Source organism: Erythrolamprus reginae, chromosome Z (genome assembly GCF_031021105.1).
Source record: "Erythrolamprus reginae isolate rEryReg1 chromosome Z, rEryReg1.hap1, whole genome shotgun sequence".
In the NCBI taxonomy this organism is placed as follows: domain Eukaryota; kingdom Metazoa; phylum Chordata; class Lepidosauria; order Squamata; family Dipsadidae; genus Erythrolamprus; species Erythrolamprus reginae.
The window spans coordinates 105,916,930-106,061,108 of NC_091963.1; the positions used below are offsets into that span (position 1 = coordinate 105,916,930).

Consider the following 144,179-nt stretch of genomic DNA (forward strand, 5'->3'; position numbering starts at 1 on the left):
CAGAGTGACCAAAGCAGTTGCTGTGCTGTAGCCACATCTGAAGCCTGATTGAAAAGGGCCTAGATAATCTGTTTTGTTCAATGATTGTAGGAGCTGGAGTGCCACCACTTTCTCTACAACCTACTGTAATCAGGGAATATGGAGTGCTGCAGATCTATCAACCAATCTGGCAATAAATGAGCCTTCTGTTGTGTTATTTATTACACGTTGTGCTGAATTCAATGCAGAAGTGGTTATGGCAGTGTAAATTCATATAAAGTAATAGTACTGAGTTTTTGTGTATAAAGAACAACACTAAACAAAGAGAGTGATTTCTGTTTTCACATGTAGTTTGTGTTAAATTATCAGTCAGTATATGTAGCCTTTAAAACATTGCTTGTACATGGAGCTTAGCAAGGAAGAAATATTACTATTCCAAAAGGAATAAATTTACTCTAAGCAAAAAGTCAAGATACACACCTTGCTGGTTCTGTTGACCTGAGTAATGCTAGGCAGGGATACATCTTGTGAAATAGCATCATCAATAACTTGCCTTTAGCAAAAATAAATTGCTAAAGCGCAGAAGAAGTAATTCAAGGGCATTTCCAACATCAGATGTTCTTTTTTATCCGTAGGTTCGATCAGATGTGCAAATGTATTTGGACAGATAATGGTTTACCAACTTTGGCAACTTTAAGACTTGTGGACTTCAAGTCCTAGAATTTCCCAACCAGTATGATTGGGCTATGAAATTCTTGAAGTTGGAAGTTCATGTGTTTTAAAGTGCATTAGTTGATAAACTCTGAGGTAGACTAATCTAGCCTTCTCTAATATATGGTGGAAGGTCTTAAGCATAAAACGTATCAGGAAAGACTTAATGAACTCAATCTGTATAGTCTGGAGGACAGAAGGAAAAGGGGGGACATGATCGAAACATTTAAATATGTCAAAGGGTTAAATAAAGCCAAGTAAGGAAGTGTTTTTAATAGGAAAGTGAACACAAGAACAAGGGGACACAATCTGAAGTTAATTGGGGGAAAGATCAAAAGCAACATGAGAAAATATTATTTTACTGAAAGAGTAGTAGATCCTTGGAACAAACTTCCAGCAGACGTGGTTGGTAAATCCACAGTAACTGAATTTAAACATGCCTGGGATAAACATACATCCATCCTAAGATAAAATACAAAAAATAGTATAAGGGCAGACTAGATGGAGCATAAGGTCTTTTTCTGCTGTCCGACTTCTATGTTTCTATGTTTCTATAAGCCCTAGTGCTTATTATGGGGCCCCAAAGAAATCCAGAGCTGCTCTTATTTTGGGGGAAATGTGGGCACATTATACACAATAAGCAGTATATTTCTTTAAACTGTATTTTTAGTATGTCAAAATGTGCTATTTCTTTTGTACTATTTCAGAGTTTTGTATTTAGTTTAACTTTCACTGAACACTTTTGGCTGAAAAACACTTTGTTTCTATGGTTGCAGCATCAGAGGAGAGGTTAGCTAGCCTTATGTCACAAAAACACGCTGCAGAAATAAAATGGTGAAGACTGTCAAAACACTTGCAAAATGTATTCTTATATATTTTAATCTTTTATTTTATAATATTGCAACAGATTTTGCAGGGGCGAAAGGAGGAGCTGCAGTAGTAATTCTGAAGTAATTAAGTGGATGCTCTATTAAAAGTATTAGCTTCCCATTTTCTTTACTTGAGTTACATTAACATTTTGCCTCCTCCAAGCAGAGCTGAAGGGGAAAAAATACTTCAGGCATTGAGGACCTGTATACTGCACGAGTCAAAAAGAGGGCGGGGAAAATATTTACTGACCCCTCACATCCTGGACACAAATTGTTTCAACTCCTATCCTCAAAACGTCGCTACCGAGCACTGCACACCAAGACAACTAGACACAAGAACAGTTTTTTTCCGAACGCCATCACTCTACTAAACAAATAATTCCCTCAACACTGTCAGACTTAAATCTGCACTTCTATTCTACTAGTTTTTCTCATCATTCCTTTCACCCATTTCCTCCCATGTTGACTGTATGACTGTAACTTGTTGCTTATATCCTAAGATTTTTATTAATATTGCTTCTTCATTGATTATTTGACCCCTATGACAATCATTAAGTGTCGTACATCATTCTTGACAAATGTATATTTTATTTCATGTACGCTGAGAGCATATGCACCAAGACAAATTCCTTGTGTGTCCAATCACACTTGGCCAATAAAAATTCTATTCTATTCTATTCTATTCTATTAAAAAGTGGTTACAATAGGAATACTGTATAGAAACATAGAAACATAGAAGTCTGACGGCAGAAAAAGACCTCTTGGTCCATCTAGTCTGCCCTTTTACTATTTCCTGTATTTTATCTTAGGATGGATATATGTTTATCCCAGGCATGTTTAAATTCAGTTACTGTGGATTTCCCAACCACGTCTGCTGGAAGTTTGTTCCAAGGATCTACTACTCTTTCAGTAAAATAATATTTTCTCATGTTGCCCTTGATCTTTCCCCCAACTAACTTCAGATTGTGTCCCCTTGTTCTTGTGTTCACTTTCCTGTTAAAAACACTTCCCTCCTGAACCCTATTTAACCCTTTAACATATTTAAATGTTTCGATCATGTCCCCCCTTTTCCTTCTGTCTTCCAGACTATACAGATTGAGTTCATTCAGTCTTTCCTGATACGTTTTATACTTAAGACCTTCCACCATTCTTGTAGCCCGTCTTTGGACCCGTTCAATTTTGTCAATATCTTTTTGTAGGTGAGGTCTCCAGAACTGAACACTGTACTCCAAATGTGGTCTCACCAGCGCTCTATATAAGGGGATCACAATCTCCCTCTTCCTGCTTGTTATACCCCTAGCTATGCAGCCAAGCATCCTACTTGCCTTTCCTACCGCCCGACCACACTGTTCACCCATTTTGAGACTGTCAGAAATCTCTACCCCTAAATCCTTCTCTTCTGAAGTTTTTGCTAACACAGAACTGCCAATGCAATACTCAGATTTAGGATTCCTTTTCCCCAAGTGCATTATTTTACATTTGGAAACATTAAACTGCAGTTTCCATTGCTTTGACCATTTATCTAGTAACGCTAAATCATTTACCATATTACAGACCCCTCCAGGAATATCAACCCTATTGCACACTTTAGAGTCATCGGCAAATAGGCAAACCTTCCCTACCAAACCTTCCCCTATGTCACTCACAAACATATTAAAAAGAATAGGACCCAGAACAGACCCTTGTGGCACACCGCTTGTAACCTGACTCTGCTCAGAATACTCGCCATTAACAATAACTCTCTGATGTCTATGCTTCAGCCAGCTGCAAATCCACTGAACTATCCAGGGATTAAGTCCAATCTTCACTAATTTATCTATCAGCTCTTTATGTGGAACCGTATCAAAGGCTTTGCTGAAGTCCAGATAGGCAATATCCACGGCACCACCTTGATCCAACACCTTTGTGACATAGTCAAAGAACTCAATGAGATTAGTCTGACACGATTTGCCTTCAGTAAAGCCATGCTGATTTGGGTCCAATAAGTTATTGTTTTTTAGATGCTGATTTATCCTCTTTTTGAGTAGAGTCTCCATCATTTTAACTACAACTGATGTCAAGCTAACTGGCCTGTAGTTACCAGCTTCTTCTCTACTGCCCTTCTTGTGGATAGGCACAACACTGGCCATTCAGTGTTGCTATGATCTTCCTTTATTTATAATCAAATGTGAGCTATGTGGACATTATTTCAAAGTTAAAATATTGTTTTCCCATGGGGAAAAAATATAAAATGGATATTGTGCATTTTTGCATAGGGCCGTTTATTATACAAAAATAAAGGATGATGAACATTTTATTTTTTCCTAACTGAAGAATATGGAAGTACAGATACGGGGCCTTCATTTCCAATTCCAGAAGCTAGTCAGTATCTTCCTTTTATATATTGTTCAGCACAGTCCATACATTTCAAAGCATTAATATAATGTGCAGAACGTACTTAAAACAATAAAACATTATGTGAAATATTTTTGAATATGCTGAACAGACACAATGAGCTGTATTCAGCATTTCAAAATGCTTTGAGCCTTTGCCTTAACCCCTTCCTCCTGATGAATGATATATTTATCTGAGATTTTAGCCATGTAGTTTGGCTACAGCATCTCTGACTGCCATGGATTTATTTGCTTTTTATGTTTTAAGCCTACACAGACTTGTATTTAGAAAAAATCTCCCTGTTTCTAAGAAGTAAGCCCTAGATAAAATACTGATTCTATTGTGCCTCTTTTACAGGCAGGTAATTAGAAGTAAGCTCAGTCCTTTCATGTACCCATTCATATATTATATTGGAGCTTGGATATTTATTTTTCATAAAGGCAGGGGTCTAACAACCATTCTTTCAGTTTAGATAAATGTAGTTCTATGACAGCATAAGATAAGCGTAAGATAAGCACAGTTGATAATAGGCCTCCCTGAAGAGACAAGCATAGTATAGTACTTAACTTGTACATTAGTCTTATTAGTCTTATTAACTTGTACATTAGTCTTGGCACCATGGCTTGATTGAGGCAGAATAATAGGAGGGCAGTAAGAGTGATTTGTCACATAGGCAAACTTAGGGTGCCAGGTTAAGTAAAACATGAAAATGGTGAAAGTGTTTGGTTTATTTAGAGGGTCAGCTGGAGACAGCTAATCTAAATGTTATGTACTGAGAGTTGAACATGGTTTCATCCAGTTCCAGCGTTTGAGCGGGAGAATACTATTGATCAGACAGCTCCCTAAAAAAGGACTAGTTGTCAGGCTGCAAGTTGCTAGTTGTATAGTTAAACAATAAAAGTTGCTCTTTTATTTATTTATTTTGTCAAATACATATTTGTAATATATGTATATATTACATATGTTATGTATGTAACATCATTTATATACATAAGATGGCTACTGATAAGAGTGAACATTAGAAGGACGGTAGGCAAGCTGGTGTGCTTATGCACACCCCTTACTGACCTCTTAGGAATCAGGTGAGTTCTACAGTGGACAACCTAAGGGTAATGTTTTGGGGGTTTGGTGATGAAACCACAATGTCAGTAATGAGTTCCCAGCATTAACTACTCTGTTGCTAAAGTAGTATTTTCTACAGCCAAGTTTGGGGTTGGTTCACTTTGAGTTTGTATCTGTTGTGCGCTCATGTATTGTTGTGGTTGAAGCTGAAGTAATTATTGACAGGAAGGACATTGTAGCACATAATTTTATGAGCTTTGCTTAGGCCATGCCGAAGGTGATGTAGTTCTAAACTTTCTAAGCCTAGGATTTCAAGTCTGGTTGCATAAAGTATTCTGTTGCGAGTAGAAGGCTATTCCAGTAAAGTATCTGTGGAAAACTTTACCTCTTTCTAATAATGTATTTATGTCCAATGTACAGTGTGGGCTCCAGACAGATGTGCTGTATTTAAGGATTGGTCTGGTAAATGTTTTGAATGCTCTGATTAGTAGTGTGATATTAGAAGCTATATAAGATTAGGTTAACAAATCTTGAAGCCTTTTTGACGATGTTGTTGCAGTGGGCTTTGGTACTTAGGTCATTTGATATGAGTATTCCAAGATCTTTGACAGAATGAGAGTCACCTGCAAGATCTTGTTTATTCAGCTTGTATTTGGTGTTCTGATTCTTTTTATCAATGTATAGGATAAAGCATTTGTTGGTTGAGATTTGGCGTTGCCAGATGTTTGACAATTCTGACACAATGTCAAGACTTTGGAAGCGATTTGGGGTGGCATAGGAAGCTTTTGGAGGCGTGATTTTGGAGGCAATTTGGGGTTGTGTAGGAAGCTTTTGGAGGGGTAATTTTGGGAACAATTTGGAGTGGTGTAGGAAGCTTTTGGAGGCGTGATTTTGGAGGCAATTTGGGGTTGTGTAGGAAGCTTTTGGAGGGGTGATTTTGGGAGCAATTTGGAGCAGTGTAGGAAGCTTTTGGAGGCGTGATTTTGGAGGCAATTTGGGGTTGTGTAGGAAGCTTTTGGAGGGGTAATTTTAGCAGCAAGATTGGGCAAATGAAGCGGTAAGTTAGGGGGGATTTTGGCAGCGGGATGGGGCAGCTGCAGGTAGCAGACGAAGTGGAGGGATAGAGGGGAAAGTGGCAGGGAAATGGGACAGCTCCAGAGTTCCCAGCCTTGGGACTGCAGGTGCAAGTAAAAGGAGGCGGGAAATCCTGGCGGGGGCAGCAAACAAATGGGACATCCTGGCGGTGGCAGTCACAAGGCAGGGAAATCCCTGCGGCAATAAGAGAATGCATGTGCAGTAAGAGAGCTCACGCACACGGGCTCGGGTTCGTAAGGTGAAAGTAGTTCTTAAGAAGAGGCAAACAAATCTTAAACACCTGGTTCATATCTTGAAAAGTTCGTATGAAGAGGCGTTTGTAAGACAAGGTATCACTGTATTACACTTTTCTAGATGTCCACCATTTAGGTCACAGTAATACATATTTCAAAAGTTAGGATTCAGATATTCTCACCAACCTATTGTGAATCACCTACTGTAGTAGGCTCTCCTTAACACAGGTATACCCACATGTATCTGAGCTGGGAATGAGAGTGAAGGGCTTGATAAGCTGGGCTAATTTCTCCATGGTAAGGAAGGATGCTACATCTCTGTGTTGTGTTCAAGCCCAATAGTTCACTTGGCTCAGCTTAGTAATAACTCCATTGTCTACTTGGCATTGCTCCCCTTGCACTATTTGCCCTAGAATATCTCAGTTTTCTTGCTTGTTGGGGCTTGCTGGCCCTCTTTACTTACCCATCTTGACATTCCAGTTCCCACCCCCATGCCCTGCCCCGAAGGTGGCACGTAACCACCTGTTCTGTTTTACTCAGTTCCTCTCATAAGAAAGAAAATCCCAGAAACCAACAAGGAGTTGTCTAAACTTGCTCTTAGCTGACTAGTTCCTATGTAAAGTTCCAACTTATAGTAATGGGGTGGATAGTTGGCACATGGCATCTAAATTTAGAAAGAATATCTAGCTCAGGTGTGTCTCTGTTTATATTATACAGTATTAGAAATTGAAATACTTCTTTATTTCCTTTTGAATAAACATGCTGAGTTTATACCATTCAGATCTTTGAAAATTTATAAGAAAGGATTATTTTTGGTCAAATTTCTTCAAAGTTGCGATGCCTATACAGTATTAGAACTTACTTTTTGCATTTGTGTAAGAATTTGTATTTTATCTCCAATTTTGAATTCTTTCCAAATAATGTCCTAAAAGTTTTATAAATTTAAAATATACTTACTTATGCGTAATGAGTTTTGCTAGTTAGAACATTATTGCTTACACTATGTAACAGACAATCATCTCCTCAGGAAAAACAAACACAAAAACAAACAGATGTGAATGTAGTATAGAATTCCCCTGCCAACTGTTCATTTGTACATAATATGTATTTTGCTTATAGATTAAAATGTTATTCATATACTTTTCATACTTGGGAGAACGACTCCAGACCTATTCCACCTCTCATTGGACCACACAACAAAGAGTACCACGATGACCCATCCAAAGCAAATCTTTTCAACTCCTTCTTTGGCTCCGTTTTTGTTAACAGTAATAACTCATCCCCCCTCTTCGCAAATCGCACTCCTAACTCATTAAATAACCTAAGCCAAATCATCTTCACCACAGACTACGTTGAAAAAGCAATCCGTGATCTCAAACCTTCCCTATCTGTCGGTCCAGATGGTCTTTGTGCATACTTCCTAAGAAAACTCTCATCTGCCATAGCTGAACCTCTAAGCATTATCTTCCAAAATTCCTTCATGACCAGCACTCTCCCCAAACTGTGGTCAAAAGCAGTAGTCATCCCCATCTTCAAAAAAGGAGACCCATCACTAGTTGACAACTACAGACCCATATCACTATGCTGTGTACCTTGTAAAATCATGGAATCAATTATAAATCGTTCAATCACTCTCTACTTAGAATCTAACAACCTACTATCAAAAAAACAATTTGGATTCCGTAAGAAACTATCCTGCAACCTACAACTACTCCACTGCAAAAACATCTGGACCACCCACCTTGATCAAGGAAAATTCATCGATGCAATTTATATCGACTTCTGCAAAGCCTTTGACTCAGTGGTTCATGACAAACTCCTCCTAAAACTCAAATCATATGGCATATCAGGTCTCCTCCACAACTGGATTACCGCATTCTTGTCAACAAGTTGTCAAAATCGGAAGCGCCATTTCCTCCCCTGTCCCTGTCAAAAGCGGCGTTCCCCAAGGCAGCGTACTAGGTCCTACTCTTTTCATCCTATACATCAATGACCTCTGCGATAATATCGTAAGCAACTGTGTACTTTTTGCCGACGATGTGAAACTCTTCAACACCACCGACAACACACTCACTCTTCAAAAAGACCTTGACTTCATTTCAGATTGGTCCAACACCTGGCAACTTCAAATATCAACCAACAAATGCTCTACCCTCCACATCGGCAAAAAGAATCCAAACCACATATATGAACTGAATAAACAAATCCTCACTACCAACCAACACTCAGTAAAAGACCTCGGAATACTCATTTCAAATGACCTAAGTGCTAAAGCCCACTGCAACAATATCGCCAAAAAAGCCTCCAGAGTTGTTAACCTGATCCTACGCAGCTTTTGCTCCGGCAATCTCACACTACTCTCAAGAGCCTACAAAACCTATGCCAGACCCATTCTCGAATACAGCTCATCTGCCTGGAACCCACACCACATCTCAGACATCAACACTCTCGAAAACGTCCAAAGATACTTCACCAGAAGAGCCCTCCACTCCTCCACTCGAAACAGAATACCCTACGAAAATAGACTAACCATCCTGGGCCTTGAAAGCCTAGAACTACGGCGTCTAAAACACGATCTAAGTATTGCCCACAAGATCATACGCTGCAACGTCCTTCCGGTCAACGACTACTTCAGCTTCAACAGCAACAACACAAGAGCACACAACAGATTCAAACTTAATATTAATCGCTCCAAACTTGACTGCAAAAAATACGACTTTAACAATCGAGTTGTCGAAGCGTGGAACTCATTACTGGACTCAATAGTGTCAACCCCCAATCCCCTACACTTCTCCATTAAACTCTCCACGATTGACCTCTCCCGATTCCTCAGAGGCCAGTAAGGGGCGTACATAAGTGCACTGATGTGCCTATCGTCCCCTGTCCAATTCTCTTTCCTTACCCCTTTTATCTTATATATTCTCTCCTCTATATATATTCTCTTCCTATCCACTTCCCTTCTTTTTACTTCCTATCTCTCTCTATATATTCCTAATGTATATTCTCTCTCATATGTATTGTATATTGGACAAAGAATAAATGAAAAAAATGAAGAATCTTAATGGATTGGCAGGGAGAAAGGAGTTGAATCCAGAACTGACTGAGCTAACTGGGGATTGTGGGAATTGCTTCTTCAAATGCTCTGGCAGTCTGGAAAAAAAAATGCAACATTGATTTAAACATTCAAAATCCATCCCTACTTTCAATAATGGCTACAATGAGGAAGGCAAAAATTACAATAAGATTAGCCTGTGGTCAATTGTGGGCAAGTTATTTATTGTGGGCCAACAGCTTCAGAAAAGTCAAATATAATAAGCACGAAGTCTGGAAAAAGACATTGTGACCAAATTATGACAATAATTATGACAATTAGGCACGGAAAGATGCTCATCACTGTATTGTTAATTTTGCAGCAATTTGCATTCAGTACATTCACTGGCTTTAGAAGCTAAAGCCTGGCCTGTTAAAATAGTATGCTTCCAACAGCAGGTATATGAGGGATTTTGTTAATAGCTAAATATCCAAAGACTTTCTTGTGTGCTCTGGTCTGAGGCCAAGTTGTGTTCATCTCCATTGCTGTGCGACATTGTGATAAATACGGTCATGCAGAATGGTTTTGCTAATCAGTGTGGTGTCAAATATGAACAAGATGAATTAATTGGAGATGTAAGTCTGATTTTTGCAGAGAGTGAAATTCTTCTTGATGTAATAATGCTATTTATTTGTGTGACTTAACTATCAGTACTAAGATATTCACAACCATGGCTCCTGGATTACCATCCACTTTAATGAAACCCACCTTGATCAAACTGAACAATTTGCCTGATTTTTGCCTGAATTGTCCAATAATAGAAATGAGTGGCCAAAGCAAATGTCGATAGTCAAATTGACCAGACTGCCTGAGTCTTCAGGCTATTGACATGGTGTCTCTAGAGAAAAAGCAGCATAAACATTGTAAGTAAAATGTGTATCTATCAGTCATTAATATTATTGGAAGTGATACATGATGTTGCAGTTTGGATCTTACTTAAAAATGGTTTGAAAAAAGTTAACGTTTTCTAAATATATTGTATAACTACTATTAAATATTAGGGATTTGAATTTATGCCAATAAAAAAATCTTGTAACAATTAAAAAATGGTGCTGCAGCCAACCTGAGACATCAGAGATGTTCCATACCGTGACTGGGCACATATGCTGCATAGTCCTGTGCCGTATTATCAATTGCTCTGGAATTCACACTCCATGAGCTGGAAAGTTTAGCAACCAACCAGTGAAGAGCTACCAAAATTTTAACTACCACACTGTGGGTGTAGCTTATGCATTTTCTTTCAACATCGTTCAGTGCAAATTGGGTGCTCTGGGGTGGAGCTCCATTTTCGCTACCCCACTGCGTTCCCGCCCCCTGTCCAGGCAGCAGCCCACCCCTTCGACCAACTCTAATAAAACTTGGCTAAACATGTGGAAGATCTAAAAGTAGACTCAACAGAAACAAATGAAACAATTGGTTCATATCTAACAAAAATGAGGGAATGTGTTCTTGATATCAACCGATCCATAATCATTACTGCAGATATTCTTCAGGATAAATACGTACTTAAAGTTCACAGTCAAGTCCAGTGTCTTGGAAAGGCGTACAATATTAATTCTTTCTAAGCTTTCGGTAGGTTCTGGGCAGTGGTGGGCTACGAGCCGGAACACTAAATTGCGCTCGCCACCGCAGCTCGTAAGCTCTTGCAGGACCAGCACGATTTTGCTGCTGCAACTGTGGAGGAAACAAAATCGCACACAGAATCACAGGTGCATCCATGTTTGGTGAGGGTTTTTTTTTGCTTCCGCGCATGCCGAAACACGGGCACACCTGTGGTTCCATGCGCAATTTTGCTTCCTCCACAGGTGCAGCAGCAAAACACACTGGTCCCGCAAGAACTTACGAGCCGCGGCGAGCGCAATTTAGCGTTCCGGCTCGTAGCCCACCACTGGTTCTGGGGTTTTTCAATTATTTATATTAAGGATGATAATAATAATAATAATAATAATAATAATAATAATAATAATAATAATAATAATTTATTAGACTTGTATGCCGCCCCTCTCCGAAGACTCGGAGTGGCTCACAACAAAATACAAAGCACAAATCTAATATTAAAAATAATTATTAAAAACCCATTATAAAAACCAGCCATACCATCCAATTAAACCATACATAAAATGAAACAGCTAAGGATCAGTTATGTCCCCCAAGCCTGGCAGCATAGATGGGTTTTCAGTAATTTGCAAAAGGCAAGGAGGTGGGGGCAGTCCTGATCTCCGGGGGAAGTTGATTCCAGAGGGCCGGAGCCACCACAGAGAAGGCTCTTCTGGGCCCCGCCAGATTACATTGTTTTGTCGATGGGCCACGGAGAAGGCCAACCCTGTGGGACCTGATCGGTCGCTGGGATTCGTGTGGCAGAAGGCAGTCCCGAAGGTATTCTGGTCCAATGCCATAGAGGACTTTATAGGTCATAACCAACACTTTGAATTGTGACCGGAAACTGATCAGCAACCAATGCAGACTGCGGAGTGTTGGTGTAACATGGGCATACCTGGAGAAGCCCATTATTGCTCTCGCAGCTGCATTCTGCATGATCTGAAGTTTCCGAACACTCTTCAAAGGTAGTCCCATGTAGAGAGCATTACAGTAGTCAAACCTCGAGGTGATGAGGGCATGAATGACCGTGAGCAGTGACTCCGTGTCCAAATAGGGCCGCAACTGGTGCACCAGGAGAACCTGGGCAAACATCCTCCTTGCCACAGCTGAAAGATGGTGCTCTAGAGTTAGCTGTGGATCGAGGAGGACACTCAAGTTGCAGACCTTCTCCAAGGGGGGGTCAATAACTCCCCCCCCCAGGGTAATGGACGGACAGATGGAATTATCCTTGGGAGGCAAAACCCACAGCCACTCCGTCTTGTCAGAATTGAGTTTGAGCCTGTTGACACCCATCCAGACCCCAACAGCCTCCAGGCACCGGCACATCACTTCCACCGCTTCACTGACTGGACCTTCACTGTTGTCACTTCTACTATCCTTCAGTAACAGTGGTCAGAGTTCAAAACTACATGGTTTCATGTGCCCTCATATTTCCCATTTTATCTTAAATGTGGAAAATCCAAAAAGTCAGTCACGGAACATTGATCTTGCCTACACTGTACACAGAATTACAAAGGTAATTGAAAAAAAAAGTAGGAATTAAAATAACTCCATGTCCTTGGGGAATTCTAGTCAATCAGAATCAACAATATTTAAAACTCCATCCCAGCTCCCCCCCCTTTATAATTTATGCTACAATATATTGGGTAACAATATATTGAGCATAGCTCTCAGGTAGCTTGCTATATATGAATAGAAAGATGGATTTCTTTCTCATGGCTATAAACTGGATATTACAATTTCCACCTTGATAGGAATCATTATCCTCCCCAAATGATACACATGACTGAATTAATACGGAGTTCTTTGGGAGGTGGAATTATGGTTAGAGAATTGCATCTGGATTCTACAACCTTATGAACAGGACTATGGAAAATATCACTAATAAGGTATTCCTCCTGTCCCTTTTGCAAGTGTGGGAATAATATATTAAGAAATGAAAAGGGATGCCACTTGGTATTTTTCTGCCATTTTTCTCCTCTATCCTATTAATTTTGATGGGATTCACATTCTTAATTCCTTTATTTCTTTATTTATGTGGACACTTACATACCCACCTACTCCATAGTTTATCTAGGCAGTTTGCATTGAGGGGGGGAAAGATATTCAATAGATAAAACCAACCACAACACATTATGGCCCTTTATGTTGTTATTCATCTAAATGGGGTCCATTTTACCACGGGCCTTACTTTCTTAATATTATCAATTTGCCAGCCATCCTGATCTGGAGGCAGAGCAATTTGTAAAACGTTTTGTTTAGCAAAAGCCTTAAAGAAGCAAAGGCAAGCATTTCAGATGGCATTCTTGAAATTGAGAACACTATGATCTCTTACATTAATGAACATTGTACTGTACTTATATTATTCTAAGGGCTGTTTGCATACTGCTTGTGGAATTATTTTTGTTCAATTCCCCACTGGGAGGAGAGAGTGGGAGAGTTTGACATTGCATAAAAAAGAAAATAATGTCCTTGTTTTGCATCCAGTCAGTTCATTCAGAAAGATATTTTCAGGCATCTTATATGTATATACAGTATATATATATAAGTACAAGCAGCTTTTTTTACAGGTAGTCCTTGACTTATGACCAATCTCTAAGTGTCTGTTCTAAGTTTTTTAAAAAAGCTCCCCCTCCTATGCCAAAAGATATTTAAGACACAGTTCTAAAGTTACACTGGATGGGCACTACCTCCTCCCCTTATCACATGAGTTTATTTTGGGCCATTTGCAGCATCCCGTGGTTACATGACTGCGATTTACAATGTTTTTGCCAAAAACTGGTGTTCCGGCAATCACCATCAGAAAAAAAAGGTCATAAAAATGACTTCTGGTCACATGATGTTTTAAAACCACCAGGACTTCACTTTTAATTGCCACACTCGAGAACTACCTGGTGCACTTCAAATGTTGCTGGACTGCAATTGACATTATGATCGTTATAGTTTGGCACAATAAGAACTGTAATTCAGCACTTGGAGAACATTAGATTGGAGAAAGTGGTTGGAGAAAGTGGCAAGGAAATGAATGAAATGATCATCATTATCTTGCATGCTGCCTGACTAATATACCTACGTTACTGCTTTCTCTTAAAATGTTTAATTATTGAATTAACTCATGCTCTTAATCTGCACTGTACAATGAATCATAAAGTAATTTGCTTGCCGTGTTTGCACACACAGCAAGCAAAACAAAACAAAACAAAAAAATTCCTCTAAACATTCATAGGGTGAGACAAGTGATTTTTTAGGTGTGCAAAGGCAGCTGCTAAATCTTTAACCAAGCCTGTAATGCAAACTCAGCTGGTATATATTCAATAAGGCAAGAATGGAGGGATTTCTATCCTGAGAATATACACTGCTCAAAAAAATAAAGAGAACACTTAAACAACACAATATAACTCCAAGTAAATCAAACTTCTGTGAAATCAAACTGTCCACTTAGGAAGCAACACTGATTGACAATCAATTTCACATCCTGTTGTGCACATTCAACTTGGTACAGGACAAAGTATTCAATGAGAATATTTCATTCGTTCAGATCTAGGATACCTTACAAAGGCGCACTTGCAATCCTGGGTCTACAAAACTTAGAACTATGACCCCTCAAACATGATCTAAGCATAGCCCACAAGACCATGTGCTACAATGTCCTCCCTGTCAATGACTACTTCAGCCTCAACCACAACAACACACGAGCTCACAACAGATTCAAACTTGACTGCAAAAAATACGGCTTTAGTAATTGAGTTGTCAAAGCATGGAACTCTTTACCAGACTCTGTGGTGTCATCCTCTAACCCCCAAAATTTTACCTTTAGACTATCCACAGTTGACCTCTCCAGATTCCTAAGAGGTCAGTAAGGGGCGTGCATAAGTGCACCAGTGTGCCTTCCATCCCTTGTCGTAATGTCTCTCTTATGTTTCTACTAGCTCCGTGTGTATGAACTCTATTATTCCCAATGACTATTTCTTCCATATTATTTCTAATGTCTTATCTTCTATTCTTCTATTGATGTATTTTACTATGATTATATCCTCTGAAACCTACATTATGTATTAGACAAAATAAATAAATAAAATATTGGAAACTTAAAAAGCTAGTTCATGTTTCTTTTCACTTTTTCTGTATGCTCTCCTAGTGGTTGCAATGACCTGGAGTGTATAAACTCCCCTTAATGTTTAAGAGGAGGAATAAGACTGCAATAAAAATGAAATTGATCTGGACGTAAAAAAATATTTAAAAAATAAGAAATAATCTGACATCTTCTGCTCGGTGTTTATTCACTTCTCTTTCAGTATTATGTCTATATCTGTTTCCCTCAACCTAACATTCTCTAGATATGTTGGACTGCTACTCTCATCATAGAGGAGGATATGATGCAGTTATGATCACAGCTTATTTTATGTTATTGGCTTAGAGATATTTGATTTCATTCTCAGCCTAAAGTTCCCTGAAATCATTATTAGTGTCATGGATCCCAGCTGGCATGAACAATGAACAGTAATGGTATCTGCAGATCTGAGCTTGAGTAAATTCAAAGTTTGTTCATAAAGTTAAATATTGGCTATTATCCATAGCAGTTGAATAGAAATTCTGTTTTCAGAGAGAAGCACTTTACTGGCAGTTTTATGGTGAACGGTATTAAAAAAACATCTTTTTTTTCTTTAAAAAAAGGCATACATCTAACTAGCTGATGACAGAAACAGAGTGCTACAGGTAGCTTTACCTAAAGTCAAACTATTGTTATAATTTCTTCAATTTCTGTAGGTTTTCTACAGAAATTTCTTTCTATTAAAATTTAGGAATACAGATAATTATTGGTAGTTCTCTACTTACAACCGCAAATGAGATCAGAAATTCCATGTAAAACAAAATTAGAGTTGCACCTAATTTTATGAACTTATTTGGCACAGTTATTAAGCAAATCACTGCAGTGGTTAAATCAATCCCATGGTCATTAAGTAAATCCAGTTTCCTCTATTGACTTTGCTTGTGTGAAGCCAATTGGGAATGTTACAAATGGCAACTACTGTATTTCTATCTGGGATGCTGCAACCTTCATAAACACACGCCACTTGCCAATTGCCGAAATGTTAATCACATGACTGTGGGGATAATGCAATGATCTTAAGTGAGAGGACCAGTTGTAAGTCACTTTGGTTATTGATGTCGTAATTTTGCACAGTCACTAAATGAATGGAGGATTACCTGTGTTTAGGGCTGTAAAAATTGTGGAGAGAAATAACAAAATATGCAGAGGAAAATCAATAGCAAAAAGTAAAGGAGATGGGAGGAAAAAGTTTTCTGCTGTTCTCCTACCACCATGAAAAGAGGAGCAATGCAGCTTTTGAATGATGCAGTAGAAGATATAAACCACTAAAACAAAACAATAGACAAATTGGCAGGAAGATCCATAATCATTGAAGAACTATTATAATATGACTGGCATTTTGTTCTTATGCGTGCACAATGCTGTCAGCATACTTCATAAAGTATTTTTGACAATAACCCCAGATTAGGATCCTTTAATTTGCCTACAATGTTTGATACAACTGAACTGATGACAGCACACAAACTACATATAGTCCTTGGTGAAATGGATGACATGCAAGTTTGATAAATAAATAAATATACAGAATTTGGCACATATATGTGTGGGTAAGAGAACAGAGAATGGATAGCTGAATGAATGCATAAAAACAGAATAAGGACATGAAAGAAGAGACAGAGCGTTGGTTTTTACCCATCCTTTCTCTGAGAGTCCAGGATTGGTTGCTCTAGTTTCATAGCTCTATGGACTGGGTTAAATGTCTGAGGATCCACCTCCCTGGTGACATTTCCTCAGTCAACAACAAGTCTGAAGCAAATGATGCAAGCCCAGCCCATAGCAGTATTTTTTTTTAATTTTTTTAAATATATTTATACTATATTTATTTATATATTTATATATTTATTTATATATTTATATATTTATTTATATATATATATATTTATTTATTTACTTACTTACTTACTCATTTACTCACTCACTCACTCACTCACTCATTCATTCAGTCATCCATCCATCCATCCATCCATCCATCCATTTATGGGATTTATTACCCATGGAATATGGGAAGAACTTGAGGCAGATCTGCAGAAAATATAAAAACATCAATCTCCCCACTCCCGATGGCTAAAACTAGACCCAAGGATGGGCTGGACTCCCTTCGATCCTCAGAGAAAGGGTGTTTTAGGTAAGAACCAACCCTCTTTCTCCATTGTATTGAAGGGAGAATCCAGGATTGGACATACCAACAGTAGTCAGTCCGAAAGGGCAGGCAAAGACTATTCATGAATCTTGGGTTCCTCATGCACCCACTGCAGCACACGCCAGCCGAACACAGTCTCAGCAAAAGCAAATGAATCAATCCAGTGGTGGCGGACGAAATGAGATGCTGACATCCAAGTCACTGCCTTACAGACCTCCTTGACTGAAGCCTGAGTTGTCCAGCCAACTGTGGTAGCTGCACTTCTGGTGGAGTGCACTGTCACACCCTGAAGCACCGGAAGAGACTGCGATTTGAATGCCTAGGAATGCAGGCCTGAAGCCACTTACCAACCGTGGAAGGCAAAATCTTCTAGCCAAGTGACGATGGATGAAAAGACATGAACAAGGCCTCTGGCTTCCGGAAAGGAGCAATTCTGTGGATGTACATGCGGAGAGCTCTCTGCATGCCCAGAGTATGTATGTACCGGTATGTATGTATGTATGTATGTATGTATGTATGTATGTATGTATTTATTTATTTATTCAACTTTTTAATGTCATCCTTCTCCTTAGACTCAGGGCAGCTTACAACATGTTAGCGATAGCACATTTTTTTAACAGAGCCAGCATATTGCCCCCACAATCCAGGTCCTCATTTTACCCACTTCAGAAGGATGGCAGGCTGAGTCAACCTTGAGCCAGTGATGAGATTTGAACCACTGACCTCCAGATCTGCAGTATGCCACTTGCTTTCCAGCTCTTGTTGTGGCTCCAGACAGAAGCTGGCCAAGATCAACTCCCGAGGTCGATGGAAGATGGAGTTGGCCTTAGGAAGGAAAACAGGATCCAGAACCACTCTGTCTGCATGGAAGACACAGAGGTCCTTGTATATTGATAATACCGTCAGTTCCGAAATTCTTCTCGCAGGCGTGATGGCACTAAGAACACCACCTTCCATGATAAAATTCATAGGAAAGCCTCCTGCACAGGTTCAAATGGAGGCTTGGCCAGGGCCTGTAAAACTGTAGACAAATCCCAGGAGAAAGGGATGTGAAGAGAAGGCTGCCTAGCTTCCTGAATCATCCAGATGACTCTGTTGGAAAACTGTTCCTGGATTAGAAGCCCCTGCTCAACCTCCAAACAGTCAACTGGAGCTACTGAGGTTCCGGATGCTAGATGTGACTTTAGCTGAAGGAGACTCTCTCTGGTGGGATTCTCCAGGGAATAGTTAAGACCTGAGGATATTCTCAAATATTTCCACTGCAAAAAAATTGGTGTCAAGAGAATGAATCATCTGTAGTTAAGATGCTTTTCAAGTTAATCTGGCCATCCTGCTTTATTGCCGCCATTGTTGATGACCTACTTTCTTTTTTTTTATAAGAAACTCTGTACATTCAAAGAGCCTACTGTTTGTTTCCATGTCATCCTTTTCCCCCAGCAACCTCTGAAGGCGTGACGGCTGTATGTATACAGCTGTATGTTGTATACAGCATGAATGAGTCATGAGAAGAAAAAGAGCCAACATGCAGGTGCAATTACACAAAAACATAAAAAAGCTGTTCCTTCTCTTTGATGCCAATTAATTAATTAATTAATCAATCAATCTATCTATCTATCTATGTTGTAAGCTGCTCTGAGTCTTCGAAGAAGAATCAGAATTTTATGAGGTTTGGCAAAAGGTATATATCTGGTGGGATGCAAAGAAACAGAGATAACCTTATTTTTACACTATTTTAAATATACTTGTACCTAGTAGTTATATTGTATTAGACAGTGACTATTTACAATATAAAGATAAACCCCTTCTTTCCTCTTCTACCATTTCTCTCTTTTTTTTCTTCATAGTTCATTTTAAGTTATAATCTTAAAATTTCTATATATTTTAAAATGTTTTAGATGTGTTTTTACTTATTATCTTAACAATTGATATATCTAAGTATTTTATAAACAATGATAGAGTTAGGTTTTTTTTCTTTTTTACTTATTATAAATATAAAGATGACTTCTACTTTGAGAGGAGCGATTGTTGCTCCACTAAATGTTACATGTAATGTATGTTTTGTCTGTCTTTGCAATTTAATAAAAAATATTTTTTTTAAAGAAAGAAATATAATATATTAATTAATTAATTAATCAATTATATTTCTAAGCCGTCCTTCTCCGAAGACTCAGGGCAGCTTAAAACACAGAAATAAATACAAAACATATAGCATGACAGAAATCGAAGTTAAAATGGACCAATTAAAAATCTAAAATCCAATAAACATACTAAAATAACAACCCTAAAAACACGTATCTTAAAACCATTCACTCAACATTAGTACATATCTCAGTCATAACATGGGCAATGTATCAGGAGGGGCTCTGGAACTTTATGTATATTTTGCCATACCTCGCAACATTTCAAAATTGATTTGCCATTGCCTTCTGGGGTTATGTGCATGTCTATGGAACCTTATGCCCCTGAGATTTTCTGTCTGTCTATCATACACATGTTATCCAGCTCCATGATTGCCACATTGCCAAAATTAGTCAGTTACTTATGATTAGTTGAGGCACTGAGCTAGAAATTGGGAATATGAGTTCAAGTCCTACGTTAGTCATGGGTGACTGTGGGGTCAGACACACTCTCTCAAGATAGGCCACCTCACAGGGTTGTTGTGGGGAAAATAGGAAGGAGATGGAGTATTAAGTATGTTTGCCATCTTGAGTTACTAATGAAGTAATAACAGCAGGTTAAAAATATATTTTAAAAGTAATTAATTAATTAAGTTTGACGAAATCACGTTGTATACAGTGGTGTGTTGTATATGGTCAGTGCCTTAGTTACTTGTAAAAATAATAAAGACAGGATACAAATATACAATTTCTCAGACAGCAGATATTGTGAATTAGCAGCAAGGTATTGTTGGAGAAAGCTACTCTGCCTGTAGAGAGTAAGGGATGACTTTGACTGAAATACATAATATTATTATGTAACATTAAGTCCTTGGAAGCAAGATAATATTTTGAAGCAGCTCAGGCAAAATCCTCTCTGATTCATTGGGGTAAGAAGAAGAGGAAATCAGATTGGCAAGTCCCTTTTATTATTGCCAATCTCAACAGCCTTCCCGTGGAGTTGATTTTGTGGTGTGGTCTATCTAGTGGGGCTGACAGCACCAGGTCTGAAATGTTTTTGTCACTCTTAAGACAGCTTCAGGCTTCAGCCGTGTGGCTTACTATCTAACTTTTAATGAAAGCTTCAATTGCAGATCCAATTAGTTTTTATTGTGCCATGGAAAGTCCACCATTACTTTTGCTTCAGACCTACGAGAGCACGCAACAGATTCGAACTTAATATTAACCGCTACAAACTTGACTGTAAAAAATATGACTTTAACAATCGAGTTGTCGAAGCGTGGAACTTATTACCAGACTCAGTAGTGTCAACCCCTAGCCCCCAACATTTCTCCCTTAGACTATCCACAATTGACCTCTCCAGGTTCCTAAGAGGTCAGTAAGTCTTCGGAGAGGGGCGGCATACAAATCTAATAAATAATAAAGGGGCGTACATAAGTGCATGTCCAATTATCTTTCCTTTATCTCATATATCATAGATATTTTCTTCCTTTCATATATCTTCTCTATTTTATATTTTTCTTTATATATATTACCTTTCTTCTATATGTATTGTGTATTGGACAAAATAAATAAATAAATAAAATAAATAAAGTTTTGGTCAGGCTTGCAAAATGCTGCTGCTAACCAGCATTCTGTCTTGTTCCGTTCATAATTAAACTTCAGTATATTATCTCTTCCCATGTAAACCTGTATCTGTTCCTTCTGCAAATGCCACTATAATGTACTTTTCCATTTTCCAGCCAATCCTTTGTCAGACAACATTTTTGTATTAATGAACTAGATTGCTTGGTTACAATGACCTTCAGAAATAACTGAAGATTTTTCTTGAACATGGTGAATAAGTGAAGAAACAAATCTCAGAAGGTGATTATGCTTAACGCTTCCACTAAGAGAAAGAAATGGTGATTCAGTTAGATTATGTGAAAGTAGGTAAGAGCAAGGGGTGGATTACCACCCGAAATGGCAGGCACGCCGTTCCAGCAGCGGCAACAGAGCACATTGGCCCGCTCCGTTGCTACTGGGTATGTACGTGCCGTGTATGCACAGCCGGCACGATTTTGGTAAAAATTACCAGGTTTTTGCTTCTGCGCATGTGCAGCAGCCAAATCTCACTGTAGCACCTAGAGCGGCAGCTGGGTTCAGCAAGTAACAGCTGCCCGTCCGAGCTCTGGCTGGGTGGCCTGCCTTCTGCTGTCCCGTGCCGCAGGCATCTCTCGATGCCTGAGGGAGAGCAGAGTGCTCAGGGCTGCCCTGCCTTCTCCCCACACCATGGCCCATTGACCAGGACATCGAAAGTAAGAGCCGCAGCGCAGTTGAGCAGGCAGGGTGCTCATGGTGTCAGGGGGCGGCTGGCAGCATGGTGGTGACTGGCAACTCCCATTGCTCGTGCTGGCGCAGTAGGTGAGGGGGGTGGCGGCTTGCAGCGCAGCGGGTGGATGGGGGGCAGTGGGACGAGGGGTGGCATGGTGCAGTTCTTACCTTTCCAATTTCCGGGGGGGGGTTTCCTTCCGTGCATGCGTGGAAGCAAACACCCCCCCTCCCGAAATCATGTGCGCGTTTTCGTGCGAGATTCGGCTTCTGTGCATGCAATATAAAAGCAAATAATGCGTGCAATTGGGGAAACCACAGGGAGGGTGGAGGCCTTGTTTTCTCCCAGGAGATTCCTAGAGAGGCCCCATGGAGGCTTCTCCCCACCTTTTCCGGCCCTGTTTCCTCCCAGGAGATTCCTAGAGAGGCCCCATGGAGGCTTCTCCCTGCCTTTTCTGGTTACAGTTTCAGAGGGTTGGGTTTGTAAGTAGAAATTGTTCCTGAGAAGAGGTAAAAAATCTTGAAGATCGTAAGTAGAGGCATTCTTAAGTAGAGGCAGTAATGGGCAGCCAAACTTTTTACTGCTACACTGTGGGTGTGGCTTATTTTGTAGGTGTGGCTTGATGATCATGTAACTGGGTAGGAGTGGCTTGCCGGCCATGTGACCAAGTGGGAGTGGCTTGAATTATCATCATCGTTCAAGTGAACTGTTAAGTCCTCGACTTACAACATCACCAGTGTCTCTCTCTGGAGTGATAATTTGTTTCGCGTTTCCCACGCTCTCCTTCCTGGGTCGCTCCCTGCCTCAGGCTGGGTAGCTACGGTAGGCGAATGGGTACTGATCAGCCATTGAGAAAAGAGGCGGGAGGAAATGGGCCCCCTGCAACTCCTGCTGGTGCTGGTCTCCCTGCCATTTTCCAAGGAGGAGGAGGAAGAGGATGGGAGGGGGGGATAGTCAGCTGGAGCTGGGCACATAGCTTCATTTTTGCCAGTGGACCTGTGTTCCACCCCATCCCACCTGCTGCCCACCCCTGGGTAGAGGTACCACTGTACCTTTTTTGGTTTTGAATACTGCTGGTCAAGAAACATAATAACAAATAGGAGAAAAAGACTACCAAGATGGTATGGACTCCAGACATAGGCTTAGCGAGTATCAATTAAAAGATGTGGGTATTTTTAACCTACAGAAAAGATCCATGAGGGGAAAGACAATTTTCCGAATAACTGAAGATTTGATATATAAAAGAACTGGACTGATTAGCTGTTGCTTGGGAGAGCGGGATCAGAATCAGTGGATTAAAACTATAAAAAACCCAATAGGTTTGAGGTAAACACTAGGAACAAATCATCAGCCAAAGGAATAGTGAATACTTCTTTTCTGGAGATCTTCAAACAAAGGCTAGAAGGTCATTTCCCTGGAATTCGCTAATGGATCTTGCACTGAGTAGGATATTAGGCTAGATTTCCCCTAAGATTGTTTCCAACTCCTATACATTTATGAAATATACCTGCAGCTGGTAGAGAGTTTTCTGCAACAACCGATTTTTGAGGGTCCTTGGTGGTCTCTGAATTTGCTTGCTTTTCTTGCAGATTTTCATTATCTAAACTAGGTAAAATAATCAGGGCTAATGATATTATCTAGTTTGGGTAATGAAATGTCCACAAGAAAACAAGCAAGATCAGAGACCATCAAGGACCCCTAATTTCAACCTGCAACAACAAACATTCTCATTTATTGGAACAATCAATTTACCATCCAACATATACTCTTCCCTTCAACTGAATCTGATCACCTTTGTAAAGGTGTTTCTGCAATTTCTCCTGTTCTGAGATCAATGCTACTTGTCAGTGAATTCTGCATTTGTGCATAGAACATGAGTAACTATTTCAACACTTACATATAAGGGGGAAGAGCCTTCTCTGTGGCGGCCCCGGCCCTTTGGAACCAACTCCCCCCAGAGATTAGAATTGCCCCCACCCTCCTCACCTTTCGTAAACTTCTTAAAACCCACCTCTGCCGTCAGACATGGGGGAACTGAGATATTCTTTCCCCCTAGGCCTTTACAATTTACGCATGGTATGTCTGTATGTATGTTTGGTTTTTATAATAAGTTTTTTTTTAGTTATTTTAGTATTGGATTGGATTGTTACATGCTGTTTTTATCATTGTTGTTAGCCGCCCCGAGTCTACGGAGAGGGGCGCCATACAAATCCAATAAATAAATAAATATAAGTTATTTTTTATTTATTTATTTTAGGCAAACCATTTTGTAGATTCTTGAGTGTTACTATAATAATATTTCCATTAAATACGACAGCTTAAGAAAGCTACTGGTAGTTAATTACTCATTCCCAATGTTTAGCCATTTCTCCTTTCATCTAAGAGCAAATGCAGTAATAAATAAAATATTTGTGCTAATTTTAATATTTGAGGGCAAAGAGTTCGGCTCATTGCAATTAATCAGGAATATTTTATGTAGAGAGATAATGTTGTATGCCTTCTTTAATATCTGCCATTACTGTTAAAACAAATTCTTACCTTTCATTTTTTGCCAAAAAATTCAGAAAGGAAACAAAAAACGTAACCCATTTTTTAAAGTTGCTAAGAAACTATGGATCCTATGCTATGGATGCTGTGGATAAATTTATATCTCATTGTACTACCAAATACGAAGTCTCTTTATAGCTGTCGCAATTTAGAGACATAAGATTCTTTCAGAATCTTTATTTGAAGCGCACAATCCTGTCTCCCTAGGACAGCATCCTAGGGCAGTGATGGCGAACCTTTTTTTCCTTGGGTATCGCAAACATGCACATGTCCACGCCCATAATTCAATGCCCACCCTTTACCCTGCCCCCTGCGCATGACCCACACTCCCCTGCTGCCTTGCTTCCCGACTTCCAGAGTCTTTCTTTCTTGGAGGGTGAAATGGTCTCCTCACCCCCCTCAGCCCCTGAGGTCCTCCAGAGGCTGGAAACAGCCCATTTCCTGTCTTCCAGTGCAGTGTTTTTCAACCAGTGTGCCGGGGCACACTAGTGTGCCGTGAGACATGGTCAGGTGCGCCATGGAGAAATTAAACACGGGTCCCCAAACTACGGCCTGCGTGTTGGATACGGTCCGCAGAGGCCATTTATCTGGCCCGCCTCCAGCCGCCTCCATCCGAACATAAACATTCCCCTCACAATGCCTCTAGCTATCAGCGACAGGAAGAGTGGAGGCACAGGGAACACTCACTGACCAATCACCTTCTAAGATTCATCCTGACCACTAGCGAGGAACCAATAGCAGTCCACATCTCATCCACACCCAAGAAGGTCCCAGTGGGGCTGCTGTGCCCTTGTCACTGTGTGGCTGCGGTGAGTGGTTGAGGCTGCTACTCCTCCTCATGGTCCTGATTTCTAATCCTGATCAGGACTAAAGGTAAATGTTGACACCACTAGATTATTATTATTTATTTATTTATTAGATTTGTATGCCGCCCCTCTCCGTAGACAGTGTGGTAGTAAAAATTTTGGTAGCCTTCTCTGTTATTAGTGGAGGACTATGCGTATACAGCTGAATATTTGGGTTATTTTGTAATAAAATAATACAAACATAAGGCAAAACGAAAAAGCAATCATTACCATATAAATATCCAGGGATGATGATTTAAGATAAATGATTAACTAGGACCGTGATGGCGAACCTATGGCAAGCGTGCCACAGGGGTCAGGTAGAGCCCTCTCTGTGGGCACGCCAGCCGTCGCCCCAGCCCAACTCCATCAAAAGTGTGTGTGCCTCCTGCCAGCCAGCTTTAGATCTCTGCTGCAGTTGGGCGGCAGCGGGGCACATGTGATGGATGTGCATACATGCACAGGAGGTGGGATGCATGTGCAGGGGGCACTTGCATTGCATTTTGGGGCCTCACGTGGTGCTCCCACACCCCTTTTTGTCTTCCAAGTTGGTGCAGAAATTGGGATGCAGGGGGCACGTTCACACGTACATGCATGTTGGGGGCAGGGAGCATTTATTTATTATTTATTTACTTATTTATTTATTCAACCAACTTTTTAAATGTTGTCCTTCTCCTTAGACTCAGGGTGGCTTACAACATAGAAACATAGAAACATAGAAGTCTGATGGCAGAAAAAGACCTCATGGTCCATCTAGTCTGCCCTTATACTATTTTCTGTATTTTATCTTAGGATGGATATATGTTTATCCCAGGCATGTTTAAATTCAGTTACTGTGGATTTATCTACCACATCTGCTGGAAGTTTGTTCCAAGGATCTACTACTCTTTCAGTAAAATAATATTTTCTCATGTTGCTTTTGATCTTTCCCCCAACTAACTTCAGATTGTGTCCCCTTGTTCTTGTATTCACTTTCCTATTAAAAACACTTCCCTCCTGGACCTTATTTAACCCTTTAATATATTTAAATGTTTCTATCATGTCCCCCCTTTTCCTTCTGTCCTCCAGACTATACAGATTGAGTTCATTAAGTCTTTCCTGATACGTTTTATGCTTAAGACCTTCCACCATTCTTGTAGCCCGTCTTTGGACCCGTTCAATTTTGTCAATATCTTTTTGTAGGTGAGGTCTCCAGAACTGAACACAGTATTCCAAATGTTAGCAATAGCACTTTTTAACAGAGCCAGCATATTGCCCCCACAATCTGGGTCATGTTACCCACCTCGGAAGGATGGAAGGCTGAGCCGGTGATGAGATTTGAACCACTGACCTACAGATCTACAGTCAGCTTTGCATTGCATTATAGGTGCAGACACGAACGCACGCTTTCAGCACATAACAATAAAATGCTTAGCTGTCACTGAACTAAAAGATACTTAAATAAAAACTGTAATTAAATAAGGGGCTTTTTTAAAAAAAATGCATCTTTCTAGCTCATATGGTATGTGACGTAAGATGAAAGTGCAACATAAATGTTAAGTTCTATTCTCCCTGTGAGAATTCTGACACTTCTGGTCACATGAAGAAACCTCCCTAAAGCCTGGAGCAGAATATGTGCCTTTTGGTTCTATGATGGAATAAGCAGGAAAAACAGGACGGGTTAATTGTTCCCAGGACTAAAAGGTTCAACATACCAGTTTTTAAAATATGAACTGGAAACGTATGAAAGACAGTGTGGTGCAATGAAGGCCGGACCCGAAGTTTGCCAGTGCAATTTTGCGCTGAGGTAAACTGCAGTGAAGGAAAATGGTGGACCAACACTCTTTATATCTGAAACCTGGTATTTCAGGTGAGAAACATTATTATTATTATTATTATTATTATTATTATTATTATTATTATTATTATATTGTTGTTTTCCTGTTGTTATTCCTCTTCCTCTTATTATTATTGTTGTTGTTTTGCTTTTGTTCCTGTTGTTGTTGCTATTCTTCTTCCTCTTCCTCTTATTATTATTATTATTATTATTACTATTAATTAGATTTGTCGCCCTTCTCCGAAGACTCGGCTTTATGTACACACTTTAAACAAGATGAAATAATTGTTGGCCTAATGCTTTTTGGTTCATCTAATAACTCATGGAACATAAGTAAATTAAAACATACTGACCAATCCACTTCTACCACCTTGTGACCATAACTGTATTAAGATCCATCAACTCTAATAAAGCTGGTAAGTTGAACGACCTGATTAAATAACCTGAACAACTTCAAGTGATGGAGGAGGCGGAGGAGGTGGTTTTAATTCCATGCATTGTCCATGAGCGAGGTGTGTATTTTGGCCTCACCACTAAACGCAACAAGTGCAGGCAATAAAAGAAAAAAAAGAGAGAGAGAGAGAGAACAAGAAAAGGGGAGGAGGCAGAGACGAGAGGGGCGTGGTTTAGAGCCGCCTTGTTACTCTCCCAGGGCGAAGGAGGTCTGGAGGGAGGAAGAAAGCCGGCTGCCGATTCGCGACTCCGGCTTCATTTTGCGCCGGGAAATACGAAGCGAAAGAAAGGGGTAGAGCGGAGAACACCACCACCCCGCCCGCAAACTCCCCTGCAGAAAGGCAGGCTCCAGCCCACGCTCCTGCTGCTTTCAGTGCCTGCCTCCCCCGCTGTCATGAGCATCCATAAAGGAGGATCCCGCCTGCAGCAGCAACAGCCTGGCGAATAGAGAGCGTACAAGACGCCCCGAGTGGGAAAGGCGAGGGAGACGGGGCTGCAGTGTGGCGGCGGCGGCGGGGAGATCCGGCTTGCAAACGGAGCTTCCCTCATCGACTCCGGGAAAACCCTAATCGGTTGAGGGCGCACGCCTCTCTGCGCTAAGGACCGAAGCGGCGACGGCGGGGGAGAATCCTGGCTAGGAGATTAGCCAGCTCTCAAGAGAAGAGAAGACTCCTCCCTTCCTACTTCTTCGTTTAGCTCGGGGGTCAGACAAACCAGGTCCACCAGGGGCCCCTCGAACTGCTCCCGTTGTGAGAAGCAAGCCCGCAAAACTGGGATTTATTTCTGCTCCTTAATCCCTTTTCCAGTAAAATTGTCTAAAGCTACGCCTCCCGTTTCGTTCCCAGTTCTTGTCCCTTCGCCAATACCGGGTATAGCCATGACTGTTTGACCACGCATCTTCCCGTTACCTCCCTCCAGCACGCAAAGTGGGCACCCCTGATCTCTCATTTTGGCCTAGGTTGAGAAGGGCGCATTGGATCAACCCTCGTCCTGGGGCCCTGCTGCGCCCGTGGGTGCCCCCGCAGTGGCCGGTGGGATGAAGCCTTTGGAGAAATTTCTGAAGAAGCAGGGCTCTCACTTGGCCGCCCGGGCTGTCCCCGGCTCTGGGGGCCAGTTATCTCGCAGGCAAAGCGTCTCCAAAATCCTCCTGCCTGGATTTCTTAAGGAGCCACCTGAAGATCTGACGGAAGGAGGCACGGAACCCACGGGCGATGGCCGCTGGCTGGAGCTGCGGCCCCCCGATTCCTCCCTGCGCTCCCCAACATCCTTCTCGTCGGAGGAGCTTTCCCCAGGAGGTGGCGGAGGGGGCGAAACCCAGCTCAGTCCCGAGTCGGTGCCTACTTGCTGCTGGGTCCCGCTGGCAGAGCCGGAAAGCCCTGACCACTTAGTGGAGAGGGTGCTGGAAAGGCTAGGAGGGGATCCGACGGCCCCTCATGGACATGGCTGTGGAGCCGGTAAGGGAGCCACGGGTGGCACTTGGGGTGAAGGTTGTGTCTGCTTCCAGGATGGGGGTGGGGACAATAGTTGCGAGATGGGGAGGAGGGGCTACTGATCCTGCAAGAGCAGAGGGGATTAAAAGGTTATGGGCAGGGTTGGGGGAGGGGGCTCATGGTGGGAGTCTTAGATAGATCAGCTTCCTTTAATGGTATGCAGGAAATAATTCGGAATCTCAGGGATTGCCACTGTGTATGCGGAGTCTGCGGAGAGGGGCGGCATTCAAATCTAATAAATAATAATTAATAATGATGATGATGATGATGATGTGCAAAGTGCTTTGTCTTTAATAATTGCAGCGTGCCCTTCTTTGAATTAAATCTAGCCCTTTCAAAGCTTTTATTTCAAGGTCATGTTTTTTCCTGGAGGCTTGCTCCTCCCTTTCTTAATGCTATTGGGAAGAATAGGTTTGGGGAATGGAATCTGGATAGTGGGAATAGCAGAAGAACAGATTAGGAAGAGAAAGAAGGTGCCTCCCACCTTCACCTTCACCTTGTTCATGCCTAGATGGTGGCAAACATAGGAAGCACCATACAGGTAGCATTTTTCTAATGCTGGCTCTAAATAGGGGAGAGGTATACTTATCACAGGGTAACCATCATTATATTGTTGGAGCTAAAAAGATTGCTTGCTTGCTTGCTTGCTCTTGGGGTGGACCGCCTGGATCAGAGGATGAGGTCAGACCAACCTTCCAAGAAACTCTGAAGGGAAAAGAAAACCAAACTTTTTAATCCCTTCTGCATGTAAGAAGATGAAAGTGAGCAATAAGGGTTTTAAAGAGAGAAATCAGTTTGGGGCTGTGGCAGCAATCACTTTCAAATGCTGAATCCACCCTTGGCCAATCTGTATGCATTGAATATATTGGTATACAGTACAAAGCCCATCACTTCCCTCAGCACCCTCAACAGAATATATCTCATAACATGCCTGGCTGTGAAAAAGTCTGGCTTTGTATGAGATATTGGAAGATGTCAAGTGTCAGCTCTAAATCAAAGGCATGCACTTTGAATCTCAGCTCTGTAGCAGAGTGTAAAATATGCTTCTGTCTCAGTTATACTATGGTGTCTGTAGAAGCAAAGATCCTGTGATTTGTCTTGCAGTTTTGTAAGAATAATTGTTGGAAGATGTGGGAGGGACTTTGAACTCCCCAGAAAATGTGCCATATAAATAATCACTTTTTTGTAGATTGAAAACCATTTCTAGTAGTTCTCTGTTCAACAACCTCTTGCATTATAAAAACGTGGTCTTCAGAAACAGTGACTTGATTGGTTACACGCCAGACGTAGATATTATTTAACCGATCATCAATCAGAAAATTTTATATGGAAGGTGAGAGATCCTAAGTTTAGGGAATTTTTCCCCCCAGGCTATCAACCGATTGAGAACATGTAAATGGATGACTAATACAAACTTTAAATTAGTAGGAGTTTGTACATTTGCAATATTATTTCAGTTGTGGTTTGATAAATGAAGAGCTGTGGTGTAGTACTCCCCAAAAAGAGGCAAGGCTTTGGTTGCACAGGTGTGGCTTTCATCTTGACTTAAAAAAAAAAATCTCTGTAGACATCCCTGGGATCAACAGGGGTAGTGGGGATGGGTAGGAGTCCGTTTTGGAGCAGGAATACAAACCAGGTGGTTCATACCTGCTTAAATACTAGGTGATTGCTTTGCCCTTGATAGCTATTAACTGAATGTGGAAACTGACTGCATCAAAAAAAAATCCCAGAATGATGAAAACTTCTTTGAACTATATCTTTAATGGTTCACTCACACATAGTAGTCAGTGCTAGATAAGCAACCATCTAAAGATACACATTTATATGAAAGGCAGAATATAAATCTAATGAATAAATGAAGTAAAATATAATGATATATACAATGAGATCAAAAAAATTACAGATTAAAGTAGTACAAAAACCACTACTTTGTTTTTCAAATACAGTACATATCTCTCAATTAGTACGCTCACCCCTTTTATTAAACCACAATTTCCTTGTAATTTGTTGAATAAAAGGCAGCTAAGTGGGTTCAGACATGTTGAATCATACATTATAAATCACTGTTTGTAATGAAAATCACATTGTGGAATTAAAACTGAAAAGGATTTCTAACTTAAATGTGCAGGTAGTCCTTGAGTTGCAACCACAAACGAGATCACATTTTTCATGTTAGGTTGTTTCATTTTATATTGTTAAATGAAACATTCGTTAAGTGAGTTTGGCCCATTTTACGATTTTTCTTGCCACAGTTGTTAAGTGAATCATTACTGTACATTTGTTAAGTTAGCAACATAGTTGTCTTTGTCAGAAGGCTGCAAAAGGGGAATCACCTGACCCCGGATATTGCAACCGTCATAAATATGAGTCAATGGCCAAGTGCCTGAATGTTGATCATGTGACCATGGGGATGCTGCCACAGTTAAGTGTGAAAAATGGTCCTCAGTCCCTTTTTCCAGTGCCATTCAAACAGTCACTAAATGAACTGTTTTAAGTCGAGGACTATCTCGACTTACTATTAATATATTTTCAAAAAAAGCTTGCAGTCGATTTACTTCCTTGTATATGGTTCAATAATAAGTTGTATGGGAAAGTGCTTTTATTTCAAGTCAGCACTTGAAAGTAGAGGTGGAGTCTGTTTTTTTGGGAAGACCTGAATACCCTCGCAAAGACTTTAGTACTATCAATACAAGCATTAAATCTACACCGGCTTTTGTGCCTCCTTCCCTGTCTTGCTCTGTGGGATTGAACATGTAGGAATGCAGAAAAGTATTGATACTTGCGAAAAATGATTATTCATAATTTCAATCATGCTCCTCCATGAGAGAAACACCCTCCCCCCCCGATGTTCAGGGTTCTCAGCCTGCATCTTCAAGTCAATCCTGTTGATAACTTGCAATCCACAAGTTACCCAGCTATCCAGGGGACAGTCCACTGCCACATGCTTTAAAGCTAATATCTCTCAGATATTTGGTGATCTGCAATTGTCAGAATATTCAGTCATTTTGGTGGAATTTTAGAAATTAAAATTATTATTTATTATTTATTAGATTTGTATGCCGCCCCTCTCCGTAGACTCGGGGCGGCTCACAACAATAACAAGAACAATGTAAAAAACAAATCTAATAATTTAAAAAACACTAAAAACCTCATTATTAAAAGCAAACACACACACAAACATTCCATGTATAAACTGCATAGGGCCGGGGGAGATGTGTCAGTTCCCCCATGCCTGACGACAAAGATGGGTCTTAAGAGCTTTACGAAAGGCAAGGAGGGTGGGGGCAACTCTGATATCTGGGGGGAGTTGGTTCCAAAGGGTCGGGGCCGCCACAGAGAAGGCTCTTTCCCTGGGTTCCCCCAAACGACATTGTTTAGTTGACGGGACCCGGAGAAGGCCAACTCCAATGTATCTGAAAGGATCATACTAGAAATACTTGAATACATCTAGTATTTGTGTAGCAAAATAGTCAAAGTTCAGAATTTTTCTCAGAAATCTGATTATTAAACAACGCTAGATTATCATCAATTGATGAATCTTAAATAATCAGCAATTAATCAATCAGTTCAGTGATATGAGACTGAAATAGGATGCAAGTTAGATATTTAATTCATTAATTTCTCCATACCAGATCTCTTGGATCTGTCATAATACTTACAGCAATATAATTGTTTTATTTCATTCTAATTTATTTACTGTTTTTCTCAATGGTATGGAAATGATCATAAATTCATTTATTCAAATTCGAATTTGTATGCTGCCCAACTCCCAAGGGAGCAAGTAGTGACCATTTGGTAATTTCAATGTTATATTTAATTGTTTGCTAGTGTCTGCGGGTCTAAATGGTATTGAATCATACTATAGGCAGTGCTTGACTTACAGAAGTTCACAGTGACCATTCAAAGTTACAATGGCACTGAATAAAGTGACTTATGACCATTTTTTCATACTTATGACTATTGCAACATTCCCATGGTCACATGATTTAGATTCAGATGCTCTTTTAACATTTACTTAACAAGTATGGGACTAATTTAAGAACTGTAGTGATTCACATAACAAATGTGAGGAAAGAGTCATAAAATGAGGCGAATGTCACAATGCATTTCTCATTTAGCAAAATAATTTTGAGCTCAATTATGATCTTAACCTGTAGTTCCTTTGATGCCTCCTAAAAATGAATGAGGAATGATGCTATGATAAAGTGTTATCTTCTGATGTGAAATTAATTAAGCTAAAACAATACTTGGTTTCCTCATCTATGTTTGTATGGTAATAAAATATTTAATGTACATAATTTAGTCTACTATTGATACGGTCAATTTTATAATTTTTACATGCCAGAATTATGGACAAAGTGGCTTTGGATAGCCAGCCATCATTTATGTATGTTTTACTTTTCAAAGTCCTTAGGAATCTGTTGCATTTGGAAAAAAGAAGGAATCTATTATTATGCCAGTATTTTTCAAATTTGGCAACTTTCAGGTTCACATATATTAAAATAGCCAAGTTTGAAAAACACTGTATCATGTCATATTTGAAAATTTTGAAACTTTTCATCAAACTAGATATATAAAAAAGGGCTTCCTTCAAGTAATGACGGTCTACAGATATGGTTAAAAAAAATTCAAGAGTAGTGTGTACAAGGCTCTTTACTTTTTTATGTGCATAATTCAAACCCTAATTCTTCTTTACATTGGTCTTGGTCTTCAGCCCTAATTTGTGCCACTGACACCTTTGAGGGCTGGGTAAAGCACAACTTATAGGCCAAAGATCCACTGAGAAGCCATTTTCAATGGCTAGACACAATTATAATTGTGAATCCTGAAAGTAATATTTTAGTGATGTTTTCATTAATTGTAGCTCTCTGAGCAAAATGAGTGTTATCCATCCCAATTTTACAAGTTCATCTTTTTGCAAATAATATTCTATGGTCCAAATGGAGAGCATTTAATGTGTTTTGGTGTGTGAATCCATATTAGAATTTCTGATCTCTAGTAACAGTACAATAGGTAACTAATTTTACGGTTAAATGACTACAGTTTTGCACTGCGTTTGATTACTGGATCTGGCAGTTCTACTGAAGAACCACAAGAAATTTCAAAAGCTCAGAGTTTATCCAATTTTTCTGCAAAGGAACATATTCTCAGTAAAACATGCTTCAGGAGGTGAGAAAATCTATGTCCATCTTAACATCTGATGGAGAATAGATTTTCTACCTCTACATTTGTTGATTTCGTTAGAGTATATAACGGTATGTCAAATTGTATGATTATATATTGCATTGTTTTTCTACACTGCAGTTTATTATCTCAAGGCAATTCACTTGGATTATGCTGGTTGGGGGGGGGGGCGGGGTTATGGTATTTGCAATTCAATATATGTTAAGAACCAGTTTGGTATTGTGGTGAAGGTGCTGGTCTAGAAAGCATAAAGTTGAATTCTAGGCCTTCTTAGGCATGCAAGCTGCTGGGTGACTTTAAGGAAGTCATTCTCTCTCAGTTCAGCCCAGCTCAGTTCATAAAGTAGATTTTGTAGCAAAACAAAAAGCAGAAGCAATATGTATGTTTTGATTAACCAACCCACCGACAGACAATTATCATCACAGCTTGATTTATCCCCAGGTTAGGGGTGGCTGGCGTAATAATTATAATGTTTTCTTAGGGGGGGAATCTATTTTCTTGGGGGAGGAATAAAGGATAAACCAGAATAAAGAGGCAAATCCGAAGAGGTTCATACAAATAAAAATATAATAATTGTTTGTGTTTATAGTTTTGCTTTATAAAGGAAAATTTAAGAACAAAACAAAGAAAGCAAATACTGTAGTTAAAATTAAATAAATGTAATATGCCAGTTTTTTAAAAAAATGAAGAACTGTTCCTTATAATAATGTAATAATGGTCAGTAATAATATGCACAATATATCCTTATAAAATAGAATAACACATATCTCTTAGCATGCGCAAAATGCCCTCATGTTGTCAGTCGCTTGTCCTAATAAATCATAAACATCTGTGGATAAAAAGAATGCAAAAGCTAGTCAGCATATGTGAGATCTAGTACTGTATCTCCTTCCTTTTAAAATATTTAATGTATGTATTGTTTCCAGCATAATTTGAAACTTGTGGTAGATCTTGGTTTAAAAATAGGCCATTGGGGGAATATGAATCAGATTAATGGGGACTTGATTAAAACCTTCCTTTAGCTTCTGTTGAGCACAAAAACAGGTAGGCGCAAACTTTATCAAGGTACTTTGCAAAAATGGACTTTGGTTTAAAATATTGCATGATAGCAAAACAGATTGCATAGCCCTGAGTTTCTGGACCTCTTTGTTAATCTATAACGCCAGTCCAGGGCCAATTTTAGGTAGAAAACAAAATATGATGAAGAAAGGCCCATGCTAAATGAATGGGGGAGGGTTAATTTGACATATTCATGCATTCATCCTTTTCATGTAATGGCTGAATTTTTAGATGTAATTGGAAGTACATCCCCCACCCCAGAGTTCACTGAGCAATTTGGAATTTGTAAAACCTTTCTTCTTGAGTTACGAGTGTTTCAGGTAAGAGTTCCCTTGGCATCTTGATGGAAAAAATGTGGGCATGCCATGTTGTCAAACCCCATAGACATATTGGGCACACCTTGGAGGAGGCAATTGTTGCAGATACCAGTAAAGTTTTTTGTGGGATAAAATTTACAACTGCCACCCTATTTCTTAGTTAGATTTAACACCTTTCCTCTAGGTGTCCAAGGCAACCTACACGAGAAACCCATTTATCTTGTTACAACCACCTTATGACAGTGATGGCGAACCTATGGCATAGGTGCCACAGGTGGCACGCGGAGCCACATCTGCTGGCACGCAAGCTATTGCCCTAGCTCAGCTCCAATGTGCATGTGTGTGCCAGCCAGCTGATTTTTTGTTTGCACAGAGGCTCTGGAAGGGTGTTTTTGTCTTCCAGAGAGCCTCTGGAGGGTGGGGGAGGGCATTTTTTCCCTCCCCTGGCTCCAGGGAAGCCTTTGGAGCCTGGGGAGGGTGAAACATGAGCCTACTGGGACCATCAGAAATTGGGAAACAGGCTGCTTCCGGTCTCCACAGGGCCTCCGGTGTGTGGGGGAGGCTGTTTTCGCCCCCCCTGGGCATTGAATTATGGGTGCGGGCACTCACACATGCACAATAGCGCATGCCCACGCTCTTTTTGGCACCCGAAGAAAAATAGTTTTGCCATCACTGCCCTATGATGTAGGTTGGTTGGAGAAAGAGTGACTGGCCCAATTTCATTCAGTTATTTTCAGTGGCTATCCATTTGAAAGATGGCAGATGTGGCACTGTAATCCAGTGCCTGCCCACTGCTTTTGTATCCGCATTGATACTGCTCACATGTACAAAATGGGTGGGGCTTGGTCACATGACCACCTAGCATTTCATGGATTTTTGACGTGTCCTCCCTCTTTTGCATATGTGACTATTATTTATTCTAACAATTCTCATTTGTGAACTATGAGTGTCAGCTTAACATAGCGCGAACCAGTGGTGGGTTACTACCACCATAGTTTAGAATGAAAAAGGAAGACAGTGTACAAATGAATGTATACCCCTCTAACTATTCAGCGGGCTGGGTTTACATTACAATGTGAAGTTTTTGTCTTAGCATAATACCTAAAACTAGTCAGTAAATGTCAACTGAAGTGTAAATTGTCAACTGAAAAGGGGGAAAAAACCTCAGGTATTTAAGTTGCCACTAGTTGATACGTAAATTCTGTTTATGCTGGTTGATTTATGCTGCTCATTCACTCAAGTGGTTTCCATTATTTGAATGACTTTAATTCAGTGTGTTTGGTTGACCACAAACATACTAGCACAAGTTGTATTAGCACTGTGGTTAGCTAAGTGGATAACCCCCCTTTAAATTTGACTGCATGCTATATTTGTCGGTGAGAAATAATATGACTGAGTTTGCTTAGTTTAGTTACTTAATACATCTGTTTGCTTTGTAGAGGCCAGTTTGCATTATATTTACTCTTCATGTATGACATTCTGTGACTTGGATTTCATAATCTAATTTTTAGAAAAATAAAAATTCATGGAATTAGTTAATCTTTTTATCTATTCTATCTGGGGAAACACACAACAGCCCACCACATTTTTTGTAGGATACATACACTTCTATTTCTGTTATGCTTTTCCAGTTCTTTATTGACAGATATTTATGGTATTTACACAATAAAATTAGGAAGATTGTTCAATGGGGAGCTCAGTTCATTTTACACACACACCGCTGCATTTTAAACAAGATTTAATGTTCACTGTGTTGCTGGATTTGTGATAGTACAGTCTGAGATTTGTAATAAATGGAAAATTTGTAATATAGCTAGACTTGTGTAAATCGAATGATGTCGGTTTCAGATTGGAGTAACCTAGTAAATTTTAAATCTTAGCTAAAGTGCATCTCATGATGGGATAAAACAAATATTTGGCTAAGTATATCATGTGAACATGGTTTGAAGAGGCTGGATTCACACAGCATGCTAAATGAAATCCAAATATTATAACCCATAATCCAATATATAACCTAATATATGAACCTAGTGAATTAGTTTTCATAAAATTTGAAGGAAATAATCTCTAATGGTGTTCTTTCTTTTGCCCCTAAAGAGCGTGGGAGAGTGCATATTCTATATATGTATTTGAGAACTTCTGAATGTTCACAGACACTTTTGAGGCTTGTAAATTGTTATCACAGCTACCTTGAGAAATAGAAACTTGTTTTTGACAAGTTTAAATCAAGCTGAGAACCAAAGAACTAATATTTTGTATTGAAGCAAGTCTATCTTTATTTCCTTTGTGGAGCAACTGGCAATTAATTGTGGTGTTAGGACAGAAATGTGTGAAAAAATTGTACTTTCCGTTTTTGCCCAGGGTTCTCATAACTTGTATTAGTGTTGGTATGAGTGAGATGACTCAAATCAGGACATTTTCTAACCCGTGATAGAATTCTAGATAATTCTCTCCATAGGGAAGGGGTCTTTTTTGCCCCTAGCCCAGTGAAGAGCTACCAAAATTTTTACCACCGCACTGTGGGCCTGGCTTATGCAGGACGCCCTGCATTTTCTTTCAACATCTTTCAGTGCAAATTGGGTGCTCTGGGGTGGAGCTCCATTTTTGCTACCCACTGTGTGTCCCCCCCCCCCCCCGGTCTGAGCAGTAGCCCACCCCTTCCCTAGCCCTATAGTCCATGATGGCGAACCTATGGCATGTGTGGCCAAAGTGGCACACAAAGCCATGTATTTTTATTTATTTTATGTATTTATTTGTCCAATACACAATACATATTGAAGAGAATATATATATAAAGAAAAGGATAGAAAAAAAGATATAAAAATAGAGGAGAAGATATATGAAAGGAAGAAAAGATATATGAGATAAAGGAGAGACAATTGGACAGGGGACGAAAGGCACACTGGTGCACTGATGTACGGCCCTTACTGACCTCTTAGGAACCTGGAGAGGTCAATCATGGATAGCCTAAGGGGAAAATGTTGGGGGTTAGGGGTTGACACTACTGAGTCCGGTAATGAGTTCCACACTTCGACAACTCTATTGTTAAAGTCATATTTTTTACAGTCAAGTTTGAAGCGGTTAACATTAACATATCGCCTGGCACACGTCGCCTTGCCTGTTTGTCTTCCGGGTTTCTGGTGCCTAGGTGTGTGTGATGATCAGCTGTCCTTTGTCCACCCGGCAGTGCCAAAAAATGATGTGCGCACACATGCCGGCCAGCTAATCATCAAGGACACAGGTGCGCTAGAATCCAGAAGTTTGACTTTTCTGGAGCACAGTCCCAATTAACGCATGTGCAGTGAAATGTTTGCATGCAATTCTTTTGGCACTCGGTGCCAAAAAGGTTCACCATCCCTGGTCTAGGTCAGTGACGGCGAACCTAGGTGGCACGCGGAGCCATATCTACTGGCACATGAGCCTTTGCCCTAGCTCAGCTCCTATGTGCATATGTATGCCAGTCAGCTGATTTTTGGCTTGCACAGAGGCTCTGGGAGGGCATTTTTGGCTTCCAGAGAGCCTCCAAGGGGTGGGGGAGGGCGTTTTTACCCTCCCCCGGCTCTAGGAAAGCCTTTGGAGCCTGGGGAGGGTGAAACACGAGTCTAGTGGGCCCACCAGCAGTTTGGAAACAGACCTTTTCCGGCCTCCAGATGGCCTCCGGGGCATGGAGGAAGCTGTTTTCGTTCTCCCCAGGCATTGAATTATGGCTGTGGGCACATGCACGCTCTTTCGGCACCCGAGTAAAAAAAGGTTCGCCATCCCTGGTATAGGTTCTCACATTGGATGTGCCCCCGTGCTTGGGTTGAAAACAGACGTTCTGTGAAACACACAGATTCTACATGTAACAAGATGGAAAAACGAGGGTGGGGGGTGGAGATGGCTCCATGCTGAACAAATCTGTTTGCACTGCCTGTTTAGTAATGCATTACAATTTGTCTTTCTATTCTGTGGATCAGAGCTTAGAAAAGCTGCCAGCACTCTAAATTGTTAGTCAACCCTATTGAAAGCTAGTCCAACCTGTAATTCTGCAACCAGCCGAGTGTGAAACTCAGGCAGTGCTTGACTTACAACCATTTTTTAAAACAAATGTTTGAAATTATAATGGTACTGAATGGTGTAGATGCAGCTAGTTACACTGCATTATTGGGGTGTAATTAAAAAAAACATAATAACTAAACTGGCACAGATGGCTTTTTTGATCATAATATAACCCCAGCTTACCTTGTGAATTTTTTATTTATTTAAGAAATGGCAGGGGCTGGCGTGTCTGGGGTTCACAGGCTTGAACTGCAGCAATTTTCTTTTTAGAAACTAAGCCATGCCTAACAGCATCCTTTCCTGGTGAAAATTACCTCTTTCTCATGCCTCTTTGTTCTTCTCCACGATTATTGCCTTTGTAATGCTCATCTAGAGCTCCCATAGCATTTGCTGTCAGTTCATGTGAATCCAGTGATTCTAGTTTTCGGCTTCCCACTCCAACCACTGGAGACACAGTCTCTTTTTATGTTGCTCTCTCCCTTAGGATATAATTATATGTGTGTGTTATCCTCCCCCCTCCCCTGAAAAAGAAAAGAAAAGAAAAGAAATGCAAGGCCTGTATGCTCTTGATGGCTGACTGAAATATTTGCACAGGCCTGCCCTGCCTGGGAAAAACTGGGAGCCGAAGAGATTTGCTTTCTTTTTCTATTGTTGTGCGCATCACTAATTGCGGGACCACCCCAGCTGCAGTATATGGTTCCCCATTGTACCAAGGATGTTTTTTAATCCACCTCCCTATCACCTCTGTGGCTGCCCCTGGTATAAAATTCCACCCCCCCCCCCCCCCCACAAAGCATGTTAGAATTGCTTTGATCTGAGCTTGACATCCAAACTGGGTCTTTTTTTGCTAAAGTTAAGGTTTTTCAGGCTCCGTTGCTTTCTCCTCTGCCAGATATTTACAACTGATGTGATGAAAGAAATGTCGAGTTATGTCCCCTCTTTGATAGAATGGAAAGGTAACAATATCCTTGCTGGATCAAGTCAAAGTTGCTTCTACCAACAGCATTTTGACCAACCAGCAGGGACCGAAGTGCTTATCAACTAGCGCAAGGAACTGAAAGTTCTTTGAAGTGTTTTCTGGAGGTTATTCAATGGATCAATCCTACTTCTGGATCAGTGGTGCTTTCAGAGATGGGAGGACTCTGGGCAAGAAGACCCTTTCACACTCTGGAGCCCTGTATCACTGTATGGCTCTTTAGTCCTTTTTTTCTGGGATGCTATGAGGCCCCCAAACAAAAATGCCACAAGGTAATTCGTCAAAGCTGAGTTTTATTGTTTCACACCTATAAGCTGCCAGACTCAGCATTATGATATAATAGTATAATAATATGCTTATACAAAATACTCTGTGAACTGTTAGGACTATACTGCCCTTAGCCTCCTTCTCTCAGATAATATTTATTTATTTATTTAGTATTAGAGTTGAAAGAGACCTTGCAGGTCATCATGTCCAACCCTCTGCTCAAGCAGGAAACACTATACTACCCCAACCAGATGGCAGTCCAATTTTATTTTATGTGTCAAGTGATGGGGAATTCATAACCTCTGCTGGCAGGCTGTTCCATTGGTTGATCGCTCTCACCATCAGAAAGTTCTTCCTTATTTCCAGGTTGAATATCTCCTTGGTCAGTTTCCATCCATTGCTCCTGGTCTGGCCCTATGGTGCCATGGAAAATAGTGTGACTCCCTCCTCTCTGTGGCAACCCCTCAAATATCTATCCTGCTATCATGTCCCCTTTTTGCTAAATTATCCATGCCCAGTTCTAACAACCTCTCTTCATATGTCTCAGTTTCCAGTCCCTTTATCATTTTAGTTGCTCTTTTCTGTGCTTTCTCTAGAGTTTCAATGTCCTTTTTGTAGTGGGGTGACAATATATCATAACATCTGAGGCTGAGTTGTTTCTTACTCCACTGGAATGCAGCCCCTCCCTCCAAGGGATCCACCTCCTTTCTACATTCTGTGACATGTCCCTCTATCGCTGTGCAACATGCTAAATCTTAGATCAAGAAAAAATAACTCTGCATCCCCATGTTTAATTACCCCACTGTCCATGGACTCCCAGATGTGGGCTGCAAAAATATAGCAGAATCAATTTTGTATTTCACTTTACTGCCATTTGGCGGTCAACAAGTTTTTTGCAGGCCTGGTTCATATAGCGTATTAAGATAACAGCTGTTAGCCTACAAATCACTCAACCATACATTATCCAGCCTATTTTGGTTTATAGTATTCTGTTATGCAAACTTGATCTTTCTCCCCTTTTCTTACCTCCTGCTCTTTCTATTCTTTGTCTCCCCACAATATGGCAATTCAGCCAATTTAAAAATTGTGTGATGAATTTGGAGAACACAGCTGCTGCAGAACTGGATGTTGTATGCCTATCTTTAATAGTGCATCTTTTAAAATAGTGACCCCAAACTTTTGGGCATCAGGGACCTGTTCCATGGAGAAAGGTTTTTCCACAGACTGGAGGGTGTGTGTTTTTGTGCATCTGCAAGTTAAATCTGCAATGGTTACCTATTTTTTATTCTTTAAACAATGCCAACCTTGGTAAATTTCCCTTCTTGTCTCCAAATTACAATTTTCCCTTGCCATCAGATAAGAACCTGTTTCTCTGTTACTGTACAAGCTACCTGTTTCCAAATTTATGTCCTGTTTCCAAATTTATGTCCACTATCTAGAATAAATTCTCCCTCTGCGTTAATGAAGCTACTTCACTCTCTTTTTTCAAATCTTACTTTCAAGTCCGCAATATTTTGTTCAATGAAAACTTTAGCTACTGTATGGTGAAACACAGAAACATAGAAGATCGATGGCAGAAAAAGACCTCATGATCCATCTAGTCTGCCCTTATACTATTTCCTGTATTTTATCTTAGGATGGATATATGTTTATCCCAGGCATGTCTAAATTCAGTTACTGTAGATTTACCAACCACGTCTGCTGGAAGTTTGTTCCAGGCATCTGCTACTCTTTCAGTAAAATAATATTTTCTCACATTGCTTCTGATCTTTCCATCTAATCTCAGATTGTGCCCCCTTGTTCTTGTGTTCACTTTCCTATTAAAAACAGTTCACTCCTGAACCTTATTTAACCCTTTAACATATTTAAATGTTTCAATCCTGTCCCCCCTTTCCCTTCTGTCCTCCAGACTATACAGATTGAGTTCATTCAGTCTTTCCTGATAAGTTTTATGCTTAAGACCTTCCACCATTTTTGTAGCCTGTCTTTGGACCCATTCAATTTTGTCAATATCTTTTTGTAAGTGAGGTCTCCAGAATTGAACACAGTATTCCAAATGTGGTCTCACCAGCGCTCTATACAGCGGGATCACAATCTTCCTCTTCCTGCTTGTTATACCTCTAGCTATGCAGCCAAGCATTCTACTTGCTTTCTCTACTGCCTGACTGCACTGTTCACTCATTTTGAGACTGTCAGAAATCACTACCCCAAATCCTTCTCTTCTGAAGTTTTTGCTAACACAGAATTGCCAATACAATATTCAGATTGAGGATTCCACTGGAGCTTCATCATGTACTTGCTGACCTTACACCTACCACTGGAGTAATTCATCTCAGCTTTCTCCAACTATCATACCCACCCACAAATACTTCAGGTGCCAACTTCCATTGTTCTCAACCAATATTGAGGTGGCTGGAGTGATATTTGTGATAGTTATCTGAATGCAAGCAGATGCCTTGCGGGATTAAAATCTGATAATACTGGATCAATCATCCAGGGTGGACAGAGAAATCAAACACAATGAAGATCCCAAACTTCTTGCAATCATCTTTCTTGAATGCACAAATATTTGCATCATTTGCCTGAAATCAGCTAGCAACAGGACACCTTCACAGTTTTGCAATGTCTGAATTGTGCTACTGATGCGGGACATCAGAATTAGGAATAAATAACTTAAACTATCTTGCTAGTTGCATTTTTTTTAAAAAAAAAGATATAGAGTAATTTTTGTACAGAGCCACAATGTTTAAGAGCTTGATCTGTAAATTAGGTCTCTTTACAGAACAACTAAAATGCCGCTAACTAACTGGATATGGCAGGAAAATGCACGGCTTAAAGACATGTTCCCAGTACTTCCAATGCCTACTGCCTTGGCAACAAAGCAGAATAGAAGTCTCCATGCCAGAAGCAGGGGAAGGAAAGAGGTTGGGTAGGGAACACTTGCTTTGATGCCAGATGCTGGCAGCAGAAGGTCCACACATCTTTTGCAGTCAGTTCTCCAATTCTATGCAGTGATTATTTCACAAGATCAGAGCATTGGCACCAAAAGAGTCATTTTCTACCACCTTTCTCCCCTTGTTCTTTCCTGCCATTTTCAGTAAGAGAAGAGGAAGAAAAGAAGGCCTCTGCCTCCCTTGAATGAAGGAAAAGCGGGGCAAGCAGGTCTCTGATAATATAGACTGACATCTCTGTGAGATTGGATAATGGGCAGCAAAGGAGTTGTTTTTGTATAGAGGGCAGGCAAAGTTAGGGCAAAGAAAAAAGTGGTTTTTGGGGCGATTGGTCCTCCCAGCTCCAAACAAATTTAGTTCCCATCAAGGAAAAATAGTGAAATAGACGCTTTCCCCATTTTCCTTCCTGTGGAAAATGTTGAGGCAGATACCCAAGCTATGGCCCCATGGTAAAGTTACCTATGGCTTCACTTCACTTCTTCTATTAGTACTTCTGTGTTAAGGTCATAGGCATTTCACAGCAGCTTTGCACTCCTTGGTAAGCTTAGATGCAGCAACAGCAGCTGGGCTGTGGAATATGTATTCTATGCATATGTCCAGAAACCTGGGCATACATTTATTACTTTTTTAAAAAGGATGGGAATTGTTACTACTGCACTTGTTTGAATTATACTCTTTGCACAGCAGTAGTCTAACGGGCCTAAATTTAATTAGGATTATTATTATTAAGAACAACAACAACAACAACAACAACAACAGAGTTGGAAGGGATCTTGGAGGTCTTCTAGTCCAACCTCCTGCTTAAGCAGGAAACCCTACACTACTTCAGACAAATAGTTATCCAACTTCTTAAAAACTGCCAGTGTTGGAGCATTCTTGCTCTAACTGTCAGGACATATCTCCTTAGTTCTAAGTTTCTTTTCTCCTTGTTTATCTATCTATCTATCTATCTATCTATCTATCTATCTATCTATCTATCTATCTATCTATCTATCTATCTATCTATCTATCTATCTATCTATCTATTGTTAGAGTTGAAAGGGATCATGAAGGCCATCAAGTTCAACCCCCTGCCCAAGCAGGAACCCTATAGCACACCAGTCAAGTGGCAGTTCAATCTTCTTTTAAAAATGTCCAGAGTGTTGGAGTTCACAACGTCCGCTGGTAGGTTGTTCCATTGGTTGATCGCTCTGACCGTCAGGAAGTTCCTACTTTTCTCCATGTTGAATCTCTCCTTGATCAGCTTCCAGCCGTTGTTCCTCGTCCGACCCTCTGGTCCCCTGGAGAATAAAGTGATACCCTCCTCTCTGTGACATCCCCTCGTATACTTGTAGACAGCTATCATGTCCGCTCTGGCCCTCCTTTTCTCTAGGCTATCCATGCCCAGTTCCCTCAGTCTCTCTTAGTGAGTCTTGGTTTTCAGTCCCTTAATCATCTTGGTTGCTCTTTTTTGCACCTTCTCCAGAGTTTCAATGTCTCTTTTGAAGTGTGGTGACCAGAACTGAGTACAGTACTCCAGGTGTGGTCAGACCAGGGCATAGTAGAGTGGTATTAAGACTTCCCTGGTCTTGGAGAGTATTCCCCTGTTGATGCAGCTTAGGATTGTGTTGGCTTTTTTTGCTGCTGCTGCACATTGTTTCACATTCACATTTAGTTTCCACCCATTGCTTTTTGTTTTACTCTCAGGTGCTTTGGAGAATAGTTTGACTCCTTCTTTGTGGCAACCCCTGAGATATTGGAACACTGATATCATATCTCCCTTGGTCCTTCTTTTTATTAAACTAGACATACCCATTTCCTACAACCATTTTGTGTCAATTCCTTATAGTTTATATTTATATCTGATGTAAGTTAAACTCAAGATCTCTCCTACTCTTGCCATCCTTTGGGGCCACGGGGAGAATATTTGTGTAGCAAGTCACAGATGTCTCTGTCTTCCAAGTCTGCTAAGTAACAAAGAGCTCACATATTTGAAATTCTGATTTCAATATAATGAGAAAAATGCATTTGCTCCAGATAAACCTGGACACAAAGCAAATCATTAATTCTGTCAGAGCCAAATTGGATGGAACATTACCCTGATGCTGCATGAAAAGTCTCCCAGTGTTTTTTTTTTTTTTTTAATGCAGAGAAAGCATCTTGTGGACTAATTCCGAAAGGTGTTTCGAATTGGTCTGTTCAGATTTCTAATGAATTGTTTTGTCCTTTCCCTAGCAACGTGGGGGAAAGAAAATGGCAGAAAATGATGCGCCCTTCACTCTCCAGATACAACTACAGTGATACCTTGTCTTACAAACTTAATTGGTTCCGGGATGAGGTTCTTAAAGTGAAAAGTTTGTAAGATGAAACAATGTTTCCCATAGGAATCAATGGAAAAGTGATTAATGCCAAAATTCACCCCTTTTGCCAGCCGAAGCGCCCGTTTTTGTGCTGCTGGGATTCCCCTGAGGCTCCCCTCCATGGGAAACCCCACCTCTGGACCTCTGTGTTTTTGCAATGCTGTGATTTCACTGAGGCTCCCCTCGCTGGGAAACCCCACCTCCAGAATTACATTGCCAGTGAAGCACCCGTTTTTGCGCTGCTGGGATTCCCCTGCTGGGAATCCCCTGCAGCATCACAAAAACACGGAAGTCCGGAGGTGGGGTTTCCCATGGAGGGGAGCCTCAGGGGAATCCCAGCATCGCAAAAACAGGTGCATCACTGGCAACAGGAGTCTGCAGGTGGGGCATCCCAGCGGCAGCGGTGGGTTTGTAAGGTGAAAATAGTTTGTAAGAAGAGGCAAAAAAATCTTAAACCCCGGGTTTGTATCTCGAAAAGTTTGTATGATGAGGTGTTTGTAAGACGAGGTATCACTGTATTTCCTTTAGAGACATAAAGCTAAGTGTTAGAACAGTAATTTTAGTAATTCACACTAACAATTTTAAAGCAAGGGTGGATGATTCAGTTCTAGAGAAGCAAAAGTAACATTTCCCTTCCCTATCCTCCCATCCCCTTTCCTCTTCTTTCCTGCCTGTGCAGATGAGTGGAGGAACAATGGTGGCAGCTCACAAATCAAATTGCATTGCCAATGAAATAATTTATGTCATTTGCACAATGATATGACATAGGAGCTGTCACGTAGCTTATGTCCTTGGAACTTCTCCAACTGAAATTACCTGGGGCATTTTGTCATCATTTTGAGATAGCAAAATAGTTTTCCCCAGTTTGTGCTCTCCAAACACAAACTGGGGATTTCAGTTTATGGAATTTCAACCTCCTATAGTGGCTAGAAATGTCCAGCACTCTTGGAGAATATCAAATTGGGTAAGCAGCAATGAATGTGTGTAAAATATAGCATAAGCCTTAATAATACACATAGATCTTGACTTGCAACCATTTGTTTTAATGACTGCTTGAAGTTACAGTGGCCCTGAAAAAAAAATTACCACTGGCCCCACACTTATGACTGTCATAGAATCCCCACAGTCATATGATGAAAATTTGACCCCTTGTCAACCAGTTTGCATTTTTAATTGTGCAGCATTCCAAGGGTATGCGGTCTTCATTTGTGATTTTCCCAGCCAGATTCCGCCAAGCAAAGTCAATGGGGAAAACTGGGTTCACTTAACAACCATATGATTCACTTTAAAAAGGGGATCAAAAAAAGCTCATAAAATCAGTGTGACTGACTTAATAGCCATTTTATGCGACAATGGAAATCTGGTCTCCACTGCAGTTGTAATCAAGATGACCTACCACAGTGATAACAAACCTTTTTCCCCCTTGGCTGGTGAAAGTGCGTCTCCACACCCATAATTCAATACCCCCCAGGCATCCAATTCCCTGGCACATGCATGCATGTGCGACACCCCCATGCTGCCCCATCACCATACATGCGGGCATGATCACCTGCTTCTCCGCACACCAACACCCCCGTGCCCTATTTTGGGCCTAGCAGGCCTAACTGAAGCCTCTGGAAGCCAGAAATGGACTGTTTCCAGACTTCCGCTAGGCCTGTTTTTTACCCTCCCCAGCTCCCAAGGCTTTCCTGGAGCCTGTGGAGTGCCAAAATGCCCTCCCCTACCCCCATGGAGGCCCTCTAAAGGCCAAAAATGCTCCCCCCCCCCCGAGCCTCTGCGACAAGCCACAAATCAGCTGGCCAGTGCTGGATCTGAGCTGGGGCAACTGTTGAAGTGCGATAGGTTCGCCATCACGGGCCTAGCATAACTGAGGAAAGAAAAGTACTCCACCTTGTCTCTTCTCCACTTATTTTCCACAATGGCTCTTGAGGGGTCCTTGATGCTGAGCTTGCTTGTTTTCTTGCAGATAATTCATTACTGAAACTGAGTAACATCATTAGTGCTAATGAAGATGTTGCCCAGTTTGGTTTCTGCAAGAAAATAACCAAGCTCAGAGAGCACCAAGGACCTCTCATTTTAACTCTGAGCTACAAATATTCTCCTTTATGGTATTATAGCCCTTTCCCACCAAAGAATCATTCTACGAGTAAGAAGTCGAGCCTGGACAGAGATTTCTGGGTGCTCAGAGAACTGAGTCTCCACTTGATGGGGAGAATATGTCAAATTACTACTTTGATTTCTTCCTTTTTTATCAGGATTTACAAAAGAAAAAAGGGGGGGCTGCACGCAGGGGCATTATTTTTCAACAATGGGGAAAAGCAATTTAGAATACATATGAAACGCCCTAGGTCAATCCATGATTGACCTCTCCAGGTTCCTTAGAGGTCAGTAAGGGGCGTGCATAAGTGCACCAGTGTGCCTTACGTCCCCTGTCCAATTGTCTCTCCTTAACTCATTTATCTTTTCTTCCTTTCAAATATGTTCACCTATACTTTTATATATTTTCTTCTATTATTTTCTTTATTTATATTATTACATATTTATTCTCTTCAATGTGTATTATGTATTGGAGTAAATAAATAAATAAATAAATAAATAAATAAATAAATAAATAAATAAATAAATAAATAAATAAAGCAAGCTACACCCTCATTTTATCTGTAGGGACTCTTATAACTAAGCTATCCTGCTAATTTTCTCCACTTCAAAGGAACTATCAGCTGGTCAAACAGGGAAAGGATGTCGACATGGTTACAGAACCAGTGTAAAATACACATCATTTTTGATATTGTGCAACTATGGGTATTTCAGGTTTTATTTGCTTCCATTAAGGTTCATGTGTGCAGACAAGCCAGTCCAGTAAAAAAAAAAAAGTCACTCTTCTCACAATTGTCACAATGAGTGCCAGTAAATCGGAGTTCTGCAGAAGACCAGAATGGGAGTGTTGGTCAGAATAAGGGAGTTACTGTCAGAATAAACAACTGATTAAGCATTTTCCTGCTGATATGGCTGGTGTGTGTGTGTGTGTGTGTGTGTGTGTGTGTGTGTTGAGCTGGTATTTGCATGTATATGCTGGTATATCAAGTTCAGAGCTGATGTCATGGTTTCTATGCCACACTCTTCCACCCCTGTAGTTTCCTTATTTATGCCTTCATATATACCCTTTGGGCTTAATAACTGGAAATCATGGTTTTATAGAATAGTCTCTAACATTTCGGCTATGGGTGGCTACGGCTCTCCAGCTCGTTCAGCATGACTGTACCTGATTCACAGAAGCAGGGCAGTGGCTTGAAAAGCTTTAGTTTGACAAGAAATTGAAGAGTGGTAAAGGGTGTCTGGTTATGGCACTCTGCCAGGGATGATTCCATTGCCACCACTCTTCCTTGTTCTGAAGAAATAAATTGAGGGAGGAGCTAAAGGGAGAAGTGTAGGCCATGTTGTGATATGAACTATCAAGGCCTTGCTTCCTTGCTATTCCAGCCCCTCCCACCAAAGCTGTTCCTGGTCCTTTGATTTGAATAGATAGAATAGAATAGAACAGAAATTTATTGGCCAAATGTGATTGGACACACAAGGAATTTGTCTTGGTGCATATGCTCACAGCGTACATAAAAGAAATAGATACATTTGTCAAGAATCATGTGGTACAACAATGATTGTCACTTAATGATTTGGTGCCTTTTCAGAACCTTGGAAAAAGGGTTTGGAAAACAAAGCAAGCAAACTCTGCCCATTATGTAAGTGACATCTAGCTCTCCTGTCATCAAACAGAATTAGCCAGATAATTAAGAAAGTGTCACTCTAGCTGCTCTGAGAGAAACCTAGTTCTGAAGGTGAAAGTATCTCGTCCAGTGATGGTGAACCTTTTTTTCCTTGGGTGCCGAAAGAGTGTGCATGCATGAGTGCCTACATCCATAATTTAATGCCTGGGAAGGGCAAAAACAGCTTCCCCTGCCACCCAAAGACCTTATGGTGCCAGAAATTGCCTATTTCCCAACTTCTGGTGGCCCAGAAGGCTTGTGTTTCTCCCTCTCCAGGCTTCAAAGGCTTCCTTGGGAGCCAGGGGAGGGTATAAACACCCTCCCCCATTCCCCCAGAGGCTATCATGGGAGCCAAAAACACCCTCCCAGAGCCTCTGGGTGAGCCAAAAATCAGCTGGCTGGCACACACATGCACTTTGGAGCTGAGCTAGGGCAATGGCTCACGTGCCAGCAGATATTGCTCTGTGTGCCACCTGTGGCACCCCTGCCATAGGTTCACCATCACTGATCTAGTCTCTGAGATTTCTGGAATTTAACCCCTTTTCTTTTCTAATGAATCTCATTACTGTATGGAAGCAAGGATGAAATGCTATTGGTTCGGCCTGGTACGGGCATAATGGTAGCGGTGGCGGTACATGGTTCAGAGAACCAGTAGCATCGATAGTGCGAGGCTCCGCCCATCCACCCGGTCATAACCATTTTCTTTTTTTAACCCTCTGCACATGCGCAAAATGTTCTACGCCTGCGCAGAGGGTGAAAAAGCACACACGCAAGCAGAGCACGGGTTTAAAAAGCCTATGCGTGCAAGAGCAAAGTGAATGCACACATGCAGAGCATGCACTTTCAAACCAGCAGGAAAGGTAAGTAGATTTCACCACTGTATAGAAACCTTTGTTGGAATCTTGTTTTCTGTTACCAAGAGCTGCTTCTCCTGCTGCCTTCTTATAGACTGTCAGAAAACCTAATGTTTGAGCCTTTGCAGTTACCTCTGTGGCCACAGAGCAAAAATCAATCAGCCTGCTTGCTCTCCTGCCCTCTGTCCATTGCCTAAGCATCCTCCTTCCTTGGTGTCACAGATATGTCACTGCTGATAGAATGATGTAAGGGTATCCAAAGTCACGGTGACTGCTACTATTACTCCTTGCTCTTGTGGGACTGATCACAACACCAGGTTATTGCACTTTCCAAGCTCTTTCCTGTTCACTCACCTGACTTCTGGAGGCTTTTTATTTAATAACCCCATCTGTTCTTCCGGGCTCTCTGATAGGAACCTCCCGAAAATTCAAGGGTACAAATTTCAGACACACACATGTTTGAAAATTCAAAACAATGTTCTTTATCACAAAATTCAAAATAAACAAAGCACTCTTTTTGTATTGCAAAGAGCACTCTTCCCAAAACAACCGGGTAGTCTGTACAATTTCCCTTAAGCAGTCATTAAGTACTTAGCTAGCAGCTGTGAAGAAACTTCACACCCCTTCTTCTTCCAACGAAGTGAGACACACACACATACGTTGCTCTGCTTTTGTTTCAAAGGCGTGAAAAAGCAACAAAGTCCAGCAACACAAGATTCCTGACGAACTCCGATCAGATATTCTTCCACAATGGCCAAACCCACATGCTGCTATTTATAGCAGCAGCCCTAATTACTGGAGCCCCACCCAAACACAGGTGGCCTCCCTTATTTCCTGTAATATGTTCTTACTTGGTCTCTTCTACCCATAATTCTGCGCTTGCGTGGGTCCAAAATGTCATCATCTGAATCAAGGGAAGATAAGGGAGATTGACTGCCTGGGCTGTGTGCCAAGCCCTCCTCTGCTGAGTCACTCCCACTTTCTTCTTTGTCCGAGGAAACTAAACTCTGAACTGATTCTGTCGGCAATAACACAGGCCTGTGACATGTTGAATTTTCCCCTGCATCCACCTCCCCATTCCCTGGGGCAGGAGCTGGGCCAGAGCCAACCACAACACCCATCATACGGAATTTTTCCTCCTTCTTTTTGCCTTTTTTTTCCTATCACAGATCCTTACATCTGCCAAATACAGTGGTACCTCGTCTTACGAATGTCTCTTCTAATGAACATTTTGAGATACAAACCCAGTGTTTAAGATTTTTTTTGCTTTTTCTTCCAAACTATTTTCACCTTACGAACCCAAGGCGCCACTGCTGGGATGCCCCGCCTCCGGACTTCCATTGCCAGCCGAAGCGCCTGTTCTTGCGCTGCTGGGATTCCCCTGAGGCTCCCCTTATTGGGATTTCCTTCATTTTTGCCTGTGCTGCTTTGAATTCCAGCGAGGGGAGCCTCAGGAAAATCCCAGCAGCGCAAGAACGGGTGCTTCGGCTGGCAATGGAAGACTGGAGGCAGGGATTCCGAGCGGTGCAAGGCAAAAGGGGTGAGTTTTGGGATTGCATGCATTATTCGCTTTTACATTGATTCCTATGGGAAACATAGTTTCATCTTATGAACTTTTCTACTTACGAACCTCATCACGGAACGAATTAAGTTCGTAAGACGAGGTACCACTGTATTCTGGTAGTACTAGGCATAGGGTTTTCCCACTTTCTAAGGAAATGCATAGGGGGCGGGGGAAGGCCCCACACAGGGATCTGTAAACTCAGAGAAGGATAACAGCCTGAAACCATTAGATTCTGGTAGAAATAAGGTTGGGAGGTTTTTCACTGCAGCATCAATACTATCCTTCCATCATTTCTGTGCAGTTGTCACCGTGTTGCTTCACTGTTGCACACATGTGGCCCCTGGGTTATTCTTGGTGTAGTTTCTTGCAGTGATTTCAGTTTGAGATCTTGGGTTTATGGCTTAGGATAATAAGCAATCTGTTTCTTTTTTAAAAAGAAGAAGAAAGAAAAATATGAACAAAATTATGTCTTGCACTCAGCTTTTGGTTAAGTTAACCATGATTTATTGATCAAAACCACAACTGGATGACAGAGTCGATCTTATAGTTTGCAAACCACAAAAGACCGGTGTCACAGAACTTGAACATGAATTGGCTACATTGTGGTTATGTACAAAGTATAGTCTTTGCATTCAGTAAACATGGTACAGTGCATATAGCTTATGTGATGTATGAACCAGGTCACTGTCTCCAAGACAGTGATTAAAGAGATAACGGTCTGTCTTTTTCCTAAAGTGTGTTGCAGCAGTTACTAACACATTGTTTAAGAGAATAAAAGGTTCCTATGAGAACTTAAGAATTTCTTCTCCAGTAGAAACTCTTGCATGACTCACTGTTCTGGCCTTGGTTACTTCAATCAGTCTCTGTTCTGAGTGGTAGCTTCTGTTCTCATGTCTGAATCTGCTGGTGTGATCCAATCAATCACCCTTATTGACGAGGTGGCAGCAGAATAGCTTAGCTTTAGAGAAAGCTCTTCTTAAACAGTGACTGACGCAGGACATTGTATCGAGGGCTGGGAATTTGTAAGGAAGTGTCCCTCTTAAAAAAAGAAAAAATTGAAAACCCCCATAGAATATTATCTGGAAGATGAAAGTTCCCCCCGCTTCTGTTGTTTTTTTGTTTGCAAACAAAGTTTTTGCCCACCAGAATTTTTTGCCCACATGTGTGCACATTGTAATGATACATAAGAATGACCTTGAAGGAAGAATGGCAGCCTAAACAGTGGTCTGACTCACATATGGTTTACAGATATGACACAAGGATATCTTCAATGCATTCTGCATGGTATATCTGTAGAATAGGGATGCCTCTGAATTGATAACTAACAAAGGTTTGCAAGAACTGCCTGTGCAAATTTATCTAGTATAACAGTCCTCAAATATATCTTTGAATGTATTCTTTTACTCCTGTGATGACCAAAACTTTTTGGCCATGATATTTTATCATAGATGGCAGACAAAACAGGAACAGAGACTGGGTTTTTTTTTATTTTTATCTAGCTTCATATACCACATTAAACCTTAGCTTGTCTTGTCATATTTTATTGAACAAGCCATAAAAGTCTGGGTTTGTGCATTATGTTCAGTCACTACCACAGTTTTTAAATCACAGAGGTTTCAAATAAGCTCATACTGCGGCTTACGGTGATTTATAAATCCAGCCAGGCTGATTGCTATGCAGGTGCTTATGTGAAACTGATAGAGCCTATGTGGGTATCAATGAGAATACATTTTTTTCTTCCCGTGCTAATTGGAACCTTCCCAGTTTGGTGTCCATAATTTTGCCTTGCTTGGTCTTTTCTTTTTCTGGGGTGCTGCTTGGTGCAAGAAGGGATATATTACTCAGTGTTACTCCCTGTGGCCCATTTTCCCTTTCCAATTAATTAAGGCTTAGCTCAATTGCAGACAGCTTGGCAAACATGCTAGATTGCAGTCTGTGATGAGCACTGTGGGATGAATGGTGTTGAGCTGTGGCCAGCATCTCTGCCTGAAGCTTTGTGTAGTTCCTGAGGAAGGTCTTGGGTCCCTCCCAGAATTGTGGAAAAATAAGATCGTTATTTGAGCATATTGGTATGTCTCTAGTCGATCCCTTTGCAGGTGTCAGAGGAGCCTCTAGCACACTGCAGTTGGGCCTTTATGTTCAAGGCTGCATAGTTTTTTATTAATTGGCAGAAAATGTACTCAAATATGATTGCAAAGGATTTTACTTAATCCTTTGCAATCACACAGTGTCTGTGCTTTATAATGTACTCCCAGAGGACTTTCACAAGCTCATTTAGCAGGAATTAATAATATCACACATTTTGTAGCTTATTATTTTTAATTTTCATAGTTCTCAGCCCTGCAATTTACAAACAAGAAAGTGCTTACGTAGACACAGAGCAAAGAATAGCTAAAATAGGGTCCATTCTCTGATACAGAAAAACTTTGCACCACAGAACATTAAACATTCTAGTATACAGTGATCCCTCGAGTTTCGTGATCTCGATCTTCGCGAAACGCTATATCGCGATTTAAAAGAAATAATAATTAAAAAAAAAAACCACTTCCGCGTTTGGCTTCGGGAGTCAGCTGGGAAGCGGCGCGGCTGTTTTAAAAGGTTGCAGCCGGCCTGGGGGGCTTCCCAGCCCTCCCCGAACCCGGGTGGCCAGGCGAGCAGCGAGCGAACGGCGGGTGGCCGGGCGAAGGGCGGGCGAGCGGCGAGCGGCGGGCGAGCGGTTGCTGCAATCTGTCGGCTTGCGCACTTTCGTCGCTCCCCACCTCCACCATCTGCGCATGCGCGGCCATGAAAAAAAAGGCGCGCATGCGCAGATGGTGTTTTTACTTCCGCAACCCTACATCGCGAAAAATCGATTATCGCAAGGGGTCTTGGAACGGAACCCTCGCGATAATCGAGGGATCACTGTACTAAGAAACTCCAGTTCTTAACATGGCCTTCCCCATCATATATTTCCGTGGATGCTGCAGAATGCGGGTCTCTTATCTTTGGGAAATAATTTTGGTTCATTATTATGGTGTGTGTGTGTGTGCATGTGTTTATCGACCCAGGAGCTTGTGAAACAGCCTTCTGCAGCTGATATACCGGTATGTAATAATTTCTCTCTCTTGAACTTGCTAGATACACTTTTTCATTCCGAAATTATTTGTGGATGTGTAGAGTTGTGCTTTCTACAATTGATCCCTTCTTGATATGGTTCCCAGGAATTAAGATGAAAGAGGGCAGTAGATCCTCTAATCTAGAATTTATTTTAGACAGTGCAGGGGTGGGTTCCACTTAATTTTGCCACTAGTTCATATTGCAATGTTTTGCACATGTGCACATGCCCTATTCATGTGCTTGTGTGTGTTCCCTCGTACAATTTGGCTTCTGCACATGCTCAGTAGCTGGAATTGGCCCAACACACAGCTGAGCTTTGGGTGAAGATCAACTGTGATTCGGGTGAAGAAATAAACATGGGGGCGGGCGGAAGGGCCCTTTTTCAAGCAGCAGCAGAGAAAACAACATCCAAACACTAAAACATTTGTCAAAAAATAAAAGGTGATAGCACCCATGGATTGGCACTGACTGAACCAGGTCTGTGATGCCCACCATCCTGATGTCACCAGCGAGTTGCTAGTGGTTTGGGCAATCTGGTCCGAACCGGGAGGAATGTACCCCGGGAAAGTGGCATTTGAACCAATATTTAGCAATACAAGTAATCCTCTATTCACAACCACAGTTGGACTGGACTAGCTCTTCTAAGTGAGGTAGTTATTAAGCAAGCCATTCTGTTAAGTGAGTCATTCCCAATTTTATGAACTTTTTGCTGCAGTTGTTAATGATTGTTAAGCAAATCCAGCATTTCTTGTTGGAATCCCTCCCCCTTGGGGGAAGATCGCAAATGATGATCATGTGACCCCAGGATGGAATTTACTTTCAGAAGAGGTTGTGACAGCTGTCAGCCTGGATAGCTTAAAGGCAGGATTAGGCAGATTCATGGATGCCAAGTGTATTGGTGGTTATTGAAATGGATGTCCATGTGCCGCCTCTATGTTGGTTGAGACAGGCAGGATTCCCTTGAGTACCATTTGTTGGGGGTCAAGGGAAAGGGAGGGTTTTGCCTTCTCTTTCTGGACAATTGGTGGGCCACTGTGTGACACAGAATGCTGGACTCGATGAGATTTGGCCTGATTCATCATGGCTCTTCTTATGTTCAGGATGCTGCAAATGTCCAATGAAAGAGGCTGACTTCGTATCCAGTCTGCCAAAGAATTTTGGCTGACAATGATCCAGGAGAAGAAGCTATTTTACTCTGGTCTTTGCCTTATCAAATATTCTCTATCTGGAAGTGAAGTTGGCCACCACATTCCTGGCCTTCTGGAAGAGTGGCTGGTTTAGAGCCCCGATAGTGGAGTGCTGGGGGAGACTGACGGAGAGAAAATCCCCACCTGTATATCGCCTGTTGTCTTGGTTTTCACTTTCTTGTGTAATCTTCTTAATTTTAATTGTTTTGCATTATCTATATTACCCTTTTATCATTTTGTAAGCCACCTGGAGTCACTGCAATAGTGAGAATGGTATTACACAATTTTAATAAATAAAAAATAATATGAATACATGTCAGTCTTCGGACATCCAAATCACAAGCGTGTGACCAAGGGAACGCTGCAGTGGTCATTAAGCATGAGTCACCTGTTTTCAGAATTATCATAGTTGCCCTTTGTAGCCTCAAATCACTTCCATTCCCCCTTTAAGTATCCACATCATCAGCCATTCCTTAGTGGTGAATTCCATGCATTGCTGTTTGTTAACCCCCCACATCCCCGACCTTAATGGTCCCAAATCTGTCTGCAATTCCTTCAGCTCTGCTGGCTGAGAATTCCGGAGATTTTCATGCCATGTGATTCTCAAGGGCGCAGCATTGGATAAATCTTCCTGAATTTGTCCTGTTATTTGCCTTTACCCAGGATATATGGTCTGAAGCCAAATTGAAGGTGATTCAAAAAGGGTCAAAAACAGATATGTGCCACAAATAATTAGGATGTAGCAAGATGGAGAATGAGGGTGTAAAGGGGTAGAAAATTTCTCCAGCAGCCTGTTGTGATTTACTTAGCACATTGATTAATCGCTCTTGAGCATTCTGTTCCTAAGGCAGAAACTAGGGTCCTTTTTAATGGTTTATAGAAGAATGTCAGCCTTGGACTATAACCTTGTTGCTTGGAGATGCCTAATACGAAGGTATCTAATTAACGACAACTTGTTTTCTCTCTCCTCATAGTCATATAGTTTTGATTGTCTGGGAACCTGGCTATGAGGATCCCTTTTCTGTTTTGATGTCTGGCTGATGCAAGGGATTAACATTCTGGCCTCCTTTCTCTCCCTGCCCCCAAGACACTGAACTGAATCCAATAGGATTTTCTTGCTGAAAGAGCTGCAGCAAATTTGGCAAGAAGGCAGGGAGTTCACACACTACTACTACAGTGCGCTGTAGTGTAGGAGAGAGGAAGACAGAATGGGGACAAACCCCTGTGTTTTGTTTTTGTAATAGGGAGCAGGTTGCACTCAGAGTTTAACAGGTGTCCTAAAAGTATTGCTGGGAGGATATGCATGGAGTGTACTTCTGTGTTGAGAACTTCCCTTTTCCCCTCTTTTTTCACTGGAGATATTTAAGAAAATATTGGTCAGATGTTTTTCTGGAATGGTATAGGTCAGTGATGGTGAACCTATGGCACATGTGCCACAGATGGCACACAGAGTCATATCTGAGGGCATACAATGTTTTGCTCTATATGGCACTAGCCAGTTTATTTTTGGCTTTTTTTCAGTCGTTTTTGCTCTACCCGGGCTTCAGAAAGCCTCCTGAACCCTGTAGGAGGGTTAGGAACTCTATCCTAACTATTTGTGAATTTCGCAAGTTGAAAGGAGTTGGTATATATGATAATACCTTTAAAAAAAAAATCAATATAGAAGGCATTTTTATTAGGGAAAATCTGATTAAGTGATTTGGTATCGTAGTGTATGTTCCTCAAACAACCATATCTGGGTTGCAGAAATCCAAACGACCAATAAATAGCGACAGCTATTTCCAGAAATAGAAAAGATTAATAGTAATAATATAAAAGTGATAATTAATAATTATAAATAGTTAATAGCAAAGAAAAACAATCAAAAATTGAAAAGCAGACTCAATGGATCACCAAGTCCTATTCTGCCGTCAGTTTTTTATCTTTCTATATTTCAGACATCTCCTGACAGAATGGATTTTTGAAGTGCAGGAATAGCTCAGATCTTTCGATTATTATGTATTTTAAAGGGAGGAGTGGGCAACCTAAGAGTCTAGGGCCCTTGTGAGGCCATCTGGTTGTTTTTGAAGGGGAGGGTCAACTTTGGCTACCATTCCTAGAAATATGCGAGTTCCCCTGATCATGTAAAAATTGTATTCCCTGATTAAAAGGGAGATAGTAACAGCATGCTGCTTCTTTTTGTGACTTAAAACCATTAGTTATGAATGGATTTTCATTTTCAGATGAGTTTCCTTTCCCTCTCTTCTCCTTCAAGAGCCAAATCTGCTAGGTGCTGAAAGGAAGCAAGACGCAGAGACAGAGACTGTTTTCAACCCCTAATCTTGTAGGAGTGAAGTGCTGGCTTCATGTTAATTGAAAAGTTTAAGGGATGGATGCTTATAAAGCTTTGGGCACTAATGTTATTTGTACACTAAAATGATTTGTTTTTTCTTGGCTGAACATCAAACAAGATGTCATGTTAGGAGGCAAGGTGCATTTCTCAATGTTCTTAATTTATTTTTCTTATTTGCATGCAATTACGAAGGACTCTGAAATTAAGATGTAGTATAGCAGAGGGAAGACATTTTATTTTCCCAATCCTTTTTCTGGGGACTGTTTTCTTTGCCACAATTATTGCCTCCTGTTATTTTCCCCAGTTACTTTTTTCCTGTAATGGCAGAAACTTTCCAACAAGCTGTTTTTCCACACTAAAACCCTACTTCTCCCAGCTGTTTTCCTTTCATCAAAAGGAATAGTGCAATTTATTTTCCTCTGCTGCTGTTCTGATAAAAGTTGAATTATTCTAGAATTGCTTTAAAATAAAGCACTTCCCCTGCCAAATCTGTAAAAATATATATTTGATGCATATAGATCACGTTAGATCTATATTGGCTTTTAGATTAACCGTCCAAATCTATGTTAGGCCTTTTAGCTAGACAGTTTCTAAATGGTGTTACATCTATCACACAAGTGTAATTAATTAATTAATTAATTAATTAATGTTAAAAGATTTTTTTTCCCCATACCCCCTTTATACAGTTTATACATGGAATGTTTGTGTGTATGTTTGCTTTTAATAATGGGGTTTTTAGTGTTTTTTAAATTATTAGATTTGTTTTTACATTGTTCTTGTTATTGTTGTGAGCCGCCCTGAGTCTACGGAGAGGGGCGGCATACAAATCTAATTAATAATAATAATAATAATAATAATAATAATAATAACAACAACAACAACAACAACAACAACAACTTTATAATTAACTCAAGGCGGCAAACATACATTATTATTATTATTATTATTATTATTATTATTAATTAGATTTGTATGCTGCCCCTCTCCATATATTCTTCCCTCTTCCTATTTTCATCTGTGAGTTGGGTTGGGTCGAGAGAGTGTGACTGAGTGAAAATCACCCAGCTGGCTTTCATTTCTAGGCAGAACTAGAACTCATAGTCTACTACAGTGATGGCGAACCTATGGCACAGGTCCACAGGCAGGGGTGAGCAGCAGGCAGGACAGGGTGGAACAGAGTTCCACCGGTGGAAATGAAGATGCGTGCATAGCTCCAGCTGATCGGCGGCTGTCACTTCCAGGGTTACTAGTCTTGACTTGGCTCTCCTTTTTTTCCCTGCTGCTGTGCCTGCGCTCCTTGCTTTTTTTCTCTTTCCTCCTTCCTGGCCTCGGACAAGCTTCCCTCTCTCCTGCCCAGCTCCCCTTCAGCCTCACGCGACCACCTCCCACCTGAAGTGCAAGCAGAAGGCGTGAGTGGAAGAGGCGCTGACAGCATTTATGTTTCTGGCAGCACCCGTTCATCTAGCTACTCAGCCTGAGGTGGGGTGGGCGATCCAGGAAGGAGACCACAGGAAACGCGTAGCAAATTGTCACCCCAGCGAACGACACTGGTGAGGTTGTAAGTCGAGGACTTAACAGTTCACTTGAACAATGATGATTGTTCAAGCCAATCCCAGCTGATCACATGGCCAGCAAGCCACTCCTACCCACTCACATGACTATTAAGCCACACCCACAAAATAAGCCACACCCACAGTAAAATTTTTTGCTGCTCATTACTGTCCATAGGTGACACGCAGAGCCATATCTGCTGGCACGCAAGCTGTTCCCCTAGCTCAGCTGAGGCTCTGGGAGGGTTTTTTGGCTTCCAGAGAGCCTCTGGTGAGGATGCGGGATGGGTGTTTTTACACTCCCCCATCTCCAAGGAAGCCTTGAAACACGAGCTTACAGGGCCCAACAGAAGTTGGGAAACAGGCTGTTTCTGGCCTCCAGAAGGCCTCCAGGGGGCAGGGGAAACTGTTTTCGACTCTCCCCAGGCATTGAAATATGGGTGTGGACACTCGCACATGCGTAATAGCACGTATCCATGCTCTTTCAGCACCTGATGAAAAAAGGTTCGCCATCACTGATCTACTGGTTTCTAGGCCAGCACCCTATCCATTACACCAAACTCACTCTCCTATGCACAACATTTATTAAGGGATCTTCCTCACAACTGGTTGGATGGGCTGTCCTGACACCCTTAAATCACAAGAAAAATAATTCTATAAAACCTGTGCTGCCACCACAATTACTATTAAGACCTTAGCCACAAGGTGGGTAGTACTACTGCCCTCCCACAAAATAATGAAGGGATGCAATGATGAATAGATTATCAGTCATTATTTCTTCTCCAATTTGGGCCTTGTTTTCATTATTTATTTAATCTTTTTTTTTAATGCTTGCACACTCTTTCCAAATCGGAGGATGATCTGCCAGGACAGGTCCCTGAAAAATGTTATTTATGCTGCAAAAAGCAGGAAATGCAAATGAGCCCTGGAAGTGAATTCATTCTTGTTGTGTCCAGAGGACAGTTGAGAAAAGTGGCCCGCCCCTTACACTTGGGCGGGAAAATACAGAGCCTGGATTGGCTGGATCAGCCTGTTAGCAGGAAGTATAAATAGCTGCCAGGCACAGCCATCTTTGAGTTATTGTTAGCAGTTCCAGTTGCATGTTTATGGTTAACTTCTCATAATAAACCTTTGCAAGTTCCCTGATCTACCGGTGTCTTATTTGGGCAGATTCTACAATTCTTAAAGTGTGAATCCATATGTAACAGAAGTAGTGCTAATTGCAGGAAGACCTGGATGAGGAGGAGGGAGTGGTAAAACATACTGTCTTGCAGAAGGACCAAAAATACTTGATTTTGGGGAAAGGCCCAGGAGTCCAGATGAAATCAAAAGAGCAGAAAAGCAAACTGATTCTTTTGGAAAAGGAAAAAAAAAAAAAAAAGGGAGGAGCACATTAGAAGATTTTGGTTCCACTTATTTAAAATGCTAAAATTAATAATATTGAAGCAAATAGCAATAGCAGATTTTATGTAATAGGTTTAACATTGAGAGGTCAGAGAAATATGACCTATATTAGACTGTCTTTTTCATATTTTAGAAATGTTTGTTTATCGTACCATGCCAGTTAAGTACTTTTGGACTGAGCTGGGTGGAGTGCTGCGGTGTCATAAAGAAATGCTGCAGGTATGTGGATAAATGTTGAAACTCTACCGTGTATTCAGGGTGTATGAACTTTGATCTTCGAAAATATATTCATTTTGATACTTTCTTCAGGACCATTTCTGATATCATCTTGGTCTACTTGTGGAAAAAAAGATAAAACTGCCTCTTTGTAATTGTAAATATGATCAGTCCTTTGTAGCTTTAAACAGACAATAGAGCAGTAAGAGAAGGCGTCGGGAAGGGAATGAATTTTATAAGTTCTGAATAACATGGAGAGACTAGCTAAAGACATTTTAGAAAACCTAATAAGCTTGCTTCATTTTAATTGGGTCTCTCTCTCTCACTGTGGGTAGTTTGTCATATCGTGTGAACACATGTATGATTGCTGCTTCCCTATATTAGGCAATCCTATAAAATATATTAATTAAATATTTTAGTAACACATATTGAACAATTGTTTGCTTAATAACCTTGATGTTTGCTTTACAACTATCATAGCTGCTTCACAACTGCTGCAAAAAAGTGATTAGATCAGGTCTGGTCATGACTTATGACTAAATTGGGGGTTCCACTATGGTTATAAGTCAAGAACTGCCTGTATTTGCTTTGGAAATAAATCATCTTCTAGCCTTGCAAGTCCTTTGCACATGATGCAAATAGCATTCTCATGGAGTGTATGCATCAGAATTATAAATTTAGTGTTGACAAAAGACTCATTATGTTCTCCTCTTTGCACTTTTCTAAGCCAAATCATCTCATCCCATTCCAAGACTGTTTAATACTTCAAAGAAGCCCACAAGTATTATTTGTACTACCATTATTTCACCATTTAGGCACCAATTTTTTTTTTTAAATCATCAAATGGAGAATATAGAATAACACATATAGTGGTAGAGTATCTCTGCCCTTGCTCCCTGTTAATTTCACAAGAGTCCTTCATTTCTCCTCCCGCAGCAAAATATCTTACTCCACCAAACTTGTAATACTGAAATTACAGTTTACAACGTCACCTCCAAACTGATCTAACCATAGTTCACAAAATCATATACCAGAATGTCCTTCCTGTTAATGACTACTTCACCTTCAACCGCAACAACACATGAGCACGTAATAGATTCAAACAAAAATTTAAACCGCTTCAAACTAGACTGCAGAAAATACGACTTCAGTGATAGAGTGATCAACACCTGGAATTCACTACCTGACTCTGTTGTTTCTTCCCCAATCTTCAACCTTAGATTGTGTACAGTTTAACCTCTTTCCTTTTCTAAGAGGTCTGTAAAGGGTGTGCATAAGCGCACCATTGTGCTTACCCTTCCTATCCTACTGTCCTAAAAGCAAAAGTAGGTAAGGAGTAAAGTATTTTCAGAAGAAAGTGGCATAAGAAATGTTAACGCCATGATGAGACGATAAAAAAGTGAAATTCTAATTTTTTAGAGGTTTAAAATGCAGATGTCAGTGTTCACCTATGGTGCTCATTAGCTGCTATGCATGCATGTTGTCAAGCAACAAAAACATGTTTTTGAACTGAGTTTCCTCAACATAGTGACTAGAAAAATCCAAAATGCCTCAATTTAGGTTGTAGTTCTAGACAAAGACCATATGGATTGAAGGACTGTGGCCGAAGTACTGTACTGTATTAGTTTTATTTACTGCTAGATTTATTTAGTGTCTATGCCTCAGCTTATATACTCGTGGGATTTATTTATTTATTTATTTATTCAATTTTTATGCTGCCCTTCTCCTTAGACTCAGGGTGGCTTACAACATGTTAGCAATAGCACTTTTTAACAGAGCCAGCATTATTGCCCCCACAATCTGGGTCCTCATTTTACCCACCTCAGAAGGATGGAAGGCTGAGTCAACCTTGAGCCGATGATGAGATTTGAACCGCTGACCTTCAGATCTACAAGTCAGCTTCAGTGGCCTGCAGTACAGCACTCTACCTGCTGCGCCACCCCGGCACACAATAGAGTAAAAATAATAAAAACAAAAACAAAATTAATCCTGCATAAAATTATAAGCTAAACAAAGTAAAAAGCAGATAAAATACAGCTGAGAGGTGATAAAGGGGATTGACATGTTGGTCTACAAAGTTAAAACCCTAGAACAGTGATGGTGAACCTATGGCAGGCGAGCCATATCTGAAGGCATGTGAGGTATTGCCCTTTGTCAGTTCCAGCTGATCTTTGGCCTTCTTTTCAGGTGTTTTTGCCCTCCCTAGGCTTCAGGAAAGCCTCCTAAAGCCTGGAGATAGTGAAAAACAGCACAAAGCCCCAACTGGAAATTTGGAGGCTTTCTTGAACCCTCGGGAGAATGAAAAACAGCTCAATGGGCCTACTGGAAGTATGGAGGCATGCGCGGGGGAGAGGGGCAGCAGAGGTGGTTGTGTGCATGTGCGGGGGGGGGCAGTGTGTGGGTTGTGCACATGCACAGGGGAAGGAAATTGCGTTATGGGTGTGGGCATGCACTCTTTTGGCACCTGAGCCAAAAAATGTTCGCCATCCCTGGCCTAGAAGGTCAAAAATTCTATTTACATGAAATGCCTCAGTAAGTGTCAGAAAGCCTCCCAAAAAGTGATGGTAGGTTCCGGAGTGGGTTGCTTAAGGTTTGGCCCGGTTCAGCAAACAGGTAGCAGTGGTGGCAGGACTCACTCACCCAGGACCCTTCTGCACATGCACAGAAGCATCGTGTGTGCACAAATACACACGCAACCCTGGATTTAGAACCCACTACTGATTCAGGAGGATACCTAAGACTTGATGCTCAAGTTTAAAGCTATCTTCCTTTTGCTTGAGACCTGCTTCTCCTGAGCCAAAAAAATGTGTTTGCAAACCCACCCACCCTTCTTTATCCTGATGCTCTTCCGAAGTATGTGATTTCTAATCCTGCAATGAAATTTGGTCTTGCACAGAAGATAGAGGACGGCTGTTTTGGTTCTGATACACTGGGCTCACACTTCCCCCTCACTCAACAGATGCAGTGTAATATATCTTCCTAATGTGTTAAGCTTTGATCTGAATTATGTTTTTGTCTATTTTTCTAAGAAAGGTAAAGTGGGCCATTATTCTTCATTCATTAAATAGTAATGAAGTGAAAGAGCAGCCTCTGTGAGCAAGGAGAGTAAGTGCCGAAGAAAATTTGAGAGAATTAGGGTTGAATTTGGGGTTTCATCTGTGCTTTTAACTTATGACCTTTTATTTTTCACGGGGAATAAGCGGGAAGCTAGGGTTTCTTCTTCTTTTTGTGCTTTCAAGTCATATTTACTCTGGGCAACTGCCTGCAGTAGTCCCTGAAGATTTTTTAGGCGTATTTTAGAAATAGTTTCCCATTGTCTCCTTTCTAGACCGGAGAGAAGGCGAGTGACCCAAAATTAGCCAGCTTTGTGTCTAAGGCATGATTAGAACTCATGGTTTTTTGGTTTTCTAGCCTATTGCCTTAATCACTACACCAAAATCTCTCTCCCTCTCTCTGTCTCTCTCTCAAAATTAAATAAAAGATTTTTATTCAATAACATTGCATAACTATTCTCCATACATGATCAGAGATACTTTAATAATAATAATAATAATAATAATAATAAAAAAAAAAAAAAACAAAATAAGCCACGCCCACAGTGTGGTAGTAAAAAGTTTGGTAGCCCTTCACTGCTTTAAGGTCTCTGGACTTCAACTCTCAGCTCCACCATCAATTGTGGAATTCTGGGAGTTGAAGTCCGGTCACAATTCAAAGTGTTGGTTATGACCTTTAAAGCCCTTCATGGCACTGGACCAGAATATCTCCGAGACCGCCTCCTGCCGCACGAATCCCAGCGACCAATTAGGTCCCACAGAGTGGGCCTTCTCCGGGTCCCGTCAACTAAGCAATGTCGGTTGGCGGGCCCCAGGGGAAGAGCCTTCTCTGTGGCGGCACCGGCCCTCTGGAACCAACTCCCCCCGGAGATTAGAACTGCCCCTACTCTTCCTGCCTTCCGCAAACTTCTTAAAACCCACCTTTGCCGTCAGGCATGGGGGAATTGAAACATCCCCCCCCCTGGGCACGTTGAATTTATATATGGTATGCTTGTGTGTGAGTCTGTTAGTTTGTGGGGTTTTTTAAATCTTTAAAATTTTAAATTGTTGATTACTTATGATTTGTCTTTTTACATGTTGTGAGCCGCCCCGAGTCTTCGGAGAGGGGCGGCATACAAATCCAAGTAATAAATAAATAAATAAATAAATAAAGTTGCAAAGGTTGGACGGCCCTGATTTGGATGTATGATCTGCAACTCTCAGCAATAGCCATGCTAACTTGGGAATTTTAAAAAAACAATTTATTTATTTATTTATTTATTTGCATCGAAGATATACAGTACTTTCAAAAGATACATTGTTAAATGAATGTTATATAAGTAATGCGTAATATAATATTAATACAAGACTAACCACAGTCCAGTTTCTTTACTGTTGGTAGTGCCTTGTATCCTCAGCTGGGCTGCATTATAATCTTTTTTTCCTTCTTCCCATTTTTTTTTTCCTTAGATATCCTCCTGGATGATATTGTCCTTACCCACTCACTGTTTTTGCCCACCGAGCAATTCCTACATCAGCTCTACCAACAATATCCTTCATGCAGACTTTTGGAGAAGTCCCTTTCAGAGGAGGAGGGTTGGGGGAGTGGAAATCCATTTCACTTTTCATTTTTCATATTCTTGAATCTTCTTGTATTTTGTTATTCTAAGCAGGGATATCAAACTTGCAACTCATGGCCCGGATGCATCATTTGCTGCCCCTGCCAGTTTAGGGAAGGGGGGGGGGGAAGTCCAGGTACATCACGTGACCAGGGGTGGGCTACTGCCAGGACGGGGGTGGAACGCAGTGGGGTAGTGAAAATGGAGCTTCACCCAAGAGCACCCAATTTGCACTGAAAGATGTTAAAAGAAAATGCAGGGCGTCCTGCATAAGTCATGCCCACAGCGTGGTAGTAAAATTTTTAGTAGCCCTTCACTGCATGTGACGCTGCCGTGATGCCGCAAATTTGACACCCCTATTGTACAGAGCGTTACTGCATAAATGGTTAATTTTCTGACATTTTTGGCTATAATTTTCATTTTAAAGTCATTATAAATAGTCATTATAAATTGAAAATGAACAGCACCCTGTGAAATCCTTGGAGTCACTAAATGAGGTACTATTGACCATTGTAAGATTTTTTTATCCCTTGATCTTGACAAATATAGCTAGAAGCTGCCAAAAGAAATGATGCTGAATGAGTTACATAAAAGAGTGATTAGCATTTTTAAAAATCATTTGATCTCTAGGAACCTGATTGAAAAATCTTTTTTAAAAAATGGCCTTTAAAAATTGGAATAATACTTTGTAAGGGATAATTGACCTTTTAACAGTTTATTCTGCTAGTGAATCACTAAAAAAGTTATATCATACAGTATTACTTTCCTCCTTTTGTGATGTTGTGCCACTTGTTCTTTTATTTGGACAGGGAGTCATTGCTCACAGTCACTCATGCCCTCATCACCTTGAGGTTCGATTACTGCAACGCTCTCTACATGGGGCTACCTCTGAAAAGTGTTTGGAAACTTCAGATCGTGCAGAACGCAGCCGCAAGAGCCATCATGGGGCTTCCAAGATTCACCCACGTTTCTTCAACACTCCGTGGCTTGCATTGGCTGCTAATCAGTTTCCGGTCACAATTCAAAGTGTTGGTCATGACCTTTAAAGCCCTACATGGCATTGGACCAGATTACCTCCGGAACCGCATGCTACCGCACGAATCCCAGCGACCCATAAGGTCCCACAGAGTTGGCCTTCTCCGGGTCCCATCAACTAAACAATGTCGTTTGGCGGGCCCCAGGGGAAGAGCCTTCTCTGTGGCGGTCCCGGCCCTCTGGAACCAACTCCCCCCAGAGATTAGAACTGCCCCCACCCTCCCTGTCTTTCGTAAACTACTCAAGACTCATTTATACCGCCAGGCATGGGGGAGTTGAGACAGCTCTTCCCCCTAGGCCATTACAAGTTATGCATGGTATGTTTGTGTGTATGTTTGGTTTTATAATAGGGGTTTTTTAGTTGTTTTTTATTATTGGATTGTACACGTTGTGTTTATTATTGTTGTTAGCCGCCCCGAGTCTGTGGTGAGGGCCTGCATACAAATCCAACAAATTATTATTATTACTATTATTATTATTATTATTATTAATTCTGCATGATTTGTAAAATTTGGACTGCACATATCCTTTTAGCCCTCTCTGCAGTTTACCTTTGAGAGATTCAATTGTGCCTGTATATATATAGCTTTCATTCTATTCAATAAGATTTTCTTCTTAGAAACTAGTGATGGACTGTTACTTTAATCTTTAGAAGACAATATTTGTAGTTTTAGGTTGAAACAAGGTGCTCTCTGAGCTTGGTTGTTTACCTGCAGACACTTCATTACCCAGCTGGGTAGCATCTTCATTACTTGTTATCTTCAGTGTTTGAAATAAAATATTCAAGCCTTTCCAGAAATATTCTGAAACTATTCCACTCACATTCCGTTCCCATTTATCAGAGACATTCCAGGACATGGAATGCTCACAATACAGTTTTGATAAATTTGGAACATTTTAAACTGAAATTGGGAGTTTTAAATTTAAAATGTTCAGAAGTTTAAATCTTCTGTATGTCTTTACAGCTTTTTGGTTATTTGGAATATACAGTGCCAGTATAACTGACACATTAAATTAAGGATCAACAGGCTAGTTATGCGAAATTCCTTTGGTTTTTCACATTACCATCTGGATTCAGATTAATTCCACTTCGTCCCCAGACCTGTCATTTGGAATACTTTCTCCCTTCTAATAATTTGTTCTTTCCTGACACTTCATGCTATGGATTTACCTTAACTTGCCTTTGCTACCTTCATGATGGCGTCAGCAATCCCATCTCCACTGTGCTGGAAAGAAGACGAGGCTGTGCACCGGAAACGAGCAGTTTTGATCATTTTACTTCATTTTCTTGAAACATTCAAGGGGATACTTCAGGAAGAAGAGAAGGCTGGCAAAGTCATTAAGGTATTACAGAGCTTTTCTTGCCCTGCTTTCATGAGAATAAACTAATTAAGAAATGAATATGGCTGGATTATCCGAATCATCGGAATAGATAAGAACATAAATCGAAACAAGATACAATATGTGTACTATAATATAATATGTACATATTTGTAAGCATGTAAAAGAATTTAAGTACAGTGATACCTTGTCTTACAAACTTAATTGGTTCCAGGACAAGGTTCTTAAGGTGAAAAGTTTGTAAGATGAAACAATATTTCCCATAGGAATCAATGGAAAAGCAATTAATGTGTGCAAGCCCAAAATTCACCCCTTTTGCCAGCCGAAGCACCCGTTTTTGCACTGCTGGGATTCCCCTGAGGCTCCCCTCCATAGGAAACCCCACCTCCGGACTTCTTTTTTTAAGCGATGCTGCGATTTCACTGAGGCTCCTCTCGCTGGGAAACCCCACCTCCGGACTTCCGTTGCCAGCGAAGCACCCGTTTTTGTGTTGCTGGGATTCCCCTGTTGGGATTCCCCTGCAGCATCACAAAAACACGGAAGTCCAGAGGTGGGGTTTCCCATGGAGGGGAGCCTCAGAGGAATCCCAACAGCACAAAAACAGATGCTTCGCTGGCAACGGAAGTCTGGAGGTGGGGCATCCCAGCGGCGGTGGTAGGTTTGTAAGGTGAAAATAGTTTGTAAGAAGAGGCAAAAAAATCTTAAACCCCGGGTTTGTATCTCGAAAAGTTTGTATCACGAGGCGTTTGTAAGACGAGGTATCACTGTATGTGGATGGAATGAGTAAGTAATAATGTACAGTATATTGAAGACATAAGAAACTTATGTTACATTTTGTATGGCAGAGATGTCACCAACTTTTCTTTTCATTCATTCATTCATTCATTCATTCATTCATTCATTTATTTAATTGGACTTGTATGCCACCCCTCTCCGTGGACTCGGGGCGGCTTACAAAATATACCAAAATACATAACAATAGTTTGTCCAATTAATATACTAAAAACAATTCTTAGATTTCTAATTTAAAAACATTCATTCACATTCATACAGTAATCATGCTAACAACATTTTGTTGGACAGGGGAAGATCTAATGTCCCCAGGTCTGACGGCAAAGATATTTTTTTAGACTCTTGCGGAAGGCAAGGAGGGTGGGGGCAGCGCGAATCCCCAGGGGGAGCTGATTCCAGAGGGCCCCCCCCCACAGAAGGCTCTTCCCTTAGGTCCCGCCAGCCGACATTGTTTGGTCAACGGGACCTTAAGGAGACCAACTCTGTGAGACCTCACCGGTCGCTAGGATTCATGCGGCAGAAGGCAGTCTTACAATAAAGGTAATATTTTTTTTTAAAAATCCCAATAGTTGTTTTTCTAAACATTATGTCTAAGAAGGCAAGTCTCCATGGCTAGCTAAACTTCATTTGGCAGTAGTTGCTATTTCTTTGTTTAGGCACTTCGATGTTATCTGACCCAAGCAACTTTCTCTTCACTTTCAGGATCTATATTTGCTGATCATGAAAGATGCATCCCTCTACCACAAACTGGAAGATGAAATCCTGAAGTTACATCAAGTTGTGGACACAGTGGAGCTCAAGTAAGTTAAAAAAAGCAGCATGGATGGGAGAGTTTTGGTTCACATTTGGACTTAATCCAAGTAAATCAGAGTAATGGTAGTTTTACAAGCCTTTTCATATCATTTTTTAATTCTGAATGCGATTAAAATATCCTTGGTTGAAGTGATTCATAATATAGGGGTCTTCCTGGATTCTATCTTCATATTTGGGGATTAGGTGAAAGCTGTGTCTAGGGTGGCATTTGCAGTTATATTTTATATTCTAGTTATAATCTTATTTCAATCTAAAAGCTCTTATTACCTTTATACCTTGTCTAGAGAATTGCTATGCACATTATATGAGATTGCCCATGAAAATCACTTTGAAACTAACTGGTCCAAAATGAAATGGCTTGAATGATGAGGGTGCTGCTAAGGATTTACATGTAATATCTCTACTGTAGGGGCTTCACAGGCTACTTGCTATTATGGGTGTTGTCATTGCACTTCCAGGAAGGAGATTAAACATTTAATCAATTATTTCTCAGTTTGTATGATTTAATTTTGATAACCATAGATTCATATCTTGAAGCTGCTGTTGGATCTATTGGGAAACGGGACATGGATGCATATTGCATTGACTGAATTTGCATAACACACTAAGTTAAAATGTGATTGGATGTTTTGGAACTTAGTGAATTGTACCAGTCATACTTATTTTGGAGGATGTAGTTACTGTCTCTTCCGGCTTCTAAATCTTGCCATCTGGCTATAGAGTGACTGAAGAAACCCAACCACCAAGCAAGCAGGTCAAGCCTTTATTCAGACATTTTCGCCGCATAGATTCATGTCTTCAAACTCGGGTTGCTTTCCGCGGATCTGATGAAAGTAAGTAATAAAGGGTATGCTTGGGAGTAGGATGGAAGGAAGAATAAAATTAAAGTTTTGTTTATAGGAACTGAATGAGGCTAGTGATATAATTTCATCCTACCATTGGCAAAAATTTACAAATGGACACAAGCCCTTGAATAAATTAGACAATTTATAGATTTGCCATTCTTTTCAGACCAGAATATCCACTTGGAATGTTTAGAATGTGGTTTGACGTTCTCTCAAAATTATTGTTATGGTGGAATTTGTACATCTCTAATTAGGACTGTTATTTCCCAAGAAAAATGTCACAATGACATCTGCTTTCTTTTCTGCCTTCTCTATTGTAGGCTTTTCAAAGTTCAGAAAATAAGAGCTTAGAAAAAAAAAGGTGGTGGTGGTGGAGTAAAAGCAGTTAAGTTAGTTTAAGGTATAGTTTGTCAATCTTGCTGGTTGAGGAATTCTCAGGGTTGAAGCCGACACATCTCAAAGTTGCCAAGTTTGAAAAACACCGCATTTATGCCCTTTTTCGTTGGCTCCAGTTCTTGTCTATGCGGAAAACAGGTGTGCCAAATGAAGCAGAAACAATTTTTTTCTTCATTCTACAGCGTAAGAATTTGGCATAATTACATAGTTCAGATATTCTTAAGATTTTAAAAATTAAAAATATCTCAGTAATCATTCAGCAGCATCAAGTTAGGTTTGTAAGACAGTAATGAGGCAGGGACATAAAGAGATACTGATGCTATATGTTCCAGGGATTCACATTATCATAAGTTGGGCTTTTCTACCAGTTGAAATTTTAAAGCCTCACACAAATCAAATTATAACTTGAGATGCTATGATGATATCTCAAGGTCTGGATTTAAGGGGTAAGAGAGGGAAATAAACAGCATTCTTGTCATCATCTTAGATATAGTTTTCCAGATGAGTGATGAAACCACTGTCTAGAACAGTGATGGGAAACCTTTTTTTCCTCAAGTCCCAAAAGAGTGTGCACACATGCTATCACGCTTGCCCGAGTGCCCACACCCATAATTCAGTGTCTGGGGAGGGTGAAAACAGCTTCCCCTGCCCTCCAGAGGCCCACTGGAGGCCGAAAAGGACCTGTTTTCCAACTTCTGGTGGGCCCAGTATTTATTATTTATTTATTATTTATTTATTATTTATTTATTACTTAGATTTGTATGCCCCCCCTCTCCGAAGACTCGGGGCGGCTCACAACACGTGGAAACAAATCATAAATAATCTAACAAATTTAAAATTAAAAGATTTAAAAGACCCCATATACTAACAGACATACATACAAGCATACCATATATAAATTAAACATGCCCAGGGGAAGATGTTTCAGTTCCCCCATGCCTGACGGCAAAGGTGGGTTTTAAGGGTTTTGTAGGCTCGCATTTCCCCCTTCCCAGGCTCCAAAGGCTTCCCTGGAGCCAGGGAGGGTAAAAATGCCCTTCCCCATCCCCCTGAAGGTTCTCTAGAACAGTGATTTTCAACCTTTTTTGAGCTGCGGCACATTTTTTACATACACAAAATCATGGGGCACATTGAGCGGGGAGGGGAGTGGGGGGGCTAAAAAAAGTTTGGACAAAAAAATTATCTCTCTCTCTCTCTCTTCCTTCCTTTCGCTCTATTTCTCTCCCTCCTTCTCTCTCTTCCTTCCTCTCTCTCTCCATCCCTCTTTCTTTCTCTCTTCCTTCCTTCCTCTCTTTTTTGCTCTCTCTCCCTCCTTCCCTGCCTTTCTTTCTCTCTCTCTCTCTCTCTTGCTTTCTTTCTCTCTCTCTATTGTTTTCTTTCTCTCTCTCTCTTTCTTTCCCTCTCTCTTTCTTTCTGAGCTTCGCGGCACACCTGACCATGTCTCGCGGCACACTAGTGTGCCCCGGCACACTGGTTGAAAAACACTGCTCTAGAAGCCAAAAATGCCCTCTCAGAGCCTCTGTGTGAGCCAAAAATCAGTTGGCTAGCACACACATGCACACTGGAACTGAGCTAGGGTAATGGCTCGCATGCCAGCAGATATGGCTCCGCATGCCACCTGTGGCACCCGTGCCATAGTTTCACCATCACTGGTCTAGAAGGAATAGAATTCCACCAGGTGTTGACAGTTCCTGCTCTTTCCATATTGAGGACCTAAATTACAGGCTGTTCCAAATGCAACATGTTTACTTGATCACATCTAGTCCCCAACTATGGCCAAAGCCTCAGAGATATTGATAAGATTCAAGCCATCATTGAAATCCCTTACTATACTAGGTTTCAGCAGCTTGGTTGTCTCCTCTTTTTTCTAGTCTTCTGCCGAGTGTATATGCCAGACCACTCCTATGTCACCATCCGCAGCCGCCTCTCAGCTTCTGTGCAAGACATCCTCACGTCAGTGACCGAGAAGCTTCAATATTCTGATGAGCAGCCTACAAGGGAGGAAGCTCTCATTCTGGTGGCTGTTGCATCATCAGGAGGTATCTGTCCCCCAGGAAGAATGATAGTGACACCTCCATGGTATGGGCTATCCTTCTGCAACCTTGAAACTGAAAAAGTTCAGAAAATGAAAGGTCAAAGAGGAGAAAAGCATAAGTTGTAGTTACTGCCATCCTTTTCATTGTCTCAATAGCAGGTTCATTTTGTTCCTAATCCAAATGAAGCACATTTAGGTTTTCTTGTTTGCTGCACCATAATGAGGCCTAAGAAGAAAATAGTAGACTTTCCTAGTGCCCTACGGAGTCTACGGAGAGGGGCGGCATACAAATCTAATAAATAATAATAATAATAATAATAATAATCACACAGTACCCAGGGAAGTGTCCATAAGTGCAGCAAAAGTGAAACAGAGTAGTGAATTTATGAATAATTAATTAATTTTTCAACAACATAAGTTGAAATAGAAGATACAGTGTAGTTCTTTTTTCCAGTTTAACATTTTATTGAGTTATAGAATATTGTAAAATGCAAAAGTAAACAGAAAAGCAGTGGAGAGGAAAAAGGGGGAAGAGAAGTGAGGAAGGATAGGAAGAAAAGAAAAACCACCGATTTCCAATTCTCTCTGTTGGCAGGGCATTAACATCAAATTAGAACTTTTTGTTTTTTCACAATATGGACAAATCATTTGTGTAAAGATCTATCAATCTATGTGGTAAAACCCTAAATCAAAGTTCCATTAATTTCCACTTCAAGCACAAAATTCAGAAGCGGTCTCCATGTGGAAACAAAAGTATTTATGTTCTTTCTTTAGTTAAAGTAATCAATTTTGCTATTTTTGCCAACATCATCAAATTCTGTGACCATTCGTCCGTAGTAGGAATCAAAGTATCCTTCCATTTTTGTGCATACAATAGTTTTGCTGCTGTTAACAAAGTGAAATAGAAGGCAGTGCTGTTGTATGCTATTCCTTTGCGTTGTAGAAGGATTAATGAGTAAAAGTTCTTCTGCCTAGAGTTTGGTTTTAAAAACTGGGAAAGTCTCAACACTTAAGTCTAAAGCAAATAATGAAATAATGAAATAATACTAATAAATAGTGTCCCACGCTCAGCCAATTGTAACTTGCTAAGGTGTTCAGATACGCAAGATTGGAAAAATGGTGGGGATTTTTGGGAAGGGGGAGGGGAAGAAGGTCTTATCTTAGGCATTCCAGATATGATTGCACTGTGAGAAACTCCACTGGTGCCAGATATCTCAAAAAAGTGCGCCAGCTACATATTGAAGCATAAAATGTATGTTCGCTTGAGGGATGATGAATTGAAAGGATGACTTATAGGCTTCATGTGAACATGAACCTACAACCACCTTATTTTTTAAAAAATAAAAATGTTATGGAGGATATTTATATGCCAGTCCAGATGATTCAGTAATTTTCAATCACTTTCGCCCCTAATCTCAGAGAAATCTGTACTACAGCCTAATGAAGAGTGTGTTTTCACTACCTTGGGAATAAACAGCCATCTTTTTGCCTGTACAAAGGATACTTTTCCATCCCTGGTAAGTGGATTTCCTTGGATGTTGTTCTCCTTGACATGCCAATATGGCTTTTGCATCATGACTCTATGTTTGGAGGTGCTGTGATCATGGTTACAATTCATCTTTACTCTCCATTTTTCTAGTACAGTAGTACCTCTAGATACGAGCTGCCCAACATGCGAGTATTTCAAGATACGAGCCACGAGGGGAGAGACATTTCTGTTCCAGTCCCGAGCTCAAATTCGGGATACGAGCCGAGCGTCCACTAAGTGGCGCAAGAATCGTTGCTTTTGGTTATCTCGGAGGGGAAAAACAAAGTCTAAAGCCATTTGTTCCAGATACGAGTTGCTCGATATACAAGCTCCCTTCTGGAACGAATTATGCTCGTATCTAGGGGTACTACTGTACATGTAAATAGGTCTCCCTCTGTCCCCTTATGTAAGCTTATAGCAAGATACATATTCAGATGCATACATACCCAGGTCTTCTACTGGAAACATACCCATCAGTTTGACCTTTTCTGCAGGTCCCTCTCCCAGAGGCAATCCAAGTGTCACCAGGTGAGACAGAGATCCACCGAATGGAAGCTGAGGATGTAGCAAATCACCTGACGGCCTTCCACTGGGAACTGTTCTGGTGTGTCCATGAGGTGAGAAAACCAAACATAACCTTCCTAACTTGATCTCTTTCAGATATGTTTGGACACTGGCTCTCTGGCACATCATAATGTCTGCATACAATGAGAGGTGTACATTCAGAGATGTCTCAGATTCTTACTACTGTGTAATTTTATACTATACCGAGTGTTCCCTTGAGATGATCGATTTCTTTGGGTAGAGGAAACTTCTCAATAGGCCTATTCAAAATTTGGAAGGAGAAGTGTACCGTCTGCCAATCTTAATTTTTTTTTAAAAAAAATGAATTTTCAGCCATGGAAAAGCTTGACTGATATTTTGCACTTGAAAATAGCAGGATGTTCTTATGACTGAATGTTTGGGGAAAAAGATGAGATTAGGAGCTTGCTCTCTTACACATTGGTTTGTGGGGTTTTTTGCCCGAGACAAAACATCATACATCATCATCCAATCATCACTGAAAAATGCTAGCAAATTTACCATCATTACAATAACAACAGTACAAGAGTGCCTGACCTGATTTTATTACTTTTTTTCCCCCAGTGGTGGTTAAACAAATATGGGGGTCATTAAGCAAATGTCATTGTCATTAATTGAAGCAACTGTTTGCTATGGGCTAGTTTTCGCCAAAATCTGGAAATAAATACCAGTTTTCAGCAAAAACATTGTAAAATGAAATCAAGGGATCGCGGGATGCTGAATGGTCACTAAACCATTGATTTTCAACCTTTTTTGAGTCGCGGCACATTTTTTACATTTACAAAACCATGGGGAACATTGAGGGGGGGGGGGCTAAAAAAAGTTTGGACAAAAAAATTCTCTCTCTCTCTTCCTCCCTTTTGCTCTATTTCTCTCTCCCTCCCTCTTTCTTTCCCTTCCTCTTTTTTTCTCTCTCTCTCCATCCCTCTTTCTCTCTTTCTTCTTTCCTCTTTTTTGCTCTCTTTCTTTCTCTCTCCCTCTCTACCTCCCTCTATGTCTTTCTCTCTCCCACCTTCCCTCCCTCTTTCTCTCTCTCTCTCTTGCTTTCTTTCTTTCTCTCTTGCTTTCTTTCTCTCTTGTTCTCTTTCTATCTCTCTCTCTTGCTTTATTTCTCTTGCTTTCTCTCTTGTTTTCTTTCTCTCTCTCTTGCTTGCTTTCTCTCTCTCTCTTTCCCTCTCTTGTTTTCTTTCGCTCTCTGAGCTTCGCGGCACACCTGAACATGTCTCGCGGCACACTAGTGTGCCATGGCACACTGGTTGAAAAACACTGTACTAAACAATCAGTTGTAATGTGAGGGGAGCCTATTCATTCATTTGACTTAACATTTTATAGGTTGAACTGATCAATATGACAGCTTGGATTTACTTAGCCTTATCTTTTCTCCAGTTCGGTTTTTACCTTCTTTCTCCTTGTCATGTGTGACATAGACTGATCAATGAAAGGAATTCATGTACATAAGACACTTAGCCTGGGTGAAGAGGGGAGGATTCAATCTGGGTCTCAGAAGGCCCACTGGTTACTCTCTTTCCTTTTCAATTTCTTTATAGCTAGAATTTGTGGATTATGTGTTCCATGGTGAACGTGGGCGACGGGAGACTGCCAATCTGGAATTGCTGCTGCAACGTTGCAGTGAGGTTCAGCACTGGGTGGCCACTGAAGTTTTACTCTGTGACTCTCTAGGAAAGCGGGCTCACTTGCTCAAGAAATTCATCAAGATTGCTGCTGTGTGAGTGCCATATTTTATTATTATTATTTATTTATTTATTAGATTTGTATGCCGCCCCTCTCTGAAGACTCGGGGCGGCTCACAACAATAATCAAAAACAATATAACATTGCAACAAATCTAATATTAAAAGAGAACAATATATGAAACCCCAACAATTTAAAACCCATGCAACACATACATACCAAAAACATAAAATATAAAAGCCTAGGGGAGATGTCTCAATTCTCCCATGCCCGGCAATATAGGTGGCTCTTGAGTAATTTGCGAAAGACAAGGAGGGTGGGGGCTGTTCTAATCTCTGGGGGGAGTTGATTCCAGAGGGCCGGGGCCACCACAGAGAAGGCTCTTCCCCTGGGGCCCGCCAAACGACACGGTTTGGTCGACGGGACCCGGAGAAGGCCAACTCTGTGGGATCTTATCGGCCACTGGGATTCATGCGGTAGAAGGCGGTTCCGGAGGTATTCTGGTCCACTGCCATGTAGGGCTTTGAAGGTCATTACCAACACTTTGAATTTGACCGGAAACTGATCGGCAGCCAGTGCAGGGCCTTTTTTGGGCCTTTCTTTATAATGGGGTTATGTTTAATAATAATAATAATAATAATAATAATAATAATAATAATAATAATTATTATTATTATTATTATTATTATTATTATTATTTATTAGATTTTCATGCTGCCCCTCTCCGAGGACTATAATGCCACTGATGATGATGGTTCTGCTTCTGTTACTTGAAATGAATGGTTAATGTTTCCCCAATTTTCAAAGCCTCAAGCTCTTTTTATATGGGTTTCATGGGTGATGCAAGTAAACAACAGCAGAGTTTAATCGCACAGTTGTGGCTGCCATCTGGACTTTTTTGACAAACGAACACACATGCAGTTGCTGGCTACAAGAACATGCTGCGTAAAGGGAAATGGGAGATAATTGAAAATATTCAACTTCTGTGAATTTCCAGCAGCCCCAAAGAGAGGATGAATTAAATCCTCACAAGGTTATAGGCAATCATCTTCCTCTGCAGTTACAGGCAATTCATATCCTCCCTTGGCCAACTTCCAGTTATTTAATGAATATGTCCCAATATCTTAAAATCTATAAAATAAAAATATTGGAATTCTGAGAGGTCTGCAGAATATACTTTAAAATCTTAGCTTTCCTATTTTCTCCTTTCTTGTTCTGTTCATAATGTTCCTCTCTGCTTCCTCCCTGCATGGTCAATCCACTTCCCTTCTCTGTTGGTTCCTTTAAGGTTAATGGCTAGAAGGTCAAACTTATCTCATCATCCTGGTTGGCTTAATTCCCAATGACAGTTGAGCCTTTGCTCAAGCTTCCTTCCCAGATTGTTTACTAGATGAGGGGATGTTGCAGCAGAAAGGCCTGGAGGAGAAGGAAGAGGTTGAACACAGCTATGTAACACACTAGGTGACAAATTATGGCCTTGAGGGATATTTTCAGGTTAGAGATGTGCTCTAAATTCCTGGGTTTGCAAAAGCTATGGTTTGATTACAAATGATGTTTATATCCTATGGATTTCATGGAGGACAGTGTTGCCCTTTCTCTCATCATTTACCTAGCTAGCACTTTTAATCATTTTGTATAGGTTGAGTTTTACATCCCTTTAGCTGTATCTCGGCCACCATGAAGACAGATATATTTGAATTTGGTAGTTCAGATTTTACTGATGATAAAGTCACATCCCTTTTCATTTCCCTTGCCACCTCCTGCTTTTCTTTGAGCCTTGGCAGTCTACCTGGGCTCAGAAGCTTGAGAAGAGAAGGTGGAGGCATTTATTTGCACCTTTTTCTATCTCCTCCTCTCCTCCTCTCCCTCTTACTCAAATGGCACTTGAGAGTGAAACAAGGTAGAAAATTTGACTGCAATTAAAGTAACACAGATTTAAGGGTCATTAACTTCAAGCCTCAATCAACAAATGCTCAGTCTTACACGTTGGCAAAAATAATCAGAACACAAAATACAAACTAGATGATCACGACCTTGTTGACCATTTTCACTCAATAAGGGACCTTGGAGTACTCATCTCTAATGATCTAAGTGCCAGAGCCACTGCATTAAGAGTGGTTAACTTATTTTTGCATAGTTTCTTCTCTGGTACCAACTCCCCCCAGAGATTAGAACTGCCCCTACCCTCCTTGCCTTTCGTAAGCTACTCAAAACCCACCTCTGCCGCCAGGCATGGGGGAATTAAGACTTCTTCTCCCCCTAGGCTGATACAACTGTATGTATGGTATGTTTGTACGTATGCTGGTTTTATACATTAAGGGGTTTTAAGTTAGTTTTTAGTATTGGATTTTTACTGTATATTGTTCACGTATATTGTTCATGACTGTTGTTAGCCGCCCTGAGTTTTCGGAGAGGGGCGGCATATAAATCCAATAAATTGAATTGAAATTGAATTGGTAATATTGTACTTTTAACTGGATCATATAAGACATTTGCTAGACCAATTCTCGAATGCAGCTCATCTGTCTGGAACCCATATTACATATCATACATTAATGCAATTGAGAACATCCAGAGATATTTCATGAGTACAGTATTACACTCCACTGTTCGCAGCAGACTACCTTATGCCACCAGACTTGAAATTTTGGGCCTAAAAATTTTTAGAACTACACCATGTTCGATCTCACCGAAGTGTAGCATACAAAATTATCTGCTACAATATCCTACCTGTCAATGACTACTTCAACTTCATATGCAACAATACATGAACTGACCACAGATACAAATGTAATTTAAACCGCTCCAAACTTGATTGCTAAAAATTTGACTTCAGCAAAAGAGAAATCGATGCTGGAATATATTACCTGAATCTGTAGTTTCTTCCCCAGGCCCCCAAAATTAACCTTAGATTGTCTACCATTGACCTCACCCCATTCTTAAGAGGTCTGTAAGGGGTGTGCATAAGCATATCAGCATGCCTACCATCCTTGGCCTAATGTCCCTGTGTGTTCATAGAAAATAGAAACAGAAGATTGACAGCAGAAAAAGACCTCATGGTCCATCTAGTCTGCCCTTATAGTATTTTCTGTATTTTATTGTAGGATGGGTATATGTTTATCCAGGGGTGGACTACTGCCCAGATTGGGGGGGGGGGACGATGCAGTGGGGTAGCAAAAATGGAGCTCCACCCTAGAGCACCCAATTTGCACTGAAAGATATTGAAGGAAAATACATAAGCCACGCCCACAGCGTGGTAGTAAAAAATTTGGTAGCCCTTCACTGTGTTTATCCCAGGCACTGTGTTTATCCCAATTACTATGGATTTACTAACCAGTTCTGCTGGAAGTTTATTCCAAGCATCTACTACTCTTTCAGTAAAATAATATTTTCTCACATTGATCTTTCCCCCAACTTAACCACAGATTGTGCTCCCTTGTTCTTGTGTTCACTTTCCTATTGTTCGTAAAATATGTACTCATAACTATGCTTGTTCTTATATATTCACAAACAAGTTTGATACTTTATTTATACTTTGTCTGTATTCACATACACAATTGACAAAATAAATAAATAAATACATTATTTCTTATGCATGTAAGTAGTAAGGTGTTAGGTCCAAGGGGGCTATGAAAGCAGCCAAGACAGCTTCTTCTATTTTACTGACTGATATCAGACTAAATTAAATTAAGAGCAGGGATGGTACAATCAGTTGAAACTGCTCAATTTTAATACTTTTTTGGTTTGGTTCTTAGCTACTTTAAAAAAAAAATTTCTCCCCATAGATGTAAACAGCATCAGGACATGTTAACATTCTATGCTGTGGTCATAGGACTGAACAATGCACCTGTCAGTCGTTTACGCCTCACCTGGGAGGTAAGATGATGAAGAGAAATGGTTTTTTTGTATTTGTAATCTCAGTTTATCTTTTTTTCTCTCATACACACTAGTGTTTTACCCAGATTTGCAGTTAAACTTTTATATTTTTAAACCATTTCAAATGGTCAAAGAGGTACAATATAATGTTTTAAAATTTTAAATGCATCGCGACAAATTCTCATTATACTATTATCATCTTAAAAACAATTTAAAACTACTGGACATTAAATCCAGGTTAAATCCATAATTCATTATGACTGCAATAGATGCATTTCATTTGGACAAATCTGAAGTATTTACTTCATTTCAATTGGTTCATTCTATGAGATCTTTGCTTACTTGCCTCTAATAATGTCACAACACCCTTTTAGCAACACCCTTTTTGTGCTTTTCCTTCATCTCATTGGGAACTGTAGTTTATACAGGTGGTAACAGTAAATTTCCAGTACCGTCCATTTCATGGTGTGAAACCTATTAGGCTTTTTTAAAAACTCATCACTCATCAAGAGAAATTAACTCATTCCGGTGAATTGGAAGCAGGATCAGAGTCAATAATAAAGCAGATTTCATGATACTGGTATACAGTAATTATTTTTAAATTCAAAATGGTTGAATAACACTTCATCTTATCACTGAAAGGTCTTTGAAAATTAGCAATGGTTCACTTCTTGTTATCATTTGCTGCAACCATAGTTCCCATTTTAAAAATTCTGGTTTATGGTTTAGGGCAGGCTGCAGGAGCTGAAACTGCACAATATAGCAAGTCAGAATCAAACCAAATCTTCGGGACTTGATGCGATATATGAAATCCAGTTTATTTGGCTCTAGTACATGAAAAGCAAAATATTGGGGAAAGCCCATATAAGGGCAGCTTGTGCAGTATCACTTGTTTCCAGAGAGAAAAGTTATCTAATCAGATTGGAGGAGCCAAGCACACTAGGAAGGATTGAATTTTCAGCCAGTAACCTATTATTATCTTCTAGTCCCTAACCTAAATTTAAGGCATTCATGTCTTAATTTCCAATTGGGTATTTGATATCCCTCTTGGTGGATGCAAGATTAGAGAAAGTTTGTTTCTAGAGTTTCCACTGATGCTTTCTTCAAAAAAATTCTTGTGGCATTCAACTCACAAAATTCGTCAGCCAGCATGGGAAATTCTGGGGTTTGAAGTCCACACATCTTGCCAAGTTTGAAAGATACCAAGTTTGAAAGGGTGTTAATTCCAGCATTAAATGGCTTTGATTATATGTTTTTCTTGCTGCAAGAACCAATCTGGATCAGTTGCCGGGACCAGACATTTTGTCTTCTGAGCTTTTGGACTCCTGCTGGTGCCCAGATAGAGAACAGTTCCCTGATTTAGGCTCCAGCATGAATCTGAAAACTCGGAAGACAAAATCTCTGGTCCTGATGACCGACCCAAATTGGACCCTGCAGGATTATCTTGGGACACCTATATTGTCAGTCTTGCTTTTGTGATCACAAGAATGAAGAATGGGTGGACTATTAGTCAGCAGTGTTGGAAAAGATGGTTACCACACCTTATTATGAAATTGCTATCCTTTGCACCTTTTTTTTTTAACTTGAGAGCCAGACAGTGCTGGTGATAAATCATTGCATTTAATTTTTCCTATATTTTCAGGCTGTCTTTATTTTCAACATGATTTATGGTAATTTATTCTTTCTTACTTTAAAAAAGGAGAAAAATTAGATGTGCCTTGCATAAGAAACCGTTTAGCAAAAGAAAGCTTGATATGTACACATAGTTGGCACAAGTGAAAATGTTTTTATTTACTCAGATATTTTAGGTTTATTAGGAGTCACTAGTTTTATATTATAATTATTATATTGTACTTTTTAAATATTTATTTGTTGTAAGTAGTTTCTGCACTTCTAGAAAGCACTAACATTTAACATGCTCATATTTAATCTGTGTCTGTCAATGGTTTATTTACATGCAAAGCATTATTGCTAAGCATCTAAAATGTGTTTTTATTTCATTGTAGGCTGTCTGCTTACAGCTGAAAGTGTGTTACTTGGCAGACCTGATAAATACTTCTTAGTTGTCTTTGTTGCATTTGGTAAAACTTGAAAGATAATAAAGAATAAAAGCTAAACCCCACTTCATAGTAATAAAAAATGAGGAAAAGAGATTCAGTTGGAAATAGCAAAAGTAGCTAAAGCTGCAAAGAAAGCTTTTAATAAAAATTGGATGTCTCTTCTGAGGATAATACTTGTTTCCAAGTAAATATGGTAGAACAATGCTGACTTTAAGGAAGATCTTGCTGCATTAAGTGGTTTTATATTAAGTGCTGCATGGAATAGCTGTTTTAATGTTCCTTCCCCTGTGGCTACAGGTAATTGCAAAAAAGGGCTGTAAGGATATCAAAAGACTCTAGTCCAGAATTCATTATTTTTCTTACACTTTCTGAAAATCAGGTAAAAAAAACCCCTTGTTACAGCAATAGAGTGGAAAACTGAGATTATCTGCTGTAAGCCACTAAATGTTGGAAGATTTACAGTTGTACTATAGTGAATTACATTCACAATGTACCTTTTGGCTGGTTCTGCAGGAGCCACTTTTCCTGTTTATCAGGAATTGAGGGTACACATAGTTTTTAATAGTTGGGTTTCTACTATAATTTCAAATAATCTTTGGCATCAGATTGTTGACATCAAACAGAGATGCAAACAAGAAGCATCTATGATCCAGAAAATTCAGTGGTAGGTTTCTTATTTGAGAACCGTTCCTCATGAAACTTATATAACAGGATTTTAAGAAGTAGGATTTCAGCATTAATGGTAAATGTTTTCCTGTTATGATTTACTTATTTAGTTTTCAGTTCTGAATAAGTGTTGGGTTTATATAATTTATACAAAGTGTAGTATCTTAATTTTTGGGCTATACAGTCATCTGATTCCATGTTGTATTAAATTTTTATGCACCATCGCATAAAAATCAATCAAACAAACAAATAAATAAATAAATAAAGTTTACAACTCATAATAACTAATTCATATAATAATTGAAAATGCACAATAATTTTGATAAAATATCTATGAGGACTTCAGAGAATCCTTGTTCTTTCTAAATTAGTAAGTATAAATGCTAAAATATACCTTCTGAATATAACATATAATGTTAATCTCTTAGGAGAAAATCAAATCTAAATTATCATGTATAAAAGAAACCAGATGAGTAACATGCAGGCATATGAGCTCACATTTTATGTTCGGAAATACAGTATATAAATACATATATAAATTCATAGAATGTAAGTGTTGAAAAGTGTTTTATTAATGGATTTAATGGATCTAACTCAGATCCAAGAACCAGATCCTCTATTCTATGTGATTATTATGCAGCATATGTACATTCATTCAAAACAGGATGGAAGGATATACTCGTATCACTTCTTATGCATTGAAAGAGGCTGGAAGCCATTTTGTAATGTATGTGGGCTTAAATTACCACAGCTCAGGATTTAACACTCTAATTAGCCAAAATATAGTCCTAAATGCAGTTTTGCAAATTGCATGTCAGTATTGCAGGAGAATTATATATAATTTTATTATAATTATATTATTAAATTTATTTTCCACCTATCTAATTTTGAAGCAACTGAGTGGCTTATAGCATAAAATACATTAAACTCATCGAATATAAATATTCCATCCCAATAAAATGACAATATAAACAAAATAAAAGTATTGTCACAAGATGGAGAAGGAAAGAACCAGATGCATGGGGGCGGGGTAGGTGGTATTAGCTCTTAATTAATCAATCGTCTCTGGTGCGAAGTCCATTGAAGCCCCAAACCATCCGGCAGAACCAGGTCTTAAGATTCAGAGGGATGGGGGCTGGTCTCACCTCAGAGGGTGTGATATTCCAAAGGGCAGGAGCCACAGCAGAAAAGGCTCTTCTCCTGGACTCTGCCAACCAAAATTACTTGATTGACAGGATCCGCAGTATGCCCCGTTTGCCAGCACGGGTGGGGTAAGCCAGACCTTTAGGGTAAGATGGTTCCTCAAGTTAAGATGCAGTCTAATATTCATTAAAAAAGCAGATCTAAGAAAACATTAGAAAACAGCATAAATTCTCAGTTCAAATTTCTAACAGGTTTGCCTGTTTAACGACTTTCCTTTATCTGAAGTCTCAAAGGGTTATCTACCTAATGCCTGAAAATTAGGTGAAGACAAGTTTGTGCTTCATTCTTCATTTTACAAAGAATTTCATTAAACCAGGGATTAATGTAAGCCCCAATATGGTCATTTGTTTTCCTCCAAAATATTAGCTGCTTCTCAAAAGCTATGCATAGCTTTCATACTGGGACACTTCTGAGACTTTATTATCTCCTCACAGCGAAATCTTTATTTTTTGTCAAAGCAGTTGGAGGGGAAACAATTGGAAGACATGCCTTCCTCCTCTTTAAATGGTAGCTTACTCAATTTACTTTCAGTCAACATCTGCAAGTTTTCCACAGTGCTTAGCAGCCTTTTGTCTGGATAGATTAGCCCACATCCATCACTGAAGACAGACTGAACGGGACAAACTCTGCTTTGACCGGATTGTTTTTAAAACTTTCTGTCCATTTAGAACTGTTTATATCGCTGATATCATTCTGTTTGTTTTTATTCTAGAAGCTTCCAGGCAAATTTAAAAACTTGTTTCGTAAATTTGAAAACCTCACGGTAAATCATTCATATTTCCTTTATAAAAGAACTGGTGAAAAAATTGTGACTAAAAGGAATGAAAAATGTGCAACGCAAACAACAAGAGCATCCAGTTCAAATATTTTATTTTATTTTAATCTCACTTTATTATAAACCTTGAATTCTCTCTCTTTTTCTCTTGCATCAAAACTAGATTTTAGGCTACCGTATTGCACTTCCAACAATTAAGATAAAGCTTTCCCCATTATTAAAGTCAGTTTAGATGCTGAAAATCCTAATGTTGTCTAGCAGTCATTCATTTCTTTTCTTAATACAATGGTTAATAAACTGTGTCATAGATAGTCTCCTAGGTAGTTTTCTTGGAACTTTATTTATTTTTTTATTTATTGAGGAGCTGCTAGAATCAAGTGGCAACAAATGGACATTTTACCTGAAAAACAGACCCATTTGTTTGAGCTATGGCAGAATTTTTAATATTCGTAGATTCTTGGCTGTCAGCTAGCATGAAATAAATATAGACCAAGAATGTTGCTTGAAATGCCTTTTAACACTGATATTAAAAAAATGGAGAGGGGGAAAACTAATCACATAAATAGTTTTTCATCATGAAGGTCCACATTCTTAAAAAAGATATTTTCCCCTTTCTTTTTTCCTCTCCTGTTCTTTCAAAGTAATCCTAAATCTGCATAGTTCAAACAGTCATTATTATGATTGGAATGATTTTGAGCCTCCTAGCCTCAAGAAGGATTCATATTTAACACATTTAATTGGTTATATCCATGGCTTGTTCTCTATAGTTTAACTAAAAAATGGGGGTGAGGGAATGGCTGCAGCTGATTCTGTCTCTGCTTTTATCTCAGAAAATGTTGAGTTCTTCATTTCTCTTTTCCATTTTAGGATCCCTGTAGGAATCATAAAAGCTACAGAGAAGTTCTGTCTAGGATGAAACCACCCGTTATCCCCTTTGTGCCCCTCATCCTAAAAGGTTAGTGGTACTTGATGGATTCGGAGTCCTTGCTTTTCTCAAATGGAATGTGTGGAATCCACTGTCACATGGACTGGATGATGTCACCCTCAGCTTGTCTTTCTCCTAGTACAGAAACAATTTACCATTGTGCTTTTCTGCCCTGTTTAAAAAACTGGCGTTTTTAAAAAAAACTAGGTAGGCGACTTTTGTCCTGGCAGAAGTTTAGCCACAGGAGTTTCCCTTTTACTCTTTAATCAGTCTAGGTGAGAGATCTCCAACCTTGGTGATTTGTGGATTTAACTCCCAGAATTCCCTTCTCTAGGCAATATTTCTTTCTATTGGCTGTTGTGTGAAGTTCCTGGTGGCATCCTTCCTGTCCAGTTATTAGCTGTTGCTCTGAATAGACATTTCCAGCATCTCTTTATGGATGAAGAAGAGCATGCTCATTTTATTTATTTATTTTATTTATTTATTAGATTTGTATGCCGCCCTTCTCTGTAGACTCGGGGCGGCTCACAACAAGAACAGGAATAATGTAAGAACAAATCTAATAATTTAAAAAACACTAAAAACCCCATTATTAAAAGCAAACACACACACAGACATACCATGTATAAACTGTATAGGTCCGGGGGAGATGTCTCAGTTCCCCCATGCCTGACGGCAGAGATGGGTCTTAAGAACTTTACGAAAGGCAAGGAAGGTGGGGGCAGTTCTAATCTCCGGGGGGAGCTGGTTCCAGAGGGTCGGGGCCGCCACAGAGAAGGCTCTTCCCCTGGGTCCCGCCAAACGACATTGTTTCGTCAAGGGGACCCGGAGAAGGCCAACTCTGTGGGACCTAACCAGTCGCTGGGATTCGTGCGGCAGAAGGTGGTCCCAAAGGTGTTCTGGTCCGATGCCATGAAGGGCTTTATAGGTCATAACCAACACTTTGAATTGTGACCGGAAATTGATCGGCAACCAATGCAGACTGCGGAGTGTGGGTGTAACTTGGGCATACCTTGGGAAGCCCATGATTGCTCTCGCAGCTGCATTCTGCACGATCTGAAGTTTCCAAACACTTTTCAAAGGTAGCCCCATGTAGAGAGCATTACAGTAGTCGAACCTCGAGGTGATGAGGGCATGAGTGACTGTGAGCAGTGAGTCCCGGTCATGCAAAGCTTGAATTGCTCTCTGCTATTCACTTATGCAATACATCAATTGGGGAAGCAGCGGCTGGTCAGAGAGGGCTAGTTCCTTGGCTTCCTCCCTGCCTCTTCTTCCCACTGGCAGAGGAGTGACATTTTGGACTTTTTTTAAAAAAAAAACCCAATCAAAATTGACAAGAGTTTTGCAGGAAGTGCCAGGCATGAGGAGGAACGTAAACAAAAGATCTGTCAATAGAAACCGCGTGCCCTGAAGCCAATGCAGGCATAGAAAGAAAACCAACCAGCAAGACTGGGAGAGATTAAAAAAACAAGAAAATCAAGAAATTGGTGGCTGTAATAATCACCATCAGACAGAACATTTGGTGAACACTATTGCCAATTTTAGATTTGAGTAGAAATCTGGATTTCAGGCAGCTCTTTTCTTACAAGGATTCATTTAGCAACCATTCAAAGTTGCAATACCACTGGAAAAGGGATTTTTGGCTGTTTTTCACACTTGTGACCCTTTCCAGTATACCCCATGGTCACATGAACAAAATTCATGTGTTTGGCAGACAGGATGTACAGTATTTATGAAAGTTTGTCCATGGACCATCTAGTCACTATTTGTAACCTTTCCCGTCAACTTTCGACAAACAAAGCCAGTGAGAGAAGCCAGATTTGCTTAATGCCCACATGATTCACTTAACAACTGCAGTGACTTGCAAAATGGAATAACAACTTCCTTGCTTAGTAACATACATTTTGGGCTCAGTTGTGGTCGTAAGTTGAGGATTATTTTTACAGTTCCTTAAGGCCTATCTGTTTCAGGATAGGAGACAAGCATCTTAACGTCTGTTATGCAGGACAGTCCTCAGCAAATCTAGTCTTACACTTAATTCTGAAGTCAGGATATTTGGAACAATAATAATACAATAGTCTAAAAAGTCATAATACTTAGCCAGGATGACCTTTGCGGTGGTAACTAAGAAATTATAGGTAGTCCTCAATTTACAATAGTTCATTTAGTGACTGATCAAAGTTACAATGGTACTGAAAGAGATATGATTTTTTTTTAAACTTACATCCATTGCAGCATCCCCGTGGCCCTGAGATCAAAATTCAAGACACTTGCAATTGACTCATATTTATGATGGTTTTAGTGTCCTGGAGATCATGTGAACAACTTTATGACTTTATGACAAGCAAAGTCAATGGGGAAGCCAGATTCATTTACCAACCCTGTTATTAATTTAACTGCAGTGACAAAAAATGTCACAAAATGGGACATAACCCACTAAGCAACTGTCTTAGAAACAGAAATTTTGGGCTCAGTTGTTGTAATAAGTCGAGGACTTTGTATGGAGTTTAAATTGAACACATCTAGACAGTACTCCGTTACTCCCAAGATGTTCAAGAAGTAGAATCTATTCAGGAAAAAGTTTTGTGTTCATGAGAAAATCTATTTGTGATAGTGTTTTAAAGACAAAATATATTTTTACATTCTTTATCATCACTACTCAGATGCTTTTGGTATGTTTTTTGCAGAATTAATATCTCAATGAAGCATAAATAGAGGGTTTTCTTCTAACTCCATTCCAATTGCAGCGAAGTAGAAGTATTTGATTACTTAGCCATATCTTTTTAGAAGTTAGAAATGAATTGTTGCTTTTTACCTTTTTCTCAATGTACTTTTCTTCTTTTCCCCTTCTCTTCTCAGACTTGACATTTTTGCATGAAGGTAGCAAAACCTTAGTGGATGGATTAATCAATGTAGAGAAACTGGTAAGAACATGTATCAAATAATTCTCAGTTTTCTTTACTGTATACTTCATAGCGACTTTAATTTCCCAGTTTACCAAACGGAATCAATCATGTCATTAAAGGGGAATAAATCTAAAGTTTGTCTTGTCCAATGGCACCCAACTGTTTGGGCACCACCAACTGGTGCTGAGAAGAGGTTTTTCCGTGGCCTAGAGGAGGGTCGGTTTTGTAGACTGCCTGCATCCTGTGGATGGGGCTTCGCTTGTTTGCGTGGCCTGGTTTCTGGCATGCTATGGCCTGGATCCCTGGCCTGGTCCATCTTCTCTCAGGGCATCCTTAAGAGAAAAATTAGTTAGTCTCCGTAAGGAAATGCAATTTTAAAGCATCAGAAAAATTGTAAAATGATGTATTAACTCAGATAGTTGTAAAATCTTTGAGAGGTGCATGCAGGAGACATTTGCTTTCTAAGGTGGGCTAAATGTCTGATTGGACCTCTAGACAATTTGCCATTTGTAAGGATATAAAAACTATACACAATGAAAGGCCAAAGAAGATGCTGCATGATTTGGCACTCTCTCTCTTGATGAAACTGATTTGCCCCCATGATAAATATGAAAAAAGCACTTGCAAGACTGTTGTTTCTGTTTCTTGCCAAATTTGTGCTAGTTTTCTTTTATCACAATCACAATGTGCTGCCACTGGTAGGTACACTTGGTTCCTAAATTATATGGAACTTGCACTGAAGGTAAGACAAAGATTTTTATTTTTTATTTCTAAGTGCCTTTTCCCTCCTATAAAGATTCTGAAGGGAAAGGCTAGGCTTTTCTTACCTGCAAAATGCAGCTGGGAAATTTTTGATTCCGAATCTATAAGCTTTGGAATAATTTAAACAGGGGTATTTCTTTCACTTATTCTTTGGAATAAAATTCCTTCAAATTAAAACCTGTTTCAATTTTTTACTGGGACAAAATTATTTCACTTATTTTCGCATCCAGTACAGAAAAATGAATTTCAGGTTTGTAATCTGAATTACCATTGGTCTGTTTAGACTGGAATTATCAACACGACTGTCAATGGTTTTTCAGATGAGGATAAGATTTTGAGTCCTGTCTGAAACTTGTTCTCAAAACATTTTGCATGCAAAACAAATGTATTTATTAGATTTGTATAAATGGTTTGTCATCAAGACGTGTTCCTTCCAAGAGCTCACATTCAAAGCTGTGATGCATTTGCAACTTCATTATTACACTAGACATCGCTTTTGTGATTTCTCTCCTTCACAGATACAAGCACACAGCCAATTTCGCACAAAGCTAAAAAAAACCCTTAGGTGCTGCTGTATATTATACTCATTTATTTTGCAACAATCTCTTTACACTATTATAAAAACAAAGAAGATGTTTATTCATTTCCTCTCCCTGGCATATAAATCCAATAAACAAACAAACAACAAATATATTAATCTGCAATGTTGAACAATTCAGAAGGAGAATTTCACAGGTATAACAGGTGACATGGCAGAGCCCATAAGGTGGCGATTTAGCATCCATACCTGGCCATTTATTCAAAATCTCCTGTGCTCCTTTTCCTTCAGGAAGGGAAGCCTAGGTTTCAGCCTTTGCAATTGGGGAGAGAAAAGAGGTTGTGCTGTGCACAGATGGCCTCTTGAATTAGCTCCATTCAAGCACTCTTTAACATAAAACACTTACCATGAGAGCGTGCTGGTTGAATCCTATCCCCTACTGACATCTCTGAAATGACATCAGCTTCCTATAACCATTGCCTGTTCCTTGCAGCTGCAAAGCAGGGAACGGCCAGTAATGCAGATTTCTCCCCGATACAGAAACTCACATATATATATAGTTGTATGCGCAGCTAGGCACAAGTGAGTTTCCAGTTCACATTAAATTTATTAATATATTTTTAATTTATTTAATTTATTTATTAATTAATTTTCTATGCTGTTCATTTTACTGTTACAGCAACTCTAGGCTGCTTATAAGTGGAAGAGTCCTACAAAATAATTATAATTAGAGGAATTTTTTTTTAAAAAAAAGCTAAAAACCAACACAGTGGGCAACCTTGGAGGTAGGAATCTTCTCTACCCATTCAACCATTTCAACGTGGTCCCAGGTCAAGTGGCATGCCAAGTTTTCAGGCTCTTCTGGAAGGCCAAGAGTGTGGGGGTGGATCTAACATTTCCAACAAGAGGATATTTCAGAGGGTGGGAGCCACAGCTGAAAAGGCTCTTCTTCTTCAGTCAAAATTCTTTGGGATCCGAAGTAGGCCCTTTCCACTGGATCAAGTGAGGCAAAAGTCCCATCAGGGTGAGTTGGCTCCTCAGATATAAGTAACTCAAAGTGGCAAACATAAATAATACTTCCTTGTTCTCTTGTCCTACAATAACCTCGTGAAATGGGCTGGCTGAGAGTTGGTGACAGGCCAGTCTCCCAGTTAGTTTTCAGGACTAAAGTGGGTCTAAACTTAGTGTCTTAATTTCTAGGCCATTACCTTAACCACTAGACCAATTCTCACATAGAAGATTTGTTCCTGTTATGCTGAAGGAACAATACATGAAGGAAGGTATTGCTCTGAGTATTCTGGATGTAATATTGCCCGAACAGGGATATTTTCTGCAGAAATGATGGATTTATTTTACCAAAACTTTCTCAAAAGTTTCTTGGTGGAGGGCAAATATCATAATTTGAAATGGCAAATTCTAATTCTCCTATCATTAAAATTATTTTTATTATTATAGCACATAGAGAATACAATTAAAACTGCTTTAAACACAAATTGTATTCTCTATGTGCTATTTTTTTTTAATTCATCACAAGCTTTATAACTTTATACTATCCTGGTGAAAGAAGGTGAAGGCAGAAATGATGGGAAGGGGAAATCTGTGGAGCATATATGGAAGAAACAGGTTTGTTTTTCTAAAAAGATAGAGTAGCGGAGGGGGTATCTCTTGATAAAGGGCGATTTATAGCACTAATGGGAACTTAACGATTGGAATGCTAGCATCTCACCCTTAAGGACATTGTTCAATAATTCCCCTGAAATCTCTCTCCCCCCTTACAAAATAGAAGAAAGCAAGCAGGGGCTTCAGGGAAGATGTGTGACAAAGTAGGAATATATTTTATTTATTTATTTATTTATTTTGTCCAATACACAATGAGTGATTTAGTAGGTATATATATATATATATATACAGTATACATATATACATATAGTAAAATACATGATGAAGCTTATAGAGGAGATACTCATAGTAAAATATATCTAAGAAAGAATAGAAAAGAAGATATAGTAATAGAACATATCAATGAAAGAATAGAAGGAGAGATATAGGAATAGAAGAAAGGTATAGGAGATATAGGTGAGCAATAGGACGGGATGGAAGGCACTCTAGTACACTTGTACTCGTCCCTTATTGTTTCATTATTGTTTCATTATGGATGATTCTCTGTGTCAGCATGCTCAGTGTCAATAGCCTGACCTTTGGGCAGAGGGTTTTGCTCTTTTGATTAGCCCAGGGAAGATGGCTGGGCCCTTGGTATTTATACCAGGCCGCACTGATCAGATTTACAGATTGTTGACTCAATATGGCGATCCCACCCCTATAGCATATGTTGTCCAAGGTGACATCTGAAGAGTGCTATATTCCTTTCTTCACAACAGAATACCTTACTAAACCAGACTTGAAATTTTGGGCCTAGATAATTTAGAACTATGCTGCCTTTGATCCAGTGAAGGGCTACAATTTTTTTTACCACCATGCTGTGGGCATGGCTTATTTTGTGGGTGTGGCTTGCCAGCCATGTGACCAGGTGGGAGTGGCTTGTCGATCATGGGACTGGGGGTGGCTTAAAGGTCATATGACATGCTTATAGGTGGCCAACTTGACGTGACTCACATCAAGGGTTTGGGTTAGGGTGTCTGGCATTTCCTCGCCTCAAGGAGATACAATTCCCCTATTTACTATTACTGAACATCCAAAATATACTACAGTATTTAATTCTATGTATATATGCCATATGTGAACATACATATTACACACAGGCACACAAAAATATACATTATCTATTATATAAACTGTATGTGTATGTACACACACACGCGCACACACAGCTCTTCTAAAATTATACACATTCAACCTCATTTACTATGATAGGAAAAACCTACCCAGAGCCCAGAAGGGAAAGAAAGAAAAACATTCAAAATTTTGCTACCGGTACTGTGTACCTGACCGTACCCGTAGGAGCCCAACACTGCTTTAATCTGATCTAAGTGTAGCACATAAAAGTATCTGCTACAATGTCCTACCTGTCAATAGCTACTTCAGCTTCAACCGCAACAATACACGAGCCCACAATAGATGCAAATATAATGTAAACTGCTCTAAGCCTCCCCGAGTCTACGGAGAGGGGCGGCATACAAATCTAATTAATAATAATAATAATAATAATAATAATAATAATAATAAAAAACATGATTGCAAAAAACTTGACTTCAGCAACAGAGTGGTCATTGCATGAAACAAATTACATGGCTCTGTAGTTTCTTCCCCAAACCCCCAAAACTTTAACTTTATACTGTCTGCCGTTGACCTCACCCCATTCCTAAGAGGTGTATAAGGGGCTTGTGTAAGCACATCATCGCCTCTAATATACCCACGTATTTGTAAAATTTCCTGTACTCATAACCATGCTTGCACTTCTTATATATTCACAATCATATTTATACTTTGTTTATACTTTGTTTGCAATTATATACACGCTGGACAAAATAAATAATAAATAAAAGATCTGGGGCTGCTTTTCAAAATATTTTGTGAGATGTGCAGGGAAAATGAGGGTCTAGCAGAGATGACTGAGTTTTGGGAAGGAGAAAGGGCTAGTCCATTCCCTGTATAGTTTGCTCCCTTCCACCCCTACCCGAAGGCATACAGGTTTTATTGTTCAGCTTGGCGTAGTAAGACCGAAAGCCTTTTTCTCTGCTGCAAAGGCATAAGGAGAAACGGATGCTGGAGGCTAGAGCTGTTCTAATTTTCTGCCTCAGAGCCCATCTTTCTCTGCCTTTCCTTTCCTGCTGAGGCTGTTCACCCTGCTAGGATGTAACGAGTCGCGAGAAAAACACTCAGCGTTATTTTAGTCCCTGCTGTAGGACTGGGGAAGGGTAGGAATGATTGACTTTCGCCTCCAGCAAGTCTGAGCAAATGCAGTCTGACAGTGGGAGGATGGGAGGGCTACGGCTCCCTCCCCTCCTGCATCTCGCCTCCTGCCCCGGGGAGATTATCTAGGGGTGAGTCCGCCGTACAGTGTCTAGCTCAGTGGGACAGTGGAGTTACCATGGCAACAGTTTTGCAGAAGCTCCTGCAGCTCTCCTTGTTAAGAGACAAATGTGAGGGAGAGGTGTTCAGTGCCCACGTTGGCCCAGATTTTTTAGTCTCTGGGGAAGAGGATACGGTGGTGGAAGTGGTGGTATACAAACGAGGTTACATCTTGGTCAGCGAAGCCCTAGTTTTTCTTAAGATCTCACCCCCAGCCTCTGGCCTAGATGTGCATTGTGTGAAATGCAGAATTATTTGGAGGCTGGGCATTCATCTCTTTCCGATTACAGAAATAAAAGTTCTGTAATTATTTATATAAGGTGTTTCCAACAAGCCTGTTTATCCAAAAGAACATGCTCAGCACAATATGGAGCTCTCTTTTTTAATTTTTTGAAGTTGCTTTTGGCTATTTTTAACAGCACGCATCTTAGATGGCATTTTGGGGATTTTAGTGGGGGGAAGAGGAACACATTATTTTGAATGTCTGACAAAAATGATCTTGGCTGTTCTGGAAAAAAATAAAAAGGGTGTTAGCGTTCAAGAGATCCTATAGTTGTGGGCTAAATTGGAAAATCAAATAAGCATTTTAGAAGAAAGTGATGGCAAACCACCACCATATTGTTGCTAAAAATAAAAACACCTCCAATATGGATAGGGCTGTGAAATCAGCAGGAATGGAGCTTGGAAGGAAAAAAAATTGCCTTTCTATAGGATTCATAAGCTTCTGTGAAACAGAAGAACAAGTGAGAACTTTGAAAAATGATGGAGTTATGCAGAGTCTGAAACTTGCTAATAGATTACACAAAGGAAAGTACTTTTTGAAAATAATAAACTGCAGACTTTTAAGAGTTTGCTGACCACTTTCTATCAAGTTAAAAAGTAACTTTTTGATCTGCAGAACAATGTTGTAGTTGTTTGAAAAGAAAATTTACCAGTGCAATTGAATAAGACATTGCTGAAAATTTACATACAATAAAAGGTTTCAGTCTATCTCAAAATCTTATCAAGGATATTACAGTGATTAATTGATAATCTGTCTCATATTTAACCTGCATTACCAACTTGTCTCCCCAACTTCTCCCCAAGTTAAGTTCTATATTTCTGTGCTTCCAATGTAGCTTACAATTACAAAATCTTACGCCATAACTAAAATATGTTAGTTACTGTATGTGTTAAGGTCTATAATATGAAAATGCTGTTAATTAACCCTACATAGTGCTTTGCTTGAGGGTTAGTTACATTTTACCATCAATCAATAGTAATTTTTTTGTTAAAAGAGAAATAGAAATTCCTTTCACTTCACCTATTTTTCATTTCATCAATCGATATTACAAAAATAGAACTTTAAAACAGCATTCCAATATGGTTCTTGCTGCAGTAAGTCAGCAATCATTTTAATAAAATATTTTACTTATATGTAAGTTGATGAAACTTTTAAAATTTTTATTCCCGCTTTTTACATATACAAGTTAAGGCAGAAATAATACTAATTCTCCTCTCTTCTTTTATTTTCCTCGCAAAAACATAAGGTTGATAAAATATTTCTTTAATAAAGTAATTTTAAGTCCTGCCAACCCTTGCTTGATTATGGTTCTTAACAAAATCTAGTGAGTCCTGAAAATGAGAGTGATTCAATCTGATAGCAAAGCCATCTGTATGTTAAACAAAAAACAGATAAGACAGATATTCTTGAATAAATAGGACTGCTCCGATTTATTGGTTGAGCTCTCCCTCTGCTGGTGAAAACGTGCATTCCATCCAGCATCCCTTTGAGGGTGAGAAAATGTATATGATGGGGTTTCCTTCATTGTACTATTCATACTGGTAGGTTTGTTAATATAGCATTACAAAGATCATTAGGATTTAAGAAGTGAGTGTACCTTTTCAGTTTATACTCAAGCTTTGAATCTGACCTTTGCTGAAAATAATGGATTGATTAAATTATATTTTAAAAAAATCTGAGCACTTAATACAGTAATACTTCTTTTTTCATGTGTGATGCGTTCCAAGACCATCCATGAAAAACAAATTTCCGTGAAGTAGAGAAAAGATATTTTTTTATGTATTTAAGGACTATTTGGACTTTTAAAATCCACCCTTTGCATTAAACAGTCATTCTATAATGTTTCTCAGCTGGAGCTACATGTGATATCTTACCAGTTTCTTTAATAGAGTACAGTAGTATTGTAGAAGAATTTTATGAATTTATAATGGATTTAAAATTTTCAATGGATTTAAGCCCCCTTTGAAAACCCGTGAAATAGCGAATCCGCAAAAGATGGACCGCGAAGTAGTGAGGGGTTACTGTATATAAAAATAGTTTTTTTAAAAATCCCCCAAAATATTAATATATGGAGGTGTTAAATTCTCTCTTAACAATAGACATAAAAAGCTCCCACCACCACTACTGATAATGGCTTGGGGAAAGAGCTGTTGTTAATGCTTTTTAAAAAGGCAATAAGCTGGGACTCATGCAAGTCACAAGAAGAATGCTGTTGTAGACAAGCAGCTCCTGCAACAGAGAAGACCTGCCTTCTGAGTCCTGCTAGAGGATATTGCTTGATTGATGGAATCAGGAATAAGCTAAATCTGCTAGATCTTACAGGACAGGCAGAAGTCCCAGGAAACAGATAACTAGGCCTCATGACATCTAGATCTTTAAAAATGTCAACCAGAGCCTTAAATGTCACTCAGAAGCTGAGGAATACCCAGTTAACAGAGAAATAGAATTCCTTTCTCTTCACCGATTTTTCATTTCATCAATCGATATTACAAAAATAGAACTTTAAAACAGCATTCCAATATGGTTCTTGCTGCAGTAAGTCAGCAATCATTTTAATAAAATATTTTACTTATATGTAAGTTGAAGAAACTCTTTTAAAAAAATTATTCCCGCTTTTTACATATACAAGTTAAGGCAGAAATAATACTAATTCTCCTCTCTCCTTTTATTTTCCTCACAAAAACATAAGGTTGATAAAATATTTCTTTAATAAAGTAATTTTAAGTCTTGCCAACCCTTGCTTGGTTATGGTTCTTAACAAAATCTTCTAGTGAGTCCTGAAAATGAGAGTGATTCAATCTGATAGCAAAGCCATCTGTATGTTAAACAAAAAACAGATAAGAAGACAGATATTCTGGAATAAGTAAGGACTGCTCCGATTTATTGGTTGAGCTCTCCCTCTGCTGATGAAAATGTGCATTCCATCCAGCATCCCTTTGAGGGTGAGAAAATGTATATGATGGGTTTCCTTCATTGTATAAGATAAGAAGACAGATATTCTGGAATCAATAGGACTGCTCCGATTTATTGGTAGAGCTCTCCCTCTGCTGGTGAAAACGTGCATTCCATCCAGCATCCCTTTGAGGGTGAGAAAATGTATATAATGGGGTTTCCTTCATTGTACTATTCATACTGGTAGGTTTCTTAATATAGCATTACAAAGATCATTAGGATTTAAGAGGTGAGTGTACATTTTCAGTTTATACTCAAGCTTTGAATCTGACCTTTGCTGAAAATAATGGATTGATTAATTTATATTTTAAAAAATCTGAGCAGCTTAATAGGACTTCTATTTGAGAAAAGGTATAATTGGTTCACGCAATGCGAAAACAGCTTCCCTTGCCCCCTGGAGGCCCCCTGGAGGCTGGAAATGGCCTATTTCCCAACTTTAGTTAGACCCAGTAGGCTCGTGTTTCACCCTCCCCAGGCTCCAAAGGCTTTCCTGGAGCTGGAGGAGGGTAAAAATGACCTCTTCCATCCCCCTGGAGGCTCTCTGGAAGCCAAAAATGTCCTCCCAGAGCCTCTATGCAAGCCAAAAATCAGCTGGCCAGCACACACATGCACATTGGAGCTGAGCTAGGGCAACGGCTCACGTGCCAGCAGGTATGGCTCCGCGTGCCACTTGTGGCACCCATGCCATAGGTTTGCCATCACTGCTATAGATCATGGGCTTGACTGTTCTCTTCCCATCCACTTCATTTCTGAAACTGGCCATGGAGAAAAGAGGAGAATCACCGTAACACTATGTTTCCCACTCTCTGCAGAAGGATACTATGACCAATGTGATTGAAAGCTATTGAAAGAGCAAGATGGTTGCACTTCATCAACTTAATTGTACCAGCTCATCTACAAGCATGATCAATGTAGTTTCTATACTGCATCAAACACTGGTTCAAACCTTCACTTAAAAGGGCTTAGATACTTTGTTTTCTTTAGTGCCTTTTATAAATAAAATCCAACCACCTCCTGGGTCTAACCTCCTTCTTCAAAAAAAGATTTATCAAATGTGTGATAAAGACAAACCTCCTCTATGAAGTTGGAAAAACAGTACTTTAGCTGTTTACAAATGAAATATGGTCAATATTCTTTGGCATGATCGAAATTTAGATGTGTTTTTTCCATCTCTATTCTCTTTTGCAGCATTCAGTTGCAGAAAAAGTACGCACTGTCAGGAAATGCCGAAGTCGACCTCTCTGTAAGTATTACATCACAAGTGGGGCTACTTATATATGGTATTAGTATGGTTAGCTATGAAACATTTAACAGAACATGGAAGAAACACAATCTCTGAATAAATAATCTAGAATTTTAAACTGATCCATATATTGCTATGATATGCTGAGTTTTGTTTAAATAATTAGCTGAACCTAAATGTCATTGTGGTGGTGTAATGGTTTTTTTGTAGCAAATCTACCCAGGCATTAGTTTGATTCATCTGCCACTTTAGGTCATAGTAAATATCTGGCATCAGAGCAGAGGTGGGTTCCTCCTGGTTCACACCAGTTCACCCGAACTGGTAGCAACCTGCTGGGGATGTCACAATGACATCACAAAATCGGTTCGGTCGATGCCAGTCTGTGGAAGCCGCCATCTTTTTAAAAAAAAAAAAAATTTTTTTTTTAAAAATATATTTTTGAAAAAAAATATTTTTGAAATTTTTCCTGGGTCTTTTTTCTTCTGTGCATGTGCAAAAGTTGAGTTTCTGGCACTATGCACGTGTCGCCATTTTGTTTTCAGCTTTTGGAGGGGTGATTTTTTTTAAACAAAAATGGCAATGTGCATGCCTGTGTGAAGCATGCATGCGCTCACATGGTACAGGAAGAAGCGAACCACCAGCGAGGTAAGTTAGAACCCACCCATGCAACAGGAGCCTGCTTAAAGTGCTGCCTCCTTCTCTGAGTAGCACAGCTGCAAAACCATGAGTAATTTAAGGATGAACTGTGATGTATGACTATTATGTCTTGCTCACTTGGCTAGGGAGGGCAGATAATTTAAAATCTCCCTTCTTCCAAAGTTTCCACCATAAAGGACACTTATACTTAGTCAACGAAGCAGTGGATGTGATGTACCAGTGCTTGGAGGCTGTTGGGATCTGGATGGGTGTCAACAGACTCAAACTCAACCCGGTCAAAGGAGCGGAAGATTCTCCCCTCTTGTCTGCCTGGGTTTCTCTCTCTGGCACAGTGTATGGGAGGCAACCTCGCGCCGGGTATATGGGAGGGACGTGCTCCTCTTCACTGCCTCCGAGTCCCTCTTTTTTTTTTTAAGCCTTAAAGTTCTTTCTTAATCTCTCCAGCACTGTATTTAGTTCTCCTTCAGAAGTTGTGAATGCCCCAACACTAGAAGCTTTTAAGCAGATGTTGGATAACTATCTGTTTGAAGTAGTGTAGGGTTTCCTGCCTAAGCAGGGGTTTGGACTAGAAGACCTCCAAGGTCCCTTCCAACTCTGTTGTTGTTGTTATAAGGTGTTTCCAAGCTTCTTTCAATCCTTTAATTGCACAATCACTGCAGCTTCGCCAGCTTAAAAAAGCCAAATTCAGTCCATTAAATCCTCTGAATGGGTTAATTTATCAGATATTTTAGGAGACAATATTGTGCTGCACCTAAGATGCAGTTGCAACTGTTACTGGATTCATAACAGGATGAGATGCTATGATTTGCTTAGCTATAGGTCAGTGATGGCGAACCTATGACACAGGTGCCACAGGTGGAACGCAAAGCATATCTGCTGGCACACAAGCTGTTACAATAGCTCACCTTCAATATGCATGTAAGTGCCGGCAAGCTGATTTTTGGCTGCACAGAAGCTCTGGGAGGGCGTTTTGGACTTCCAGAGAGCCTCTGGGGGGATGGGGAGGACATCTTTACCCCCTCCCCAGCTCCAGGGAAGCCTTTGAAGCCTGGGGAAGTCAAAACATGAGTCCACCGTGCCTACCAAAAGTTGGGAAACAGGCTGTTTCCAGCCTCCAGAGGACCTCCCGGGGGGGGGGGGAGTTAAGCTGTTTTTGCCCTCCCCAGGCACTGAATTATGGGTGTGGGCACTCGCACATGTGTGATAGTGTGCACCCATACTCTTTCGGCACTCGAGAAAAAAAGGTTTGCCATCACTGCTATAGGTTATACAGTAAGTCACAGTTGACTGAGTTCATATATTATAGTAAGTCATAAATTGTAATTTATAAATCAGCTGATGGGTTTGCACACTAAGCCAAACAAACAACTAAGTTATGGCTTAGCATTTTGTGTGACCTTAGCCTGTAGTTTGTTCAACAGACCATTATTAAATAAGCCACGATTTCATAAAACGTAAAGCCTAGTATGTGTAATGGCAAAGTTCCCTAAATAATATTTTTCTTCCTTTCTTCCACAGGTTTGGAGATGGAGTCATCTCCTCAGCAGCTACAGACAAAGGCTTATGTCCGTCAATTCCAGGTTATTGACAATCAGAATTTGCTCTTTGAACTCTCTCACAAGCTGGAGTCAAACAGCCAGTGAAATTCCTGTCCATATGCAGGCCTTGTTTAAAAAGAATGTTTACTCTGTATGATACTTGAGCACTTTTTGGATGTACAGGGGATCCACCTAGGCTTTGCCTTAGTTGTAGAGGCAAGTATGGAGTCATGAGATGGCAAGGATGAAGAGTCTTTGTCATGGCTGGCCCAAGGCACGTTGGTGGAAAATTTAATGGCACCTTGAAATCTCACCGATTAGAGTGAGACACAATCTGTTGGGAAGCTCTCTTGCTAGATTCATCCATCCATGTTGATGTCAGAGCTGAAAAACCCAAATAGCACCTTTTTTAGTTGCTTTATAATATAGTGAGCAATTTCATTGTGTCTTAACTCTTAATCAAGCCTATCAGTTAATAATAATTCATATGCAGGAAATTTTTCCAAAAGGTTTCAATCTATTGGTCAATCTGTTGGGTTTTTTTAACTCTGCTACCTTTATTGTCAGTCAAACTACTGTATTAACAACTGAGGTGGCCATCCTATACTGCCTCGTGGGGAAGCTCCATATACCTCCCTTTCACAGGACTCTTAAGACAGACAATAAAATGTCCAGAAGAGATGGAACAGCTTTATAGCCATCACATTCAATTGGATTTCTTGACTGAGGTTTTCACTGAAGATTGGAACCCTATTGATCAAATTTACCTCTCCATCACGAGTAAAAATGACAAATCCTTGAAAATTACAAATATTTTAAATCAGATTAATAAGCTTCCAATCTCAATAATTGGTAAAAGAGCAGTTGCCAGAGGCAGCGTGTGCATAAATATCAAAAAGCATTTATTTTTTTATAGTTAATATCTTATTAAAATATTTCTATAGTGTTAATGTACATTTATATTTCCTTCTGAAAAAGCCTGCCGAGGAAGCATTTTAAGGTTACCAGGAGATTCTCAGTCCTCCAGGGTTGATTTTCCCTGACTGTTAATCATAACCATGCATTTCAAAATCTAATTTTAATTGAGGTGAGAAAATCTTGTTAATATCCAGCCACAATAGATATATTGTATTTCTATTCTCTGGGATTTAAAATAATGAAAATTTTAAAAATTTTAAATGCATACAAAAATAATTATCTGCTGTACTTCATTAATAGAGTATGTTTACTCAACAGATTTTAATTAACCTGAACAATTCCCATTCTGCTGAGAATCACTATTTTATAGTCCTAGGCTGCATCAACAGAGGGGATAGTATCAAGATCACATGAAGTGCTAGTACTTCTTTATACTGCTTTGGTAAGATTAAACTCAGAATACTGCATCAAGTTTTGGTCCTCATGATACAAAAGAGACTCTAAAAAGAGTGCAGAGAAGAGCAACAAAGATGATTAGGGGACTGGAGACTAAAGCATATGAAGAATGGTTGCAGGAGCTAAATATATCTAGTCTTATAAAGAGACGACTAGGAGTGACATGATACTGGTGGCAGTCTTCCAATATCTAAGGAGCTGCCACATAAAAGAGAGGGTCAACCTCTTCTGCAAAACTTTGGAAGACAGGACAAGATGGAAACTTATTAAGGAGAAATCCAACTTCTAGAACTAAGGAGAAAATTCCTGACAATGAGAAGAATAATCAATGGAATGACTTGCCTCCAGAAGCTCTGGGTGCCTCATCAGTGGAGGCTTTTAGAAGAGATTGGACAATCATTTGTCTGACATAATATAGGTGAGCAAGGTGCTGAACTAGAAGATCTCCTCTAAATCTGTTATTCTGTTCCTCAACTTGATCTTCAACTTCGACTAAACTCAATCAACATTTTTTCAGGAAGCCATAAAAGATACAATCCATGATTCTGGATGCTATCTAGGCATTGAATACATCTGAAGGAACTGAATACATTTATATTTGAACATTTAGAAGGAGAGCAAAGCAATGTATCCCTCTTGGGGTGGCTCTGAAAAGGGTCATTGTAGTTATCAACATCAACAAGGCTGAAGGTAGCAAGGCTACCATATCTGGTCTGCAAAAACCTGGGTCAACAGTGTTTATGTCTTCTACTGGTCATGTGAATTTATACAGCTCAGATATGGTGCCTACAGCTTCAATTACTATGAAGAACCAGGATGGGATATAACCATTTAATCTCATATTAATAAGGTTTTCCTTTTCTTTCACGAGACAATTGTAAGAACATTAGAAATGTTTAATTATTCCATACTATGCACACAAATATAATGGCAGATAAAACAAATTTTGCCTTTGGTCTTGTAAAATAGGTATAATGCAGCGAAGGAGGATATCCGGACTACTGGACTTCCCATGATTTGTGGTCTCCACAGCTCCCCTCCCCCCCATCAAGCAATTCCTCTTGTCTAAAAGATTTTATTGATTGCACTAGAAGCCTTTTTTAAGGTTAATTGTTGTAACAAAGGAGTTGATTCCTAAAGAGGAGGGAACACAGTTGTAGAGGAAAAGATTTAGATCTTAACTGTGGATAAAACTGCAATAAATTGTCAAGGTAATACAGGATTAGGCAATATTTCTGCCTGTATTTATTGAAATAATATGTTGCAAGGACAATGGTCCTCTACTATCCCTTGTCCTGCCTTTCCTCTATGAACAAAGTGCACTTAAGGTGTACTAAAACATTGTCAATATCTACTTCCAAATTATTATGAAAATATATCCTTGTTCAGGGACACTTCTACGTAGAGCCAAAAAGAATAACGATGGAGGTTATAGCATGATAAAAGGCCCAAACCTTTTTATGTGAGATCATACTTGTAAAAGGACCAGGGTTCAATTGCATGATCATGTTCAAAAGCACTCAGTTCAATTACAACAAAAACTAACAGAACGGAACTAGGAAGATAGTATGTATTCTGGATTAATTTATTTGCAATAAAAAAATAAGAATTTGAAAACCTGTTTTATTTTAAGAGATGCCAATTTCCTGCAAATAGCTTTAGAATAGCCTTCTATTGAGAAATTTAAGAAGTTGTTTTAGGGAGTTGACAAGATATAAGAAATCTTGATATTAATTAGATCTATACTTCTTGCATGATAAGGTTGTGCCTCTAGTTTGGGTTCTTGAATCTGAGTATTAAATCTTGGGATCTGTTCCATTCTGAAAGTGTGCATTAACCACTTCAGCATGCTCTGGGTGCATTTTCCACCCTATTGAGTAACCCATATGTCACGTCTGTACAGAATATAGTTTTATGCTTAAAGGGGAATACTTGAACCTCGGTAAATTTCTTTCTAGAACTGAGTACTGCATTTCTCTCTGTTGCATTTCTAACATATTTAATGCTTGGTCATTATTTTGATAGCTATCAAGGAACTAGACGCTGGAAATAAATCTGTTACTTTTAAAATTGTTTTCCTGCTTTGCTGATTTTCCCTTTGATAAAGGTTAATGTATGTGTGGTGTGTAAAGGATAAGGGTTGCCTCTAGTGGCTTTTTTGTTCAGGGATTTTCATTTCAGGATCTCTTGGTCTTGTTTCTTTATCTCTCTCCTGGTGAGAGCTTTGGGTCCTAGTGTCTGTGTGTATAATGTATATATCTATATATAGGTTGTATATATATATTTTAACAAAGCATTCTTGAATTGTACATGCATTTTTTTTCTTAAAAAAAGAGTTGTATCAGGCCACTATATGGAGATTTTTCTACTGATGGAATGAGGGACAGCTCAGTTACATAAAGTCCTAAAAAGCTTCTGTAAACTGGAATTTAAGATGTGTTGCATCATTCCAAGAAAGTGCAGCTTATTTTTGGTCTGGTAGCTATTATTATTACTATGATGATTGGTTGTTGTTGTTATTATTTTGCTACAGAAACATTGGATAAGAAAACAAATGGTGCAAATAAAAACATTGTGAAATATACTGGATTTTATATTGATCTTTTCAAAGCCTTCACAAGGATTGAAATGTTTTATTTTTCTAGTAAAGCTATATACATGCTGAAGAAAATCCAACAGCGGAATTTATTTTACTGATTAAAATCATTCACAAACTTTTTGTTTTATTTTATTCAATGTATAAACTCTTTAACAGAGGACATAAAGAATAATGCATCATAAAATACATAATACAAAATCAACTACAAATAAACTCAAACTACATCCTGGGAAATAGTGATTATGGTGCTGAAACCAGAAGACTGTTGAGCTCTAGTCCTGCCTTAGGCATGAAAACCAGGTAGGCAACTTTGGACCAATCACCTTCCCTGGGCCCAACTCACCTCACCAGGTTGTTGTGGTGGGGGAAATCGGGGGAGGAAAGACTATTACGTATGTCTGCAGATTTCAGGTTTTTTATTTTATTTATTATTTAGACTTATATGCCTCCCCACTCCCAGAGGGCTCTGGACAGCTTATGTTACTTATGAAATAATAAAGACAGGATAAGTAAATCTAATTAAATAAGATAAAATATGTTATGAAGCCACTTTATAAACCACTGGCAAGGGAATCTTAAAGAATCAAGTTTTTAATATTTTCCTAAAAGACAGCAACCTCAAAGACAGCAGAAAAGGAATGCTGTTCCAAATAGTAGGATCAGTGGCAGAGGATCCATACTTCTCAAGTCTAATGACATAATTTAGTAGATGGGACTAGACTGTGCCATCTTTACCAGTTAATAATAATAATAATAATAATAATAATTATTATTATTATTATTATTATTACTATTATTATTATTATTATTATTATTATTATTATTTATTAGATTTGTATGCCACCCCTCTCCGAAGACTCAGGGCGGCTCACAACAATAACAAAAACACTATAGCTGCCCCGAGTCTCCGGAGAGGGGCGGCATACAAATCCAGTAAATAAATAAATGAATAAATAAATAATAGTAATACAAATCTAATATTTAAGAAAATATATATAAAACTCCAACAATTAAAACCATACAACACATGCATACCAAACATAAAATATAAAAGCTTGCGGGGAGTGTCTCAGTTCCCCCATGCCTGGCGATAAAGGTGGGTCTTGAGTAATATGCGAAAGACAAGGAGGGTGGGGGCTGTTCTAATCTCAGGGGGGAGTTGATTCCAGAGGGCCGGGGCCGCCACAGAAAAGGCTCTTCCTCTGGGGCCCGCCAAATGACATTTTTTTGTCGACGGGACCCGGAGAAGGCCAACTCTGTGGGATTTGTGCGGTAGAATGCGATTCTGGAGGTATTCTGGTCCACTGCCATGTAGGGCTTTAAAGGTCATTACCAACACTTTGAATTGTGACCCGAAACTGATCGGCAGCCAGTGCAGGCCACAGAGTGTTCTAGAAACATGGGCGAATCTGGGAAGCCCCATGATAGCTCTCACGGCCGCATTCTGCACGATCTGAAGTTCTTTTAAGACAGGAACAAGTTATTGGATAGAGTCAGCCTTCTACATATCCAAACCCTGAATTGTGACAAACAGTATAATGCGTTTTTAAAAAAAATCGAATTGTAAGCATACATACTATTAAATACAGAGAGTCCTATACAAAAATGCATACACTTGTACTGTATGTTGTATGTGCATTGGTATCCCATTATGATGTGTTCAACCCACATGGATTATATTTGTGTTTAATATAGATGCATCAAAGTAATTGCTGAAATTAAATGGAAATGCCATGATGGAAAGGGCCGCAACTGGTGCACCAGGCGAACCTGGGCAAACGCCCCCCTCGCCACAGCTGAAAGATGTTTCTCTAATGTGAGCTGTGGATCGAGGAGGACGCCCAAGTTGCGAACCCTCTCTGAGGGGGTTAGTGACTCCCCCCCCAGGGTGATGGACGGACAGATGGAATTGTCCTTGGGAGGCAAAACCCACAGCCACTCCGTCTTATCCGGGTTGAGCTTGAGTCTGTTGACACCCATCTAGACCCCAACAGCCTCCAGGCTCCGGCACATCACTTCCACTGCTTCGCCGACTGGACAAGGGGTGGAGATGTAAAGCTGGGTATCATCTGCATACTGATGATACCTCACCCCATGCCCTTGGATGATCTCACCCAGCGATTTCATGTAGATATTAAATAGTAGGGGGGAGAGGACCGACCCCTGAGGCACCCCACAAGGGAGTAACCTAAAGGTCGACCTCTGACCCCCCACTAACACCGACTGCGACCCACCAGAGAGGTAGGAAGAGAACCACTGAAGGACAGTGCCTCCCACTCCCAACCCCTCCAGCCGGCGCAGAAGGATACCATGGTCGATGGTATCGAAATCCGCTGAGAGGTCAAGAAGCACCAGGACAGAGGATAAACCCCTGTCCCGGGCCCGCCAGAGATCATCCATCAGCGCGACCAAAGCAGTTTCCGTGCTGTAGCCGGGCCTGAATCCTGACTGCTGAGGACCTAGATAATCGGCTTCTTCCAAGGACCGCTGGAGCTGGAGCACCACCACCTTCTCAACAACCTTCCCCATAAAGGGAAGGTTGGAGACTGGTCGATAGTTGTTGAGAATGGCTGGGTCCAGGGAAGGCTTCTTGAGGAGGGGGCGCACAAGTGCCTCCTTGTAGGGATCCGGGAAGGACCCCCTCCCCAAAGAAGCGTTGACAATCTCCTGGACCCAGCTCCGTGTCACCTCTCTGCTGGCCGAAACCAGCCAGGAGGGACACGGATCCAGTAAACAGGTGGCGGAACTCACAGCTCCAATGGCCTTGTACACTTCATCAGGTGTCACCAGATCAAACTCTTCCCAGACAGGTGGACAAGTACGTGCCCCAGTCACCTCAACTGACTCGTTGTCAGTCGACTCTGTATTCCAATTGGAGTCGAGGTCCGCTCGGATCCAAGCGATTTTATCAGCGAAAAACATGTTAAAATCCTCGGCACTACTCTGCAAGGACTCCCCAACTCCCCCCTGATTAAGAAGGGAGCGGGTCACCCTAAACAGAGCGGCCGGGCGGGATTCCGCTGATGCAATCAAGGCGGAATGATACGCGCATCTTGCCGCCTTGAGCGCCACTTTGTAAGTCTTAACATGTGCTCTTACAAGTGTTCGATCGGATTCGGACTTAGTCTTCCTCCATCGCTTCTCTAGACGTCTCTTCTGGCGTTTCAACTCCCAGAGCTCCTCGTTGAACCATGGAGCTCTACGGGGTCTAGTGCCGCGGAGAGGTCGCAACGGCGCAATTCGGTCAAGAGCCTCCGCTGCAGCCTTGTTCCAGGCCTCAGCCAGAGACTCTGCTGAACTGTGTACGAGTGTATCTGGAATAACCCCAAGCGCCTTCTGGAAGCCCTCTGGATCCATCAGGCGTCTGGGGCGGAACAGCTTAATCGGTTCCGCCTCCCTGCGGGGAAGGATTGGAGCCAGGAAGTCAAGCCGCAGTAGAAAATGGTCTGACCATGACAAAGGCAACACTTCTAAGCCCCTTAGTCTCAGACCATTACTCAGTTGCTCAGAGAGGAATACCATGTCGGGTGCATGCCCCCCCTCGTGAGTCGGACCCTGTACTACTTGGGTCAGGTCCATGGCTGTCATGGTGGTCATGAACTCCTGTGCCAATCCAGAGGTTTCACCGAGCGACGGCAGGTTGAAGTCCCCCAAGACAATAAGTCTGGGGAACCCCACCGCCAACCCGGCTACCTCCTCGAGTAGCACAGGCAGGGCTTGTGACATGCAGCTGGGAGGCAGGTACGTGAGAAACAAGCCCACCTGGACCCCTAAGTCCAACTTCACCAGGAGGGACTCGCAGCCCGCAATCTCTGGAGCAACGAGTCTACGCAAGCCAAGGCTCTCCCTGGCTATAATAGCCACTCCTCCCCCCCTTCCCTGGGGTCGAGGCTGATGCCATATCTGAAACCCGGCTGGGCAAATTTCAGAGAGAGGAACTCCTCCCTCTGGGCCCAGCCAGGTTTCAGTAACACATGCCAGGTCGGCCTCCTCATCCAAAATCAGATCCCGGATGAGGAGAGCTTTATTTACCACCGACCTGGCATTGAGTAGCAGCAGCTTGAGCCCAGGGCCAGAATTACACTCATCTCCAGTGAGTCCTTCCTTCTCATTAGATGGCTGAAGTATTTGAGTTTCATCTTCAGAATGTGGCCTTCTAAAGAGCAGTCAGGGTTGATAGAGAGTAAGGAGAGTGAGCACAGCAGCCGCAGCCTCAAGGAGGAAGTAACTGCAGCCAGGCAGCTTCTCAAGGAAGTGGGGATTGGCTGGCTTTACTGTGGGGTCCTGGGTACCCCAGAAACTTGAGGCATGGTCTGGCCATTTTCCCTCTGCTGCTTTAAAATGTATGCTATGTTTTGATTGGCTGTAGTATTGCAAGTTGCCATAAGAGAGAGCTAGAGATCATGGCTTATTCTCTCTATTGTTTCATTCTGTTTGACTTTGATAGTGATCTGTGTGTTATGTTCAGATATTCTGATGTGTTTGTAAGCCGTAATATCTTTGTTGAATGTATATGACAAAGAAAAATTGGTAAGATTGTTTACTTCTAGAGATTGACTGATCTGAACATATATAAGCTGGACTGTTTATTTGGACTGTGCTATTTCTTAAAATAAACACTATATGCACTTTAATGTATCTCTGTGTGTTACTAGATAATTATCTTTACTGCAATATTCCATTTCTGTGTGCATGTCCTTTATAAGGGTTGCTCTGCGCACACCTTAACATGCACCACTGCCTGGTGGCCACGTGGCCTGAGAGAGATGATGAGGCACCTCTGGTGGAGAAAGTTTTGGTACTTGCCTGGTCTCGCCTTCCTCCACTGGAGACAATGGATCCCCCCAGCCCTGCCTGGGTCACAACAGGTATTCCCCCCCATGTGAGCAATGTTGAGCTGGGCATACCCGCTGGCCACAACCATCCAGTCCCCTGAAGCCAACCACAACCCTGATGCAGCCCTCAATGAAATCAAGTTTCATGTCCCTGGATGTCACGTGCCGGGGAGGGCAGCAGGCAGGACGGTGTGGAAACGAAGATGTGTGCACAACTCCAGCTAATTGGTGGCTGCCACTTCCTGGATTACTGGTCTCGGTTCAGGTCTCATTTTTTTCTCCTGCTGCTGCATCTGCGCTCCTTGTTTTTTCCTCTTTCTTCTTCCGGGCCTCAGATGAGCTTCCCTCTCTCCTGCCCAGCTCCCCTCCAGCCTCATACTGCCCCCTCCCACCTGAGGTGCAAGCAGAAGGCGTGGGTGGAAGCGGTGCTGGCAGCATTTATGCTTCTGGCAGAATCCATTTGCCCAACTACTGAGCCTGAGGTGGGTGAGGAGGGACCCAGGAAGGAGAGCGCAGGAAACGCAATTTGTCATCCCAGCGAGCAACACTGGTAAGGTTGTAAGTCGAGGACTTAACAGTTCACTTGATCATTCAAGCCATTCCCACCTGATCACATGGCCTGCAAGCCACTCCTATCCAGTCGCATGACCACTAAACCATACCCATGGTAAAAATTTTGGCTGCCCATTACTGGTCACATAAATAATGAGAACCGTAGCCCAACACAGTTGCAGTTGCTCCCAATGGGCGAATAGCTATTCTGAAATGATTTTAAACCTCAGGATAAAGATAACATTACAAGGTGCATGTAAAATGTATTTAATAATCTAATACTATATACAATAATATGCCAATAATAATCCAATACTATATACAATAATATGCATTTAGTCTTCTTCCTCTTCTTCCTCTTCTTCCTCCTCTTCTTCCTCCTCTCCCTCTCACTCTTCTGAACTTCTGTAGATATAAAAGGAATAAAAGACGATGTAATTATAAAACTACATATTCTTCTAATAAGTCTGTTCAAATTTTGTCTAGCTATTATTATAATAGATACAATACCCTTAATCTCAGATACAGTAGCCTTAATCTCATATTCTTCTAAAGTAATATCCATGTATTGAGATGCCAATATTTTTCTGAGAAGAGCAAGAATTTCAGTATTTCAGAACTGCATCACAGCCATTTGCTCTAAGAGAAAAGGCCTTGGTAACCACCCATAGAATCTTCTCCCAATAGCTACTTTGGGTCTGGCAGCATCACTTTCTATCTATGGTAAGGCTAGGGAAAGGGAGAAATGAAGTCCTAAGATGAGCAGTACGTTTCCAGAGGCCTCGCATTGGCCTCCCAACAAGATTCAGGAAAGAAATGCTGGGTGACGGCTTCTCTTTTTTGACATGTTTCAATGAAAGTAATTAATAAATGTTAAATAAATGTTGTAAACCACTGGAATTATGTATATATGAGTTGGGCAATTATATCCATTTGTTTAATAAATAAATTAAATGTGTGATTAATTCTGTATCCCTGTAAACAAGATACTATACTAATAAAATACTGTATTTCAATAGGAGGAATACAACGAGTGCAACTTAAAATAACGGTACCGCTTATTCATAATTAACCGTGTTTGGTAGAATTGTTATTATGGAATCTAAATGTAAATGTATTTAGGAATAAAACACTTTTTCTTTCTATTGTTGAACAGTGAAATAAAATGATGAGATTATGAGATGTTTTAGACATTAAATATCTTATCATGCATTCTGAATCACTTCAAAAATTCTTAAAGAGAAATACTCCTGACTTGCACCCTGAAGTTACTTACGTTTTCTTTGAAGTGGCTTCAGTTCCTTCCTCTGTTTCGGAAGCCCTGGTAAAAGAAATACCAGAATTTAAGTATTTTTCTGGCAGCAATTGAAAATTTTATCACTATGATTTAATTGCCACTTACCTCCTCTGATGACTTGAGTGGAGTGGACCAACCTCAAAGGAACGAAACTGTTCCTCCAATAGCCTGGACCTATGTCATGCAGGGCTTTAAGGGTAATAACCAACTGTTTCGATTGCACTCAGAAACAAACAAGCAACCCGGGCAGCTGTCAGTTACAGTGATATAACATGGACCACTCTAGGAGTCTCAAGAACTGCCTGTGCTGCATCCATTATTGCTTGTATGAAACCTTGCTTTTTTCTATGGGTTCCTCAAGCAGTAGAGCTACCATTTTAGTCTTTTCCTTCCAAGTATTAATGCTTCTGTCTTTCCGAATTTTATCAAACTCACAGTCAGGTTGGAATAGAGATTGCTGGTCAATAAAATTTGTGCCAGAAGAGGTCAATCCACAAATCATTGAGCAAGGCACTTCTCCCTCTCTATTGTATCAACAAGCAAATCAGTTTTATAGCATCATTAACTCCCTTTATCTACACTGAAGAGTGTGAGAAAATTTCATAAAATCTTCCTTAATGTGCACCAAAATAAATGAAGCCTCTCTGGGAAGGAGGCACTCTCTGATGCTCAAATATGGGCAGCAAATTATTTTGGGTAGTTTCCTGCACTCAGCTAGAAACTCTCATTTGGGTTTGGGAAATGGGACAGTCTGGGAAGAATGCTGCTTTTTGCCTTGTAGTTTCAGCCTGGTTAGTGAGTGCTAGAACTAGGAGGCATCCTCTGCTTCCTAGTTCTGCTTCCCCCAATTTAAATTTTTAATTCAGAATGCTCTTAGAATCTATAATGTGTTCAATTACTAAAAAGTGTCCTACATAAGGGATGGGCTCACCAGTTGCCCCTCCGTTTCAAATCGATTCATCAGCCCTGTTGCAGATACCCGCTCACCCTCTCCTTATCTCAATGGGGCTATTGGTTGCTTTTGGGGGCCAAGAAGACATTTTTTTGCAACGGCACTGCCTTTTAGGTTTCCCCTGGTTTTTTTGCCTACTCCGCACTGGGAGCTGGGAGATGGGAGAGGTTAGGGGATGTCTTGCAATCTTGGTTCATTAGGGCTAGGTCAACTGGCTTAAATTCGCTTAAAGTTAAAAAAGAGCCCTTGACAGACTGTACTACTCACCCAGTCTTTGGTGTAACTTCACTCTCGGGTGCCTCTTTTTCAGACCTGACAAAGAAGGGAAAGGTGTTTTAACAGAAGTTAAAAGAATTCTGCTACAGCTAAGATTGTCTTCTTCCCAGGAAATGTTTTGGAGGAAAAAAAGTTATAAGTTAAATAACAATTATTGAGATACTTTTACTACTCACTCATTTGGTAATGCCTCACTAGTGGGTTTCTCTTTTTCAGACCTGACAAATAAGAGAAAGGTGTTTTAACACAACAGAAGTTAAAAAGAAGGTTGTTACAATTGAGATTGCATCCTTCCCAGGGATACAATTGGCATTTTAACAGGCTCCACTCTATCCCACATATATAATTCTACAGATACATTTTCTTTGAACTGGCCTTTTTACCAGGTGTTGGAGGTGGAGGTGGAGCTGGTGCTGGTCCTGGCTTTGGAGATGAGACAGGGGTTGAAGGTGGAGCTGCAGGTGGAGGTCCAGTTGCTATTGATGGTATTAACATCCTAGGGAGATAAAGCAGAAAAAGAAATGAATCCAAGTTTGTTTAATTGGTCCAGCACTCAGGTGGTATTAAATAGTTTTGAGGGATCTACATAAATATTTTTGTACAATTTGTACATTTATTTGTTTAACAATCATTGTTTTTCTGCATGCCTTCATATCAATATTGACTTCTGGCAAATATCTGGATTGTCCCTACGGGTTTTTTGGAAAGATTTCAGAAGTGGTTTGCCATTGTTGAATGCCCAAGGTGAGACTAGAACTTGTCATCTGTTGATTTCTAGCATGGCTCCTTCATAAAATGAATCAATCAAAATCTAAGGGTGGATCTACCTTCAAGTATAAATACTATCTCACACATATAACTCTATAGATACTCACTTTCAATTGGCATTCTAACAGCTCTACTCTATCCCACATATATAACTCTACAGATACTCACATTTTCTTTGCACTGGCCTTTATAACAGGTGTTGGAGGTGGAGGTGGAGGTGGAGATGGAGGTGGAGATGGAGGTGGTGCTGGTCCTGGCTTTGGAGCTGAGACGGGAGTTGAAGGTGGAGCTGCAGGTGGAGGTCTGGTTGCTGTTAAAGATATTAACTTCCTAGGAAGATAAAGCAGAAACAGAAATTAATCCAAGTTTGTTTATTTGGTCCAGCACTCAGGTGGTATTAAACAGTTTTGAGGGATCTACATAAATATTTTTGTGCATTTATTTGTTTAACAATCACTGTTTTTCTGCATGCCTTCATATCAATGTTGACTTCTGGCAAATGTCTGGACTGTCCCTGCGGGTTTTTTGGGAAGATTTCGGAAGTGGTTTGCCACTGTTGAATGCCCAAGGTGAGACTAGAACTCATCATCTCTTGGTTTCTAGCATGGTATCTAAACCACTGCAACAACTGGGTCTTTATCAAATGTAGCTGTTTCTAAAGTATTAATTGTTTGATTGATTATATTTCTGCTTTTTGATTACTAAAATATCAGGAAAATATAGTTACATTTAAAAATAAAATACATAATTGCAGAGAATGTTCTATAATAGTCTAATATACAGTATATATAAATCTATTGAAAAATAAAATTTTCAATTAAATATCATAAGTATTCTTCCAATGTTTTAAAATCTGCTTAATTACTCAATAGTGCACTCTAAAGTTTTCTAATAATTTCATTTCAACAAAAATGTAGAAGAATTGATGTGGTGCTCAAAATTTTAAAAAGGAAGACTTTGGTCATGTCATGCAGAGGAGTTCGCTGGAGAATGCATTTGGAAGAATCAGCAGTAAATGGAAGCCAGGCTATCAAAGAACATGGTGCCTGGACACTATCAAAGCCAGAGATCAACCAGAACAGACAAAAACTCAAGGAAGTAGTGCAAGATAGGAAAATGTGGCGAGATCTGGTCCATAGAATTGCCAAGAGTTTGTTGGACATGATTAAATGCATCCTCCTCCTCCTCCTCCTCCTCCTCCTCCTCCTCCTCCTCCTCCTCATCATCATCATCATCATCATCATCATCATCACTAACATCATGTTTTGTGAATTTCTTTCTTGTGATATGTGCCAAGTGGGGGGAAAAGAAAAGAAAAATACCTTGGTGTTTCACGATTGAATATAATTTCCTTTTTCAAGGATTCTTCACGAAGTTTTTCTAGAAGTTCATCAGGAGGTAGTTGATACATATTGTTAAGCCGGTTGTAGAGAGAAGATTCTGAACTCTAGACATGAGGAAAAGATGTGAAAAAGTTATAATAAAACTTCAGAGGTTTTACTATTAGTGGTTCATTATCATTTTATTTATATCTCAGATTCAAATTCCAAATCCTGGAATGGAGGTTCTTCCTGAGCAGGAAGCGCAATCATAGATCAGCTGCTGCCCTGGGTGGGGGTCTGGAAGCCACAAAGTCAGATTTGGGGGTGGGGGAGAGAAAGAAAGAAAGACTTCTGCGGGCTTCTTTGCATGCAGTCCAAACTCTGTCTCTTTTTCTTTCTTTCTCTTTCTCTCCCCCACCACCCTAAACTCCAGCCCTGTGGCTTCCAAACCCCAGCCAGGGCTATAGCCGCTCTGCTAGTGAGCTTCCTGTTCTATTCTATTCCAGCTGGAGCTGGAACTAAACAGACCGACTGAGGGATGCCACAGAGCTGCCAGATTCCAGTAAGACAGGTGTCTCGTTCCCTGCCCCACCTCCTGCACCCCATCCATGATAAGGCTAAAACAATAAAAATGTATTCTTTTCGGGTAAACTTGGAAATGCTCCTGGCGGGGACTGCTTTGGGCCACGATTTTGTGAATACCCATAAAACTGAAGGGTGCGCACACACTCTACCCCCACCATTCCAGTAGGGCCGTGAATGGCTGCCCTTTACTGGATAGTTCCCATCTTAAGCCAAGCCCATGTAAGGTTGCCATCACATTTTCTTGCAATGTTTCTCAAGTGTTCTCTGTGCCAAGCGTTGATTTTCCATCTATTTAATCTGTCATCCTGCTGTTTTTTCTTATATTGTGCCTTTGTTTCTGTTGTTTTTATAATGTTCTCCATTTTCACAGCCTGCAGCAATTTTTCTGTACTTTTCTGTACCTTGTTTTTGTTCTTCTAGAGTTTGATTTATTTGTAATAGCCCTCTGCCCCCAACCTGTCGATTTCACTCGATGTATTGAAAGGTTTGTGTGTTTTCCTCTCCAGGTTGTCCAGTTCAGCTGAAGTCCAGTTGATGATTCCAATTTAGTAGTTTATCACTGGAACTGCCCATGTATTAATGGATTCAATTATGTTTCCAGCATTCAGCTTTGATTTTAATATTTTGCAGACCTTTTGCATTGACTCTTTCACTTTTCCAATCAAGATGTTATCTATTTCCAATATGCCTCACTATTTCTTTTGGGGGGTGGGGGTGTAAATTTTTTATTGTTTTTCCAGTCTTTACAGAGATTCAAATTCACATACCTCAAATTAAAATACAACACAATATAATATCAAGTGCCAAATTCTTAATCAAAATATCCTTATTATTTATCCAATTTGTTCGGGTACACATCATTCATCCTATGCTACCTCATTTTCAAATTCTATCATCCAGATTTTAGAAATTATTTTCGCTTTCATTTGAATTCAAAATGCTATAGCTATCTAAATTTCTCTTTACTGTTTTTCTACCAAAATTATGCCGTCATGCTTCCGTTCAATTTTTATATTCTTACTTAATTCATTCCTGCAGTGTGATAATCTTCCCTAATCTATACGTTTCCCTAATCTATGTATTATATGCCTAACTATTTCTAACCAGTATCCTTTGCTAATGCTTTCACTATGGTTCCATTTCCCAGTTCTATTCCTTCTTTCTTTCTTTTTTCCTCGCTGCATGGATAATACAGCACATTTTTCAAGTCCAAAGTTTGTTATGATCTCACTGCTGAACAGTTGAACTGTGTTGAGTATTGATCTAAGTTCAGGGGGCTTTTCGCATATATTTTAAAGTCATCCATATTTAATAGATTTATCTTGCCAGGTTATATTGAGATTTGGTATCCCACTTTTGTGTTGTTGTTGTTGTTGTTGTTATTTTCTGTAATATTTATGGGAATGTGGAGCCATTTTCATCAGATCCAATAAGAAAACTGAATATAGTCAGATCCCCAGTGGTTGCTTCTGCACTTACATACCTGTTTTTCAGGTGTTTCTTCCTTCTGTGTATCCAGAATTGTACTTAAAGAAAACAATTAAAGAGAAAAATAGTGAGACCTTTGGGCTTTTACTAATTTTTGGCATACTTAGCATGAATGTCGTCCTGAATTTTTGAACTTTTATGTTTATTTAGCACTGAAAATAATTGTAAGTTTACAAGACAAGAAGGGAAAAAAGGATATGACCACCAAATGAGGAAAGTAGAAGGAAGCCAATGTAAACATACATATTCATCCAGCAAAAAATTTTTCCAGTGTTTTCAACTTTTAGATGCAGTGTTCCTATTTTTTACATTCAAGTTTGGAATGATTTACATTGAGTTGTTCATGCACATATTATTGCGATTAAAACAGAAAAAGTCATTTACAGGTAAAACATTACTATGCATAGTTTTGTATGCAATACCTAGGTCTGACGAGTGACACAGCTCTAACTTATCCCAAAAAAGAAGTTTGAGTTCAGTAGCATTTGGCATTCTATTGTGTACAGCAGAGTGCAAGACTTTTCCCCTGAAGGACTTCTGAACCCACTGATGTCAAATATATGGTGGGGATTCCAAACGGTTGAACAATATTCAAAAATTACTCTAAGAGTTACCTTTTTACAGGAGAAGTTCCATCTCTTACTTTATTAGTTCGATAACAACAGATCTGTTGAATACAAAAACAGAAGTGACAGATAAATGTAAATATTTTTCACAATCAGGAAAAAGAATCAATGACTGTCACAGAGGCCAATGTTTTTTCCTACATTTCTCAATAAGAAATTCTTCTTTTTCTCAATCTTCTGCTTATAAAAAGGTGAGGGGTCTCCAACATGGTCTGGGTCAATCTCATAAGAAGGTCTTATGGAGCAAATATAGCCTCCCGGCCAGACGTTCCCTCTCAGAATTGAATGAATCCAAGCTTAATGCACCCATTTAATTACCCCCGTTCATTCCTCTTAGCAATAATTTTAGAAAAACCAATCCCACCCTTTACTGAGGTGAGAATATATTAAATGATGGCTGCAGTAATATGGTCTATTAATATAAGGATCTGTAGAAAAATATTTTAGCTTACCCACATCACACAAATCACCATAATGACAACTGGTACTGACACATTCACTGTAAAAATCAGCTTCCAATTGACATAATGTAGAAAACCCTGCTGTGGTATCTGCAGGTTTAAACAAAAAGAGGTAAAACAAAGAGAGGTTAAACGAAGGTTAAACAGAGAGAAGTAAAGTGAAAGATAAACCTTCGTATATTTTAACATTAAAAGCTCTTTTCCTCAGAAAAAAATTATATTCGGATCCACCTACTTTTTAAAAACAACAGCAGTTTTACCAATCCAGTTTTATTCATTAGTTTACTTTAGTTTAATTGCATATGTATCCCTCACCTCTCTGAGGACTCAGGGTGGCTCACAGCACATACAAGACACAATAGTACAATTAATCCAATTAATATACATAAAAATAATCTTTAAAAATTCTAACTTTCAAAACTTTCAAAAATATCCAAAATTCCTGATTTAATTCTAATGAACTGCCTTGTTTTCAGGTTTTAGCTACTTTAGCTTTGTGCTATACACCCAGGGGTGGGCTACTGCATGGACGGGGGATAACGCAGTGGGGCAGCGAAAATCGAGCTCCACACTAGAGCACCCAATTTGCACTGAAATATGTTAAAAGAAAAGGGCATCCTGCATAAGCCACACCCACAGTTTGGAAGTAAAAGCTTTGGTAGCCCATCACTGAATACACAATTCTTCCCAGATGCTGATACAAAATTTGTAAGAATCTTACATGTATATAGAGATGGGAATTAGACAGAGAAGAGGTCTTTGCGCAGGCACGTTACTATGAACAGTCTAATAAGGCTTTTACTCAAAAAATTAACCGTCTTTACATAAATGAATGCACAGTTTATGTCAGTTGGGCTTTCTGGGAGGGGAAAGAATACCCATCTAGGTAACCAAATCTTGTAATACTCCTATTCATGCATCTGTTAACATTAGTTACTTAAGTTGTTTTTACCTCTTCAGTAGTTTTCTTCATTTTTCTGGAGCTTTCTGGAGTTATATTGCTTTCTGGTTCCTCTCTTGCCGGAGCACTGGTAGTAAGGTGCTTAATGTGGGTGGGTTGTGCTGAACTGTCCCCAGATTCTAAGGTAAAGACTACTTTACCAGGTTGTTCCCCAACACTCTCACCCACTACAAGAGAAGTCGAAGGAGGCAGCTGAGTCGAAAGATCTAAAATGGAGCGCTTCTTTAAAGAGTGAGATGATGTTTGAGGAAGCCTCTTAACAGAAATAACCTGCTGAGGATCTAATATAGGGTTCCTTGTTTTTTCAGCCACAGAGTGAGAGGAAAATTCTGCTGCAAATCTTGCAGGAGTTTTTGCAAATCTTCGTCTTTTTGTTAGGAACCTAGCAAATAAACCTTCTTCACTTGGTTTGTTTCCAAGCTCATGAAAGTTCTGTACCATGGTCGGAGAGATTTCCACTTCCATTTGAAAATGATTTTTCTCTTTGTTTCCTCCTACTTTTTCTTTCAGAGTCATTTCTTCCCCCCTGTTAATCTTCAGAGGCATGTTCTTTTGAATTACAAATGCAGGAGTTTTTATTTTATTTCCCCTTATGTTTCCTCTGAAAGTTGCCTTCTGCCATTTCTTACCTTTCAAAGGTATTTTTCCTGTGCGAGTGGCTTGTGGCCACTTCCTAATCTTCGTAGCTGCTTGTTGTGGTGAAGGCTTCCACCATGGTCGAGGCATTGTGTGTGAAGCAGCTTTCCCTTGTTCTGCTTGGAGTTTTCCAAGGCTTTCTGAAAAATTTTGCCTCTTTGTTAGGAATATGAGAAATAAATCTTCCACTCTTTGCCTTTTTCCAAGCTCTTGATCTGTGGCTGGGCATGGCAGTATGAATCCATCCAGCCTTCCAAAGTACAATATAATTCCAATCAGGAAAATTTGGGTCGCAGAAGGGCCAACACACCTCATGGTGCTCATCCCTCCTCAATCATTGACCCAAATGAAGAATGTCTTGGAATATTTCAGCCAATAAAATTCTATTCAGTTACCAAGCAACCACATAACATTCCATATGGCTGCTGCAGCATAATGCCACCACTGTGACATCAGTTTACCATATTAACTGACACCACAGACTTGCCAGAAAAAATGGCAACAATAAAAATAGTGCCTCTTTTATAGAAAATGAAATGATTTAGTGGGATCACTCATATATTTGTGATTAATTTTGGGGGTCACAATCAAGGATTACCATCTGTTTTCACTGGAAAATCTGATTGTAAGGCCTGGCTATCATTCTGCAGCTATAAAAACAAATTACTTCACCTTGTTATAGCTAGAAAAAAGGGGGGAAAGCAGTTGAGGAAGGAAAGTTTAACTTGTATGCTTCCTTGTAGTGCTTCACAGCATTCACTGGGCAGTTTACAATGTCAGCATATTACCCCTAGCTGTTTGGTCCTCATTTTACCCATCTTGAAAGGATGGAAAGCTGAGACAACCTGCAATATGCACCTAAGGAGGCATGTAAAGGGCGCACATAAGCGCACCATTGTGTCTACAGTCCCTGCCCTATTGTCCTTTTATCCTTTCTATCACTACTTTCTACTTATGTTTATGTAAAAACATAAAATTATGGTCAATCTAAAAACATAAAATTAACCTTGCAAATATTACAAATGACAACTCAGAAAGGAGTTGTAGTGGATGCAATTACTGTAATTGCATTAAAAGGGAGGTTTCTGTTCAACTGAGTAAGACCTCATTCAGAATTATTGAACTAAAATTAACAGTACTATCATATTGTTTCTAAAGTGAAAAAGTATGTATAATCAGTAGCTATAATCTGATTAAAATCTGGTTGGAAGTAAGAAAGTAAGAAAAAGAAAAGAAGAGTGGTGGTAATTGGTGACTCAATTCTCAGGGGAACTGAACCTGCCATCTGCAGACCGGACAATCAATCCAGAGAGGTGAGCTGCCTCCCTGGAGCCAAAATCTCTGACATAGCGCTAAACCTCACAAAAATCCTAAAGCCCACTGACTACTACCCCGTACTGGTGATCCATGCAGGAACAAACCACACAAGGAAAAACATGAATCAAATTACGAAAGACTAGGACCACTTGGGCAATACAGTCAAAAAGATATGGGCACAGGTTGTCTTCTCCTCTATTCTACCCACAAGAGGACAACATCCTGTCAGAGAATGCAAAATCCCACAAATAAACCTCTGGTTAAAGAGATGGTGTCGCTAAAATAACTTTGGATTCCTTGACCACGGTCTACAATACCTTCAAGAAGGGCTCCTAGCAAGAGACGGGCTATACCTTACCAGAGCTGGAAAGAACCTCCTTGGAAATCGACTAGCCCAACTTATCAGGAGAGCTTTAAACTAGAACTGAGAGGGGTGGGTGACCAAAGTAAGAGACTGAATAATGAACAATACAAGAAAGATGTACAAGTTAAGCCCACAGATAAACCAGAGGATAAAAAATGTCCACCCAGAATCAGACACAAGCACCTAAAATGCCTGTACACTAATGCACAAAGCCTGGGGAACAAACAACACGAACTAGAATTACTAATACATGAGGGCCAATACGATCTAATTGGTATTACAGAAACATGGTGGGATGAATCACACGACTGGAACACACAGATAAAGGGGTACAATCTCTTCAAAAAACCCAGGTCAAACAAGAAAGGAGGTGGAGTTGCACTATACATAAAAGATCATTACACCTCCACTGAGCTATATCAATCCAAGGAAGATAACCCCCTAGAAATCCTATGGGTTAACATAAAAGAAAAAAAGGGCAATGTTACAATTGGAGTATACTACAGGCCACCAAACCAAACAGATACAATGGACAACCTCTTTACAACCCAACTATCAGCAATATGCAACAAGCACAGCACAACAATAATGGGGGACTTTAACTACACCAACATTAACTGGAAAGCAAACTCAACACCAAGTGGAAAGTCTGACAGATTTCTCACCAGCCAACATCTTTCTAACTCAAAAAGTGGAAACAGAAACCAGAGGGGCTGCAATACTAGATCCAATTCTAATAAACAGGGAAGAAATGATAGAGGGAATACAAGGAGAAGGGACGCTAGGTGAGAGTGACCACATCGTCCTAAAATTCAACATTGTGCAATCCCTAACTACAACACCCAACTCCATTACAGTCCCAGACTTCAGAAAAGTGGACTTTAACAAGCTCAGGGCGAACCTGAAAAATAAACCCTGGAAGGAACTTCTAAAGAGTAAATCCACACAGGAAGCCTGGGAAGCCCTAAAAAACACTATCATTGAGGCCCAAAACAATTCAATCCCCATGAAAAAGAAAAGCAGAAAATGAAACCAGCATGGCTAAACAAGGACCTCATAGACAACATAAAAGAGAAAAAAGCCAAATACAATAAATGGAAAGAAGGACTCATAACCAAGGTGGAATATCAGCAAACAGCCAGAACCTGCAAACAAAAAATAAGAACAGCAAAAGCTCAACACGAACAATACCTCGCAATGAAAGTTAATGACAACAAAAAAAGTTTCTTCCATCACATAAACAACAAGAAGAAAATCAAGGAAACAGTCACTGTACTAAAAAATAAAGATGGTAATGAAATCACAGACAACAGAGATAAAGCACAGCTGCTCAATGCCTACTTTACATCAGTCTTCACACATAAAGGAACCAACCAACCAAGCTACAACTTAACTGCAATAAACAGCCCCAGAACCGAACTCAACGCAGATAAAGCTACTATGAGGGACTACTTGTGGGAGCTCAATGAGTAGAAATCACTGGAACCTGACGGACTTCACCCCAGAGTCCTAAAAGAACTGGTAGACACCATAGCGGAACCTTTCTCCTCATCTACCAAAAATCTTGGATCACTGGAGACTTACCAGGTGACTGGAAATGAGCTGATGTAGTTCCCATTCACAAAAAAGGTAAAAAGAGGGATCCAGACAACTACAGACCTATTAGTCTGACTTCAATACCTGGAAAAATACTGGAGAAAATAATAAAAAACCCAGCTATGCCACTACCTGGAAAGAAACAGGATAATATCCAACAGCCAACACGGGTTTGTCAGAAACAAATCATGCCAAACCAATCTCTTATCCTTTTTCAACACCATAACCAAATCAGTAGATTAGCGCAACATAGTGGACCTCATATCCTTAGACTTCAGTAAAGCTTTTGATAAAGTCTACCACAATCTCCTAATCAACAAATTAGAAAAAAGTGGGGTAGATTACAACATATGGAAATGGATTAACAGTTGGCTGACCGACCGCACCCAACGAGTTGTCCTCAATGGTTCCAAATCCACATGGAAGAAAGTAGGCAGCGGGGTACCATAGGGTTCTGTCCTGGGCCCTCTGCTCTTCAACATTTTCATCAATGACCTGGACGAGGGAATAGAAGAGCAACTAATCAAATTCGCAGACGACACCAAGCTGGCGGGGGTAGCCAACACCCTTGAAGACAGGCTCAAAAGATCAAGAAGAAACAGAATTTTATGAAATATGGAACAAAGTGTATATATGGATAAATAAGAAGAAATAATAAAAAGTTAAGACAAACAAATAAACAAATAAGAGAATTGTATTAGTAGAGATATGATTTAAGTGTTATATTAGAATTAGTAGGGATAAGATTTTAGAATTATGTTAGAATTAGTTCATGCATGAAGACCTATTATAAAAAGTCAAACAAATTTCTTCTTTTCATTTATAATAATAAGTTGACTTTAAGTATTTTTTTTAAGTATTCTTTTTTCTGTATTGAAATTTTTACTTTTAGAATAAGCGGGGAAGATGCAACCCCATTTTTATGTTTAATGTTGTTTGTCAGTTTTGTCTATTTTATGAAAATTAATAAAATTTATTGGGAAAAAAAAAGAAGACAGGCTCAAATTACAGAAAGACCTGGATAGGAGTGTATTCCCCTGTTGATGCAGCTTAGGATTGTATTGGCGTTTTTGGCTGCTGCTGCACATTGTTGGCTCATGTTTAGTTGATTATCCACCAAGACTCCGAGATCTCTTTCGCCGTCGCGAAACAGACTAACACAGTGGGCCCACACAAACAAAATGATGTTCAACATCGACAAGACCAAAGTCCTTCACCTAGGTAAAAAAAAAAACCTGGACACATATACAGCCTGGGAGAAACCCCTCTCAGCAGTAGTGATGGCGAAAGAGATCTCGGAGTCTTGGTGGATAATCAACTAAACATGAGCCAACAATGTGCAGCAGCAGCCAAAAATGCCAATACAATCCTAAGCTGCATCAACAGGGGAATACACTCCAAGACCAGGGAAGTCTTAATACCACTCTACTACGCCCTGGTCAGACCACACCTGGAGTACTGTGCTCAGCTCTGGTCACCACACTTAAAAAAGACATTGAAACTCTGGAGAAGGTGCAGAAAAGAGCAACCAAAATGATCAAAGATCTAGAAACCAAGACTTACGAAGAGAAACTGTGGGAACTGGGCATGGATAGCCTAGAGAAAAGGAGAGCCAGAGCGGACATGATAGCAGTCTACAGCAGTCTACAGGTTGCCACACAGAGGAGGGGAACACATTATTCTCCAGGGCACTGGAGGGCCGGATGAGGAACAACGGCTGGAAGCTGACCAAGGAGAGATTCAACCTGGAAATAAGGAAGAATTTCCTGACGGTCAGAACGATCAACCAGTGGAACAACCTACCAGCGGACATTGTGAACTCCAATACTCTGGACATTTTAAAGAGGAAATTGGACTGCCATTTGGCTGGGATGCTACAGGGTTCCTGCTTAGGCAGGGGGTTGGACTTGATGACCCACATGGTCCCTTCCAAATCTAACAATAAATAGATAGATAGATAGATAGATAGATAGATAGATAGATAGATAGATAGATAGATAGATAAACAAACAAATAAATAAGATTTAAAATGCGATGTGATGTGACAGAATCTCCTGAATTATAACAGGTGATGGGATTCAATTTTTTAAACAGTTGGTTATGTGGGCATGGCTTATTTGTGGGTGTGGCTAGCTGGTCATGTGATCAGGTCGGCATGGCTACGTGCATAGGGACTACTCAGAGAGCTGAAAAATCTGTATTATGATGGATCCTTACACTAATGACCATTGCAGCATTATTAACAATAGTGTCACTCATTTCACAACCGTGGTTCTTCTTTTCATCATGGTGACAAGATAGGGTGCAAAACGTAAAATGTGAGGATTGTTGTAAGTACGAGGACCAGTCAAAAGGACAAGGACTGGTCAAAAATCACCTTTTCAGCCCTCTGAGAAGTCCCTGTCCAAAGGACTGAAAAAAAGTGATTTTTGAACAGTACTCACTTTTGAATGGTTCTCGCACTTACAACCGATCATCATTTATGTCTTTTGCAACATTCTTAACAGCAGTGTCATTCATTTCACAACTGTGGTGCTTCATGTGACTGGATGGCTGTGGCCAACTCAACATTACCCACGTCAAGGGCACTTCTCCTCACCCAGCCTCTCATGACCGTGGGGCTGTTGCAATGGTCACAAGTGTGAAAAATGGTCATAAGTTGCTTTTTCCAATGCCATTGTAACTTTGGTCACTAAATGAAGTGTTGTAAGTCAAGGATTATCTGTACAAAAATACAAAAAGCTTCTTTGCTTGCAAAAAGCTGCCCTAAATAACAATAGATTAGAACTGCCTGAAAACTGGAGTTACAAATCAGGTTTGGTGCCAGGGCACCGTGAGGAATTTAAATAGTTAAAATGCAATGGTAACTTATCAACTTGTTCATAAAATGAAACCCTTTAGCAGGGAGGTCATTTAAGCTCTCCAAAAAGAGCACACCCAGGAGAAGCAATTCTTGGATCCATTTGCACTACTTAAAGATATCAGCTGGTCTCACTTGCCCCATAAGATAGCCTAAAGAAAGACTCCCTCGCCATATAGAAAAAGAACTTTAGATAAACCTAACTACAAAGAAAGCAATTAACGTGAATCAAAGGAATAAATACAATTGCTGATGCTTGTTAAACCAATTATCAGAACAAATAGACACAAGAACTAGCCAGATTTCTGAGGCTGCTTCTTTTGAGGAACAGAGATTAACATTTTTCCTGCCGGACAAAGCAAGCGTAGCTTCCTCCTGTTTCGTATCGGTTCTATAGAATTAGTAGCGACAGGCTGATGATGTCACGATGCCATCAATGAACTGGATCAGTTGGTGCCGGTCCATGGGCACTGTCATCTTATTTTTGAACTTTAAAAAAAAACTTCTTCTGAGCATCTGCAGAAGCCAAGTTTCCAGCACTGTGCACAGGGTTACCATCTTATTTTCAGCTTTCTATCTTTTCTTTTAATTTTTTTTTAAAAAAAATTCTCCTGAGCATGTGCAGAAGCTGAGTTTCCGGCACTAAACATGCTGTCGCCATCATGTTTTTTTGCTTTTTTTGCTTTCTGAGCATGTGCAGAAGCCAAGTTTCTGGTACTGAGCATGCAGTCGCCATCTTGAGGAAGCAAGCCAGCAGAGAGGTAAATTAGAACCCATCCCTATTTGGGTTGAGTCCCCTCAATTTCTCAGTCCCAGAAATGATGCATGGCTGCAAAATAGGAGAAGGGCATTTTTCTGTTGAGAAATGCCTTTTTCCAATTTTGAAGGCAGGCTCCATTTTCTGTACTTCCCATTTTTATTTGGTTTTCCTTCCCTCCCTGAAAGCAAAAGGAAGCGAGGGGGAAGGGGGTGGGAAGAAGGATAGCTCAGATTATTGCCATGATTTTTTGCTCTTATATTCTGTTGTTTAGATATACAGTGGGACCTCTATTTATGAATTTCATTCGTACCGTGAGCATGTTCATAAGTAGAAAAGTTCATAAGTAAAAGCAATTTTTCCCATAGGAATCAATGTAAAAGCAAAAAATGCATGCAAACCCATTAAGAAAATCCAAACTTTAAGGCTTAAAAAAAAGGTGGTGGGCAGACAAAGTGAAGGCTAACGGAGTGGAAACGGACAGTGAGGAAAAGTGAGGAATGAAGGTACTAAGAAAGACTAACGCCGCCCCAAATCGCTCCCAAAATCACCCCTCCAGATACTTCCCATGCCATCCCAAATTGCCTCCAAAATCACCCCTCCAAAAGTTCCTACGCTGCCCCAAATCGCTGCTAAAATCACCCCTCTAGATGCTTCCTCTGCCGCCCGAAATTGCTCCCAAAAACACCCCTCCAGATGCTTCTGATGCCACCCCAAATCGCTTCTAAAATCACCCTCCGCATGAGGTGCAAGCAGAAGGAGAGGGTAGAAGCATCGGTGGCAGCATTTATGCTTCTGGCAGCACCCATTCGCCTAGCTACCCAGCCTGAGGTGGGTGAGGGGCGACCCAGGAAGGAGAGAACAGGAAACGCAAAGCAAATTGTCATCCCAGCGAGCAACACTGGTAAGGTTGTAAGTCGAGGACTTAACAGTTCACTTGATCGTTCAAGCCATTCCCACCTGATTACATGGCTGGCAAGCCACTCCTATCCAGTCACATGACCATTAAACCATACCCATGGTAAAAATTTTGGCTGCCCATTACTGGTCACATGAATAATGAGAACCTTAGCCCAACACAGTTGCAGTTGCTCCAAATGGGCGAATAGCTATTCTGAAATGATTTTAAACCTCAGGATAAAGATAACAATAAAAAAGTGCATTTATTTATTTATTTATTTATTATTTGGATTTGTATGCCGCCCCTCTCCGAAGACTCGGGGCGGCTCACAACAAGTGAAAAACAATCCAATACAATCCAATTAATTAAAATATTATAAGTTTAAGAAAATCCCCAATACTAACATACACACATACAGGCATACCATATATAACTTCAACGTGCCCAGGGGGAGATGTTTAGTTTCCCCATGCCTGACGGCAAAGGTGGGTTTTGAGGAGTTTACGGAAGGCAGGAAGAGTAGGGGCAGTTCTGATCTCCGGGGGGAGTTGGTTCCAGAGGGCCGGTGCCGCCACAGAGAAGGCTCTCCCCCTGGGGCCCGCCAACCGGCATTGTTTAGTTGACGGGACCCGGAGGAGGCCCACTCTGTGGGACCGAATCGGTCGCTGGGATTCGTGCGGCAGAAGGCGGTCTCGGAGATATTCTGGTCCAGTGCCATGAAGGGCTTTAAAGGTCATAACCAACACTTTGAATTGTGACCGGAAACTGATCGGCAGCCAATGCAGACTGCGGAGTGATGGTGAAACATGGGCATACCTGGGTAAGCCCATGACTGCTCTCGCAGCTGCATTCTGCACGATCTGAAGTTTCCGAACACTTTTCAAAGGTAGCCCCATGTAGAGAGCATTACAGTAGTCGAACCTCGAGGTGATGAGGGCATGAGTGACTGTGAGTAATGAGTCCCGGTCCAGATAGGGCCGCAACTGGTGCACCAGGCGAACCTGGGCAAACGCCCCCCTCGCCACAGCCGAAAGGTGGTTCTCTAATGTCAGCTGTGGATCGAGGAGGACGCCCAAGTTGCATGTAAAATGTATTTAATAATCCAATACTATATACAATAATATGCATTTAGACAAATTGGATTAGTCTTCTTCTTCGTCTTCTTCTTCTTCCTCCGCTCCCTCTCCCTCTTCTGAACTTCTGTAGATATAAAAGGAATAAAAAATGATGTACTTATAAAACTACAAATTCTTCTAATAAGCCTGTTCAAATTTTGTCCAGCTATTATTATAATAGATACAGTACCCTTAATCTCAGATACAGTACCCTTAATCTCATATTCTTCTAAAGTGATATCCATGTATTGAGATGCCAACATTTTTCTTTCTTTCTTTTTAAATATTTTTTATTATTTTCAAAAAGGACAGACAAAGACATACAACATTGAACATTTAAGGAGCTACCATTGCTCCTCTTATTGTAGAAGTCTAACTAATACAGAATATAAAAAACTCAAACTATTTCCAGATCTAAGCAGAAATGCCACACTTACAGATTACATTGTCATTAAATTTAAAACTATGTTTTTAAGATTAAAATTGTTGATTACACACACACACACATATATATATATATATATATATATATATATATATATATATATATACACACACATATATATATATATACACACATATATATATATATATACACATACATATATATATATATATATATATATACACACATATTTTTTATTATAAATGATATACTTGTATATATATATATATGTTTGTAAAAAGCAATAAACAAATTATTAGTAATATAGAAATAAAATAAAATAAACACTTCTAAGTTATCATAAAAACTATTTAATTCTATCTTATAATTTTTCAAATAATCATATTTAAATTTTTAATACTATTTTTAACATTCCACCAATCATATACTTTATCCCATATTTTGTAAAATTCTGTTTCGGTTTAATTATTCAAACGTTTGGTCATCATATCTAATTCTGCACATTCTATAATTTTTTTGAATACCTCCGTATCTTTCGGTATCGTCTTTTCTTTCCATTTCTGTGCAAATACTATTCGCGCCGCCGTCAATATATGTATTATTAAATAGTAAATTTCTTTTTTATACTTTATATTTGAGATACCCAATAAGAAAAATTCAGGAGATTTTTTAATCTTCTCCTTAGTGATTTCATTTATCCAATTCTCTACTTTATTCCAAAATATTTTTGTCTCAGAACAGGTCCACCATGCATGATAATATGTACCAACTTCATTTTTGCATTTCCAACAAATAGGCGATACAGATGAAAACATTTTAGAAATTCTATATGGTGGAAGGTGCCATCTATAAAACATCTTAATTTGATTTTCTTTAAAGGAAATTGATTTTGTTATTTTCCAATTATACATCCATATCTTTTCCCAAGTGTCTAAATCAATCTCTTTGCCAAAATTTTTGCACCAACTGATCATATTATCTTTCAATATCCAACCAATCGTTCTGTGGTTTAGTAAATATTTATAAACATTTCCAATTGTCTTTATTTGGTTTTGAAATAATAATTTGCTCAATACATTGTTTTCTTTTTTAAAAATATAGATCTTTGCGTCTATTTGATACCTGGAACTAATCTGCATGTATTGCCACCAGTCTAAATCTATACCTAACTCGTATAACTCTTGTTTTGTTCTTAATTTTAGTTGATTATCTAACAAATCACTATATTTCCAAATCTTGCCTTTCCCTTTAAGATTCGGGTGTACAATAGCTTCAAAAGGTGAAACCCATTCTGGCATTACTAGAAAATGGTTCTTCTTTATTTCATTCCACACTTCTATCAATGCTTTCCTGATAACATTATTTTTAAAATATGAGTGGGTTTTTAATTTATCGTACCATACGAATGCATGCCAACCTACCATCAAGTCGTGTCCTTCTAGACTGAGCAATCTTTGATTTTCTAATGTCAACCATTCTTTTATCCATGTCAAGGCCGTGGCATAATAATATAGTTTCCAATTTGGGAGACCTAGGCCTCCTCTTTCCTTACGATCTTCTAATGAATTTTGTTTTATTCTTGATTTTTTACCTTGCCAAATAATTTTTTTTATTATCTTATTCAATTCAGCGAAGAATTTCGTTCCTGGATTTATTGGGATCACTTGAAAAAGAAACAATATTTTTGGGAGGATGTTCATTTTAACTGTGGAAATTCTTCCTACTAATGACAATTGTAGATTACTCCATATCTCTAAATCTTTTTTGATCTGATTTAATAATTTTAGATAATTATCATTTTTTAAAGATACAGCTTTGGAAGTCATCCATATCCCTAAATATTTCACTTTTTTCACGATCTTCATGTTTGATAGGTCTCCTAAATATTTTCTCTGTATTTCAGTCATATTTTTTGTTAATATCTGTGTCTTTTCCTTGTTTATTTTCAGTCCTGCAACTTTCCCATATTCTTCGATCGCATTTATTAGATTTGAAATAGATTCTATTGGATCATCCAAAACAAACACTACGTCGTCAGCAAATGCTTGTGTTTTATAGGTTTCATTTCTAATTTTCAATCCTTTTATTTCCTTATCTGCTCTTATTTTTATTAACAATGCTTCTAAAGTTAAAATAAATAACAATGGTGATATTGGGCAGCCTTGTCTTACTCCTCTTTGTATAACTACTTTTTCTGTCTGTTCACTATTTATTATAATTTTAGCAGTTTGTTCAGAGTATATAGCGTCTATTATATTGAAAAGTTTTGTTCCTACTTCCATCTTATTTAATTGTATTTTCATAAAATTCCAATCCACGTTGTCGAATGCTTTTTTGGCGTCTAAAAATATAAGTGCCATTTGCATTTCAGGATGTTGCTCATAATATTCCAAGGTATTAATTATTATTCTTAAATTATTTTTTATTTGTCTACCTGGTAAAAATCCATTTTGGTCACTATGTATCATATTATTTATAATACTTTTAAGTCTATTGGCAAATATTGATATAAATTTTTTATAATCGACGTTCAACGATGAAATGGGTCTGTAATTTTCAATTTTTTCCTTCTTTGTGTCAGCCTTATGTATTAAAGTTATTAAAGTTTCTGACCAAGTTTTTGGTAATTTACCTATTGTCAATATTTGATTATATATCTCAAGCATGTTTGAAGAGAGTATTTCTAAATCTAATTTATAAAATTCAGCTGGTATTGCGTCTGGACTAGTCGCTTTATTGTTTTTTTGATTCTTTATAGATTGTTTTAATTCTATATCTGTAATAGGTCTATTTAAACTTTGCTGTTGTGTTTCGGTTAAAACTGGAAGTTCTATTTTTTCCAGATATTTAAAAATTAAATCCTCACTTATCTCTTCTTTCTTATATAATTGTTATAAAATTCCAATACTATATACAATAATCCAATACTATATACAATAATCCAATACTACATACAATAATATTCATTTAACAAATTGGATTAGTCTTCTTCCTCCTCTTCTTCGTCTTCCTCCTCTCCCTCTCCCTCTTCTGAACTTCTGTAGATATAAAAGGAATAAAAGACGATGTAATTATAAAACTACATATTCTTCTAATAAGTCTGTTCAAATTTTGTCCAGCTATTATTATAATAGATACAGTACCCTTAATCTCAGATACAGTACCCTTAATCTCATATTCTTCTAAATTAATATCCATGTATTGAGATGCCAATATTTTTCTGAGAAGAGCAAGAATTTCAGTATTTCAGAACTGCATCACAGCCATTTGCTCTAAGAGAAAAGGCCTCGGTAACCACCCATAGAATCTTCTCCCAATAGCTACTTTGGGTCTGGCAGCATCACTTTCTATCTATGGTAAGGCTAGGGAAAGGGAGAAATGAAGCCCTACGATGAGCAGTACGTTTCCAGAGACCTCGCATTGGCCTTCCAACAAGACTCAGGAAAGAAATGCTGGGTGACGGCTTCTCTTTTTTGACATGTTTCAATGAAAGTAATTAATAAATGTTAAATAAAATTGTAAGCCACTGGAATTATGTATATATGACTTGGGTAATTATATCCATTTGTTTAATAAATAAATTAAATGTGTGACTATTTCTGTATCCCTGTAAACAAGCATCTGTGCTAAATAAAATACTGTATTTCAATAGGAGGAAAACAATGGGTGCAACTTAAAATAATGGTACCGCTTATTCCTAATAAACCGTGTTTGGTAGAATTCTTATTGTGGCATCTAAATGTAAATGTACTTAGGAATAAAACACTTTTCCTTTCTACAGTTGAACAGTGAAATAAAATGACGAGATTATGGGATGTTTTACACATTAAATATCTTATCATGCATTCTGAATCACTTCAAAAATTCTTAAACAGAAATATTCCTGACTTGCACCCTGAAGTTACTTACGTTTTCTGTGAAGTGGCTTCAGTTCCTTCCTCTGTTTCGGAAGCCCTGGTAAAAGAAATAGCAGAATTTAAGTATTTTTCTGGCAGCAATTGAAAATGTTATCATCACTCGGTCAGCTTGCCCTAGTTATATATCTGTTTATTTATTTGATTTAATTGCCACTTACCGCCTCTGATGACCAACCTCAAGGGGACGAGACTATTCCTCAAATAGCCTAGACCTATATCATGCAGGGCTTTAAGGGTAATAACCAACTCTTTTGATTGAAATCCGAAACAAACAAGCAACCTGGGCAGTTGTCAGTTACAGTGATATAACATGGACCAATTTAGGAGTCTCAAGAATTGCCTGTGCTGCATATGTTATTGCTTGTACAGTATTACTTTATTTACCGTATATTCTTGAGTATAAGTGGGCCCGAGTATAAGATGAGACACCTACTTTTGCCACAAAAACTGGGAAAACTTATTGACTCGAATATAAGCCCAGGGTGGAAAATACAGTGGCTACTGGTAACTTATAAAAATGGAATATTCTTCTATTGTAGCTTCTTAAAATTGTTTTTGTAGAAGAATAAAAAAAACACATGAAGAACGGTTGCAAGAACTGGGTACTGTATATCTAGTTTAATGAAAAAAAAGGACCAGGGGAGACATGATAGCATTCTTCCAATATCTCAGGATTTGCCACAAAGAGAGTCAACCTATTCTCCAAAGCACCTCAGGGAAGAACAAGAAGCAATGGGTGGAAACTACACAAGGAGAGAAGAAACTTAGAACTAAGGAGAAAATTCCTGACAGTTGGAACAATGAATCTGTGGAACAGCCTGCCACCAGAAGTTGTGAATTGCTCCAACACTGGAAGTTTCTAAGAAGATGTTGGATACCCATTTGTCTGAAGGAGTGTAGGGTTTCCTGCCTAGGCAAGGGGTTGGACTAGAAGACTTCCAAGGTCCCTTCCAACCCTGTTGTTATTATTATTATGTAACTTTTTTCCTTCCAAAATGTTTTTTATTTCTCGCATCTTCCTTCCTCCCCTTCCAAAATCTTTCTTTTTCTAAATTCCAAAACCCTCTTAAAATATCTTTAGGAATGTTATCTTAATCTTAAAACCTGTTATCTTAATCTTCATTACAATATCATTATACTTTTCTTAATAATTGGGATTTCATATATTCTTTCAAAACAATTGCTTAAATCAAACTTCCATATAATAAATATTCAGATTTTCCATTTAAAACATCTTTCATAAGTTAAAATAATTACTATCTCAATAGATCAGTAAATAACAATTGGGGGTTACTCAATCATTAATTGTAAAATCTTTCTTCTACATGATATTTATCTTGCATAAGGAGAAACCATACTCTTAAAAAAGGTAAATCTATTCATATTAATTATGTAGAAGAAATGATTAATGACAAAATTCATAGTATTAATAATATTATCCTAACCTTTGTATTGTTTTAAACAAGTCAGCATTAACAATCCTCGTGGGTATAAGTATAGTTGGAAGAAAAAGTTTAATTACACAGAATTATCCCCATTTAAAGCAACAATTTCTTACAAAATAACCTATCCTGTTAATCAAATTTAAATGGGTAACTTACATTTTACTTGTACATTTTATTTACTTGTAAAATATTGTTGTTGGCTTGATCAGAAGAGAAAGCCATGGTTCCTCCCCTCTGAAAGTCTCTTCAACCCTCCCGCCCCTTCCCCCAGTGCTTCCTGTAGAGGAGGAGCTGTGATTGTTACAGCCTGCTGCCAATCAGATAGCTCTCTCAGTGCCTCCTTACTGTATAGAGGAGGATCTGTGATTGGTTCAGCCTGCTGCTAATCAGGCAGCTGAGGGGTATTGCCAAGAGCAGAAAGAAAAAAAACACCTCCTGTTGCCAGCCATGAGGTTTCTTTCCTTCCTGCCTTTCACATCGGAATTGCTGCAGGGCAGTTTTCAGGTCAGTGAAAGTCAGTGACTGTAGTATAAGTCGAGGTTGGATTTTTCAGCACATTTTTGTGCAGAAAATCTCGATTTATACTCGAGTATATACCGTACATTAAAAAGGGAATAAACAATACAACAGTACAACATTTACAAAGTGCATAAAATTACATAATTATTTATGCATAGAAATCCATAGAAAAAAGAAGAAAGAGAAAAAGAGTGAGAAGACAGGAAGAGTAACAACATACATATATACACTCAAGACAGAATAAAGCATTGTGCTTTATACATGGGTGGTTTTGGTATCAGAGCTTAATATTTACACCTGCTAAATTACAGGCTAATTGTTTTTTTGCAGCATATTCATTTATAACAATATTTTTTTCCTCTTGTTTATTATTACACATATATCTTTTTAACTTATCCATTAACGTATCCATTTCTATTGCTTTCATATCCTCTATATTTTTCCATGGTATAATAGTGCCTTGCAATGGTAATATTTCCTCTTAACAATAGTTTAGTTTTTCTCTCTTAGATTAGTAGTTTTAATAACGTTGTCATTATTCTCTTTATTCTTTTCTTTTCTTTTTATTAATCCAGATATACCACCTGTCCCAAGTATTGTGAAATTCCTTAATATCTTTATCCTGTAGTTCATATGTAAGCTTTGTCATTTCTACTACCTCATATATTTTTGTTATTAAATTAAGCAATGTCGGAACGGTTTCCCGTTGCCAGGTTTCGGCATATATGATTCTTGCCGCGTTATGTGTAGAATCAGATGTCTGTCACTTATTGTAACTTTATGCCTAATTATTCCAAGAAGGAAGAATTCCAGTTTTAGTGGTAATTTTTCTCCTATAATTTCCTCTGTCATATTTTTAGTTTTCTTCCAGAATTTCTTAACTAGTGGACACGTCAACCACACGTGGTAATATTGCTTGTAGGAAAGCTTGCTTTTTTGCATAGGTTCCTCAAGCAGTAGAGCTACCATTTTAGTCTTTTCCTTCCAAGTATTAATGCTTATGACTTGCTTTCTCTGTCTTTCCAAATTTTATCCAACTCACAGTCAGGTTGGAATAGAGATTGATGGTAAATAAATTTTGTGGCAGAAGAGGTCAATCCACAAATCATTGAGCGAGGCACTTCTCCATCTCTATTGTACCAGCAAGCAAATCAGTTTTATAGCATCCTTAACTCCCTTTAGCTACACTGAAGAGTGTGAGAAGATTTCATAAAATCTTCCTTAATGTGCACCAAAATAAATTAAGCCTCTCTGGGAAGGAGGCACTCTCTGATGCTCAGATTTTGGCAGCAAATTATTTGGGTAGTTTCCTGCACTCAGCTAGAAACTCTCATTTGGGTTTTGGAAATGGGACAGTCTGGGAAGAATGCTGCTTTTTGCCTTGTAGTTTCAACCTGGTTAGTGAGTGCTAGAACTAGGAGGCATCCTCTGCTTCCTAGTTCTGCTTCCCCCAATTTAAATTTTTAATTCAGAATGCTTTTAGAATCTGAAATGTGTTCAATTACTAAAAAATGTCCTACATACGGGATGGGCTCACCACTCGCCCCTCCTTTTCGAATCGATTTGTCAGCCCTGTTGTAGGTACCCGCTCACCCTGTCTTATCTCAATGGGGCTATTGGTTGCTTTCGGGGGCTGGGTAGGAATTTTTTGTGGCGACACCGCATTTTAGGTTTCCCCTGTTTTTTCCCCTACTCCAGACTGGGAGCTGGGTGATGGGAGAGGCTAGCGGATTTCTTGCAGTCTTGGTTCATTAGGGCTAGGTCAACTGACTTAAATCCCTTTGGTCACTGGGGATGCTAGTATGGGGTGGATAAAAGGGGTAACAGCAACTGTGTGATCTCCTTTAGTGCAACTTTTGGAAGGTGATGGGCTGCCCTTCCCCAGAAGCTCCGGGCTGATCCAGGCTGGATGTTAGGGAGGAGTGCCCTTGGGATTCATCTGCCGTAGGCCTACAGGCGACAAACTGTGGGTGAGCCTTCCCACATGCCTTGGGCATGGCGGAGGGCAAGGGGAGGTCAAGGCCAAGGCCATGTTCAAGGCAACCTTCCCTTGCTCAGCAAGGAGCTTTCACCCATAGTTGACCAAGAATGTTTGGAATGGAAGTTCTACCCGATTGGTTTTATCTCTGCAGGTCCAGATTTAAACGAATAAAATGACCCAAAAAACCCAGCTCTGTGGTCCATGTGCTTATGCAGCGTCTGCCTCAAACAGTATATATGTTGTTTTAAACAAAAGCATTACTTAGAAATTACTTGCAGGAAAACAAATTCTAAGTTAAAGAAGAGCCCTTGACAGACTGTGCTACTCACTGAGTCTTTGGTGTAGCTTCACTCTCGGGTGGCAAAGAAGGGAAAGGTGTTTTAACAGAAGTTACAAAGAATTCTCCTACAGCTAAGACTGTCTCCTTCCTAGGAAATATTTTGGAGGGTAAAAAGTTATAAGTTAAATAACAATCATTGAGATACATTTACTACTCACTCAGTTGGTAATGCCTCACTACTGGGTGCCTCTTTTTCAGACCTGACAAAAAAGAGAAAAGTGTTTTAACACAACAGAAGTTAAAAGGAATTCTGCTGCAGCTAAGATTGTCTCCTTCCCAGAAAATATATTGGAGGAAATAAGTTTTAAGTTAAATAACAATCCTTGGGAGACTTTTACTACTCACTCAGCTGGTGATGTCTCACTAGTGGGTTTCCCTTTTTCAGACCTGACATAAAAGAGAAAGCTGTTTTTGTTGGGCTTTGTTGGGTATTCTGGGTATATTCATTTTGTTGCATTTCTAATTCTAATTTTTTAAATTCATCCTCTAAGCCTTGGTATTGTAACTTCTTCTCTTTATTCTTTTTTGCCTTGTAAGAAACTGTTAACACACGTATATATCCCTTTGTTGTGTCCCAAAGGTTTTGTGGGATGGTATCATTGTTTTTATTTATTTAAAAAAAGTACTCCAATTTTTTCTCTATCCATTCTTTATATTCAGGGTCACATAATATATTTCTCTTCATAGACCAATTATTAGACTTTCTCTTTACCTTTCCAGTATATAACTAATGGGTTGTGGTCTGCCCAGCTATTAGTTTCTATCTCAATGTCTCTGATCTTTTCCATCATATCCACTGACGCCCAGGCCATATCTATCTTAGTCCAGATTTTGTGAGGATTTGAGTAAAAGGTATATTGTTTATTTTGTGGGTGGCATTCGCACCATATATCTTTTAATAGTAATTCTGTACTCATTTTCCAAAATGTTGTAGGTAAAATTACCCTTTTCTTCTTTTCTTTCTTTTCCCCTGTATAATCCATTTGACTATCTGCAATCGCATTAAAATCACCTAATATAATCATATTTTCTATTGATAGATCAACTATTTTGTCATGTAATTCTTTATAAATTGTTTTTGGTTATCATTTGGTGCGTATATTGATTTAATAACGAGAGGCCTCATTTCTAGATCCAATTGTACAATTAAAATTCTGTCTTCGCTATCACTGTATATTTGTTTTGACTCTATTGTTTCATCAATATACATTGCTACGCCTCTTTTTTTTTATTTGCTAAACTAGCATAAAGTTTCCCTAATTTTGGTTTATTAAGTAAGTTTCTATTTGATTTCTTAATGTGGACTTCCTGTAAGATATTTATTTGTGCTTTTTGTTTCTTGAGTTTAGTCAATATTTGATTTCTTTTCCTGGGGTTGTTCAAGCCGTTAATTCCATACCTGGGGGAAGTGGAGGAGTTGCTGAATCCAGAGGATAGATGTTTAGAACAACTATTGCTTAAGACACAGCATAGTTCAGCTTGTGCAGTGTGAGCATCTTCCTCAGCTTTGTTCTTTGCCAGAGCATCATTAATTTGGCTTCGCCAACTCCAGGAACAAATACCTACCTCAGAAGTTTGGCTCCACAGTTTCACAGTTTTCAGCCTATTAAAGGACATGCATTGTTTGGAGATATTTTGGACCCTATTTTAATAGAGACCAAAGAAGATCATGCCTTCCTTTAAAAAAAAAAAGTGAATTCCAGGTTTATTTTTTATAATAATTTTTGTTAGGCTGACCAGGGGTCTAATTTTCCCCAGTCCTCTGGTCAGTATTCCTCCAGATCTTTCTTTAATGATACATCTACCAGGGGAAAACCAAGTAGATGCCCAGGAAAAGGAAGTAATTCAAATTTCAAATTTACCAGAAGATAAAAATAATTCTTTTAGGGATAATCCCATTGGGGGGCATTTATCCTTTTTCTCCTACATTTGGGATTCAACCACTCAAGATTTATGAGTTAAGTTGACTGTAAAGTTCAGAATTATGTTGGAATTTATATCTATTCCCCCTCCTTGTTCCTTGCAATGTTCAGTATCCAACGATCCACTTAAAAGAAAGTCCATGGAAGATGCAATACAACATCTTCTTGATGTTCAAGATTTATTTATTTATTTATTCATTTGTCCAATACACAAATACATAGGAAGAAAAATAGACATGTGGTAATATATATAAGGGTAAAAGTGAATTTAGAGGAGAGGATATATGAAAGGAAGAGAATATATATGATAGGTGAAAGAAAGACAATTGGACAGGGGACGAAAGGCACACCAGTGCACTTATGTACGCCCCATACTGGTCTCTTAGGAACCTGGAGAGGTCAATCGTGGAGAGTCTAACAGAGAAATGTTGGGGGTTAGGGGTTGACACAATTGAGTCTGGCAATATGTTCCACGCTTCGATAACTCTGTTGAAATCATATTTTTTTACAGTCACGTTTGGAGCGGTTCGTATTAAGTTTGAATCTGTTGCGTGCTCTTGTGTTATTGCGGTTGAAGCTGAAGTAGTCATTGACTGGTAGGACGTTGCAGCATATGATCTTGTGGGCAATACTCAAATCGTGTTTTAGGCCCCGTAGTTCTAGGCTTTCTAGGCCCAGGATTGTTAGTCTATTTTCGTAGGATATTCTGTTTTGAGTGGAGGAGTGAAGGGCTCTTCTGGTGAAATATCTTTGGACATTTTGAAGGGTGTTGATGTCTGAGATGTGGTATGGGTTCCAGACAGATGAGCAGTAGTCTAGGATGTGTCTGGCAAAAGTTTTGTAGGCTCTTGTGAGTAGTGTGAGATTGCCTGAGCAGAAGCTGCGTAGGATCAGGTTAACAACTCTAGAAGCTTTTTTGGCGATATTTTTTTTGGGCTTTAGCACTTAGGTCATTCGATATTAGTATTCCAAGGTCTTTTACTGAGTGTGGGTTAGCAGTGAGAGATTGTTTATTCAGTTCGTATGTGCAGTTTGGATTCTTTTTGCCCATGTGGAGGGTAGAGCCAGGGCCGCCGATAGACCGGTATTACTGGGAGTGGCGTCACGGGCCCGGCCAAATTGGAAAATGGGGGGGGCCCCGCTGCCCGCCAAAAACTCTCCAACCCCGATTGAGACAAACTCTGCCTCTGCGGAGCTTCTCCAACCGTGGCCCGCACCTTCTTCCCACCCCCGCGAGGAAAGAAGGCAGGGAGGCCGGCAGACAGGCAGGGAGCCCCGATGGCAGCTGCGGAAGGAGGAATGACCGCGGGGTTGGCTCGGCCCTCCGGAAGCCAAGCCGCGCTGCTGGGGAAGCGGAATTGAGGAAGCCGGGGGAGGGCTGAGCCCAGCCGGCTTCTCCGCCGGCCTTGTGTCCCCCCCGAGGATTGCAAGGGCAAGAGAGCCATGCCTTTTGGCCTCCGGAAGTGCTGGGCCGGGTGTTCGGGGGTCCGTGAACGCCGCCCGGAGCCAATGGCTTCTTTTGGGCTTACTCGAATTCCTGCTGCTGGCGCTGGGAGTAGGTAAGCGCGCACAGGTGGCCGGGTGGGAAGGGCGAGGTGTGAGGGGGAGGTAAGTGGAGAAGCGGAGAGAGAGAGAAGTGGACCAAAAGAAAGAAAAGGGAAAGAGAGGGAGGGAAAGAGAAATGGAGAGGAAGGAAGGAGGGAGGGGAGGGAGGAGAGGGAGGGAGAGAAGGAAGGAAGAGAAAGGAGGGTAGAAAGAGAGGGAGAGAGAGAGAGGAGAGAAAGGAAGAGGAGAGATAGAAAGGAAGAGAGAGAAAGAAAGAAAGAGGGATAGAAAGAGAGAGTGAGAGATGCTCAGTGAGCCTTTCTTTGAAGTTGCCTTTCTTTCTTTCTTTCTCTTGCTCTCTTGCTCTTTCATTCTTTTTTCTTTCTCTTTCTTTCTTTCTTTCTCTTACTTTCTCTCCTTCCTTCCTTCCCTCCTTCCATTTCTTTCATTCCCCCTCTCTATTTTTATTTCTCTTTCATTCTCTTTCTTTCTCTCTTTCTTTCTTTCTTTCTTGCTCTTTTTCTTTCTCTCTTTTACCTTCCCTTCCTCTATTTCTTCTTTTCTTTCTCCTTCCTACCTTCTTCCCTCCCTCCCTTCCTTCAGTCCTTCCTCTCTTACTCTCCCCTTTCATAAGTTTCCTTGCTTCCTTCCTCTGTTCCTGTCCCTTCCCCCTTTCTTTCTTTCTTTCTTTCCCTCCCTCCATTTCTTGCTTTCCTTCTCCTTCCTCCCTTCTTTCCTCCCTCATTCCCTTCTTTCACTCCTTCCTCTCTTACTCTCCCCTTTCACACCTTTCCTTGCTTCCTTTGCACCCTTCCTCTGTTCCTGTCCCTTCCCTCTTTCCTTCCTTCCTTCCCACCCTCTGTCCATTCATTCATCCATTCCTCTCTTGATCGCCCCTTTTACCATTCCTTCCTTCCTTTCTTCCTTCCTTCCTTCCTTCCTCCCTCCTTCCCTCCCTCCCTCCCTCCTTCCTTCATAGCTCGCCCTCGCCTTTCTTCCCTTCCTTCCAGATGGGAGTGCCCCCTCAAGACACCTGCCTGACTGCTGGTACCCTGCTTTTTCTCTCCCCTCGTCCTTTCCAGCTCCTCGCCGGTGGCTGCCGGGTGTGGGATCCCCCTCCCCTCTCCCCTCGCTAGAAAGCACATGGTTTTGTCAACAAGGCCTCTTCCAAGAAGGGAGAAGTGCCAAGGAGCCGTAAATAAGCCTCGCTCCGCCTGACCGATGCCAGGAGGATCTTTCTTTCCCTCTTCGCTCCTGCTTCTTTCTTTCTCCTGGACGAGTCCACACAATCGGCTTAACCCAGTTCCTGAAATAGCCTATGACAGTGCTTCCCAACCTTGACAACTTGAAGATATCTGGACTTCAACTCCCAGAATTCCCCAGCCAGCATTTTATGGCTGGGGAATTCTGGGAGTTGAAGTCCAGATATCTTCAAGTTGCCAAGGTTGGGAAACACTGGCCTATGGGACCGCCTCGCTTGGCGTGAAGCGGGAAATGATCCCTGGGGGATGGAGTGGCTTGGCGACTTAAAATAGTTTTAAAATGGCGGGGGGGGGCAGACACTTAGGCTGTATGGGGCCCCAAAATTCCTGATGGTGGCCCTGGGTAGAGAATTTGTTGGTTGATATTTGAAGTTGCCAGGTGTTAGACCAGTCTGAGGCAAAGTCCATGTCTTTTTGGAGAGTGAGTGTGTTATCAGTGGTGTTGAAAAGTTTCACATTGTTGGCAAAAAGAACACAGTTGCTTTTGATATGATCACAGAGGTCATTGATGTAGAGAATGAAGAGAGTAGGACCTAGTACGCTTCCCTGGGGAATGCCGCTTATGACAGGGGCGGGGGTGGAGATGGTGCTACCAATTTTGACAATTTGTTGCCTGTTTGACAGGAATGCAGTAATCCAGTTGTGGAGGAGTCCTGAGATGCTATAGGATTTGAGGTTTAGGAGTACTTTGTCATGGACCACTGAGTCGAAGGTTTTGCAAAAGTCTATATAAAGATATTGAACTTGTTCCTAATGAACAGAGAGGTTCCAGTTTTTACTCTATATTATTCCTTCTTTCCAAAACATCAGGGGTTGGCGCTCCATTCTTGATTTGAAGCGGCTGAATTACTTTATTAAATACAAACAGTTCAAAATGCACTGCTTGAGATCTATTTTAACCAATATTTACGAGGGTGATTTTTTAGCTTCCTTGGATTTGTCAGAAGCATACTTTCATATTTCTATTTTTCTCCCCACAGACAATATCTCCGGTTTTGTTTTGCAGGCCACCATTTTCAGTAAAAGGCGTTGCCATTTGGGTTGTCATCAGCCCCTAGAACCTTTATCAAGGTCCTAGCCGCACATCTTAGGTCTAAGGCTATACTCCTCCAGTGCTGTTTAGACAACGTTTTGATACAGG

General features: G+C 39.9%; 1 protein-coding gene and 2 long non-coding RNA genes across 5 annotated transcripts in view; 2 read left to right on the forward strand and 1 right to left on the reverse strand.

Annotated features, from left to right (window-relative positions):
* The window catches only part of LOC139154931 (uncharacterized), a 19,107-nt gene extending 18,904 nt beyond the window's left edge, over positions 1-203 (forward strand). The window contains exon 3 of the long non-coding RNA XR_011556985.1: positions 1-203. This exon is cut by the window's left edge and continues 82 nt beyond it. This is a non-coding gene — a long non-coding RNA (uncharacterized lncRNA).
* A 28,097-nt stretch (positions 204-28,300) lies between these two features.
* Positions 28,301-103,489, forward strand: RAPGEFL1 (Rap guanine nucleotide exchange factor like 1). Of its 2 annotated transcripts, XM_070726578.1 has the most exons (16): positions 28,301-28,806; positions 66,440-66,518; positions 68,814-68,967; positions 70,459-70,556; positions 71,290-71,402; positions 73,682-73,849; positions 75,265-75,362; positions 75,868-75,990; positions 77,503-77,681; positions 81,432-81,522; positions 86,164-86,214; positions 87,094-87,181; positions 90,011-90,075; positions 99,810-99,864; positions 102,040-102,101; positions 103,296-103,489. In XM_070726578.1, the coding sequence occupies exons 1-16, from the start codon at positions 28,389-28,391 to the stop codon at positions 103,389-103,391; spliced, it is 1,938 nt and encodes a 645-aa protein (XP_070582679.1). In that variant the 5' UTR covers positions 28,301-28,388; the 3' UTR covers positions 103,392-103,489. The 2 variants fall into 2 exon arrangements, with proteins under 2 accessions (XP_070582679.1, XP_070582680.1); XM_070726579.1 differs by lacking the exon at positions 103,296-103,489 and having other exon boundaries at positions 102,040-103,009.
* A 26,020-nt stretch (positions 103,490-129,509) lies between these two features.
* On the reverse strand, positions 129,510-135,715 carry LOC139153754 (uncharacterized). 2 transcript variants are annotated; one of them, XR_011556882.1, is made up of 4 exons: positions 135,626-135,715; positions 134,017-134,061; positions 133,063-133,145; positions 129,510-129,786 (listed from the first exon to the last, which is right to left on the reverse strand). It is a non-coding gene; the product is annotated as an uncharacterized lncRNA (long non-coding RNA). The 2 variants fall into 2 exon arrangements; XR_011556881.1 differs by lacking the exon at positions 133,063-133,145.
* Between the last annotated feature and the right edge of the window lie 8,464 nt (positions 135,716-144,179).

Excerpts from the sequence above, each read along its gene's own strand:
- RAPGEFL1 (XM_070726578.1), top strand. The coding sequence starts at position 28,389 with ATGAAGCCTTTGGAGAAATTTCTGAAGAAGCAGGGCTCTCACTTGGCC. Across the intron at positions 81,523-86,163 it reads GTTTACGCCTCACCTGGGAG|AAGCTTCCAGGCAAATTTAA; the intron begins GTAAGATGATGA and ends TTTTTATTCTAG. Across the intron at positions 102,102-103,295 it reads CTTATGTCCGTCAATTCCAG|ATTTTAATTAACCTGAACAA; the intron begins GTTATTGACAAT and ends TTTACTCAACAG.